Genomic DNA, 116,917 nt, shown 5'->3' with positions numbered 1-116,917 from the left:
GCATTCAAACAAAAGTGGTAGGAGACAGTACCTTAAATCTGTAATTCCACTGGATTTCACTGGATTTCAAATTGATGGTGCCTCTGTAAAGGCAGTTTTCATTAAATAGTGTAATTGAATTGAATCTTTGTCTGCAAACAGGACTAAGTATTTCTTTCCAACGATACAACAGCAGCAGATTTAGAGTAAGGCGTGCTTCTTCATAGAGCAGTTTTCAGCTGTTACCACTAGGAGCGCATACAAAGCCAACGGGATAAAGCTTCTTGCATGTCAGCCAAAGCTCCAAAGATTTGAAATTGGGCATAAGATTTACCTGAGCAATACTGGTCAGTCTTCAAGACATAACATAAGGTGCGAAGACCTAGGAGAATTATTTTTTCATACTTTACCTCTACAGCTATATTCCTGGATGACACTAGACCACCTCTGTTCCCTACTTTAACCAACTGTAAAATGGAGACAGTATTACTGGTCCCTGATTGCATTCCCAACTCAGATCCACACTCAATGGTTTTAAAATGCAGAATAGCTCAAACCACACCATCAACTTAAAATCTGGAAATTATAAAAGAAAAATAATAAATTCACTCATGTTAGTTTTATGAAGATACATCAATTTTATATATTTATGTATTCATAATTTACAAATGCATGTAATATAATTTATGTAATGTGTATATATAAAAAAATTTGTAAATTTACAAATACATACGTCAGTGTACTGTATAAAATAAAACATTTCCTCTTTTCTGGCATGTGAAAAAGCCACACAAACTGGAGCATTGCTGACTAGGACAAGATCCTGCAAGATGGCCCATGTCACGGTGTCTTTTGTGCCCATAAGCACATGCCAACAGATTATTCCTGACAGCATGATGGTATAAGCAACTCTTCCAAGAGGAATAGGAACTGCCACAAACCAAATGAAACAAGAATGTCTCTAGCACCTTTTCCTCTCTAGGGCTCACATACAGTTGCAAAATACTAATAGTGTTACAGAAAAAAAGAAGTCTTTAAGTCATCATTATTTCTCACTTGTCTATCTGTAATTTCTTTACCGAAACACTTTACATGGTTTAATTTGCTTCAGGGAATCCCTGTGATGGAGCATTGTATCTCCCATGTGCCCAACTGCAGGGAGAGGCAGAAAGGTCAAAGCCATGTATGACCAAAAGCTGCCAGGAGGTTCTGTCATCCAGCAACACCTGGCTCCACCAGCACTGGGCCAGAGCCCCAGGGCTCAGCAGCTACTGCAGGTTGTGCTGAAGGAGCAGCTCAGTGACTGACTTAGAAGTGAGCAGCTCTAAACTTTGCTAAAATGTTCCTGAGGTTGAAGTTGAGAGAAAACTAGTGCTTGTGGATTTCCAGAGCTGACTGCAGTGCAAAAAGGTTCAGTTTTCCTTTTTTTTTTTTTTTGTGCACTACCTGGACCGACCTTCTTAGAGAGAATCTTATCTGTCAGATGAGATAGCAGCTGTGGCTTTGAGACAATTAGAGGCAATTTAAAATGGTGTGGCTGCAAATCCCATTTTTGAGCACACAGTCCTGCCTCCTTTTCTGTTGCTTGTCTGGCTGACTCAGTAAAGTTATCTATGGGAAAAATGATAGGGCACTTCTGCCAGCACTGGGAGGTGATCTGGCTCACAGGGAAGCAGTGTCAGGATTGGATGCAAACAGGAGGCAAACCCATGTAGCTGGAGGCAGTCACTTGCATAACGGATAGCAGGACCCTAGCCATCACAATTCACTTTTGTTTATGCCTTAGTGGAAAGATTCATAGCATCATTCAGGCTGTAAAAGACTCTTAGGGTAATTGAGTCCAACCATTAACCTAATATTACCAAATCCACCACTCTCCCTTAGCACCACATCTTGCATATCTTTTAAATCCCTCCAGGGATGGTAACTCCACCACTTGCCTGAGCAACCTGTTCCAATGCTTGACTACACTTTCCATAAAGAATTTTTTCCTAATACCCATTCTAAACCTCTCTTGGTGCAACTTGAGGCCATTTCCTCTAGATCCATTGCTCGTTAATTGAGTGAAGAGACCAACCCCCACCCTGCTACAGCCTCCTTTCCAGTAGCTGTGGACAGCAGTGAGGTCTCCCTTGAGACTCCCTTTCTCCAGGCTAAACAACCCCAGTTCCCTCAGTCGCTCCTCATAAGACTTGTGCTCCAGACCCTTCACCAGCTCTGTTGCCCTTCTCTGGACATGCTCCAGCACCTCAATTTTTTTCTTGTAGTGAGGGGCCCTGTGAGCAGGGCTTTGACCAGCAGTCTGAATGAGAGCAGCTTGCTTTCATCCTCTCCCCTCTTTGGCACATTTCCTGCACCACTCCTTATGCTCTGCAATCAGCAAACCAATCTGCCTGAAAGAAAAAAAATAAAATTAAAAAAGTCTTACTTCCAGGATTCGTTTTCAAATGGCAGCAGCATGATTTGCAATCATATTAGGCTGCCAGTGAAATCCATGACTTCACCTCATATCTGGAATCAGAGCAGCCACTTCACGGGATAAGAGGCAACTTGGACCAGCAAGGCTGGGATGTTGCTCTTCTGACACAGGTCTGCTCCTCACCCGGGTGGTGGAAGTGGACAAAGGGAAGTACGTGGTAGTTTGCAGTAGCTGGGGTCCTGATGCACTTCTACTAAAAATTATTCAGCTCCATTTCAACCCTTGGCTATTTTTTCTAACTTGCAATGGATGCAGTCAGAAGTGACACTGAAGAGGGCAAGCTATTTTATCCTGGCCGCTCTCCATGTCCTGAGCTTCCAGGCGACAGCACCTAAGAGGGAGAAACACCACACACACAAGGCACATGAAAAGAAGAGCAGCAAAGCAAGAGCAGGGTTGTTAACATTACCTTGCAACAGAGCAGAGATACTGTTTCTTGAGCACTGGGACAACCCGGAATTATGCATTTGTTGTTTTCTGAGCAAGCCCTCTGCCGATAATTATGTATTTTTGTGTGTGTTTGTTCAGATTGTGGGAAGCTGTGGCTACTCCCCTTTTGATGCACAGGGAATGTGATCACAGAAAACACGTCAGGCTTTTTAGAACTATTCTACCAGTGTCACTCCTGTAGGACCCTAGTGTGTCTTATACATCTAAAAGGAAAGAGACAAATGACCCACTAAATCTAAGAGACTCATATGATACTAAACTGATTTAGAAGGGAAAGAACCAGCAACTTCACGCTGGAAAGCCCACAAATTGAAAAAAAAATCAAGGTCAAGCATTTAACCACAGGGTGGATCAGTAATTACACCAAAACAACAGGTACCAAAGGGCAGATTTGTCATCTCTTGAAATTTTCACAACGGCTTTTATTTTTTTCTGGAACATAAGGCCAAAATCTCAGTTACAAATATAAAGTCCACATTATGTCGAATCTCAGGTTCTGAAACTGAACATGCTTTTAAACCTAAATCCATCCATACATTTTATAGCTCAAAAGCTCCCCCTTGAAACAAATCCAAGCCTGTCCTCAGTCATGTTCAATGAACTCAGATAACTACAGTCTGATTATTTTTTTGGGGAGGGTTAACATCCACAATTCAAAATTCAATCTGGAAACAGGCATCTAAAACCAAGAAACTGGATGAACATCCATATTTTGTCTGCTGTGACTTTGACAAGTAAGATACTTGCGTAAATGTGATTTTTTTTTTTAAGGTGTCTGAAGTTTTATTTTAATGACTCCAGTTGGTGAACGAAGGTATGTTGCCTCCTACCACAGCCGTAGTATGTTTTCTTCAACATTGTCTTTCTTGGAAAGCCTACAAATTCAAGGCAAAACCTTCTAAAAAAAACCCTAAGGTGTTTGGGAAAATAATGACACAGCAATTCTGTGCCAGAAAGAAATGAACCAGGAGGATGATCAGAGACCTCTGTCACTTCTAAACTTCTGTAATGCTTTCGTTTCTGAAACAGCCCCGCTTAGGAAAAAAATTAAAATGCATTAATTGCGAACAAGGCTCTGACAGAGCAATGGCAGTTCCCTTAAGACATTTGCTGCTTTTGCGTTGTATGTAAGCGGTGGGAGGTTTTGGAGGCAGCTGAGCCACTCTGCCGACTTTCTGCAGGGCTCCCCTGGCCCTCCCTGCCCCGCGGCCCCCCAGTTCTCTCCCCTTGTGCTGACCTCCCAAGGAGCTCACCAAAATGGCAGGAACTTAGCCCAGAGAGGGAATAGTATTCTGGCTCGGTGAGCTGAACCAGCTCGGCGGGCAGGGAAGAGAAGGCAAGGTCTCCCTCTTCTGACAGCAGCAAGCGGGGCCGGCCAGGACCTCACCCCGGCCGGAGGGCTCCTGGCTCACCAACTCGCCAGGTATCCCTGCCAAATCCTTGTTGAACAACATCACAGCAAGCCCATAGAGCTATTCTGAGGTCGAATACTGTAAATCACAGTCTGTTTTTTTATTCAAAAGTGGGAAGCTCGATACTCAAATCCTTAAAAGATTAGAAGAAGGATCAGGAAAACTGAGAACACAAATGAAGGTTTTGTGCTTTTGATGGAGACCAACTCATAACTGGCAGGATAAACACAAAGAACGCAGTCTGGCTACAGCCAGCCCACACAATTTTATGGAAATGTTGTCCAGAACTAAGAGTATTGTGTAGATAAACTTGTTATGCCAGAGTAAGATGGGCCCAATTTATAGCACGTCAGAAGGCTGCTCGATAATCACAGAATATGCTGGGTTGGAAGGGACCCACAAGGATCAAGTCCAACTCAAGTGAACGGCCCATACTGGAGGCAAACACATAATCTTGGCTTTATTAGCACCATGGTCTAACAAACTGAGCTAATGATTGTTTGTTCAAATTTAAATTAGACATTTGCTTCTATTTTGAGTTATAGCACAAACCCTTGTGTTTCAGGTAAATCAAGTAACACCTAGCTGATTCAACAGAGATGTGCTTGTATTGATTAACTGGACAAGTAGAGATGCTGAGACAAACCTAGAAAGACTGTTAAATTCCATTGCTTATTTTCAGAGGTCATTTTGGAAATCACAAGTAATATGGGCTATTCTGGGTTTCAGCCTAGACACAAAAAACAAACAGAGGCAAAGCACATGTTGAGTTGTGGTTTTAATTCTATTTTCATCATAGTTTATATGACCTAGGACTCCAGCAAGCAAACAATCCAACCATTGAATCCAAAACTCAGCATAGATTTTGCATAGCTCAGCACAGAGAACTTATAATATTTGAATGGTATTCTTCAGTTAAGTAAAATAAAATTAGGAAATTAGTAGCAGGCTAGGAAAAAAACAAGCCTTTCTCACATTTACGTATAGTTCAAAGAAATTTAATAGCCAAGGGGTGATAGCATACTTTTTCTCTACACTGTAAATCAAAACAATCTCATAAAAGGTTAAATTATAAAGAACAGTGGCCCGATGGAAGTGTCATGCAACCAGGAAACCAGGATGACCATAAAAAGAAAATGAGGCTGCTGGTAACCATTATAATGTAAGGCTGAATCACAAGTGCTAACACCAAAGACCTTTTTCTGTTCCAGTTATAACCCTTGAGAGTTTTGTCTGTTGGGGTTTTTTCCCTCTTTGAAGGCAGAAGTAGGCCTATAACCATCCCCGTTTCAGTTTCTCTCTTCCCAGCTATGGTTTCTTACAGTCTGTCATTGTCCGCGAGCTTAAACAGAGCACTGCATAAGCTGTATGCATCACATATCTGTCCCCAAGATGTAAAATCCTTCCCTGCGAGGGAACATTTTGGTGCAATCTAATGCAAATGCTGAGCCCAAGGGAAGAAGGACCGATGAGGTATTTCACCAACATGTTTCTGTAGACTTAAAAAAAAAATCATTTACGGCGACCAGTGGCAAAGATCAGCGACCACAGGAGCAAGTTCTTACATTGCTCGCCGTATTAGAAAATTCACTTCTAAATTAACCCGAAGCAGAGGAGCCGCCTGGAGCCGGAGGCGGCCACGGCAGGCGAAGCAGCCCTTCCCCGCTCAGGGCAGGAGAGCTCCCGGGTGAGAGAGAGCGCGCCTTTACCGCGGCCACTTTCCTCCTCCGGGGGCTGGGGGAAGCCGGGCCACAGCGCCCGCAGCCCCCGGCCCCGACGCGGCTGCCCCACTCCGCATGACACCCCCGGCGCCGGGGGAGCACCCCCTCCATGCCAGCCCCTCGGCGGCGGGACCCCCTCGGCCCCAGGGCCGGCGCGGTGTCGTCCCCCGGCGCCGCCGCCCGGGCGGGAGCGGGAGCGGGAGCGGTGCCGGCCCCACCGCCCTGCGGCATGCGGCGGGATCCCGCGGCAGCCCCTCGCCCGCACCCCGCCGACCCGGCGGGAGCCGCTGACAGGTCGCCGCCAGTGGCCCCGGCACCTGCGCTGCGCTCACCGCCCTGAGAGGAGGGGCTGCCGGCCAGACCGCGGCGCGGCGGAGCGGGAGGGAGAGAGGGAGGGAGGCGGCGGCGGCGGCGCACGGCCGGCGGCGGGCGGGCCCCCGGGGGCGGCGGGCGCCCCTCGCCCCGCCGCGGGGCCGGGCGGCCGCGGCGCCACCGACACCTTACTTCCTGCTTCGCTACCCGGGGCCAGACCCATCGCGGCGGAGGGATCCCGCCGCCTCCCGCAGCCTCCTCCCCCTCCTGCTTCTGCTTTTCCCGGCTCCCTGCTGCAAGGAAATTATTTGACAGCGATTTGCTGACACCGGGTTTTTTTTCTTTTCTTTTTTTTTTTCTTTTTTTTTTTTTTTCTTTCTTTCTTTTTGCATCACGGACTCGGCAGCGCGGCGGGCGGGGGAGGCCGTGCCGGAGGTAAGTGCCGGTGCCCGGAGCCTCCCCCGGCGCGGGGCCCCCGCCCCGCTCCGCTCCATGTGCCGCCGCCGCCGGGGTGGGTGCCGGGCAGCGGGGCCGCGCCGCGCCGGGCCGGGGGAGTGCGTTTCCTGGCGGAGCGATATTTGTTTACAGGATGGGCGCCGTACTGTAAGTGAAGTAGGACCGAGCCCGGGGCAGCTCCGTAATAAATTAATATCGCGATTTGCTCCCGCCTCGTCGACACCGCCACGAGCTCCGCGCCCGCCCCCCCCCTCCCCTCCCTTCGCCCGCCTGCACTTGTTGCAGACTTCGCGCCAGGTAGGGGCAACGCTTCGCAAGTTTCGTTTTTGCAGGAGCCGGGGCTGCGCTGGGAGGAGAGGAGCAAAAAAAAAAAGGGGGGTGGGGGAGGAGGCAGAAAAAAGTTTGCAGCTCGCAGTTGACTTTCGGTCTGCAGCGCCGAGGCCCTGCCGGCCGCCGCCGCCTCCTGCCCGTCCGGGCGCGGGCGGGCGGGGGGCGCTGCCCGGTACCTGCCCGGGCCGGGCGGGCGGCGGGGCCGGCGCGGGGCGCCCCCAGCGCGGCGCTGCTGCGAGTCCCGGGCGCCGCCGCGCCGTGCCGGGAGCAGAGGCGGGGAAGGGCGGCTCGGCGGGGCTCGCCGCGGAAGTTCTCCGAGCCGTGCTGCCCGTCACGGCCCCTGACACGAGCGGGCGACCCACGAGCTGCTCCTCCTGTCCTTCGTCCCGCAGCGCGCTCGGTGCCGTCTCGGTATCAGTGTTGGGAGCGGAGCGGTCCCGGGCTCGGCTGTGGAGCCCTTCCCGGGCGGCACCGCGTGGGGCGAGCTCGTTTTGGAGGAATGGGAATTTGTCCCTCCATTCCCGCGGGAGCGGAGCGCGCCGCGGGCTGGGCGCTGGCGGGGCGCTCCGGTTTTCTGGCCCGTCAAAATTACGGGGTGGTAAGGAACAAAAACTCTTAGCTAGGTGTTTAAATACCGGAGAGGCGATTTGCAAGTGAAATTAATCGGCAGTTAACCAGTTAATAAATGGATAATGCCTATTCATCCTTCTGCTGACTTTACGGAGTGGTTTTCACGTCTGCCTGTCAACTAACCAGGCTTGACTGATCGAGATGTAAACCTAGCCAGGTTATTGCCTTCCTCCGGTAAAATCTGACCTGCACTTGCTGTCCTTGCGCATCAGTGCTGGTCATCATTCAGATAGTACAGGTGAGGTTCATACATTTTTACAGACTGACATGCTGGCAGCAAAATACATAGGATGACCCGTAGCTTAAATATTTATGGAAGATATTGTGAAGTGCGTAACTGCATGATTAATGTTTTAAGCAGGTTATCACTGAGGGGGAAGTTTTATGCCTTTGGTAGCTATGATTTTACTGTAGATATGGGAAGAGGAGAGAGTTCACCTGGCAAGGTTGGCCTGGCTGCTCAGCAGGACCACTCTGCTGCCTGTACCCATCCTGCATGGGCCTCTGGCCTGCAGAGCTCCCCTGGGGACCAGGGATTTATCTGCTGTCCTCACTCAGGGTATAGTGTCATGATGAAGTGACCCATCTTTACAATGTCAGCGTGTGCATGAGTTGTTCCTGCATGCGGTACATGCAGCTGTTTGCTGTCATTGCTTATCTACATCGTGGTCTTGGATGTTCGGTTGGATTAGAATGGAGCCATTGCATTAATAAAGTGTATCTATCTAGAAATAACCCATTTCGTTTTGTTGCCCACCAAAGTGACGTATTTAATGTGCCCTGGTTGGTATCTTACCTTTTTTTCTAAGTGTTGTCCAAGGCACATATAACAACAGAAGGGCTGCTCCGTGAGTGCTCTATGCATGCATACTATGCAGCTTTGCATAAAACAAAGACTTTTCTAGAATTTAGATGATTGATTTTTCATACGAAGAAAATGTGTTGTATGCATTTGTCTTTCTTCTGTAGAGGATACTCTGATAAACTTTGGAAAAATTAAAGGTTTAAGTATAGCCTACTCAAAAAGTTTTGGTGCAAATGAGCACTCTAGAACAATCTGTTCTACCATTGATTAGCAGCTTCTGAGGTTAGAGACCTCAATGAGGACCTGGGCAGCGCTGTGGTGTGGTGGTAAAATCCATATATCTTGAAAAGGCAAACAATCTCAAATACAAGTAATGCACTTTGCTGTGAAACTTGGCCTGAGTGTGGACTGGAGAGCTGGCCTCTGGGTGATATGGTAAGAGTGGGGCTTAACCATGCTGCTATATCACTGTATGTCCTGCTGTTGGCATCCCTCCCTGGTAAAGAGGGATGGGGCCACAGGTAGCTGGGCAGGCATCCTGCCTCCAGTGTTTAATATCATGGGCCAACACGAGCATAAATAAACCACAGCATGACTAACCTCTCTACCTAACATTGACTCATGTTGTATTTCGATAGACTGAAAAAGTCTCCATGCCTAAGCCATTTCATTTTCTCAACCTGTATGTTACTGATGATGACCTGCCTACTGAGAATCCTCCAGTATTCATTTAAGACCATAAAGCAAGTCCTTGTTTTAGGTTTGTTTTGCCTTTGGGTAGTGCTCAACTAGCTTTGATAGAAAAAAAGTATTCCTAGATTTTTAAACTCAAAACACTGTTGCTTCTCTTCTTCTGGCCATTTTAATTCTTCAAGTGATAGAGCGAGGCTTGCTATTATAAACTGGGCTTATGACTCTGACAGGGAGTGTGAGAAAAATAAAAGAAGAGCAGTTCTGTAAAGTACTGTAGGTTTCCTAAAGCAGTAAGTTAATATTTTGCTGTGAATATTTTCAGCTTTTTATTTTTTGTTTGTTTGTTCTAATCAAGCGGGTGATATATCACCTAAAAACTTACTCAACCAAGTGTTTGAGAAGGCCCTTCTCTCCCTTTGCAATACCGTAATGGGACAGTATAAAAAAAGAAGGGCCCTGCGTTGTGCCTCCTTACTATGTGTCATAATAACTGTGAGATAAGACAGTTTCATTTCAGCTTCCTTAGAAATATGTTTGTTTTTTGCTTGTTTGTTTTTTTTAAAAAAAGCAAGCAGCATTTGACGGACGCTAAATAATGGTTGGTGTGGAAACAATTTGTTTCCTCCCCTTGCATTCTTTTGAGAGCTGCATAGTTCCAATGAAAAATTATCATCAGAATTACAATTTTTTCTGTCTCTAAAATTAACAGATCCTTTTGCCTGCCCTCCACCTGAGAGAAGTAGGCAAAAGCATCTTCAGGCGCACATGTGAATTCTGCCTGGAGTAGCTGCCACACCCATGGTTATTTAGGAAAGGTGAGGAGCACAAGGTGGTCACGCTGACTTCCATGGCACTGCTCACAAGGGTACAGTTACTGCGTGTGTAAATGGGGGGGGCTGCATTCATTCAAAACTAAAGAAAAAGAAAGGCAGCAAATTCCATACGTTTTGCTGTATGTGAAGTTATAAAACCTCTTCTTAACTTGTCCATCTCTGAGAAACCTATTACTGTAATCAGTTGCAGGGCTGTGAGGGGAAATCAGGCCTTCTAAGATAAAGACAAAAATAGCACATTCAAATATATTTTAAGAAAGGCGACTTTTCCTTCAAAGAGTAGGTCTGAACCCGGTTCAAAGAACAGTAACAACAATTTTACTGGGTTGTTTTTTTTGCCTTTAACAACTCTGCTTGCAACCAAACAGATTTAAGAGATTCACAGAAATTGCACCAAGTTCAGTTATGGAGCTTGTGGGAGTATCTCCTGTTAGATCTGAAATGCTGAGAATGTCTCTTGCACCATCATCTCCTTGCTGCTGCCACTGTATGTCCAGGCTGGCCAGGAGGACAAAGTGAGTGACACAGTCAGCCAGCAAGTCATATTGACACTGGTTCTTGTTGGATGTTGGTTTCTGCAGGCAAAAGGAATAGTGTTTTTGAGAGCAGTTTCTTTTCTCTCTTTCTGGCTTGCCTATGTCACTCCATAATTGTGGGGATGTGGGGTCACCTGGACCTGCTAAAAACAGCAGCAGAAGAAAAAAAGCCCTAACCATTGATTTTGGTGGGGAAAAACTGAAAAATGTACTCAGGTTTCAACCTGCTGCCACAGAAACTTGAAGGAAAATACACCATTTATGTTATTTTATTCTTGAGAGGATAATGGCTTGGGGAACCCAGGACACACTCTTAAATATATGCCCTATTACTGTGTAATAGTGTTTGATTTTTAAAAAAAATTTTAAAGTTTAAACTCTTGGCATTAGAGTCGGAGTATTGCAGGGTTTTGGAGTAGTCCTGTAGCGTTAGGTATATTTTGAGGTTCTGAGTGAAATGAATCTTGTGGTTTCATCTTACTCTGTAACAAAGGGTAATGTGCTGCACACAAACAGCCCACCTAAGTTTTCATAATTGACTGATGATTTGCTCTGGAAAGACCCAAAATCCTGATATGACACAGATTCAAAAGGTAGTTGATTTTTTCATTTTATTTTTAGTTTGTTGTTCTCCAATTTACAGTTTAAATTTTCTTAGAATTTCAGACAAATTGCTTCTTTTCGGCTTCCCATCCGCTGCTCAGGTGGGCAGTTGTCACTTCCCAGGCACAGGGTGACAAGTGCTGAGTTTCCAAACCCCACTAATGTCTAAGGCAGCCATCCTGGGTCTTGTCACAAATTTTCTCCTGTCTGTTTAGTTCAGCAAGAAAATGGTTTCTGTCTTTCCCCTCCCTCCCCTCATCAACTGCTCATGGTAAGATTTTTTTATAGAGCCCGCATTGTGATATGTCCTTGAAGTGCAGAGCTGCAAGGTTTTGTTTTCATTTGCCATTTTTTCTCTTCATGTTTAAAGTTCATTGCAACTATAGCAAAGCAAGATTACTGTAGATGGTCTTTTTTGATTTCTTTCTTCTCCCCCACCCCCCCCCATCCCCTTGCCCCATCAAAAATCTCATGTTCAGTAAAAAGGAAGAACTCAGACTTAGGTACTAGAACTTATTCCAACTAACCCTGGAGTGTAAAGACTGCAAAAATACAGATTGGAGAAGGATTGCCCCAGCGAAACAGGTAGGTGTAAGTTAAATGTTAAATTATCAGCACCTCGTTTTTAAAAGATCCCTGATGGTGAAGTTTTTGTTCACGCCATCTGGCTAGAACAAGGCTTACCAGGACTCTTAAAGGACAGGGGCCATTTGAGGTGCAGAATTTATATCAGGTACTTTCTTTTTAAGTGAATGTCAAATCCTAAATAATTTCAGCATCAGACTGTGCAAAAAAGTACCCAACCCTGTGAAGCAAGTTTAAAATTTGAGAATGGCTGAAGTTCTCTGTCTTTAAAAAAAAAAAAAGTAATTTTGTCTTTGTTCTCCACTCCCTCCTCTCTTCCCCCCCCCGCCCCAATTTTCATTGATGGGGAAGTTTCATTTCCTTTATTTTTATATTTTTAGTGTATGTGTGTTTGGGGGGGGGACATGAGGGCGGATAGGAAGGAAGTCTGTGTTCTAGTTTTTATATTTAAAATTAAAAAATAGCTAATGATGGTGTGTTTAGAAATTACTTTAAATACATTTTCCCCAGTAAACCAAAAATTCTGCTGGTAAGTAGTGAATATTATTAGGGCATTGAGGGATTTCACAACACTTCTGTGTGGGTGAGGGTCCTGTCTGAGTTCCAGTTGTACTAGCAGGAAAGTGTTTTTCTAATGCTTAGAAACTGTTAGTTGTACTAACAGGAAAGTGTACTGTCATGTTTCACGTGCCAAATCAGAACTAGAAGTGCATTTTCCTGGAAGGATCTGTGTTTATACTTGGAGGGTTATGCCAATTACAGCTACATTAGGCTTTTTAAAAAATTTTTAATTCCACGCTTGACCTACATAGTGACTTCTTTCATTTTCTTAACAGAACACCCACTACAATCCTGGAATGTCAGTAAGGTAAACCTGCTGTCCTGTGGCTCTAATGCACATGGGTACTCTTGCAAGAGTATGATCTTAATTGGGTCCTTGTGAAATGAATGCTGCTAAAGCTTTGCATAACTTGAAGTAATCCTCTGTTCTCCAGGCAGAATTGAATACAGTTTATTGGGGAGCAGGAAATACGTTATGAAGGATGTTGTCCATATGCAATAATATTTTTTCCTCAAAAGAGATCCCATGTACTTCAATTCTGAATACAATTTTTAAATACTGCAGGTTAGGAAATACCGCATTGCAAATCTGTGAAAGTTTGGAGACAAGATGAGGTGACTTTAATACATGTTTTGATCAAAGACTAAAAGTTACTTATTCTTTTGGGCAGTGCAGCAGTTCATGAAGAAGGAGGAGGTGAATGGGGTTTCTTTGGCAAGTGTCTGTAGGTGCTGGGTGTTGGAGCAGGAGTGCAGCTGGCAGTGCTGCCTGCTGGGCTTGTACCACCAGTGCTTCATTCTGCTGCTACTTTGCTGTCTCTTTCTCCTGCTGGAGATGTCCTAGTGGAAGGTCTTGTTTGTATCAGAAGAAAAACAACCATGACTAGCAAATAGTGCTGTCGTTATTTTGTAAGCAGATTTACTACCTGTTTGCTCTTTATTATGATGTTAAAATTAGCATTGTTAGCAACAGTAGCAGTGTGTTAAATAAAAAAATGGGTGCTGACCAGACTTTACGAATATGAATACTTGGAAGACCCTACACAGTTAAACTGAGCTTTTGTTTCCCTAAAACTTAGGCTGCCAAAGCCCTGAAATAGTTAGGATATTGACTTGAGTTTCCTAAGCATCGTCTCAATTGCTTCTTTTTTGGTCTGCCTCTTTTATATTTTGTTTTATCCTGGGCGTGGAAACTGGGTTTACCTTGCAGAGAGGTGGCGGTGTTTGAGTTGGCCCCTCTCTCAGCAAGGAGAGGGCTGCATGTTGCACTCTCTTGAGAGGCTGAAAGCATCTTCAATGTCTCCTGGGCCACAGTGGGTCTTGAAATAACCCTGAGCTGTGTGGCCATTACCAGAGCTGAGCTGGAGCCTGTAGTGACCTGAAACACAAGTAGATGCTGTGTATAGCTCAATGCTGAACGCAGCAGTTTTGTTGCTGGTTGTGCCCCTAGTATATTTGGAGGGAAATGTATGGAAGCAGTTCAGATGTCAACTCACTAGCATGATTTTGGGGTTTTTTTTGGTTACCTTTCAAAAGCTTATATTCAGTGTTGCAGAGGAGCCCTTATGTATCTTGATGAAACAGAAGAAATGGTTAATCTTCAGCCACACTGAGAGGTACAGCTTTGCAAGAGCACCGATGCTTTGGCCTGCCACACAATTCAAACTCAAGCAAAGGTCTCCCATGCAGTTGCTTGCATGTGTCCTCCTATCTCTGTTTTGTATCTGCAATTTCAGTATATGCTTCCAGAATGATTTTTTTATTCATTTCCAATCATTCTTCAAAGATAACTGGCAAAAACCATCAGGCTGGTTGTGATTTTACAGCAGTAGAGGTAGACAACTTTGATCTTGTTAAATTAATTTTCTTCATGTGTGGGCTGAGTGTGTAGTGAGCTGATTTAGTTTTTATTGATCACTGTAAAAATGTGAATTCAGCATCAGAGCAATGATAATAAACAAGTACTTGCAGTGATATTCTAATGAGTTCCTGGCAAAAATAAGGCGGAAAACCATCTCAGAGATTGACGTGCTTTAGTGGTGAGGTGCTGAACCAGGATACTTTATTTGAAAGAGTCGAGTAAAGCTGTTTGAAGTTCTAACTCTCTCTGGCAAGACACTTGCTGCGAGCAGGAGCATGCCAAACGGGGCGAGATACAGTCTTTTCATGGAGGCATTTGAGTCAGAAATGGCATTCTTACCTCTGTCTGGAAGGGCTCTCACCCCTCTGATCATGCCAAAGTAAGACAGGTTGTAGGAACAAAGTATCTGCTTTGTTAGAAGGTGTCCTGAGCACAGGCAGTGAAGCCCTAATGACCTTTCTTTCCGTCCCCATCCGCAGAGATAACCTGCAAACCATTGCCATGTGTTTCGAGAAGTCTGCATGGCAAAACATCAGGTACCGAGCGGGGAAGTGGAGAGAGGTTTCTAAATTAGCAGGCACTTTATGTCTGGAGAAGTGAGATTCATATTCATAACTACATTAAACACATATTTCTGAATATGGTGGGGCATATCTCCACTTAAGGTGGCAGTAATTTCTCTGAGCCAAAATATTTGCAAAAGTATGGGCAGGCAAATTCTGTCTCATTCTTCCATTGATGCTGCGTTTCCAAGACCTGAAGAGGCTTCTCAGTTGTGATGGTGAACAGTCATTCTCTGTATTTTTTTTTGTCAGTTAAGCTTGTTTTATGCTGTCAGAGTTCAGTAAATTGGTGTGTGAGCAGCATAGATCACAATGAAAAAGTATTGCTGCTGTCTGTATGAGTTTGATAAAATTAGAAAATGAGAGGCAAAATTTTTCTGAAGTGAGGAAAAGAAGGTTTTTTTAAGGACTATGAAATTTTGAAAGCGATGGTTTATAATGAACTTTAATACTTTTCTAAAGTTGCTGCTATTATAATGAAAGAGCATGAATAAGAGAATATGCCTTGCAGGTAAAACGAAAAAAGATTTCACCGTTTAAATACTTGAAAACCAAAGATGCATTGCAGAGGATGAATTTTACTGTTCCTATATTGCTTGTAGTAAAAAGTTAGTCTTTGAAGTTGCAAACTGCTTTATATTTAAAGAAATAATACACCTGAAAAGGGAGGTGCACAGAAAAAAGACATTGGATTAAGTACTGTTTTGTTAATGAAAAGAATGTAAGTTAAGCCAAATGTGGTTGCCTGCATAGTAAGGTACTGCTTAACATGAGTGGGAATGATAAAATAAAGTCTTAGCAGACTTTTATTTCAACGATTTCCAACTTTCAGAAGTTTTAATCTGGACGTTGCATGCACATACATAAACGATAGACTAATACCACAGAATTGCTCTAATTTATGAAAGGAGCTGTGCTTTGATGCTAGAAGTCTGTCAGCATACGATCCCTAGGCTAACTACTTGATCGTTAGTTAAAGTAGGGGTTCATTAAAATAACATGGGCTCATCTGGTTTTAAAGGCCACCTCTCAGCCAGTAGGCGATGGTCCAAAACTAATAAGGTTGCAGAGCAGACATTATATGGCAATGGCACATAGATTACTGCATAAAGCTGTCTGATGGGAAGGCTTCTCTCGGATTGCGTGCTCAGTATTGGACCAGACTTTCCAATTTTTAGTCATCTGTAGCAATGCCTGCTCTTATTACAGTCGTTTGAACTACCTGTGTGACTGTTTGAAAGAAGGTGCAAGGTTGGGTCTGTGTATGACTGCAGTTCCTTGTTATAATTATTTTACTCTGTAATAATTGTATTCTTCTAGTTGAAGTATCATAATTACAAAGTGGATGATGGGCTTCAGTTATGTAAGGAAAATCCTTACATTTAAATCCCATGCTATCCTTAGCATAAACACCTCTTTTTTTTTCTGTTTTATCTTTTTTTTTTTTTTCCACGTAGAACTTTTACTTTCAGGTTATTTCTGGAAAATCCGTACTGCTAATTATGCAAATTGCAAGAAATAACAAAGAGAACAAAGGAGTGGGGCATCTTATTTTAGGCTTCAGCAAATGCAAAGTCATATGTGGCCATTACAGCTATCTAGAATATGTACCTGCATTGTTCTGCTACTGCTTTTGTTACCAGTAAAACTTAAACTGGGCATTTCTCGCAGGCTTTGTACATGAGATTGCCAAATGTGGGAACCGGGAAGTTTTTCCAGTAGCAGGGTCAGCTTGTGCACCCTGGAGAGTCCCTCCCGGCAGGGCTCCTTCCTTGCATACACAGAAGTTTCTTGCTGAAAGAAAATGTAGGTTTTTCTTTTTTTGGTCAGTTTGTTTTTATGCCGTGGTGTAGGCAAGCGTGCGTTTTCTTAGGGCAATCCTCTACAAGAACAGCAAGTTTTTGTGCCTGCACCTCTTGCCTGTTCAGGCAGTAAGGAGCTCTCCTTGGATGGAAGAAAGGCAGATTTCAGACCTGCCTGCTGATCAGAGAGAGAGAGGAGAATGGAAGAAGTGGTGTTTGAGTGAATGAACAAACTTTCAAGCTGACTCAGTGATCCACGTACAGGGTAGGCTGTAAGGATTAGTCACCAACTTACGGTAAATCTGTGTGGTGCTTGCTGGGGATGTGTCTCTATGGAGCTGTGCTTAGCAAGCTTTGTAGACTGAGAATGCAGGTAAATGTTATTTCCACAGTATTTTCCCAGTGAACAACAACAACAAAACGCACTCAAACTCAAAGGCTTGTAAATTACTAAGCTAAAGGCAAAAAAAAAATCTTTTGCCTATCTCATGGTGCTGCTATCTTCATCTGTGAAACTAGTAGGAAAATTAATAAATTATGCAACAACCTTTTTTTTACTATTTAGAAACCTGTGCTTACATGTTATTAGTACTGTTCTACTCTGTTCTGTGCAGGTTGGTTTTATCTCGAGTTGTTTTTCTTTCAGTGGGTAGGTTTCAAGCTGCATTTGTGTAAAACGCCAATTTACATGATGGCAACAGAATAACAATTACAGGGAAGGATATTCATCTGTTGAAAACACTATTTTCATTTGCCAAACAGAAATTTCAGGAAAATTACCCTCCAGGTTGAATTTTCTTATAAATGTTCTCAAGTTCTGAAATTATTTACTGGCATAATAGGTAAGCACAGCACTTACAGCAGAGTTCCTATTAAGTTATTTTTTCAGGGGGAAAAAGTGGGGGGTTAATTTAAAGGACATTATTATTTTTTTTTAATGGTAAAATTATTCTGCAGCATTTCCTGAGTTACCGAAATTTAGTAAGTTTATTTTTTTTTGTACTTTCAGATTGTTCTTTCAGCAGTTTTCTTCTGTTTGGCTGAAGTTTATTTTTGTTTGTTTGTTTGTTTTTTCTGTTTTTTTTTGTTAATTTAGCTGAGCATCTTTCATAATTCTAAGATGCCCTTTCTCTCTGATCTTCTGACCTGTTTTGCTTGACTTGTTTAATCTGTCCTTAGAGAATAGTTAATTTCAGCCATAATCGTACCAAAAAATCCTTTAGAGCTGTTAGAGCAAGATTTTTTTTTTTAATATGTATACTTTGTTTAAAATTACTTCCTCCAAAATAAAAAACCCAAACCAAACAGAAGAGTGAGAACCAGACTGTGCTGGCACTGCTGGGTGGGACTGCTGAGGGTGCATGCCTGTACAAGTGGTTTGGCTCCCTGCTCTCCCAGAGAGCTGATCCTGTCGAAGGGTTTGAGTCTTCTGAAGAGCAGGAGCGAGAGCTGAAAGCATTATTAAGTTTTGGGGTTATCTCACGCTGCTTATTTGAAATGGAAGCCAAGCAATTTATGTATCTCTGTATCTTGGATCTGAAAAAAAAAAAAAAAAAAAAAAAGATTTTTTTTTTCAGATTTTTTTTTTTCACTAGCCTATGTGTGGAAATGACATCACAGCTTACATCAGCCATGCTAAATTCAGAGGTTTTTTCTCCTCCCTGTTGGGTTATTAACTGAGAATTAGCTCTGTGCTGCAAGTCTTCCTTTCTTGACTGTGGCACATCGGTAACTTCATCATAAATGCTCTGAATTTTGTGTGATGAGGCGAAATGAAGATCTGGTGTAAAGCCTTTTGAAGCTGATGGGAATGTAGCTCATTTCCTTGCTGTGCGTGCAGCCAGGCTGGGTGGCTCCCTAATGCTGCGTTGTTCCCAGGATCCCTGCTGCAGTGGGAGCAGCCAAGGACTGCACCGTGCCTTTTGGCACTTCTGGTGACCAGGTCAGGAGTTTGCTGTGACACATGGTTGGGTAGGTTATGTCCCCATAGCCCTGCAGGTCAAAACCTGCCCTTGTGAGACTGAGTAGGTTTTGAACTAAAGCTCTCATTGTGGCTGAATGTCCCATGTGCAAAGCTGAGCTCCATATCAGGGAGTAGAGAGCTCCTCATCCCTCCAGAAATGCCCGGGTTTGGAGCTGCCCTTCTGGGGTTGATTCTAGGGCTACAGCTGTGGAAAAGTGTAAAATGGAGGCATGGGGGTTTCCTGTGAGAGCCTGAGGACCTGGGAGGAGGAAAACAGAAATCAAATTAAAGTTGACATTTTGAAAAGTTGATTGCTGTGTTTTTTAATCATAAAGCAATTTTTAAAGTAAGTTACTTTCCAGAGGAAAAATAAATACATTAAGAGAAGGGAGAAATGTGATGTTGAATTTGTGCATTTGAGTGTAGCAGACTTGGTAGCGAGCTGGTGGTGGTACCAGTGTACACAGAGACAAAGCAAAAAGACAACCATTGTTCTAACTCTCCTGCTAAATTTCCAGCCATAGTGTCCTATATGTAGAGCATTGTAATTTATCTTTACTATTTTGGGAGGGCTGAGGCTGTGGAGATGGAACTCATCCGAATAACTTTAAAAAACCCCGAAAAACACAGCAAAACAAACTCATCTGACAATTCAGTGGATGTGGAGAGCTTTCCATTCTTGTTGTGTATCTCAGTCAGCGCCCTCTGCCCTGGGAGAAAGGCAAGGAGGCCTCCAGCAGGAAGACTTGCAGGAACAGCCTTGGATTGGGCTCATGGCGTGTGAAAGTTACCGATATCCATTCACAGGCTCTGTATTTTTTTACATCTCTTCTTGTGCCCTAGTCAGGAGCAAGGGGATGCAGGGGGGAAGGGCTGAGGGATGTGCTGGGAGGGTGCATGTTGGTGTAACCCTGCATGTGTGAGTGGTCAGTGCTTGCACACACCATGGGGCTGGTGCAATTACTTGTCTCTTTTAGAGCATGTGAGGAGCACTTCATTGCTGCAGTTATTTGTATAGCCATATGCTATTTTTTTTTCTTACATATGTTCTCTGATAATTGTCAGTAGCAGGTGCCTGCGAGCCAAGGCGGAGCAGTATTTAAAAATCAGATGCTTAATGGGATTAAAGAATTGTGTGAGTTAAGCACCAGCAAAAAGGCCGGGTTGAAAGCATTGGCCTCTGAGGGTCGTGTTCCTCACAGAGCAAACAGCATGGTTGGTAGCAGTGCTGGTCTTTCAGCTCCACTGTCCACTTGTAGAGATGTGACCTTCAAGAAGCAGTCAGGAGGTCTTGTTTTGGGTCATTATATATGGTTTGGCTAAAAAAGGGAAAACACAAAGTCCTTTCTGATGTGTGTTCCAGCCCCCAGAAACACAACTGGATGTGTGTTGCATCCCTGCTTGATGACTTGGGTGGTGCAGGGCTGGTTAGAGATGTGACATGAAATCCCTAGTCTGGCAGACTCCCACCCTTCAAACCTGCCTCTTCCCCTGTGTTTGTCAAGCATCCCGAGCTGTTCAGGTTGCATAAGTGTTTGCTGTTAAATTGCATGTCTTTGCATTGGGTCCCTCTGGATCATTGCTGTGATAGTGATGGGTGAAGTTGCATCTCCTTCCACTGTCTGAGAAACAACCACCTAGAGGAGGATCTGGGGAGACTTTACTTGCTCTGGACTTGGAATGATGCAGCTGTGCCCACTGAAAATCATTTTGGGGCATTGCATTACCAGAATGCCCTAGTATCCATGATATTGTTGTCACATCATCTTCACATCTTCCACAAATAGCTCTCTGAATTACTCTTCCTGTGTTTTAGTTGGGGGCAACTTAGGGCTGGTTGTAACAGATTTCTAGGTGACCAACAAGTCAGAAGTATCTTGTATTTCGAAGTGTCAGGAAAGACATAATGCCCCTAACACTCTTTTGTGGGGAGGGTTGTTGGTTTGGGGTTTTTTTTTTCTTCATTTCTGGTAAAGAACTAGTAAAATATAGAGCACATATGGAAATGGCAGACGTTGTTGGGTTTTTTATTTTTTTTTTGTTGTCCTTGTTTCTAAAATTAAGCACACAGGAGTTTGTGAGATCTTGCAAAGAATTTAAATCATATTGCACAGTCATGTGTTCAAGGAATCTTTTTAATCTAGTCACATATATAGTGAAAAGATCGAGATTTAAAAAAAATACATTACAGTAAGGAGAGATAAACCAAACAGGATAAAGACAAAAGGCTGCTAAATATTTTTGACTATACTTACGTAGTTTAGTTTGCTGCCAGTTTTCTGTTTCCTTTTTGTTTGGTTGTCCTTCATGTTCTTCCTATGTAAGATAGAAACCTGTGGTATGAGCTGTTCTGCTTATCCCTTGCATAATGTTGGCAACTGAGAATTGGATCACACGACTTAAAGTAGGTCTGTCTCTGTGTCAGAAAACTAACAGTTTCTCCTTCCTGTGAGTGGGCATCCATGCACAGGGGTAGTAAGTTTTTATTCTGCCATGGTGTATTTCTGTAGTGTGTTTCTGAGCTGGATTGTAGGAGGAGTGATCTCACAGCTTGACCACAAGTGCACTTGGCAGTGCTCACATGGGCTGAGCTGGTTGCAGAATTTGGGTCAGCGGGACAGTATCCTGGTGAGCTGTCTGGCACAGGACCCTCTAAGACCAACTAACTGTATTAATTTACCCTAATTCTTGCTCTATATACCATGAAAAACTTTCTTGGACTTTTTCCTGCTGCATCTGCAGAATGTTGACCTCAGACTACTAGAGAACCTTGAAATAATTGTGGTGGCATGTCCTACACCACTTCAGAGCGACTCAAGTCAGACACTGAAGTCAAGTTTAGGCTTTGTAACTGAAAGGATGCACAACGCATCATGCATGACATCATCATGACATTGTTTTACTTGTTTCTCAAAGTAAATTTAATGAGGAAGTCTTGGCAGACACGTACACACATGCAGGTGCACAAGGCAGATCTGATCACAGGCATATGTGCATTGTGTTGTAATTGTTTTCTCATGGGGGTTTTGTTATTGTTGTCCCCTTCACAAACTGTGAACCTGTAATTTTTCGTGTGCTGTTCCTTGGCCCTCTCTCCCAGAGAGGCTCAATCTATCATGTTAAAAGAAATCAATAAAAAGTCTAGAGGCTTATTTATAAAGTAGAGCATGGAGAGAGGGTGCAAAAATTCCATTAAAATGGCAGTTTAGCACTAGCTACATCTCTTTGGGACTAAACTCCAAGATTTTAAACTATTAAAATTGTTACAAGAGTGCTTTTAAAGTACCACAAATCACAGTAAAGCTTTCTAGCTGAAACTTGCCTTTGTATAGTGCACTAGAATTTAGCTTATATATGCTTTTGGAGTGTCTGATGCTGCCCTCAAACACCATTTTAGCATCCATTTTAGAGCTTTATTATAGTTAATAATCTTACAGGTTTATCCTCAAGGGGAAATACATGAATGTAAGAAGTCAGAATTTATTTTTCTTCAGAAATGTGAATGTATGTATGTCTTTGTGCAGATGCAACTCTGAGCAAATTAATTATTTCTGAAAAGTATATAGGCTTCTAATGTAATTCATCAGGATTGCCTGGCTTGGCACATGCTGCTTGCTTACAGGAACTTATAAATTCCAGCAGCTTTGGGCTATTTTATGACATGGCAGTTTTCACCAGTGATGTGATGGTCATCTACTCCATTTTTCCTATCCAAAGAAATAAATGTGTCTGTGTGCTCATAAATAAGATGCTGGAAAGTTTATGGGATAGTGTCTGTGCTGAACCTCTCAAATATCAGAAACAGTGCATCTGAAGTGTAAGCTTTTCCTCCACTCAACATGTTTTTGATTTTTAATATCTGAAGAAGATTGATTTTGAAACTGTTGAGTTTAAAATGCAAATGGCACTGTACAGTTTTGTGTTGGACCATCTTCTGTCTTAGGATAAAATCGTTTGTAGTGGAAATGCCCTTTATTTACTTCCAAAAATACCCAGAAAAAATGATGAACTCTTATTTGGGCCAAAACTAGGCTTCTCCTTCTCCAGGAGACAGTGCAGGCTGTTGGAGAGCATGGCTCTTGGTAGGGGCCATGGGAGCAGGCTACATAAATGAACGTGGCAGAAGGCAAATGAGAAACTCCAACTTGCCAAACATTTGTGTGTGGTAAAAAGATGCACCCTGTCACGCAGTCATATCCATACATACAACACAATAACCCAATTCTTCCTTCTTGTATTGTTCATCAATTTTTCCTTTACTTACTGACCCACAGCCTAATTCTAGCTTACTTCTTGCTGTCAGTTGTGAACACTGTCCTCTTTCCTTGCTATGTGGAGTAAAGTAATGATCCCAGCAAGCTTAAAAACAGCAAAGCTATTGACACTACCCTTTGACTGTGAATTAACATCTGAAATTTCAGGAAAAGCTCTAACTTGTGTCTTTCTATGTGGTGGAGATGCTAAAGGGAAACCACTAAAGCTTACTTTCCTAGGCACTGTCGGCTAAAATCTTTTCTGTAAGGTGCTTCCCAGTGTGGAAAAGGAAAGCCTCTAGTTGTGTTATACAGCCTTGAGCAGAAGTGATAGCATCTGCTTTTGCAAAAAATAAGCAAATGATGCTAATGAGGATAAAGCAGAAGAGCATCATTCAGGAAAATGGAGTTTCCTATGAAATGTGAAGTCAGCAGCCCACTGAAACTGGGATTGCTGGTGGGTTAGTTAAGTTTGGCCAAATTGTGTTTGCTGCCAGCTAAGGTTGGCATCCCAACTTTGCTCCTCTGCTGGGGAGGTTCCTCCTCCTTCCTCTTCTTCCCCCTGGGCTTGCTCAGGCGTGTTGGCTGCCTCTCCTCTTGGTGCTGGGCAGTGCTTCTGTGCCCAGACCTGTGCCAAACACTGATGTAAGGAGGGGAGTCTGGTGAGAGTGTGGGAAGGGGTAGGTGAGAGAAGGCAGCAGAGCCCAGAGCTGCAGCCTTTGGAAGGCATTTGTGAGGTCAGGGTGCTGCAGCAGTGTGGAGGCTGCCTGAGATCATTTAGGAAGTATGATGTCCTTGAAGAGTGATGAGGGGCTTCTCCTCTCACTGTGCCATGCTCACAGAGCTGTTGTGGCTCTGGCTCCCTGACCATGTCCCTGTAGCTGGTCATCAGGCTTTGAACATCCTGCAGTTCAGGCCACCAGTTCCCAAATCTCGCCCTTCCTCCCAGTGATGGACATATCCTCAGTCTAGCAGGATGTTTGTCTCCTTGCTTGCAGCATTCACCTTTTGCAGATGATAGGGAAAGAATTTTGCTGGAGTGTTGGTGGTTCTTGGAGCTGTCCTTGAGGAGAAAGGGCCAGCAAGGTGCACGCTGAGCTGGCTGCGAGCAGCTGGCACACGCCTCGTGTAACAGGTTAAATCTGCTGGGTTGGATTGCTTCTGCTTCTCAGATTTCCTTGGGAAGAGCACTGCTTTTAGCCAGCTGCTTTTGGGGTGAGTCTGGTCATACACTGGCATCTGGGTGATAGTCTGTGTGCTGGGCTTGGGGCATCAGCCAGCTCCTAAAGAAAGCCCCCAATCCGCCCAGCAAGATTTTCCTATTAGAGCAGTTTGGGGCATGGCAATGCCCTACTTTCCCCATTGGGGTGGGGGTTTGCCATAGTGAGGAGGTGGTGTGTTTTAGGATGTTGTGATGACCTTGCTGAGTCAAACAGCTGTCGTGTAGCTACTGGTGAGTGGAAAGGATTGTCCTCCTGCAGGTGTGATCCTGTGTAGGTTTAAGGTCTGATTGTCATAGGAGCAGCTCTCTTAAGACACTTAAGTCACTATTTAACCAAACTGGCAAAACGCCACGTCTTTGGATTCAAGGAGTTTTCCCCACCATGTCTGTTGGTCTCACCTTTTCTCAGGATGGTGTGGGAATCCCTGCACTGATCCTCCCCTGTGCTTGGGGCTGAGCCCACAGCAAGAGAGGGAGGATTCTCTCAGCTTTTCTGATGCTGGTGGCAGCAGGGAGGAAGTGGTAGATACCAATCTTGCCCTCTCGCACAGCCTTCCTCACGCATCTTGCTGCTGGCCACCCAAAGTGTCCCCTAGAGATGCTGCCCTACCATGACTAATTTCCTGGCTTTTAATTTGAAAATGAACTTATCAAAGTTGTGCCAAATTCCAGCTTTTGTTGTATTTAAAAACCTAGAAAGCATACTTCTGGGAATAGGTTTTGGAGATCTGTTGGGTTTTGGGTATTTCTGGTCATTGGAAGACAGGAAGGGGATTAGTGAGTGTTGAGGATTTGAATAATTTAATTGGTGTACCTTGATTTCAAAATCAAGACTGAGTGTATTGGAAGTAGTAGATGTGAAGCCTGTCAGGTACAAAGACTAAACAAAGCTATGATTGCTAAAGATTTATATTGTCACTTGTAATGCCATAAAAGCTGAATATGATTTGTGAGATAATCAACCTGTGTGATAAACAGGCTATCTTTCTTCTGTTGTTTATACAAATACTTTTGTTTGTAGTATTTTGTGGACAGCAGTATTTAATGACCATGCATGTTAGACATAACTGTTAGTTAAACTTCCTTGGGAAATATTTTAACTAATAGATGTACAAGAATGTGAATCTAGTAAATTCTTTATGCATTGTTTTCCCAGCTATAAAAATGTTCCAGTTAAGGGAAATAACTTCTCATAGTAAGTACATATTACTCTTAAGGAGAAGATTTTGTATTTTCTTGTGTGTTTTTCCCTTAGGATATGTGTGTGTGTGTTTTAAAGTCGAGTGTTGAATGAATAAAAATCCTTGCTTGAAGTATTAGTGAGTTGGTAATGCAAGGTCAGATATTTGTATTACTTATATGACCACTTGTTTAAAAATAAACAAATTCTAATATGCATTTCATGTATATAAACGACTACAGATGTTGTAAAATACAAAGCACAGAGTAGAATAAAAGAAGTAAGCTTTAAATGTAGATGCACTGAATTAACTGAGATGCCTGGGGAAGCAAATTTAGAAAAACCGATATTGAGATGGCTCCTTTCTTTATTTGAGCAATTCAAATATCAGAAATTGTCTAGAAGGAAATTTTTATGGCTTGTACAGTTTCAATATCTGAAAATCATTTTTACCAGATTTTGCATTTATTGGTGGAGCTATAAATAAATGTAGAATAATTTTGCTGGGCTTCATGGAGTTTTTGCAGATCAGTATCAGCCCAAAAGCTCTCAGGGTCTGGCCTCACTTCCTCCTTGGCTGGAAGAGCCAACCCAGTTCTTAAAAACTGTGGCAAAACTAGCTGGGCATTAATCTTAGACACACTGGTTAATTAGGGCCTTTTTTGTTTTGTTTTTAATTAAAAATACCTCTTTCAGACAGACAGTTTCCTGGGAATGTTGGGAGAAATGGTTAACTAAGCAGTTTCCCATTACCAGTCTTAGTCCCAGAGTCTGAAAAAGCAAAATGCAACCTCCCCCCTGCCCCAGCCTCTGAGAAGCCCACCAGACAGAAAGCCTTCACTTCACTCTCCAGGGGCCACCCCATTCTGAGCACCCCTAGGGGAAATGTGCAGCACAGAAAACTTAGCAGTTTGGTAAATGAAGTAAAGGGGAAAGTGAAGTTCTCGCTGTTTCAGTGTGGAAATCAAGAGAGAAATAACAAGGTTGTCTGTATGTTAGTCTAAAAATCAAGGTTAGGAAGTTCCTTGGATAGTATGAACTCAGGTTTTTTTTTCAGGGAACTCTTTTAGGTTGCCTTGCTCTTTAGGAATTGGTTGATAAATTGTAATTTTAGCAAAAAATGAGTCAGTCAGTTACCTAAAACAACTTTTTTGTTAATGCCTTGCCCCAGTGTAAAACATTTGAAGTTAAAAAAAAAACCAACCCACTTTTTTCTGGATTTCTTCTGTCTTTAAAATTGTCTCTATGATCTGACAGCAAGCTGTGAAATGGTTGTGACACTCACTATCTTGACTTCACCCTGCACCAGGACTCCACGCCAGGCAGTGCAATCATGCGATAAGCAGAGTAGTGAAACACGTCTTAATTGCTGCATACTCCACTTAGTTGCTTTCTGGGACCTTTTCCTCATGGGGTTTTGCAGGATCAGGACCACAAATTAGCTTCTCCTTACACTGCTTGTGACCCTTGACTGAACAGGGTAAAGGAAAGAAAAGATAGGCTGTGTACTCATAGAGACATAGCAAATAAAAGGACAGTTCACCTTTTATTTTAGCTTCTGGAAGTGCAGATTTTATTGAATTGCTGTTAAGGGAGGCTTGGTGAGATGTAAAATGGACTTGTCCTGACTTCTCCAGTGATCTCAGCACTGCAGTGCTGTGGTGCCTGTCCTGTGTTTCTTGGGTTAAGAAAAGTGAAACGAGGCAGCAGGAAGCAAGGATGTAAACTTCTCAGAAGCTGCAGGAAAATAATGACATCAGTGTTTTTTCGAACACTGAGCAGTCTTAAAGTTCTAGAGCTGTTTTCATCATATCTATTTCATGAGGAAAAATGTGTATTTTTCATAGCGCTCGATGTGATCATATTCTTAACTTTTTACAGTGCTGGCATTTACAGACATGGCAACTGCTTTGAAATAGTGTTTCTTTTATTACAGACCTGATTAGCTGGGAGGGAATGGGAATTAGAAATTTTTATAACAAGTACTGGCAGTATCTCACGTTCCCCCCTTTAAATATCTTCTGCTTTTATTTCTTTTTATTAAAAATTATTATGTGAGGTGCATGTTATCCGCTGAAATAGAAGTACAAGAGGCAGTTGGAATTCAGCATTTTTGTGAAGTAATCTGTTTCAGCAAAAAAAGGCCATGAAACTTTTATTAAAAAGTAAAGAAAAAAGTTCTGAAAGTTTCTGACTCTGGAAATCCACTTTCTTCTGAAAATTTTACTTGTTGGTTTAATTCTTAGAGGAGGTTGTACTGCTTTTGAAAAAAAATGATGCTGAATGAATATCATGGATAATACAGAAGCCTTTGTAGATGTTCACTGACCTACCTAAGAAACCCAAGAGAGATAATTACAAACTTTGGTAGTCTACATGTAAATGCATTTTGCAAACGATTTTCCATGCAAAAAATGCAAACCAGTTTCATTTTAGAATCTGTGCGTATGTGGAAAATGGACTGTAAAAGAGATGCCTATTTCAGGCAATTTTTGATGAGTTCCAGATTAAAAAAAATAAAATTATGGCATATTAAATTATTAGGCATCTTTACCAGAGTATAAGGAAGATTTATGGTGCAATGAAATATTGCTGCAACCTAATTTAGAACTTGACAAATCTGGTTTTATAGGGTAGAATTATAAGGGATACCGCATTACTTGTGGGGAAAACTTCTTTTATTGTTATTTTTGGCACCCTGGTCTTCTCTTTGGTTGGGCTGTGCTCTGTAGAAGCTGCTTTGGGCAAGATGTCTCAGCTGATCCTTTTTCAGGGGAGCTGTGCAGGATGAAGTCATAATTAAGGATCACATCCTGGCAGGCCTTTCTTACCATGTGTGGTTGCTGATTTCAAGTTAAATGCTTGCAGTCCTCATTGCTCATCTTGGTCAGAGATCTAGTTTTTCTTAAAAGCACAGAATTGTACTTCGTTGTCAGATATTCCTTACTGAGAGTGAATATCAAATATTGTATATACAGTGTCAGTAGTTACAGAAAATTTAGCTACACCAAAATTACATGTGTGCTGCCTTTTTTTTTAATTCTCTGTTCCTTTCTTCTGCATGCAGGCCTCTTGATTGCACAAAAGCATGCTTTGAGCTTAAAGTAAGAGGCATTATGGCTTGCAGCAGTAAATAGAGAATATTTTAAAAATCCCATTATTTTTTCAGTTTAGGAAGTCTAGGCAAAACTTGGGGTAGCAAATACTTTGATCCTCTTTGGAGACTGCTGAGAATATTCTTACAGTGCCGTTTACAGGTTCTCAGTTGAGAAAAAAACTGGAAACTAAGTTTGTGCATTCAGCTAAACTGAAGAGGAAATTTTACCTGGAAATAGTACTTCTTCATAGCGTAATACAGAGTTTCTTGTGTGCATTGTTTCCCCCACTGCACTGACATGCTGAGTGATTGATCTTAAGCAAACTGCACACACGTGCAACTACAGCCATCTATGTGCACATACAGGAGCATGTGACAAAGCAAAACAAAACCACAGGCTTTTGAGTTCAGACAGTAAATCTTTTTGAGGACCTTTTCTCGTTTCTGTGAGAAAGAAGTCTCAGCTTCTCCTGATGCTGTGTGTTACCTGACCCTGTGGTTCCACAGGTGTGCTTTCTGAGGTGGTGTGCCTGCCACACGGGAGGAGTAGGGCATTGCTGGATGGCTTATGTGGCCAGGTATAAGTAGCAGAGGAAGTGTTTACATTTAGGAGACTCTTATATTGAATACTTAAATGACTTACTGGCAAGCACAGCTTCAAAAGTTTAAGGAGAGTCGCAGTTTGGTGTGTATTGAATGTGCACTATGTTAAGCACTTAGCTTCAACTATAAACCATTTGCTGAGTTTTAGTGACTCTGATGTTTAGTCTTTGCCCCCCCTGTTTAGACATTAGTAGCCAAGTGTTTTGCCTCTGTATGTAGCCTTAAGTTGCACTTTTTTCTGATGTAGTCATCAGATCAAATTATTTATAAAATGAGGACATCCTTTTGGACTTCATGTGTAAACAGTCTTAAATATGTGCACAGGCAGAGAGATTCTTCTCTGTTTATCCATAGTTGAAGGCTAAACATTAATAAATGCTAACATTAAATAGTGGGTTCCCCCCGCCCTCGTTCTCCACTGAAGTTTTCCCTTTAAGGTTCAGATTCCTTCTCTAGATTACCCAAAGAACTTTCCCCTTGCCCTTGAACAAGATACTGGTTGCAGTATGTCTCTGCTACTATGATTATTATGAGCTAGAGTAAGCAAGTGGTTCCTCTGGAGTGGTTCCTGCTGGACAGGTAATAATGTAATCAAAACCATGTCTGCAATGCTGGCACGTGTGTTTGAGGGGAGGATCTGCTGTCTTCAGGCAATACGGTGACTCCAGGACTCTTAATTCTGGAATTACCAGTGAGAACTGGAAACATGCCACCAGCTCACCAGAGTACCATTTGAAATTTCCTTGGAGCCAAGTTGGTCTTGGGCTTGGCTTATTTCTAAGATACCTCAGCAGGCAACAAATTTGTAGCGTGGATTTGGAGTTGGTGAGGAGGGATTCTCAATGAAGATCAGCAGTGACTGATGATGTCTCAAACTTCTGTAGCAGAGAGTCTCCTTTTGCTGTCTCTGCTTTTTGAATATGTTTTGCTGAAGAATTGGAAGGTGCCCGTCCAAGAGGCTGCCTTCAGCTGGAAGGGGAGATGGAAAAGCAAGCTGTAAAATGGGGTTTCAGAAACGTGCTTCTTGCATAGATTTTAAAGGTACCTACTGCTGCCAGAGTAATTTCATTTGTGTGTTTGTTTCAGCTTTCTGGCTTTTGTTTTTTGCCTATTTTAACAAAACTTAAGACATCCTCTTAGCCAATGACAGCAAGTTTTGCAAATCAAAACCAAATCTGAGCATAGCACTACACTTGAGTGAGCTGTGCTAATCTAAGACAAGCTTCTGTTTCCTGCTTGGAGCTTCTCCCCCATGCTCTCGTTTGGCACATGTACAGCACTGTGTGCTGACAGGCACCTTTGAGGCACAGATCAGTTAAAGAAGTGTCTGTGGTGGCAACTGCTCCAAGTTGTGCTCATTGGCTACCTACTCGTGGTTAGGAAGTAGGTGTTTGGAGTCATGTAGGCTAGAGAGAAGTCCTACATTTGTCAATTAACATCCATAACGGAGTGGTGTCAGGTCTTTTTTGTCTTTTTATGATCGGACAAAAAGCTTAATTTGCCAGTGGAAATATTTCCCGTAAGAAGTCAGAGTGCAAGCAGTGTGTGAGCAGAATATTTTAGGCAGCGAATTTGTTGAGCTGATAGAGTCCTGCATAGCCCAGCCCTGCGGTTTGCATACAAGCAGCCCCTTAAAGACCCTGTGGTCTCATGTTCTATCAGCAGCTCTAGAACTGACTTTCACTTTCCCTACAGTATGAGAAGAGATAGAGAATTTGCCATCAGTTTTCTCTCCCTGCATTTTTCCAGACAGTTTGGCCTCAACAAATTGTACAGCCTCCCTCTTGTCTGCGTGGGAGAGTACAGACTGCTGCTGGCGGCAAGGAGGAGAGATTAACATTCATCTGTTCTCTCCCCACTTGCTTTTCCATCCCGTGGGCATGGGAGACTTATGAATGTTCCGCTCCTTTGGGGTGTGTTTCTACTCATTGCCCTGGTGGGAAGACCACAGAGACGCCGGTAAGGTTGTGCAAGTTTCACATTGCTGATTAAATAGGCATATGAGGAAGTCAAATGCAGTGTCTCCCTAGAAGGGGTCAGAGAGGAAGGTGGAAGCATTGACATAAGCCTTAGGTTGAGAGCTTGCTCAGAGATCTCCTTTTCCAGAGTCTGTGCACATTGAGGGCTTCATGGAAAGTCTGCCTCCTCACTCAGGTCTTCCATGAAAAGTATGTTTTGACACGCTTTGAAAAGTCTCTTCCAAGCAGAGATAATTACTTCTTTGATCTTTACTCTCTGTTTTAATGTTGCACATATAGCCAGAAAATCTGATGGAGAATGTGGGGAAAGTAAGTGGTGGGAGGGGTTTGTTTATTCTTTTGAGTTTTTTTAAGGAAAGGTTTTTTTCTGATGTGGAAGTTGAAGTTGATAACTGTATAAACGTCTACGTTATCAGTACATAGCAATGGTTGGTAACACTCAATATAAGATGAGGAGTTTTACTTTCACTTTGTGCCGTTGTGAAGGACAAGGAAGGGTTTTGCAAACGCATCTTTCTGAATGACCCTGCTGCAAGGGGAGCTCTCAGCTGCCATTGTCCTTTGGTACCCATTTAGCCTACCTAGGAGTCAGCTACCATGGTGGGTGCACACCACGAGAGGTGATGTATTTGCTTGCTCCTGATTCCTTCTGCACAGCAGCAGCCTGCCTGTGCAGGAACAGCAATGGCCTTGTTGTCCCCAGCATCTGCTGCCAAATCAAGGGGTCTCTCACAAGTAAGAGCCAGGTATTCTTACTCCTGCTGCTCCCCATCCTAAATGGGGAGTAGTCAGCATTTACTAATTTGGCAATCTGGAAGGTTTGTTCTCGATGAAACGGAGCTGGGAGGTCTTGCTCCTTCTTCAGTTAGTAGTTCCTGCAGGAGAGAGGGCAGGAGGCCTCTTCCCATGATTTCCAGTGCTGGCCACTGCCTCATGGGATGTGATGAGCCAAGAGCCACTGCCACTGGCCTGGAGGTGATGGAGCTGTGGACAGCAGTTGTGAGAATTGCAGGATCTGGGGAGCCTTACTAGTGGGCAGCCAGCACCTTGGATGAGGTGGTGGAAGAGTAGAAATGTAGTAATTCTTTGAAAGGTACAGTGAGGATTTTACCTGGGCTAGCATGTGTATTGCTTACAATGGCAGGGAATTTCTACAGAGCTTGTTTGAACTTCTGGAAGGATGTTGCTAACAGGCATCAAGTGTGGTGAGGTCAGTACAAGAAGAACAAAACCTCCCATTCAGATAAAAGCAGGGAAAGGGAAATACTGCCACGTGTGGGCCTGCTTCAGGCTAAACTGGTCTGTGCAGTAATTTGTGCAGCTCCCCTGAAATGCACTATGGGTTTGAGCTTCCCAGCTCAGACAGGTCTATGTTCATGTTTCAGGCTTTGGGAAAGCAGGAACGTCACCATCTGTGTCCTACTTCATTTGAAAAAGAAAATTAAAAAAAATCTTGAATGCCAGCCATCTGCTGATACTGCATCCAAACTTTATCCTGGTATCTGAGGGCAGAGGAGGAAGATGATTTCTAAGGGGAGAGGCAGTGTTCAGAGAGAAAGAGCTGCCTGTACCTGGGATGCTCCTGGATCCAGAAAGCATCAGAGGAGCCATGAGCAGGATGGTTTGGCATCTCAGTCCAGCCACTTTCTGTAGTACCAAAACAGTCTGCCCTAGAGAGAGTGAATCTGAGTCCCATACTGCTGACAGTCTGCACCACTTGGTTTATGGATTAATAAGAGGAGATTTGAGCATTTCTGTCAAGTGGAGGCCCAGTGATGGGTGGTAAAGACCCACCACGTTGATGTTTGACACAAAAAGATAAGTCACTTTTTCCTTATAGCCTGGTCATTGGGCATAATGTTGTTTCAGAAATACATTGGGTTGTGGTTTTCTACAAGCTGCCATGAATTTAGGCCCACAGTCTCCGTGAGAACTAATATGGGCCCTTGGCTGGACACAGAGCAAGAGCAGACTTGCTTCCCTTTAATTCTTACAACAGATCTCCCCCAGCAAATGCCCACTGAATCTTGATTTGGTTATGAAGGTGCTTTTTCTGAAGTCAGCATGTCATTTTTCTATGTTGTATTTTTTCTCTGTATTACAGCAGTTGAGTGTTGCTTCTGTCCTGATGGCTCTGTGTGAATGTGAACACAAGTAAGGCAGTAGAGAGTTAAAAAAAATTCCATTAATTAAAATATTTACATTGGAAGCTGCAAAACATTTACTCTTTGAGTAAAACAAACTTCGCCATTGTTCTTGTATGATTGCTACAGTTGCTCTGAAAATAGCCAGGAAGAGGTTGTGCTCTGAGGAATTTTACTGGGTTGGCAGAGGAATAGGAGGGTAGGGATACTGGAATGGGCTCTTGATCAGTGGATCTCTTTTGTTCAAATCTTTCTCTAATGTGGACAAAAGAGCTTCTCTTCCTAAGGAAGAAACAAAAAAACTAACCAAACAAATTTAAAAAAGGAAAACAAACTCCATAGTGGTGTAACTGTGTTGTCATACTGTTCTGGTAATGCAAAAAAAAATTAATGGTCATCAGTAGAATCTGAGAAAATGGTATTTACAGGATGAAAAGTTTAATTTTTAGCACTTAGTGTGTACTAGTGTATACTTAGGGGGAAAAGGAAGCACCCCAGAGCTGGCAATTTGTACCCTGGCTGGGGACCCACATGCTGCCATCCCCATTTTGGTGGGGGGAAATGGCAGTGCAGTGTGTGAAGGATGTCACCTCTGTGGCACTGAGCACCTCTGGGTTGCTGCTGGGGTCTCTTGGCACCATGACTGCAGCTGCTTGGTGTTGGAAAAAACCAAGTGAGGGTCCACCTGTTTTTTACTTTAGGCACAGGGATACCTTTAGTAGCATCACTACAGGAGAGATAGGGAAACATGAAAGCTGTTTGCTTCAAATCCTTTAATTCCCACTGTTCTCCCCCAGATAACTGGATTGAAAAATTAAGCAAGATTTGTTTGGTTTTTTAGTAGTATTCTCTTCACTATTGCACATTTCAGACCTGTTCCACTCTGGCACTGGGACTAACAAGCTTCTGGACTTTCTGGGCAGAACACTGGAAGGGCTAAAAGAGTGTAAAGGGTTTGGTTTGGTTGGTTTTTTAGGTCCTTGATTCACACTTCTCAGTCTAGGCAGACTCTTGGAGCTTTCCAGGTTGCCAGGTGGGAGGTCTCTCCTCTGCCCTAAGTGACTCATGGACTGGCTGGATTGCAGGTCATGTCGTCTCTTCTTAAATGTGCCGTGGCAAAGTGTTTGTTCAAGCTGAGTCTATCCAGACTGTAAATTTTATTGACAATTTTAAGGTTGCAAATTTTTTGGTTAGGTGTGTGGTATTCCTTCGTCTGATCCCAAGTATGCCAGACTGTGTTATGTTTACCTATATTATAAAAACACCTTGGTTGCTTTGAAAGGTTGGTCTGTAAAGGAGTTAGGAAATTAAATGTACTTGTTGGGAGTAGGCATCATTTAAACTTGAGCATGAGAGTTCTGTTCCATCCATTTATTGTATGTTTTACTGTTTTTTAAGAGAGGCTGCATGCTGACAGTTTCTTGGCCTGGAGATAAAAAGTGCTGCTTACCCAGGTTTGATAGTCTGATGGAAAATTGTCTCCACGATGTATAACACCACTGGGATTATTTCTAGCCATTACCATTGGTCTCATTTTACAACTGTTCACATTATGTAATTTGATGCTCATTTAATTTAATGAGAGGATGCTGCAGACTTACTTATGACTCTGCAGGATAACCTGTATGCTTTGGCCACTTCTGTTAACCCTGCCAAAGGAGGAAAAGCATATTTTTTACAGGACATGTTACAACATCTTTAATATCTTTATTATCCACGCTTCCCAGATTGCAGCAAATGGGAGGACTACTTGCCTGGGGTGTAGATTATACTGGAATGGCAGGAGAAGTTTAACTTTTTTTTTTTCTTGAACTGCTTATTAGACTTCTGTTGTAAAGTTATCAGGATGTATTAATGGACTCTTCCTTTTGTTGCAGATGGAATTTCATGACTTGCTGTATTTTGAATAGGACGAGGAGATGTGTCTGATAAGGTAAGAGAGAGGGTAAGATAAACATGTTCCTACACAAAACTGTCACACTCGTTGGTTTTTTAGGTTGAGGATAACTTTTTTTTCCCCTGGCAAAAACCCTGCAAATAATTGTGATAATTATTTTTAAGTTAAACCTGCCTCTAAGCCTCTGAGCAGAGACCACCTCTGTTCTCTACAGCTTCTGACCAGTTCTTTCTCCTGGTGAACTGGTGTACAAAGGCCAGAAGACAAAAAGCGATGTCCTTGCAGGCACAGGGGTTAACAAGATAGTCATGATACTATTTTAGAGCTTTTTCTTTTTTTTAACTAACAGAGGATATAGAGAAGTTTTTCTTTAGTTTTGATATATTGCCTCCCCCCACATCTCCAGCCCAGATATTTAGAAGTTCAAGAGATCTTCGAGCTGTTTTAACTTCTACTCTTTAAAACTTGCTTTTCTTGTTGCAGTATTTTCAATTTTGGATTGTTTTTTATTAGGACCGAGTATATATGAGTAGAAATGCTCTAGATTTGAGTTTGAAATTAATACTTGCTGTCACTAATGTGGTGAGGGGAGCTGCAAGTTTGCTGATGTTTCAAAATTTATCTTCTAATAGTGTTTTTATAAGGTAGTGTTTAGGTGGATGGTTTTTACTTTTGTTTCTGCTTCAGGGGTTTCCATTGTTAGAGAGGAGCAGATGTCTCTAAAACTCTTAGGTGTTGGGAGAACCATATTCAAACAACAAATAGCCAAGCACAGAAGTTGTATTACCTAGGGATTGTCACTGTCTTTCAATGTACAATCCACACTGCAACTATCCAGCTCTATCACTTGCTTGTTTCATTTTTGTCTCCCCCTTCTTCCTGAATTCTGTACCATTTACAGGCCTCAAAAATCCCTATTGTTCTATTTGGCTCTTGGATGAAAAATGTCATGGAAACAGCTAAATGCATGATGGCATTGTATGAGGATCAGGAGTAAATGACTTTTTCCTTGGATTCAGACATTTAGCTTTTGTAGACACTCTTGAGTTTTTTTTGGTTTGTCAGGGGTTTTTTTTGTTCCTTTCATTTTAAGTTTTATTTTCCAAGTAGAGGTAGCCTTTGCAGGGTGGCTGCCCAAGCAAGAATTGAAAACTTTGAATAACTCTTGGCTCTTGGCACTGTGTGGTGTATCCAAGAATCAAAAGACTTGGTGGCTGCCTGGTTTGGTTTTTTTTTGTTTGTTTTTTTTTGCAAATGTTAGACATTTTGTCCATTCAGACCATCCTCTTTCATGCCATTGTTGGATCATGTTATGAATATTTTATCTGAAGGCTTAGTCTCTACACAAAGGTGGTCTTGTATGTGTATAGTTGTTAAAACAGAGCTCTCCAGGTGAGAGAGCTTGCAGTGTGCAGCACTGTTACACAAAGCACCTCACAAGCATACTTCATTTGTTATGTAAACAAGCTGCTTCACTTGCACGTGTTCCAACCAGTCCTCCCGTGCTCCAAGAATGGGTAATTAAAATTGTTTTCAGGACGTTTTACAGATTTCAGCCAACGTGCACTGGCACCCCTCTGCACCCCCCTGTCACACCGTGCCAGCGCCATGGCTGTGGCTGGAGGCTGAGCAGTGCCCAGTGTGGCACTGCCACCACTGTGTGTGTGCTCGTGTTGAAAAGAAGCACAGCCACAATGGGACAGGTAGAGGAGCTCGTGTTCAGGCTGCTTTGTTCAGATTCAGTTCACTGAGAAGTCTGTTTGTCCAGTGTCTAAGCAGTGCTGGGGACTTGGGTGTGCATGAACAATTGGGATGGGGTAATTTGGTGAGACAACAATTTGGTCATTCAGCTGCTGGTATTTCCTGAAGACATTTTTCTCACGTATTATATGTGTATTACCTAGTGTACATATATTACATTTTTAAATTTTATGTACTGCTTTCTTGTGGGGAGTAAATATTGACAAATCTGCGTGCTGTAGCATGGGCAGCTCTTGTAGCACAGCAGCTGATTGCTGTTGTATTTTCTCTGCCAGTGCAAGTTCACTCTCCCCTTGTCTTGTAAAACAACCACTGAGGAGGCTCTGATTCTAGCAAGTTCTGCAACTTGAGGCCATGACACCTTCTCTCACCCCTGCTTTTTTGCCAGCCCCGGGCATGTGCAAATTGTAAGGTAGATCCCAGCAACTGGACTGGCATTAAAATGAGATTCTGTGATGAAGAAGTAGCACTTTCCACTGGCTGTCATCTTTCACCTCTAAAAGGAAATATTCTGTCCTCGTTTTGTGTTTTACCTTCTCAGTGTAAAATTCAGTTCTGAGCTAGGAATGGGTGTATACTGCTCTCCTTTCTCCAAGAGGGCTTTGTTTATCCTTTTCCCAGCAGCCTGGGCTGGAGAAATGCTAATGTCCCACTCCTGGTCCTCCTGTGTTGCAAATGTCTGTCCTGGTCATGTTCCTTCTCAAGGCTGCAGGTGTCACTCATTCTTTCAGCTGTCCCTAACTACTAAAATGTCATCAGTATTTCTTTATTTCATTTTTTGACCTCTTGCTCCCTTTCTGCATTCCCTCTCCTCATTTACATTTAGGTTTTCATCCTTCCAGACAGTCATCTGGATTCTGCCCCAAACATGCCCTCAGGTCTTGACTGTGCCTCCTATCAATGTTTTTCCTTGGCTGCTTAGTTTTCATGGATATTTCCTGACCCATTCCTTTCTGTTTCTTCTTCTGGAGGAGTCAGTCTGAAGTACTCCCATATTTCTTGCTGCCATGTCAATTCAAGGGGTTTAGATCCCATTTAAAGCAGCAATAGATGGCCCAGTCTGTGCAGAAATGATCTTGTTTTAATGCTAGCCTTGGTGACTTCCTTATAATGGCTGGCTTTTGGCATCTGTTCTACTGATTACGAGACAGGGTAGAATAAAAAAAAAATGAATAATAGCTCTTTTGATATTCCTGAAGCCTAGTGATGAAATTCTGAGACTTGGCAAGCTTGCAGCCGTGTTGATAGGTGCCAGACCTCTCACCCAATATTTTATTTTCCTTCCCCCATATTTCCCTGTGCCTTTATCTTGCTTCCTTCCGAGCAATCCGGAGCCTTTGTGAATTGCAAGTCCAGTTTCACGTGAGGTCTGCTCGGTAGCTCAGATCATAAATGTAAAATCATTCTATAAGGCCCAATCTGTTTTTGGAGAGATGCTTATGAAATAAAAACTCCTTTGATCGCTGAAAGAGCATTGTGTCATTTTTGAAAGGAAATGACAAGGAAGAAACTGTTACCAGCCCTATTTTCACCTAGCGTTGGCTTAGACCTGACAAATGGTGTCTGCAAGGTCTCTTGTCTTAACAGTTCCAAGTTAGGTTGCCAATTAATACCGACTATCTAAAAAGCAGTAGGTTGATGTATATTCTATTATTAATAGTTGTTAATGCCCTTCATAATAGTAATCTGTTTTGCAAACATTTTCTGGTTGTTCTTTTCTAACGAGTCTTGGCAGTGAAACCTCCGATTTTACACATGCAGAACCACAGTAACTCGCTGAAGTGTTTGTGTGGGTTTTGGTTTTTTATTTCATTTTGGGTGTGTTTGTCTTGTTTACTGGGAGTAATGCTTGATTTTGATGAGGCCAAATAGAGACAAAGTCCAGGAATTACTTCTGTCCAAACTGGTACATTGTAGTTTCTTGTTGTGTTAGTGCAGGTCAGCACAAAACTCTTGCATCACTGCTAGATGAATTTTAATAATTTCCTTTGACATTGTCAGTGTATACTTTTGTCTCTACAGAAGCCATCTTAGGGAAATTTTCACAATAAGAAAGGTAATTTGAATAAAACAGTAAAAAGTAATTTGAGTTTCTTTTCTTGTGTTATTTAGCTGTTATATCACAATATGTGGAAAGTACCTGGAAAGCACAAGCAGAAAAGTGGGAAATCTCATGCATGAGGAAAAGCCTCTAGATAAGAGTGTGTAGGGGGAGAATATATACATAAATGTAGACATCAAGGTAAATGCTTTTTCCTTTTCTTTTTCTTCCAGAAAATTTGAATATTTGCACGATCTGATGTTGCAAGTTTTAAATGCTTAACACTTCTAAAAGAATAAATTACTTCAGTGCCTGAATTTGTAGATAACTGTCAGCTTCAAAGGATCAAGTGAGTTGGAAGAAATGTCTGGAGAGCTCAGTATAGGCAGGTATCAGGCAGAATATAGAAACAAAGGGAGTATATCCAGCTAATATAACAGAGACCTAGATGTAATTTTGTATATGAATTAAGACTAATTATGCTACAAAAAGCAGATTTCTGTGGTTCTGCTTTTTGTGTAAATGTAGGATATTCACTTCCCCCTCCACATCTCTGTCAGACTGGGTTTCCCAAACTGCATGTTACAAGAATTGTGTTGCCTCTGTAAAAATTAAGAATGAAGATTCACCTATTTAATACTTTTCCAACTACCCTTACAACAAGGACTACCTTTGGCTTTGGAATATCCTTTTTGTGAGCTGTCTGGCTGTGTAAGATATAAGTAACATTGCACTCTTGACTAAGCAATTAAGAGAAACTGAAATCAGTACTGTAAAATGCACATTAAAGCTATAGGGATGAGATGGAAAGAGCCATTTCAGCTTCTTGAGAAGCGAGCTGATCTGAATTTCCCCTGGGAGTGTGTCAGGCACCAAGATGAGGAGCAGTTGAGGTGTGAAGTCTCTGGGGTGCTTGTTGCCTTTTACCCCACCCAGTGAGCCAGGGCAGGGTACTAAACCTGGCCAGAACCACTGCTTAGACTTCTCCCTAGGGTTATTTTTCTGACCCAGGTTCTCTGGGCTTCAGGGGGGGAAGCATGGGCACAGGGAGGGTGCCAGGGCAACTCCTGGGGTTGCAGCTGCCCCCCTTCAGGGTGGAGCAGGACTGTGGGGTGATGGGAGCATCATTGCTGATTGCTGAGCCCAGCACCCTGACTGGACACACCCTCCTTTCATCCTTCCATGGTGATCCTCCTCCTGGTACCCTGTGTGCTCACCAGGGGGAGGGTCACCTGCACCCCACTCCTGTCTCCCAGCTCCAGTCACACCTGGTGGTGTGACTGGAGCTGGGAGACAGGAGTGGGGTGCAGGTGACCCTCCCCCTGGTTGAGCACACAGGGTACCAGCTCTGTGCACTGGCTGCCAATTTCAGGGATTGAAAATAGAGCTGGCAGCCAGAAACTTCCAACTGCAGCTCTACTAATGACTGGTGCTGTGGTTTTGGGCAACTCCCTTGGTTGTCTTTGAGTCAGCTCCCCTTTCAGTAAAAAGAGGATGGTACTTACTGTTGGAGTGATTAATTATTGCTCTTCAGATGTCAAAGTCTTGCCATGTATTCTTACCCTTGGTATGGAGAGCCTTCTCTGCTTTTGTTAAGCCTGGCTCCGAGGAGATGACAGATTGTAGGGACTATTTTGTTTTATTTTGTTTTTTCCTTTTTTTTCTTGTTAATTTAGGAAATGGATCTGATTGACTCTCAGCACCAAAGTGCCAACCACCATAATCTTTTGAATATTGGCCCCTCTCTTCCTCTTTTCCATTCTCTCTCCATGTTCCTTTTGACTGTTCATTCTTCATATCAAATCTTTCCTAAATTAAAGACAGGGTGCCAGATAGAGTTAAAAGGAAAATTTTAGTGGAGGTTTCTAGCAGTGAGGTTAAGGGTTTGCTACTGATACAGAAATGTTCTGCTTTTTTCTCTGAAACCCATTCCGTGTGAAGGTTGTGCAGTTTCCAAGCTCAGACTTGGCTGCCAGCTTCAGACATGCTAGTAACTTGGTGTTTTAAAAAAAAAATAAATAAAATAAACAAGTCCAAAAATAATATTTGGGGGAGTGGCTGAGTGAAAAATTGCAAAATTCACATTTGAGATTAAATTTAACTTAAAGTCCCACTAGACATTTAAATTGAAGTATTAGTTAAGGTGCTCAGAGAACAGCAAAAGCTAGTTTACTGTAATTCTCCCACAAGAAATGTTCTGTCTGGGTTCATGAGTGACTTCCAGGTGCAGGTGGTAACTTCCTGCTCCAGGTGGAAAAGAGGATGTGCTGAAGGGGCTGAGAGCTCTCCCTGTTCCACCCACTGGGGTGGTGGGGCTGTAAGGAGCAGGCAGCTCTCAGTGCTCCTGCTGGGTGCCTGTCTGCAGCCCAGGCAGCCAAACACACTGCATGGGACTCTCTGTACTCTCCCTCTGGTGGCCCTCCTGATGCTCAGACAGTAGCCAGGGCTCTGGTGACTTGTGGACTTCACAAACGCCAAGGAATGGGCTTTAGTTTTAGAAAACATAGTCTTTGAAGTACATTCAAAGGCTTCTGTCCCCAAAATAAGCATTTGGTGTCTGTTCATCCTGTCCTGTTAGAGCAGATCATGAACTCTCACTCAGTGATTTCTATAGTGAGTCCATAACTTCTGGTGTTACCTTACAGAGATGTCATTTCCTGACTACAAATGACAGTAGGAGGCCTGTCCCATTTTTGTTTATCCATGGAGAGATGTAATATAGTACTTGGATGTAGTATAATGCATAGTGCTTTTGTTAAATACAAATTGCTGTCAGTTAAAAAGTGGAGAGAGACATAGATGGATATCATGCCCTTTGTTTCTCAAACCTGCAATTTCCATACCTGGAAATGACTTCACGTGCCTCATTTATCCACACAAAAATTTGAATCTCCAGCACCAGTGAACATTAGGTAAAGCAGCAGAACAGTAGATTGCTGTCTGTCCTGGAGCTCTGGCAAAAGCCTTGAATACCCTGAACTGAGGCCTTGGAGCACTTTGAAGACAAATGAACTTTGATGTGAATATTCTAACAGTGTGTAGGGAGCAGCAGGTGTTTCTGAAGAGTTGTGCTCCAAGAGCCATACTTGTTGGAGTTAACTGAATGCAGAGGTCTGTACATGTGAATGGATAGCACTGCTGCAGTGGGAAAGATGTAAATGCCAAAGGAATTGCACAAGGTTTTAGTCAGCTGGATAAGACAGAAAGTGGTTCTTAGAGAAACTGCATTTAGCAAGTTTGCTGTCAATGGGTTTCTGAGCATACTACGCATCATATCAATCAACTGTAATTATGTACAGTCAGGCAGAGAAGATTAATTCTGAATTCTTCAAAACCTTTTCATCTGACCAGAAGCATCTTTTGGGAGCCTAACTTTAGCTAATGTAGTCTTTATCTTCTGAGTAAATTTTGGTAGAGACATTTAGCCATTTTGTTGGTAAGTCACTGATAACCATTATCCTCCTGGATAAGCCAAATATGCAGACTGTTTAAACTCTTGATACGAGATGTATTGTCTGAATCTCTCACTGTTCTTGTGGTATTTTCTTTTCCAAAGTAAAAGACCAGAAATGTATGTTGCTCTCGTTGTTTTTTAGATAACATTCTCCCTCCCTGCCTTGCCGTATACGAAATAATGCTCTTTTCCATCCAGGGGTTACACTTCCTCGCTTAGCTGCAGATTTGTGCAGGAAATTTAATGTCTAGATGGTGTCTGCTGTAACCCCCAGCCATTTTTTACAGGATTGCTGTCTTCCCAAATGCAGTTCCCCAAGGATATCTCTTGGAGTTCTTTATTTTTTTATTTTCTTTTTAATTCCAAGAAGTCTGTAATATTTTGTTATGGCTTTATTAAAACCAGCTGCTGCTCTGACAAATTATACCTAGCTAAAAGTATACTTCACCACAAAGTAACCTTACTAGATTTTTGCTTACCATTGCTCCAGGTTTCATGTTCTGTACAGATGACAACAATTGGTTTCATATTTTCCTTCTGATCCTTAGTAATGGCAATGGACAGCATCCACCAGGCCCTCAAAATACCAAGAAAAAATACAAGAGGAAGTACATGGTGTCATTACAAATAATACAGGATTTTGTATCACTGAACTTCTTGTACTCTGCAGTTTAGGTTTGTGTGAACATAATTACAGCTTTGAATTCTTTCTTTTAAATATTGCATGTATGTGGGGGAGTAGTTGTTTTGTTTTTGCTAAGTAGCATTTTTCCAGACAATTGCATTCATACCACTTGTGTTCTTTTTTGAAGGTTAAATTTAATATTGATAGGGTTTTTTAGTCTAGTTTTTATATGAGATTAAGCACCAGACGGTTGCACGTTTACCATCAGCTAATAGTCAGAAGGTACAGTCTCACAAAGACTTGGCTAAAACTAAATGAATAGCCCTCAATTTCCTGTGGGTGTGGGCTTTTGTGTGTGTGTGTGCCCTGCTTACCAATAAAGAATGAAGCAACTTTCTTCTGAGATAGCTATGCTGCCAACTTTTATACTGCTGAAGTAATTCTGTTAAACAGGAGGAAGAAAAAAAGTTCATAAATTGTCAGAAGGAATTTGAGTGCAAAGTGTGCCAGCAGGGTTGGGTCTGTTTTTCCTCCTCCATTTTATCAGGAGGAGAGTAGGATCATTGCTTTTGTACTTTATTGGCCTTTTGCTTTCACATGGTGAGCCTTAACAGTATTCTGCTTTTATGATTTATTTCAGCAGTTGCCTGTGAGTGTATTATTTGAACACACCTTGTGGAGATTAAAAAGGTCAAGACTTTTACTTCCATAGAGGCGTTGTACACAGCCTCATTTTGGGCATCTCACTGTGAAGTGAATTAGGTGACCACCTTAGGGCAGTGTGGGAGGGCTGTGGGGATTTGAGAGATGGTACCTCCCAGCCAAGCCATCTTCTGCTGGTCAGGGAATGCTCTGTTTGGCCTGTCTGTTACAGGCTCAGATGAATTTTACCTCTAATATATAATAGTGTTGTCACTTTGATCCTGTGCATTGCTAGGTGTTATTCTAATGATGGCATGCTGTTTCTTTTACAAAGGGGAAGTGTGCACTTTCTGGCTCTCACCCTGATCTATGCTGTTAAAAGAAAGGGAAACGAGTAGACCTGACTGTGTCCCACTTAAATTTCCTCTGGATTTCTTGAGTAGACAACTTGGAAGAACAAATTATCTCTGTCCTTTCTCTCTCTGCTTTCTTCTCCTGACTTGCAGCTTAAAATATCATCCCCTTTAGTAGCCTTAAGAGAGGTAGATGATGAAGTCTTCATTAGAAGTATTCTCTGAAGTTGAATTAGTTACACCATCAATCCCACTAGCAAAGCTCCGTGGAAGTAGAGCTTTTTGACACCATGCCAGGAGGATATCCAACAAGCTTTTACTGATTGAAAAATGTGCTTGGGATATACCTGTGCAGCTTGCTCTGTGTAACTTTTTTCTTTTATGATTTTTTGGATGGCCCATGCTGCCTAGAAAACTTGGCAATTGTACCAAGAGAGATTGTTGGAGAACTTTCCAGGAATGCCTGCATTATCTCTCTAGCAATTGTTAAATGTGTGCTCCATGTGTCACTGACTCAGGGAACAGCTGTTGTTCCTCAGTTCTGGGTTGAGGGTTGGAGCCAGATGAGGGTGTGTTCTTGCTTCTCCAGTTTTCAGATGTGGTATGAGGGAATGAAAGGCATAAGACAGCAAGCTCTGAATAATCCTGACGAAGCGTGAGTCTTGAAATGATTTGTAGCTCTGATTACTTAACACACAAAAAGGTGAAAATTCTTGTTTAATGTAGACTTCAGCAGGATCAATAGTTAAGTAGTTAAGTGTAGGATGATCTGAAGTTCTGACATTGGTTTCTGGTGAGACCTGGTATTAACATGAGGTTTGGGTGAAAGTAGCAATGGCCACTGTTCAGCAAACCATAGTAGTTAATACAAGGTATTCTCTTACATTATTAAAGTGCTTTTATTAAAACAAGAAAGATGACTCCATGGCCAGATGTTGATGGATCCTGCTGCAAGAATCAAAGCAAGCAATGCTCTTTAGGTACTAGTGAGTCACATATATTTTGGATATCCTGTGCTGTGTCATGCAAGACAAATTCACATTTGCATAGGCTGCCTTTTTTCATGCATGGCTTTGGTTTTCACTACTGATTAAATTTTAAATTATTTCCTTATGTTTTTGCTGTTGATGTAATACTAAAATGTTGAACTTTTTCTGATTGCTTGTCTCCTCTTTCATATATGTGTATATTCTCTTCTTATTAAAGAAATACACTTTTATTTAATTGTAGAGTAACACCTGAAGAATAGTTGAAGGTGAAGGATGGGCCTTCTGTGTTACTCTTCTCCAGTTTAAAACAAATTGAGACCTATGTGATATTTACAAGCAGTCTCTTCTGATCCAGGGAAATAATTTTTAAAGAGCAGGTCCTGAGAGTATTCTTTTCATTTGGAAGGGGTTAGTATGAGCTTTTCATGTTCAGGCAGTGTGGCTGGAACATAGAAACACAACCATACAGATCGCTGTAGGTGGGAATGTGGTTTGTATAAATAGTTTTCTTAGCAGGTGATGAACTTTTTCCTTAATCATTTAATTACTTAATTTCAGAAAATCTTTGGGGAAAGAGAATGTCTGGGGAGCTTTGCCAGACACCTACATAGGTGTGGCAATAGAGAAAGAGAGGCACCATGACATCTGAAGTTGGATGCAGGGCAGGAAGCACTGGAACAAGGGTTGGCCAGAAATGCTGAAATACGGATTTTGAGGAGGCAGGACATGAGGATTTCTCATGGTTAGCCCAACAGCAAGTCACTTGAACCTCAGAGTTTCCACCTGTGTGAGACAATTTATAATACAAGCCTCAGAAGTACTGGGAAAGTACTAAATTAATGCTTTCAGTGGAAGATCACAGGATGCTTTGAATAAAGCTTTACAAAAGTGCACAATGTTCTTACACACAAACTATTTGGTATTAATAGTATCTCTTAAATGACAAGGAAAGTGAAATGTGCCAGATTGTGAAGCTGGAGAAATGTTTGCTCATTATTTTGAAAGAGATAGAAAGTGCAGATGGAGAAGGGAGGATTGAAACCTAGGTTTGGAGCAAGAAGTCCTATGGGCTGTCATCATGGATGTGGTTTGGAACTCCTTCATTTCGTTACCTTGTGCCTGTCAATTGGCTTTGTAGGTGGCTGAGCATGTTTCTGAGCAGGTTGAGAGGGAAGAGGGTGTTCACCAGTGCAGAGTAATGCAGGGCAGAGGAAGCTGCTGCGCAAACTCGCCATTTGAAGATGTGGCAAACCAGGAACTGCTGTAGCCCTCTTCTTAAATAGGAAATACATGCAGCCACAAAAGACAAGTGACTGGCTGGAGCCTATAATAGAAATATGAAGTTGCAAGAAGTAGTCTTTCAGCCTACTTTGGTGTTCAAAAGCTGAAAAAGAAGCCGATATGTAACCTGCCTGCAGAATAACAATTGGCAGCATTTTAACTGCAAGTCCACAGTGTGACTGTGCTTTCATCAAATCACAGAATGTTTTGGGTCGGGCCTTAGGGGTCATCTGTTTCCAGTCCCCCCTGCCATGGGCATGGACACCTCCCACTATACCAGGCTGCTCAAAACCCCATCCAACCTGGCCTTGAACAATTCCAGGGATGGGGCATCCACAGCTTCTCTGGGCAACCTGTGCCAGTGCCTCACCACCCTCATAGGAAAGAATTTCTTCCAGAAGCATAGTGATGCCTTTATCCGTGCTGCTTGGTGTCACTGAGATGAAGGGACCCTTCATTGCAGCCCTGTTCCAGCTTCAGAGTGTCTCTGTCCTGCCCGTGCTCCAGTTCATCTCTTCCACAGCCTTGATGTGGGCTTACAAAAATGGTTTGGTTTGCCTGAAAACATCTCACAGAGAATGGGAAGGATTCCTTTTGTCTCAGGTGGCTGGAGCTTTTTGCTGTATTTCAGTTGAGTTGTTAACAGTGAGGTGTGACCTTTCTGTGAGCAGGTGAGAAGTGAAAGTTCTCCCTCTCCTTTGCTTGGATACCAGCAGGCTTGGAAATGAGGAAATAGCTTTAATTTTGTAACAGAGGCCAAAACACTAAAAAAAAAAAACCCCAAACCCACTTACTCAGAGAAGTCAGAGAAGTGAGTCCTCAGCTTGATTATTTAGGAACAACTGCATGATGGTCAGGGAGTGTTTTCCTGATGCACAAGTTGGCCATCCTTCGTTAGGTATGGCAAATGAAACATTTCATTTTTAAATGGGCTGTGGTAGATATGTTCTAATATCCTGGGGAAGGCTTTGTGGCTAGTAATTAATTGTGGTAATTAATTCTGCTCTTGGACTAGGGTTCAACAAATCGTTGCACAGGTTTTTCTTAGGCAACGATAACCTGAGGAGCTGTGTTGAAATTTCTTTGACCTTTGTTAAAAAGTTAAAGCCCTATTAAAGTTTAGCCTGGGAGAACACCTTTAGGTCTACATTATATTGCTCTTCTGGGAATAAATCCATATGGGAAAAAGCAGCACTGAGCACTTGAGTGTGGAATCTAGACCCTTCTTTCTTTTAAAGGGAATCCTCTCATATAAGCTGTAACATCAGGTGACCTCACCACCTCTGACTCTGCTGTGACGATGGGTTCAGATTCTTCTGCCCCTGCTCCCCTTCATGGTACTTTTCCAGCACACCACTGCAGTGCTGGTGCCATTTGTCTAAAAGATAAAGTGCTCTTACTCTAAAAAAGCGAAAGTAGTACAACTGAATTGCTACTTTTGTCTATAAATATTACTGCTATTTAATATTGATGATAGGAATTCTCTTTTTTGGGCTGAAAGCAGAAGCAGCACTATGTTCTGACTCAAGTTCAACCACGGGGTTTTTTTGTAGTCATTAAATGCTTTATTGTGTTTAAAAAACCAAAACAAATATTTTTGTTTTGGAAGAATGAGTATCTGATATGACAGCATAGAGCAAAAGTTTATTATGCATATACAGTTGAAATAAGTTAACTTGTTTAAACTGTATTGTAGAAGCAGTGCTTCTGCATTTGAAAAAGTTTCATGACTTCATATAACCATATCAACATGTTTCCATAGTTAATTTCCAGCCTACAATTGTATTATCCCTTGTCTAAATGGAACATCATAATATTAAGTAAACCAATAACCCTAATGTTAATGTTGCTGATGCTTTATTAGATACTATATAAAGAAAAAAAAAAAACCAACCAAGCACCAAAACAACAACAAAACAACAAACTGCAATCCTGCACTGACTTAACCAGGGTATGTTTTAACTTGTTAAGTTTTTCTGTAGGGGGAAAAGTGGAGGTCACATCTAAAAATTCTGTATCCGGTGCTCAGAATGGACCAGCACACAAAAATATGATGAGCTGTTGTGTACTGTTGCTTTAGAGGATATCAGATATTCACCCAGTGCTGTTCAGTGCTTTTCTGCAGAGAGAAACAGACTTTATGCTGGGACTTCCATCACATTTATCTATGTCCACATGTACGCAGCAAATAGAGAATTAATATAGTAAGTATGAAGGGGTGATGAGGCAATGTGATTTCTTGGAAAGGGAAGGGAGAAGTAACAGCCTTTAGTTGGTAGAACTGAGGTAGTTCTATTTCAAGGTCACTGGTAACTATGCTGAACAAAGCTAAGTCTTTCTAAGTTTAAAAATGCCACGAAAAATCAGGGGTATGGCAAATATGTTCTCTGTCACACGGGGAGTTAATTTCCTTTTGGTGTGGGCTTATTTGAGTAGTGTGAATGTTAGCACAGAGCAGTCCACCCCTGTGCATTATGCAGAGGGTAGGGCTCACTACGTTCATTGCATTGGAAGGGAGCTGGCGTGGTGGGAAGAAGCTAACAAAACACAGAGGCCTTGCAGCACTGCTGGAAGACTAGATACGTTTTTTGGATGCAAAAACAAAGTATGTCTTCCAGGAGAATATAAGATTTTACCAGTGTGTGATGGCACAGGATCATTACTGGAATACAGAGTCCAATTCTCATGTGCCTGCAGAAAGCTGAGAGATTGATTACAGTTGGAAAACCTGTTTTACTGTCAGACTTTTCTAAATAAAAAGCTTTGCAGGCTTGCTTGAAGTGAAGTGGATGAGTTGTATTTTGCAAATACCTATAGAGGAAAAAAAAAAGTACAAAACTCTTCAGTTTAGTAGGAGGCGGTTGAATGAGATTGAATAGCTGAAAGTTGAAACCAGATGAATCTGGGCTACTTGTAAGACACAAATTATTAAACAGAATAAATTATTCTCTAAAACAGCTCCCTTTGGACATGATGAATTCCTAATCACTTGCCTGGGAATTAGACTACATGTTTTTAGCAGGGGAAGGTATTGCTATGTGTCTGTTTATAGTAAGCCATGTATCTGCATGTAGGTCTGTGGCACACCTTGGGTGGAAGGTCAGACTGATGACTGCAATGGTCTCTTCTGTCTTCAGTATTTGTGGGAGGTGGGTAGAGACCACCTGATGCTGTGAAATACTCTATCAGCCCAATCTCCTGAGTTTCATCTCTAGGAGGCTGGTAAGGTTTTCTTGGTTTGTTGTTTCTTTTCTCTCTTTGGCAAATCTGCTGGGTTTCGATTTCTGACTCAAAAGGGAGAAAACAGAATTTAAGTCCTGCCCACCCATCCATGTGGAGAGTGGCTTCTGTTGCTAGATTACAGGGAGTCCTGAGGGGCTCTGGGGCTTTTTATTTAATGATTGAGGGTGTGGGGCTTTTTGGTTTGTTTCTTTGAGGCAGATTAAAGGAGTCAGATGAGTCAAGTTTTGCATGGGTGCAGATATCCTGCTGGAGAAAAGAATGGGATAAGCAGAATAGAGAGGAAAATGAACTTATGATCAAGGGTTTTACTCAATTTTTGTTTGATCTCATGGGAAATGGGGGAATTTGAACAGGTCATGGAAAAAAAAACCCTACTGCACTAGGGAGCTTCCATCATTAGTTTGATTATCCAGATTGACTCCATATCAGTAACAATGGATTATTTTTCTTTTCCTGGTGATTCTTTGTTCATCCATATAAAATAAAATCTGTGTTAATCTAATTTCAAACAGAGAGGAGTTTTCATCTCTGTGTCAAGCTGCTGGCACACTTTTTATGTGTTGCCATGTGTTCTGCAGGGAGAGGGAGATCAACACTAGTTGAGTTGTCTGCCTGCCTCTGGATGTGCCTCTTTGGGTTTGGAGTAGGGGGATCCAAAGCAGAGCTGTGCAACACTGCAGCATCTGGGCACTGGACCCAAGATGCCAATTCCATATTATTCACAGAGGTGAAAATAAAATTCATACATGCAATTTAAACCCAAAGGAATTGCACTTCTTGTCCCCAGAGCAGCAATGCTTGTGTAGAAGTCTCTATCTGGAGATATAGGATATATTAATATATCCTATATTGTGTTGATGTGGAATGAAGTTTTGTGTTTTAATGACAATCCAATGTTCTCATTGCATTTGTGATGTTAAAGCAGAGCTCTGTTTCACTGAATATAGGAAGCTCCCTGAGGATGGCAGAGAAAATGCCACTGCCTTCACTTCTGACACGTATTATATGTGAATTATTTATGGTACTTCATTGCAAATGGAGTGTTCTGTAGTATATTTGTAAATAATGAATTCTTTATGACAGGACATCTGTGTCTGTGCATCCTGTGTCATGGAACTAGTTTTCTAAATACATTTTATGATAAGATATCTATCCCTTTTCCCAAGCTGTCCTGTAATAAAGTATCTTTTTATTCTTGTTATATGTTATCTATTCTGACTCCTAAATGATATATGGATAGATGTATATATAGAAGTTTGTACTGTTTCTTGTGAGCTGATGGTGTTAAGTTCACTTTATATTTAATAGGTATAGGTACCTTTATAAGTAAACAGTTTGATTTTTGTGTTCTGTAAAATGAAGTTAGTGAAAGACTCATCTACCTCATAAATTAAGCTTGCTTCTTCTAACGTTCCTGAAGAGAACGTATTTTGTAAGACAGTACTAATTTTTAAAAAATTATTATTTTTTTTATTAATAAGAACTAGTTTCTGGTTATGCCAGTAGTTTATGGGAGTAATGAAAGTGTTAAGTGCTGTGTACAGTTCAGAATGGTGAAACAAGAAATGTGGGATGAATGCCTGTTTGGCCCAGTATGTGACTTTGGGGATAATGTTTTCCCTTGCTTTTCTGTGCTGCCACATTGGGAGACCTGAGACTCATCACCCAGTGGGTGGCTGAAGGGGTTGGCATTGCCTGTGCTGACCTGGCTTGTGCAACTCTCTGGTGAACCAAGCTGGTGAAAAGATCCCAGTTGGAAAAATAATTTTCCCCAAGGGAAAAGCCAGTTTGTCAGCAGCCCACTTGAGTGACCTGGTTTTCTGTGTGGTGCACAGTTGGATTGGGCTGTCTCAGGGAAGGGGCCAGCTGGGCAGATGTGCAGCAGGTGCCTGGGCCAGGTGGGAGGATGGCTGTGCATGGTCAGCATGCCAATGTGACCATGACTGCAAATGGAACAGCTCCATTACCATCTTACCCACATCTGCTGAGCTGGAGTGATATGCTGGTTACAGTGCCATATGGATGAGAAATGGGCCAAGAGGGAAAAATGCTTTAGTTTTGGGATGCTAAAAAAAAAGGAATGCTGTATTTTCAACTTCCAAAAAGGATGGGTAGTCTTCCATTAAATTTATCTTCTGCATACCCTCCTTGGTGTGAGCCTGGTCCCTTGCTGTCCTCTCCTCATCCCCTCATCATTTCTCTTCGCTTTCTTCTCTCTGCCCCATAATTACTCTCAGGAACTCAGTACCAGTGACCAGTTTTGAAGCTGATGTACTGTTGTAAGCCTTTGGAATTCCCTCGAAAGGAGAAGTTGATGCTGGGTGCCTGCCTGGCCCCTGCACTGCTGCAGTTGCTTAGCAGCCGGCACCGGGGAGGAGCAGCTGGGTCCTCCCTGAATCATCTGCAGGGAGCCAGGAGAGCACAGCTATTACTGGGGAGCTCTGTTAACATCTTGCTTTCTGCCTCTCCTGCATGCTCACACACACCCTCACCTGCCTCTGCTCAGCAGCTTCTCACCAGCTGGGAAATGGAGGTCCCTGCATTCGGGCCACCCTCGCTGCTTGCAGGCTCACGTGGAAAGAGGCAGCAGAACCATCCCAGGCACTGCCAAGCCTTGGTCCAGAGCATTGCAAATGTACCACGTGGATGTTCTGCCACCTCCTGAAAGAGTGGCCTTGGTTAGGTGCTTCAGCTCACAAGGTCATGGTTTTGCACACTAACCTCTTAAGTTTTCCATTTTTAGTTGTAGGTTGCTCATTGCTTCTCATCGCTTGTCCTTGCAGGCTCTGACAGAGTAGTTCTGCTCAGTGTTTCTGCCTTATCTTAGAGAAATCTCCAGCTTTCAGCCAAAAGTTGTGGCCTCTTCTGTCACCAGGAGCAGTAGTAAAGGACACCAGCCCCTGCCTTGGCCATTCTGCTGCAATTTGGTCAAGGTCTTGGATAGAGGATGGGCTGTGACTGGGGAGGCTGAGGTGTGCTGGATTAGTCTGAGCTTGCCTCAAGGGAAAAAACATCCTGAAAACACAGCAGGTGGCCAAAAATGATGGTGTCTGTTCAATTGCCATGGCAGTTTTGTCAGACTTCAGGGCTGGAGGCAGAGGTCTCTGTAAAAGTGTGGGTACCGAGATGTCATTTGTAGAACTTCAGCTTTGTTCCACAGGGGTTTCTGTGAACCTGACCAGAGAAGAAAAGATTAATAGTGCCTCAAACCCCTGGTAACCAGCTCATTTCATACCTCACTCTGGTTGTAAATGTCAAAGTAATATACTGTTCTGGAGCAGAGGGCTGGCTCAAAGGTGTGAAGTGTCCACTATAGTGGCATCCTTCCTTGCTTATTTCTTCTTTAAGAACATTTGTTTCTGATGGGCACCTCGGATTTCAGAGATGTGAATGATGCAAACAGAGCAGCTGTTGGCTGTAACAGTCACACATCAGCCAGTTTGGTGTGTCATACTTTTCATTTTAATTCAGATTCCTAGATAGCCACAAACCTAGAGTTGGAGAAACAAGCACATGATTTATATGAAGAAATAATAGTAGTGCTTGGATTTTCTTTTTATAAGGCTAATTGTGTTAATTTGCTTGAGACACAATTATCTCAATGGGATTGATTTGTTTAATTAACTCGGGATGCCTGCAGGTGAAATTGTGAGTATAAATAGAAGGACAGTGGGGAATGCATCACTAATGTTTGTATTGCAGAAGGATTGACTCATATGTAAATGAAGTGCTGCAAGCCTGCCAGGCTAACCTAGTTCTGGGGTGGTTTCTAGATATAAAAAAAAAAAAAATCTCATGCTGTCATGCATAACACAGGGCTCGTACACTCAGGAATGAGTTGGTGAGGAGTGAACGCTGTAGTACTAAGGACAAACATTCCTTGCTCGTGTTGTAAATACCTTGTGTACGAGCACTTCCATGAACGCTGCCAAGGAATGCTGTCTGAAGGACGTGGTTTGTGCCAGACCACTGTGATGCTACCAGACCACTGATGCTACCCAGCAGCTTCTTCAGTGTGTCAGTCCTCCGTGCTGAGAAATCAGTGCAGTTTCTCGTTCCAAACCTTGCAGGGGCCACTTCTGAACGGAGCACACAAGTGAGTACCCTGCATGTAGCATTCCTGGGATGAAAGCCTTGTGGCAAAGCTCTACGTGTTCTCCTGCTCCCAGATTCCTCTGCCTCACCATGTGGACATACCATTCTGCAGAGGATTAAGTATCTTAATAGACCAGTTCTGCCACCTGTGTGCCTGTCCTTTGCCTGCTGTTTGCCAGGGCAGCATCTGACACTCTTAACACGTCCCTTGTGCTGAGGTAGGTGGTTATGTTCAAGGCATGAAGGGGAAATTCTGTGTCTTTTCTGTCACTTTGGTCCTGTACCGTAAAAATCTTAATTCCTACAAATTTCTAATCTTTCCCCTACCTAAAGTAGATTACTAGTTTTCATAAAATTCTGGTCTTTCTTTGAATCTTTCAGAGATCTTCATCGTAGCTTGTGGCAAAATATTGTGCAAGTTGAGTATTGAATATAAACAAAATAGAACTAGATCAACAGAACACTGCCACAGAACCAAACCAACTAAACAAACACACATTTCCTTTTAGCAGCTCTAAATGTATTGCTGTTTAAAAAATGGCTTTTCTTCAGCACGACAAGAGTGTATAGGAACACTATTGTCTTTACCACGATTCCTTTCTTTTTTTTTTACATCCTCAGTAGTTTATCCATCTCCCATTAGTGTGGTTGCTTCAAGCTTCTCCATTTCCTTCTGTACAGAAATCTGTCTTTGTTCCAAATTATTCTTGTCCCCATTTTCTGAGGCTTTTACTACATCTGCTATCTCAAGAAGAGATCAGATGATAAGAGCTGAACACAGCACTCTGATGGAGAACACGCTTCTGATTTATGCTGTGGCACAAGTCTTGTACGTCTTATCCTTTAGATAATCATGTGAATGCTTTCATTTTGAAAATGGAAAAAAAATAACATTTCTAAGTTGTATCCTTGTATATCTAGCAGTGTGTTTCCTTTATTTGCTGAACACTTGATTCAAATATTGAGTTACTCCAGAACTGTTAAACCCAGCAATCAGTTTTGAGTGCTTCACATTTTTCATTTAAATGCACTTTGCTTTTTATTGATCTGCAGTGGATTTAATTTGTCCCTTGGTCTGGCCTTGCATGGTTCATCTGGAATTCTTTCCAGCCTTCTCTGATTTTGAACAACTGTAAATTTTGTCATCTGTGGGATTTTGGCTGTTCAGACTTTTGGTGGGGAGGGGAGAAAAGGTGTTACCTTCCTGTTTTTCAGTTCATTCAAGAGTATATGGTACACTGCTATCCTGGTTAGAGCTGAGGGCATCCCTCCCTTGACCCTTTTTCTGAAAGCTGTTTATTTTGTTCTCATGCATTTTCTGTGTCTCTCTTCTGCTTTCAAATCTATATGCATGCTCTCCCTAATAAGCCTCAATTTCCTTAGCAGCATAAAAGGATTTTTTCAAATATTGTTTCAAGTGCAATTCCAAGCCTCTTTGAATCCATGCATAGGTTAACAAGCCAAAAGCAATCATTAACAGCAAAGAAAAAAAGTGTGGAAGTGTTTATCTGTTGGAGAAACTAGGCTTGGAAAATTGTGTTTTGTCAGAAATATTAGAGCTGTGCACAAAGTCTGCAGCTCTTCCACCTTCAGGACATTCTTGCTCCAGCCTTTGTCTGCCTTGGTTTTTGTTATATCTTAAATCTTTGTGTAGGCTCACTTTATTTTGAATGCAGAGAACACTTTCTGTCTTACTGTCACTTGAAATAGTTGGAAATTAGCCTACTTTATTATTTTCTACCCGAAGGAAAACTGTGGTTGGGGTTTTTTGGGTGTTGGAGTGGGGAGAGTGCTGGTTTGATTTTTTGTACCAAGTCCCTCAGCTTTTCCTCCCTTGCCTTGCTCTGAAAAGATTCCCTTTCCATACATGTCACTCGAAGCTAGGACATCTACCTGTGTTTTAAATGTCTTATAAAAAAATGTTGGAACCCTCAGGAAATGTCACACTTCTTCTGTCTTGCCACCAGCCACCGAGTGCTGGTACTCTGCTGTCAAGGTAGAGACCTCAATGCTTGAGGTGTTTAACACAGATGCTGTTTGGCCCTGGCTTGCAGATGTGTTTCTCTGGGTTTACCAGACTTTTGACTAGAACTAAGTTTACCCAGTAATGCCAGTTTATCTTTTGCAGGTTGATGCTACAAAGGCAAGTGGTAGGGAGCCTTTGTAGTTCACATCACTGATCTCCCAGCATCTGTGGTTGTGAGGAAGGGTTTGGTTCCCTTTTGCCTGTTCTGTTTGGGTCAGGGTACAACGGCATTATCTGAGGATGATTTGACATCTGTTGGAGGAAACATTACAAAGAAACTTTCCTAAAGTTTCTCTGAAGCTCAGGAGTTAAGAAATAACGACTCTTCTCCCCAGGACACAGTTTCTGACCCACTTATGTAGATTCCACTTTCAGGGCTTCATTGACGTAAATGAATTTTGGTTCTGCCTTAAAACCACTGCAAGAAAAGGTCTTTGTGTAAGTTTCAGTTTATGTTTTGGTTTTTTTTAATCCGTTACACCATTGAAGTATTAAATAACTTAATACTGCTAGAGCTTATTCTTTCCAGTCCACGGCCTTCCCCTGAGGAAAAAGTAAATATGCCTCCTCAGAGACCCTTTGAACATGATGCTGCACAGATGTGCAGGGATGCACACACACATGTGTACACCCAAACAGCACCGTGAGCTCCGTGCTGGCAGCCTGTGATGTAAGGGGGTAAGACTGTGGAGGAGGCACTGGATCTGACTGAAAACTAATACTGAATTTCATTTCAGAAATCATGGAAGTATCATGCTTTTACCATGCACTTACCATGGTCAAAAATATTTTTCCAGTGCACGTTATTTCTGAATTAAGCATTACTTACGTGGAAAATTTGTAGTGTGTGTTTCCACAAAATTGCAAGGAAGCTTCTTCCAAAGTCTGCAGAATAGTGAATTAAAGCATTTCTAGGCATTTTGTTCCTGTCTATAAATTGAATGAGGAAAACACATCAGTGTGATTGGTGCATTTAATGGCTTCTCAGGTTGAGAAACTCACACAATGGATTATAGTAGATTTCTCTTGACCAGGTAAAAAAAACTGACTGTGGAAGATACGTCAGGCACTTCAGAGGAAGTTAAATTCAAATGGAAATCATTATTTCTCTTGAGCTGGATATTTGTAGGAATACAAACCGAGTAGTGCAGCTGGGTGGAGAGCACAGGTTGCATCTGCTGCAGGGACTGCTTGGGATAAGGCAATACTGGTATGAAAAATATCAAAGGGGCCGGGACATGGACTAAGGAGTGTGTTGATTCAAATTCTGGGTTTATTTTAAAAAGTCCTCCAGGATGATGTTGTGAAACTCTGAAGAACCATCAGAAATTTAATGAAAAACTAGAAAAGACATCAGGTAGGGAAAAAAAAGTCAGAGAACGAGGACAGTTTGGAAAAGGTTCAAGGTTTTTGATACAATAAAAGCGATATGTTGCTGCTCTTGAAGTATACCATGCAAAGCCCCAACTGTCTCTTCACTGCAGGAATGCTTTTCTTTTCTCTGTGGTATTTTAGAAAGCCACATCTTCAAGTAAAATTGAATCTGACTTGCTTTTGTCTTTATGTTGTTGACACTGAATTACTTGCTTATTGGATACATGCTTGTCATGCAGACCATCTAAGACGCCACAGAGGGTTGGTAACCTTGAAGGATATTTTCTATGTGGTTTTAACGATAATACATTCTGAAACAAAAAATGCCTTTCTCCATATTACTTTAGAAGATTTAAATATTTTTCCCCTGTTGCCCTCACTGGAGTGCAGAAAATAGGTTGACTGAAAGGCTGACTATCAAATTAAATTTGTTCATGTTTTAAATAACTTTTCACATTGCATCTCTAGAGATTTTTATCCCTGTATCTGCAGAAATGTCATTTGAAATTCTTCTTCCTCCAAGATTTTACCAGGGCAAAATTTCAAAAATGTATGCATTCATTTCCTTCACCCTCTTTCTTCCAGTTCTATACCAAGCTGTGCCCCTCTTCTCCCTTCATTTGGGTGTCTTTTCCTACTGCTACTCATCCAGATGGGTTTAAGCTTGGGATACACAGCATACCTGCTTCCATGAGGCATCTCTAAAACTCTCCTGCATGAGTATGGATTTGTTTGCAATAAAGCAGCTTGTTTATACCTACCATGCAAAACATGGCTGGTGACTGGAGGAGCTTCTTAGCACTACATAATATTCTGTGTGAGGGGAGGTGGTTAGAGTTAGGAATAACTAGTCCATAAAGTAGGACGAAGCTGTTTTTACTGGAAAACTTGCTCTATTTTGCATCTTTTTCTTTTGAGTGATAAGTCAGGGGAAAAAAAATCATTATTTTTGCTCTTAATTCTGTGAATTCCTGTAAGGTTCAGAAAAGATATGAGTAGAATTTACAAGATTATTGAAGATTATGCAATGGTCCCATATCTGTGAGCAGTTCAGGGAAAAAGAGTCACTGTTACTTGTACTGTCACTTAAATATGATATGAGAGAGACACTTCCCTCCCCTGCTTCCTGCCTCCTTTTATGTTCTTTGCAATGTGAATATACTAACATCTATTTGAAAGTTATTTTTGTCACCTAGGCCTTCTCTTTCACATCTACCTCAGAAGCAACACTTGCATCTTGGCGGCGTGTGTTTGTTTAATCTAAGGAAGAGCAAAACTTCTTCAGATGACCATAAAAGCAGAAACAATTGTTTGCCTCAAGATCATGGTGAGCATTTGTTTATCTCACCTTTAAGGTGTTTTGTAATCAGTTTTTCCCAGATCCAAAAGATAATGTCCAAGGAGATGACAGCTAATAGATGCAAATACTGTGTGAATTATACTTGTACTGACTTGCATCAGTCACCCTGTGTGACAACAAAGGAAGAAAAGGAAAACAGATAGTGGTCCTTGTTCTGCACTGTGTTGAGGGCCCTTGACTTGCCCTGAGACAAACAAACAAAATGGATGGATACAATAGAGTAGAAATTACTGTATTTTTTTCCCACTCTCAGCTCTTCACCACGTCTGGTTCTGCATAGATGTGATGGAACGGTTGTTTTCGAGTGTTAAATAATATACATACTTATATAAGAACAAGCTCAATCCCTTTTTTGTGGGAGTGGTACTGTGCATTAGGATTTATTTTCTCAGACACGACAGCGGCTTTAAGGGCTGCTGAGAATCCTGGTAAATTTTTTTCCTGGCGGTGCTGTCCAGTGGGAAGGGCTGGTGCCCTGGCGCTTCGGTACGTCCTTCTCTTCTGATGGACATGCTTCTCCAGGTGGTGTGCTGGGGGTGGGCAGCTCTGTGTGCCTGGGGGCTTTCAGCTGGGTGGGTGGGTGTGCTTGGTGTGTTTTAGTGTTACATACAATTCCAGAGGTGGCTCTCTTGTGGTTCGTTGCTAGAATAACATCAGGAAAGTGTTGGATCTTTGATGTTTGCTTGGCAGAGTTTTCCCTCCTCTGTGTTTTGTACCTCTTGCATTTGCCTCATCACAGTCTGGTTCCCTATAACCTTGTCTTCATTAACAACGTGCTGTAGCCCCTCCACAAACGAGATGATGATGTCCCTTATATGCTCGTAATGGTTAGCTGTAAAAAAGGCTTAACTGAAGTATTTCAAAAGACAGAAGTATCAATAATGGAATGTTCTAAGTTGTCCTAAGTTTATGCTTCTGATTGGACCAGCTAATTTCCTTGGACAACTGACTTGTCCTTGCAGTCAGTAGAGACAAAGGGTCTTTTCTTTAGGGCAGCTCAGAAGAAACTCAGTTTCAGTGCTCTGGTCACATTCTATTCTAGAAACGTTTTTTCCTTGTATTTTCTTTCACTTGTTTTCTCCTTTTCTGTACTGGCTGTAGAGGAAACCTGGAGACATGAGCCAGCCAAGCTGTTGGTGGTACCAGTTGCACAATTATACCCACAGTTACCAGGTAGGACATCTTTGGAGGGTGACAATGAAGGCATTGGTTGGAAGACCTGTTGAGTTTGCCCAGTGCAAAGCGGTTTTTACTTGACTTGAAGGAATGCTACATCTTAAAGAAATAAAGATCTACATTTTGTGCTCTTCTAAATGCAGGCCTTTGTAAATGACAGCAATACAAGGTCGCCTCTAGAATCTTCTCTCTGTTAAGAGCAAAATACAGATTGAAACTAGTCCTGTAGTCAGATGGGTTGCAGAAAGTAATGCATCTCTCTTACTGCTTTCAGGGAAGTGCTTAGTAGCATATGAGTGTCTATATACAGGTAGATCCCTCCTGTGCTGCTGACAGATGCTGCTGATAGGCATTTTCTATGGTATTAGAAGCTCCTTCAAAGTGTTCTGTTAAATGGTGCCCAAAATGTAGGTCGTTCTTTCCTAAGTGAACCAACAAGCAAGGGAGGGGAGTAGCATTTGAGAGAGCATGTAAGTGTTTGACACAACCTTGTGAGTTTGAAAAGATGGAAAATTCTTTATCTGGCACAGTTTGGAAAAGTGTTGTTAAACCAGGCAAAATTTATTTTGTTTCCACTTTAAAAATTAAATTAAAAAGGCTGTAGGAATTTCTCCCTATGATGTTACATTTTGAATAAAAGCATAACGAGCTGGCCAAGGCTGCTGGATGAGGTCCTCTGTGAAGGGGAAACTGTGGGAGAAATAATGTGGTCAGAGCCTGTGTGAACCCTTGGACTGAACGTGCTGATCTGCAGCTCACCGGTGGAGTTGGTTGTTTCAAGGGTGAGGATGGTGTCACTCCAGCCTGGGCTGGTGGCATCTGGGGAGGCACTAGTGCCATCTGTGAGGGGCTGCAGCTCAGCCCTGTCACCGACAGGATTGTGGTGACAAAGTTGAGTCGGTGGCTTGAACACGTGAGGTCAGTCCTTGGTGAGCCTGCCCTGGTTTAAGGGATTTCAGCCATTTTTGGGGAGAATTCACTTGCATGTTGCCTGCTTGTGTGCACTAGTTTCTCCCACATATGGATTTTGTGGGAGAAACCACAGGGGTTTCCCTACACTTCCTTTCACCTCCCTGTGTGCTGCTGCACAAGGGGCTGCCTGGGCAGACCCCAGCTTTGTCTCTTAGAACTGTCAGTAAATGTGATCTTCCTGAGCAGAAAAGGCACATTTCTATCCCTAGCGGTCACTTCTTGTTTTGGGAGTGGAGAGAATGGGTTCAACTTTATATTTTTGTGGAATGTAGATCTAAATTATTATTAAAATGAGATCTTAGGAGAGAGTGTTTATATATTTATGGGGGAAGAAAGAACTTTGTTAGATAGCTCTTTGAGGTAAATGTACTTGTCGGAGAATTTATTATTTGAGTCCTGTGGTCTTCCTGAATGCATTTGACATGATCGTTTTTCACTTGTACCATTTGTTTCCTGTCTCATTATATAAGTTAGAAAACCACTCTAGGGTTGCCTTTACTTTTATTTGCATTAGAAACTGCACCATAAAAAATGTTCTCCTTGGGTTGCCTGCTGCTGAGCCAAGAGCTGTAAATAAAGTGGTTTCTAATTGAAATCCGGGAGAACCACAGAACTGTCATAATTAATGTACCCTTCGTTTTTTCTTCTATTTTTTTTTTTTTAATATTACCACATATTTTTTTTTATAAAATGAACCAAGCTTCTTTTCTTTCTAGTTACCCTTAACTTGAAATAGTCACTTCTTGCTGTTAGTGTTTCCATACACTTTTCTGGATAAATGAATTCTTGAAGCTGGGGAGTTTTTTGTTTTGCTTCGTTTTTAAACTTTTTTGTTTATTTCAAAATTTTTTTAGTTACAGAATTTGCTTACCAAGAAGAGCAGTTTTGGACAAGAGTAAGGAAAAATACATTGTGGGTAAGCTTGGTGTGAGCATGTTGTGATCTATGGGCAGATATTACTGAGAAGTGGTTTTCTGCTTTTGGCTGGGAGGGTGGGCACATGTTGCCACTCATGTTTTAATGGAATACTCCATCTGCTGTCAAGCTAAGTCTCTTTCTGAACACGAAAGTTTTGTGCCAAATGCAACATCAAATCCAGATAAAAGTGGTGGGGTGTTTGCTTCAGCACTCTGTAAATGTTAAAACCCAATGTGTTGAAGAGGGTGGGCAAATTCAGATCCTCTTGTGTATCTGGTTCTTTGCTTATTTTAAAATGGCAAATACTTGTCATTCCAGTTGGTTTTTAGTTTGAAACACATAGGCAGGTATTCTTTTGATCTGTAAATGGGAGTTTTGTTGGGGATTTTTTAGTTAACTAGTTTGGTATTATCTGCTTTATTCGTAGAGTTCTCATCACAGATTACCTAATGTGTTGGATTCCTGTCTCTTGTGCTGCATGTTATTTTTACCCATTTTGCAAAGGCTGGTGCTGTGCCACCAAAGAGATTTTTTTTTTCTCCTAATGTTAAGGAGATGCAGCAAGTCTGTCATCCATTAAGGTTCAGAATCCATAATACTCATGCATTTTGCTCTAATCATCTGCAGTGTAATTTTTATATTTTTTATTCTGCATATTGACAGGGTAATTTTTTGTTCAGATATGACAGCCATGAATCATTCGGCAAGTTACTTGATTCACATGGAAGATGATTATTTTTCTTTTTTTTTTTTAAGCACCTGGTGGGGATGGCAAGAACTCTTCCTTTGCTGCTTCACCAGATTTAGGAGTGGGAGCTGTGAGGGTCTTTGCTTAGCATCTGCTTTGTTTCTGATTAGAAAGTTAACAGCCCTGTGAGCCTAGAACTGGTTGTCTGTGGTGGTCCTTTATGCTTTGGGATGGAGTCAAAATCCTGAATTATGTTAGGATTTCCCATCTTAGCTGAAGTCTTTCAGTCTAGGACCCTCCAAAAGACAGGAACTCCCTGAAAATTGTGGCATTCTCAAGTCCAGGGCAACTTCCTTCTGATAATAACTGAGGCAATTTATCCATTTGAGGATATGGCTAAAACTGAAATGGAAATGAGCCTACTTGCTAAAGTCTTGCCAAAGATTCTATTTTTATTTGCATCATCTTGTTGTTAAGAGCCTATAGAAGCTAAGAAATAGAAGTGGGATCTAGAAGAAATAGATGATGGTGATTTAAAATATACAAAATTGTTCAGGTAACATGAACCAGAAACTTCTCAGTGGCTCAGTTTTCTATTGCTGTGGGTATATAAAATACACCACTCTTGTGCTTGTGGGAATGGTCTATAGCTGGGACAGCAGACCAGTAAAGTCATGTGCACAGAGTTACACTGCTATTTCCATCTCAGGCTGAATGGACTGTGTAAGCCCATAAAGATGTAGAAATAGTCATCAACCACAGGCTGCAGAGTGAGACTGCATGTCTGTTACCACTGGAAAGGTTGTGCAGGCTGCACTCGATATTTGTGCTTTGAAAAGGATGCATGTCTATGAGGATTGCCAAATCACTTCTTTCTCACCAGACTCACCAGAAGCCTTGAATTAGAGAGGTCTAAGGTCTGTCCGTCTGAGGATTTCATGTCTTAAGTAGTCCTGTGTTTTCCAGAGAATATTAGTAGTCCTCTATGTTTTCCTCTAAGAAATATTTTTCAGTTCAGGACTTCATAGCTCACACTAGTGAATAAATCATCCGAATCTCCCGTTCAGGTTTTCCTGACAAGAACAGGTGTATCTATTGGAAATCAGGACATAATCATTTATCAAATGGATCTCCAGGACTATGCTGTGTACTTGTACTGTGGTTTGCTGATCAGTGTAGAGAGCATGACCAGCTGCCTTAGCAATGCCTGTGCACAGAGTATCAGAGAGGTGTTTTACTTCCTGCACAAACACAGATTTTCTCCATTCATCAGCAGCTCTTGATATCTTTGTGGGGAAGGAGACCAGTCCTGGGTTGTGGCTTCTGCTGGTACACCCGGGGCAAAAAGAGGAGGCTGAAGCTGTGGAATTCAGGCCACTGATCCAACACTCCTCTGTTTTCAACAGGTGTTTGTACAGTGCAAGGCCACTGTAATAGATTTTTACAAGAAAACATTATCTATGTGTCAGAAGGTCACTGGGGAGTGGTGGCTCACACTTGCAGGGCTTCAGAAAGTGTCAGAATTGTTTGATAATTCAAGGTCTCTCTGTGAAGGAAGATGACCATGCCATTTCTCTTCAGAACAGGACAGGAGATCTCAAAGGAACAGGGCATTGCAGTTGGTCTATTAAGACCATTTCAGCCTTCCAGAACTCAGGGAGGGTTCTATGAGAGAGAGAGCTCTGGAGTTAATGAGATTGCAACTGAAAATTTCAATGTGCAGAGGAATTTTGGTCCACTCTTGAATCTAGACTTGGTGGCATGGTTTTAACCCCAGCCAGCAGCTAAGTACCACACAGCCACACCGTGGTGGGATGGGGAAGAGAATCAGAAAAAGTAAAACCCATGGCTTGAGATAAGAACAGTTTAATAATTGAAGGAAAGTAAAATAAAATAATAATAATTCCTCTCCCCAGTGTCTGTACTGGGCATGATGTTCTGTGCTATGGAATATCCCTTTGGCCAGTCCAGGTCAGCTCTTCTGGCTGTGCTCCCTGCCAGCTTCTTGTGCACCTCTGCACTGGCAAAGCGTGTAAAAACTGAAAAGTACTTGACTAAGAGTGAGCACTACTTAGCAACGACTAAAACATGAGGGATGATATTCCATCTCGTCCTAAATCCAAAGCACAGCACTGTACCAGCTACCAGAAAGAAAATTAACTCCATCCCAGTGGAAATCAGGCCACTGGCTAAAACTAATGTAGAAAATGTAGAGAGATGCAGCATTTGACATAGCTAGGCATTGCTAGAAAATATACCAGTAGGATAATATAAGACTGCATGAACTGTTCTGAGTGCTGCATTACCAGACATTAATGAAGGAGAAGATGAAGATTAAAGGCTTAAGATTTCTGTGTCAAATGGTCTCCTCCAAGGCAATGCCCTGTATAAAGCTAAAATGAAAATCAAATATACACAGATGTTCTCAATATTTAAAAAAATAAAATGAAAAAAAATTAAAAATTAGGCTTACTGAAACTCTTCACTTTTCAAAGATTTAGATATTCATGCTGTACAGCATCTGATACAGACTTTTCTCATAGCCTGAATTTGCAGTCCAGAAATGCTAAGAACATGACAGCAACAGTACTGTTGATTATCTTTTGTCTTGTGCAGTTACTGCTTTTCCAGAAGGCTTGTCTTCAAATCTCCTATAAGGACAATTGGATTTAATTTTTTTTTTAATGTAGGACCATTGCCTATTAAAAAAATAAAACATTGTTTTGTACAAGCCAAAATCATATTACTGTTGTTCTAGCCTGATTCTTGGCATCTGAAGGAAAACAAATCTTGTGCATTAGGTATTCAGAGGCAACTTTAAATCATATGTGCAGTGCCTTCATTATATATTATCCTTTCTTACCGTCTTGTAACTGAGGAACAGTAATAAGAATTTTTCATTGCAGGATAAAGGAACAAATGTAAGGCTGTTCATACATAGGAGAAAATATTTTATAAGTCTTGTAACCCCACCTGGGAGGTCTCTGCTTGAAATCTTTATCAGATGAAGCTGCTGTTGAACACCTACCTAGCATTTATGCAGGTTGGTGCTTTCCTGCTTTGGGTGCAGCCTTGCAGGAAGGCTGTTCAGAACACCCTGGTGCTATGGAGGTTTTGCAGCCTGCACCCAAGGTAAAGGCCATGAGGTTTGGCCAAGAGGAACAACGGTGTTTCCTTAGCATGAGTGCAGGTGTGCCATTGGAGCTGAGCACAGGAAAACAAGGACAAGGCTCAGCATCTCCTCAGGACCTGCCTCCTGCAGGGCACACCGTGGGAGCACTGCTTCCCTCTCACCGTGTGCCACCATGCTTGCAGAGTGGGAATGGTGTCACCATGGCAGGGATTCTCGGGACACTTGTGTCCCTGCCATGCCTTCCCTTCTGTCTGGCTGTGTTGAAGCTTTGGGGAGATCCCAGAGCTGCTTACTCTGGGTGAGAGAAGCTGAAGGACTGTCTGCTGAGGTCTGGCTGGTGTTGCCCGAGCTGCTTTTGCTTCTGATTTATCAGCACACTTCAATGTCTCTCACCTTTCGTCTCTGCTGAAGTTGGTTTTACCTCCTCTTTTAGCTTTTTTTAAAAAATCAACTCATAATCCATCCTTACTCACATTCTTCAGCTCCTGGTTGTGTTATCTGGTGTTTGCTGTGATGAGGGCTGTTAGAAATGGCATTTTTGGTTGTATTTTTTGGTCATGAAGTCCACAGTCAGAACTAAAAAATGCCTGAGGTCCATGGCATTACTTCTCCATCCTCTGGTTGTACTGCTTGTTGCCACTGTTGCTTGGGCAGTTCCCAAGGGTGCTTCAGTGGGGAACATCCATGCTGCTCACTTACAAACTACTTTACCAGTCAGATGTCTTGGGTAGATAATCCAGAGGTTTGAATCTGCTGTAAATGAAAAGTGAACAGAAGGGAAACCACGAGTGTGTCAGCATCACCATCTTTTTTCCAGAATCCTGTGATAAATCTGATAACACTGTTCTGAGAATTGCTTGCCTACTAATTATTGGAAAAGCATTACCTTTTTTTTTGTGTCTGTAATTAGCATTTCAGCTTGAGTCTAAGGCCTGATGATAAATGAGTCTGGTATGCCATAGATTCAGTAAATGATGAAAAACTGAAGTCTGTGTTTGCTTAGTTTCTTTCTTCATAAAACAAACAAAACTTGAGCTGATCTCTGAGTAGAAACAGTGTCAGAAATTATGTGGTCTAAAGGAGGAGGTTGGTTTTATTTCTCCATTTCCTCATCGGATGGCTCACAGTACATGTAAACAATGCAATAAATAAATAGTCCAAGTCCAATCTTAGCTAAGATAACCATGAAAAATCTGTTTATGCGTTCCTAAATCAGAAGACAGAAATGCATCTCCTACAAACTGATAGGAGAATAAAGTAAGTCTTTAAAAGCATGATCTGGAGCAGCCAAGATTTCCAGATAGCACACTCTGAAACTTAATATCCATGTAAAAAAATTGGTAATAAATGTCAATGTACAAATATTGTATGTCCATTGAGACGTCTTTTAGAGAGCAGACTGAAAAGTTAAGGCAAGCTCTGTGAAGTGGTACTGAGGTTTGTCTGCTGTGCTGATTGTGGGGTTTGAGATGCAGAACTTGGTACATGGCCATCTGAACAGCAGTGTGTCTTGAGTTCAAGACTCCTGTGAACAGGATTTGTGCTAATCGTGTTATCTGGCTTGTTTAGAGATGTGAGCTTGCTCTGAAGGTGTTGGAGGTCTTTTGCAGACCGTTTGGAGAGAGAATTCATAGAAGCTTCTCTAAATGACAGCAGATGGGAAATCACAGAATTTAATTGTAGTCTGATGTCTCAAGGAGAGATAAACCCATGGGTAAACTGTGGAAGGTTATTCCAGAGAGGAAGCCTCAATGGCTTAAGTGAACAGGACTTGAGAATATGTCCACTGCTACCTCCTAGCAACCAAAACTTAGGAGGTTCAGTTGGCACAGATCCACTTGCTTGTAGGGTGATTATGCATAATTCATTCTAGATTCAGGTCATTGTGACCTCAGACAAAATTTGGACGTGAAATAAGACATTATCCTCTGCCTTCTTTTGTAGAGCCCCCAGTTCCTTCACCTTCATGCAAAACGCTGTGCCAGGGTGCCAAGTGGGATCATGGGGAAATGTGGGCAGAGCCTGTTGGCTCTTGAATTATCTGGGACAGTAATTCAGACTCTGTCTGTGATAGAGTTAAAAATTGTTTGAAAAGGTCAGGCATACATTGATTTCACTTAGAGGCGTGATGCTTGATAATGTTTCCTGAAAAATTTCTTGGTCAGTTGGTAAGACAGAGACAAAGATGACAAGCAAGATTATCATCATCTTCAAAGTGTTTCCTTCTTATAATTCACCAGAGAAGATGCTGTAGTGGTGTACTGTGCCTGCCCCAGAGAAGGTTTCTTCCCTGATGCTTGTTAGGCACTCACTGGAAACTCCTTCTTCCTGTTCTACTAAGAAACAAGATGGCAGTTTGGTCAGAAATAGAGCTTTAGCTGTTATTTAAAATACCCTTTTTTTACTTGCTTTTCTGTTCTTTTTCTCATCCCTCCCCCAAAGTTGTTTCACAAAATAAAAACAAACAAACAAAACCCCCAAACCAACAGAAACAAATAAACCCCCTCTCACCAAATAATTATCTCTAGCCTTCGCAGGAAGGGAGGCATTACTCTAATCTGTGTGGGTTTGTTTATATTTCTCTTAAATAAGCATTAAGCAGGATGAACTTGCTTCTTGCAGAATGATATGTGTTTTACTTCGTCACTTCTGTATCAATAAAGCACCTCTTTAAGGTTTTCTGTTGGCAAACTGGAGAGAGTGTTGTGCAGCTGGACCTGTATTTAGTGGGGGCAGCACCTTGAAGGTGAAGTTACAGGGCTGGGAACACTCCTGCTCCAAAAGTGAGGTTGTCTTTGAAGAGGAATTGTAGAAGCCAGGACTCAAAGCTTCAGAGGCTGCATGTCTGTACCTGGAGGATAAATGGGTGAAGCAGTCGTAGCTTACCTTTTTGGGAGTATTGTTGTTATTTTCAAAAGTATTAAATGGAAAATCTGAATTTGTTACCAAAAAATATCCACAAATTGTGCCTAGCCCTTATTCCTTGCTTGCAAGCTGAAGGCATTGAGATATTAAAAAGCACTGCCCTTTCCCCTCTTCTGTGCTACTTCTGGTTATGTGGAATACTCGGAAAGGAAACTGAGGATTGGCAAATAATACCCACCCTACAGGAAAGTCTGTGTTAGGGAGAAGATTACTACAGGGATGGCTAAGAGCTTTTAATGTAATGAAGAAGAAAATAGTCAGTGGAGCTAATACTTGTGGGGAATAAATTCTTCTTCGAAAGTTGAGAAATGTTCTTCTGAAAATGGTAAAAGTAATTGTAAAAGCTGAATGGCGTGGCATTTAATTATGTAAGGAACGAAAGAGGCTAAAAAAAATAATAACCTGGTATATCAGAAAGCAATTTAAAATATAAGCTAGGGAAAATGGAATATTTCTGTCACAATAAGATGAATTCCAGCACTGGCTGCATTGATTTCGTGTCGTGAGTTTTGTTCCAAACAGATCTGTAACTGGAGGGGAATGGGGGTGTGGGAAAGGCATATTTTTGTTCCCTCGGCTTCCCAAGCCAACCCATTCCCCTGCTCAGCAAAAATGGTGAGAAAGATACAGATAAAAATACAAACAGGATTTAAGAATTTAATTAGCTCTGATGGTCATCCAATCTCCAGTTGTCTGGTAATTGTCTCTTTCAAAGGGATCATTTGAAGCAGAGCTTCATCTGCTTTGTGAATGTCACTAAACTAAGCTTGTTAGTGTACAGTGCAAAGGCCAAAGCTGAATTCTCGTGGGTATTCGCAGCCTTTAATAAATAGCGCGGCAGTGCCGGGGAGGAATCGTTCCTTACACCCACTCACCCTTGAGATGTTTCCCTTCAATTCAGAAATTAATATTCAGTTGAAAAGTTATTATGCATTTTGTGTCTTTCAAAATATTCTTGGCAGTGCATAGGAGTCAGTCTGCAGAGGGGTGGGATGGGTTGGGTTTTTTTTTTTTTCCCCACCCACCTTCTGCAGGGAAGATCTGGAGCCAAGAAGTAGCTGTTAGACTTTTAGGTTTGTCTGCTTATTTGTTTGAGGTTGGGGGTTTTTTTTTGGTCTCATAGTGCTGTTTCCTGAGCTGTGGAGCTCCTGCTCTATCTTCTTAGGGCAGGGGTGGCATGCTAGTGTGGCATGAGAGGTCCAAACATCAGGTTGTCAGGCTGTTGACAAGATCTTGCTGTGACGTGTTCCCAACTCTGCCAAATTGGAACAATTAGGGCTAAAGCTCATTAGGAGGAATGCCCATTTAGAATTTGTTTTTTACAACTGATTGGGGAATTTCCTTTAGGAGAGTGGCTGGTTTGTAGTAATTTTGAAAGGGAAAGAGCAGTCTGAGGTTTTTTTCAAGGAAACAGAGTTGTTTATTGATGTCATTTTTGGCAATGCTTTTGTTTGAACTGTTTTAATCACCTCATAGTTTTAAGTAAGAAACTGAAATTTTGCAAGAGTGTGGGCTTGAGGTATTAAGACTAACGAAAAGAAGGGCGGGCCGAAATGTGTTGCAGAACACCTTGTACTGAATGATTGGATGATAAAATGCTGGAGGAAATTGCTTGTAGATAAATGAAAGCGATGCATGGAGGAGGAGGAGGAGGGCAGTCACAAAACGGTTCATGCCTGATGAATGCTTCACGACGTATTAACTGCTCTGGAAGAGACTTAGTGGTTGTCCTGTAAAATTGGCAGTGAAATGATAGATAAAACAGGTGTCAGTACTTGTTAGTGAAGGAACAGAAAACAAAACAGAAAGTGTGAAAGTGATGCTGTGTAATGTGTGGTGCTCCCTTGTCTTCAATACTATATGTGGCTCTGGCCCTCCCTGGCTCCCATTTCACCTTCCCCAGTCCACAAAGTGTTGTAAAAAAGAAGAAAAATCCAAAGTATGGGGTGACAAAAAGACACCAGAAGTCCTTGGTCTGAAAGGATACCTGTGAAAATGATGAATGTCTCAAAGAAAGAGATGGGGAGTGAGCATCTGCTGTCCTTCCAAGGAGGTGAGCAGGAGAGCTGTGAAGGTGATGGGTTCTGCAGCAGCTCTGGGGCTCTTGTGCTGCCAGCCAGGTTGCTCTCCGAGTTCAATAAGGAGAGGACAAGAGGGGGTTATGTGGCAGGAGGTTTAGGGGAATTCTCTCCTGGGTGGGCTGAGCTGAGCCCTGCTGGAGGGAGCCAGGACCTCCTGGGTTATGCCTGTGGTGTAACTGGGGGTCTCCTTTATGTGAGCACCCATTTGCTTTGTGGATGGGAATGAAGCTGACCAGTAGCTCAAGTCAAAGACACTTTAAACATGATCTCACATTGTGCTGTGTCACCTGAAGCCTTGGACACTACACGTGAAAAACTAATAAATTTTGGGGTTTGTGATCTATCTGTGGAATAATGTCTCATCTGTAAGATGCTCCATTTGTTTGAGCCATTTTCTCTGAAAATAAATGTCATGCAATATTCCTGAAGCATTTCAAAGATGCAGAAATGAGCACATAAAAATAATTATGCATGCATGGAAAGTCCTGCCCTTAGAAGAGAATCTGAATTCCTAGAGTTTTTCTAGGAAGGTGCAAGGAGCTGAACATGGACCAGGGAAAGGGAACAAATTCATGAGGCTGATGATTAAGAGAGGACTTCCAGCATGTGAGGAGAGACTGCTCAGATATAGTTGTGTTAACTGAAATAATGGTATATGATTGATGGTAATTCTGGTAATAGTAACTATTTTGTTGCTGATTTAGCCCGTTGATATTAAAGTCTTTGTTGATATTGCTTGTTTAATACACATACTCTGTTGTTCATATGTTTCTTATCTTACGATGGCTAACTTTTCCTTTTTCTGCTGCAAAACTAATTAAACTCTGCTTGATCATAACCAAGCAATTTAGATAAGAAGATGCTCTTCGATACTATGATTTTCCCCCCCCTTTGGTATATTCTCAGAATCATGTTTGGATTCTCTGGTGATCTGCAGAAAGTCCGAGTTCCCAAGTGTAACACCTTGGTTAAGTTCTTAAAGTCAAATGATGCAGAAGCTAATGTCATTTAAGTAAATCACAGAATAACAGAATGGTTTGGGTTGGAAGAGACCTTGAAGGTCATCCAGTTCCAACCCACCTGCCGTGGTGTCTTGGGGTGCCTTTATGATACTGCCAGCCCTGTTGTCTGCTGTGTGCCCAGACACGAGTCCTGTACCTGTGACACAAAGGTGGGGGAGCCGGGGGAATTCTTTGTGCACAGTTTGTGCACTGTGCCCACAGACCTGTGCTGTGCCGTGTAGCACGGATAGAGAGAGTCCAGCTTTGCTGCTTGGCAGGACACCTCCCACTAAACCAGCCTGCTCCATCCAGCCTGACCTTGAACTCTTCCAGGGGTGGGGAAGCCACAAATTATCAGGGCAACCTGTTCCAGTGCCTCAGCACCCTCACAGGAAAGGATTTCTTCTCAATGTCTAATCTAAACCTACTCACTTTCAGTTAGAAACCATTCCCCTGTCCTGTCTCTAAATTTGCTTTGTGAAGGCTCCTGCAGGGCTAATTCAGCTTTCATCTAGAAATCTTCCTCTCCTGTGTTGCAATAACATGCAAGCACGTGGAAACTTTGATTTTTCTTTAGTGTAACATCACTGGAAAAAATCCCTGTCTTCGATGTGATGCCTAGAGTTCTACTACCATCCTCCATTTTATTCCTGGGAAAATACCCACTTTAACTTGCAGTGTGAAGCTTTGCTGATCAATATGTTACAAGCATAGTAAAGTTCAAGAAATTGCCTCCATTACATCTTGAGATGAGAAATTGATTCAGCTGCATTCTCTTTCTGCTAATTCATCTGTGCTTTACATTGCCATAAAAGGTCTTATGCGATCCTTATTTTCCAGCAGCGTCATGAATCCTAATGAAGACAGAAGACTGAAAATTTATATTGTGTATATGGGATAGCTGATCTCTGACTTAGCTCTTAATTTGTAAATGTTGCTGTAGGCTTCACTTCCCAGCTTCTCCTTACTGTGCTTTGTATGCAAAATCTAAAGGCTGGGATGGAAGCAAAACTGAAGAATATGGCAAAGGAATATAAAGTTAGATTGCTTTCTAATCTAAACCTCAAAAAATGAGATGGTGATTAAAATTTGATGGAAAGAATTAAAATCTCACTTGTAAATTTGATGTACGTCTGCAGTGTTTGTTCCTGCATTAATTATGTTGGGATTGTTTTCAGTATTTATCAGCCATCATTTCTGTACCTCTGGCTCTAACATGTCTTGAGTTTTACTTTTTAACTGTTATTATGTATGAGACCTTTGCATGTGTGTATTTCTGTAACCCTGCATAGGGGTGGTATTGTAGCTCTAATGACGAAAGTGATACAGTGGGAAAAGCAGCCAGAACAAATATGAAAAACAGGAAAAGGCTTTCCTGGGTATTTCAGTTATTGTTTTTCCTAGTGTCCATCAGCCTGGCCTCTGTAGGAAACGACCAGGAATGGTTTGTCTTCACAATATTTTGGCACTTTTAGGCTTAATAGTAGCATCATTTGTTCAGAACAGATGGATAAATGACAAAGAAAGCAGAATTATATATTGTGACTTTGGTCATGGCTCATGATATAGCAGTTATTTTTAAAATTAAATTTAAACGTATTAGCAGATTCTAAATAGCTGTGTTAAACAGAGGCAAAAAAATCCCAGCATTTTCCCTCTTGGCTCCACTGATGTTAATCTCAGGTTTTCTCTGTGTGTATGAGTATTTTTTCTTGCAAATAATGGTACTCAATTTTTAGTCAAATATAAGATTCAATATCTTATAAATATATAGGTTTATAAACCTAGAGGTGTTTAAGTAGCAGCATGACAACCAAGTCAGATAAAACATTAAGTAGATACGAGTTTATTAACACCTTATTTCAACAGAGATTCATGGATTTGCTTAGAAAAGTTGTGAGCAGACAGGATGCAAGTGGGTGATGAATGGTTTGTGTTCAGGGACGTGCAGCATTTAGGCTCACGTTTGTTTCAAGATATGGGTGCACACAGGTTTTAGTTACTGGGGCTCAACACGATAATGTTGTAATCAGAAAGTCACCTAGATCCAAGAAAACCCATGTGATGCTACCAGCATTTACCATCAGCTGAGGAGTTCTGTTAAAGAAAGATGTTTTAGGCAGGTCAGGCTTTGTAAGGGGCTCTGCTTTCTCTCGTGGTGCATGCTTTGATAGGTCCAGATTGTTCTCTGCTGTTTTCTCTGGGCTTGGGGGGGAGGATGAAGGGGAAAGCAGACTGATGCTGGGCAGGACAAGGGAGTTGCTTGGGTTGTTTTCCCCCACCCTGCTGGATAACCAAGGGAGGGCACTTGTTCTGTGCAAGGATCTGCTGGACTTTGGGGGGTGACTTCTTGCTGTATGTGGCAGCATCGCAGTGCTTGGGACCCATGATCAGAGATTGTAAAGGAATAATTTTAACAAGTGAATGTAGCGTGACAGTGAGAGGAAGTAAATGTTGCTTGCTGTCACTGAGGTTATCTGTCATCATTGCTACATTTTCTTCTCAAGCCTGGAATGACTATCCAAAACCCAGCAGGGCTCAATGCCAATGAAGCCTTTTCCACTGCTATCAGTGAGCTGTGAATTGCACCCCAAGTTTCCAGTCCTGTTTCACAGAATCATAGAATACCAGGTAGGAGGGCACCTCGAGGACCACCTGGTCCAGTCTGGAAGACCTTGCATGTTTTTGTTTAACTCCTTAAGGTTCTTGTTACTGCGCTCTTGCAGCCAATTCTGGTCTTCCTGCAGGGTGGCTCTTCTTCTGAAGTGTCTGCTGCCCCGTTTAGTTTGGTATCTTTGGCAGATTTCATCAGGGTACATTTGATTCTGTCTTCCAGACCACTTATGAATGTGTTAAACAGCAATGGGCTCAGCAATGGGGGACTGCACTTGTGTCACTTTGCCCTTTGTGAATCCATGCTGGCTTTTCCCCATGACATGCTTCATCTGATTTGTGATAACCCCCTGCAGGATTTGTTCTGTAACTTTCCCCAGGGACTGAAGTATGGCTGATGGGTCTGTAATTTCTCAGGTCACTCTTTAAGCTTTTCTTGTGAATGGGGTGGCATTGGCCACCTTCCAGTCTTTTGGGATATCCCCCAATCCGCTTGACTTGTCAAAGATCACATAGAGTGGCCTCACAGTGATTTCAGCCAACGTTCTTAACACCCTCAGGTGCTGAGGGTCGTCCCTCAAAGCCATCCAGGCAGCAGCATTGACAAAAAGAGATGTGTTGTTTTCATTTAGGTAATTTAAGATGCCTTGTCTAGATACCTCTTCTGCACTGGGTGACAGCCTGATTGTATCTCCCACATCTTTGACTTTCATTAATCCCTCCCTTCCTGGTTGCTGTACCTGCACTTGTTTGTGTGATACTTTTCATGTAGGTTGCAAGCTCTGGGCTAGCAAATCTCCTTTCAGGGAGCATTCACCCAGCCTCTGGGTTCTGTCACAGCAGCATGAGGTGCTGTGAAATCCTTATGGTCTCTGCAATAGAGGCAAGGTGTTTTATTTATTGCATCAACATAACCCATTCTTCATTTTGCAGTAGGCACCAAGATGAGTAAGAAGAAAAGAGTCACTTACTTGTATTTCAGTCTGTAATTTGAAGGTCTGTGGATGTATACATCCTAGAGATTTGTCAACGAAGCAGTCTCTCACAATCAACAAGGGAAAGGGGTTCTTGGTTGTTCTTTAAAGGAGTTGGAGTGCTGATAGTTCCCCACTGCCACAGAGACTTAAAAGATAGAGTAACCTGGAGATACTGTATTGAATAGAAGCTAGTTTTTTGTTATGTTGCAATAGGAAGCTCATTGTCACAAATCTACTCATGCTTTGGGGCAAGCTGGTGCTGGGAGATAGTCACATGTGGGGAAAATCTAATTTACATTCTTTTGCTTTGTTTAGATACGTCACTTTGACATCACAGAATGAAAGCAGCATCAAGTCATATGGCAAAGACAGCACAAGAAGATACAAGAATCTCACAAATCCTCAAAAATCAGGTAATGTCAGAGCATCGTATATCCAGTTTTTCAAAGGCTATCTTATTTAATAAGGTTCAGTGCTTTTTGACTGTTTTTCAAAGTTTGAGCTTCTGAGTCTCTGTGAGTTGCTGATGGACTTCTTAAGTTGGGTTAGTTGTTGGCTGTGTATCTAAAATATTATTTTGTGTTCCACAATATGTATGACATAGGAGATATTTATATAATTTATACACATTTATATCTTATAGGACTACTTTGGCTGTATTGTCTCATACAGGCAAAAGGACATTAACTTAAGAAAAAAAGAAGCAGCAACCATGGTGATCAGGTTTTTTAAGCCATTGGATTTGATTTGGCTCCTTTGCTAGGCACCAAAATGGTGTATTTTAGAGGGATGGACTTCCCAGAGGGTCCTGCAGCTGCATTTCTCAAAACTCTCTCCTTTGGGGAGATACTAGGCTCAAAATAGCTCACTCCCCACTGAAAGCTTAGCCATATGCTATTTTCTACATACTATGACTTGTGCTTGGTTTTTTTGATTGTTTATCTGTCTCAGGATGTTTCCTCCTTGCCTGTTTTTGCAAATCCTAGCATATATTCTTTGACTGTTTCATAGCATTTCCAGTTACAGAAAAAGGCAATCGCATTGCACTCTGCAGAGCATAAACACTGCAGAGGTCAGGAGGAAACTGCTTAAGTGCATTACAAGGGTGCTCACCTTAAACTAAACTTGGAGGCTTATCATGGCTGTGGTCACAGCAATAGCTGATGGATTAATGTTTGAAAATTTCCCCCTCTCCCCCAAATCAACAGCAGTGACCAGAGGTTGTAATGTAGTCATATACAGTAACTGAATGAGGTCTGACCTCTCTGTCCTAAGTTCTTTTCATGTTTGGAGAACCAGGATCTTGCTGGGGAATAACAAGTGGCTCAGTTCAGTAATAGAAGTAAACTAAAATATGAAGCTGAAGACAATTTTGATGATAGAATGTGTTTATTTTCCAGGAAGTGTTTGAGAGTATTGCCCTTGATGTAGGACTCGGCAGAAGGGACAACAATTTGTCTCAACTAAGCAGTCAGTAAACCCAGGTTGGCTGAAGAGATTTCAAATCAAGTTTCACTTGATCTAATATGCAGTAAAGCATCAGCATATATTAAAAAATAAAACTACTGTGCATATCATAGGTGATCAGTCCCTTTAGCTGGTGCTGTCTTTGGTATGCTTTTTAGTTGCTTAGTCATGGAATATGCAATTCAAGCGCCCTTCTGGTCTTAAGTCAAGGCTTCTATTTTATTTTTATTTCTATTTCTAATCAGTATTATGAGGAGATCACATCATTTTATATTTGCCATTTTTATGAAGTAATGTGATACCTGCTTCTGCTGCAGTTCTCTGAACCCTTCAGAGTTCCTTGAAACTGTAACAGCAATTCACCAACAGCAAAGATAATCAGATTTGTTGAAGCAACCTTCTTTGTTTCTTTGGGACTCATGAAATTGTATCTTCCTTAAACTAAATTCAGCTAATGGCTTTTTTTATAAATCAGCCTCCTCTTCTTGAATAACCAGAATTCTGCTAGCTTGGGGGAAAAACCATTTTCAATAAATTACCAGTGCCTCAGAACGCATTTTTTACATAGATCAAAGCAAAAGGAAGATGTTTCTGATTGTTTGTCTTCCTCTTTTCTTCTCCCCTTTTTCTAGAGACTTTCCTGAGATGATCAACTGTTGTTTTTCCTGTTGAGTTCATTGGGTTAGGTGTTTGTTTTTTTGGCTGGCTTTTTTTAAACTTCATTGAAGTAGAGAAATTGCTCGGTTCCTCTTCCAGTGCCATCGTTGTTCTCCCCTCCCCCAAGTCCAATGTGTTTTTTATTAAACTGAATTAGGACATTCTAGTCTCTCTTAAGAGTGGAAATGGGAACAGCTTAAATGAGCAGCCACATGAGACTCAGCAGCCTTTCCAACTGCACTGCAGAAGCTTAGCTGCAAAGGGAATGATAATTTTTGAAGGATTTGTGCAACTGTTGAAGAACTACCAGCATTAATATTAAAAAGCAGCTAATCTGTTTTTCCTTTTCCATTTTAAGAGTATATAGCTTTCTTACTATGCTTGCTATAAAAATCAGTCTACTAAATATTTTGCTGCCTTTCAATCCTCTTCCCTTTTGTAATTCCTCTATTTGCATACTTTCTCATGTACCGAAGTGGGTTTTTTGTTGTTGGTTTTGCTTAAAAACGTCAACCTCTGGGTTTGAATGCAGATACGGGCGTGGGTTTGAGATCTCTGCCATTCAAAACCAGCCAAAACTGAAGTGCAGCAGAAACCATAGAAGCAATTGTATCCAGGATTGGGATGAAAAGGTTTTCATCCCTAAAAACATTTGTCCTTGAGGCAGCTGTGGAAGGTTTTTGGTCCTTGAAATCCATATTGCTACTTCAGTGTTTATTCTAACCAAAACAGCCATGAGCCCGATATCCTCTGACCCTCACTTTCAGTCTCTGCCTCTCTTTATTGCTGTATCAGATGTCTTCAGAATTTCTATAGATACTTAAAAGAAAAAAAAAAAAAAGGTGGAGCTTTGAGTTATTGTCTCACCTCTCTGTCCCTTTTCTGCTGCTTCACCCAGCCACCTTGCCTGGAATTGGAAATTATTCATTCTCTTTGACTATTATGCTGATTTTTTTCCACAGGCTTATATTCTTTGCCAAGAATAAAACAAACAAACAAGAAAAAAAAAAACAAAAAAAAGAAAACAAACAAACAAACAAAAAAATCCCCCCAAAAACAACAAAAAACCCCAAAACAAACAAAAAAAAAAGCAAACCAAGAGCAGGGGCTTGAACTCTGGCTACATGAAAAGTTATGAGGGCAAACCTGGTATCTAAACAACGCACACGAGCACGGGGCTCTCTGAAATATGCCACTCTTACTCTCCTAATTCCGTGCTTCTCAGCCTTCCAGCATTACTCTGAAGATGTAGGGACAGTGCCAGCTTTGCACCTGAGAGCTCTGTGTGTGCAGTGCAGGTGGGTCTGTTCTTGGGTAGCATTGCTTTACTTTTCAGAGCTGCTCCTCTGAGTGGGGTCACAGTGGTGTCGTGGCCAGCTGAAAACCCTGCCTGTCTGTGCCCAGCTTAGAGGCTGGGCTGTGGTCAGCTCATGGCTGGGCTGGTGGTGGCACTGGTGTTGGCAGAATTGCAGGCTGTCAGGGAAGGAGCTGCTGTTTATTCCTGTGTCTATCCTAAAGGAAGTCAGAGAGCGAGATGATGTGAGTGATGGCTGTCTTGGTTTAGGAATAGCTTGGCAGGAGATCTGACAGTTCTGAATAACAAAACAGGTCAATAAAAATATTCCCATAAAAAAGGCTAAAAAAATGAATAAGAGAAACACTGGTTTGTTTCTATGGAAGCTAAGTAGGGGAAAAAATTTAAATGAAAGAAGGGAAGAGAGAACTTGATTTTGGCTTTCATATTAGGTGAAGTTAAGAATGAAGGTTATATTCCAGTGGCAGAAAGACTCAAGAGAGCCCTGTCAGCCTGTGTGACTGAGGGGTGGTAATGCACGATTAAAACATGAGAACACACAGCAATGCCACATTTCTAAGCAGGCCTTCAGTGTTATAAAACACACTTTAGGCTGCTAAGGGTGGTGCTTAACTTTGCTTTAACAGATGTTTTATCATCCCAGAGGGAAGGAGGGACACGGAGAGGGCTGGTACCCAGCAAATGAATATCTGCTGATGCTGTTGCATGTGAGTGGCTGCAGATACTCTGTTCTGCAAAAGTTGGTTGAACATGGACAGGTGTGGGCCTTTTTGCCATCTTACCCAGTCTTCTTTTTTTCAAGCTAGCTAGTAATTAATCTATAAAAGCATGTAGATTTTTAGCTTAAAGGGACAGCTGAAAAACGAAGTTGGACAAACTGTAGGATCTAATTCCCTTTTGATACACAGCCATGCAGCCTACTGAGATGGGCTAGATTAGTGCTGTAATAACTCTACAGCCCTTTAGTGAGTCTGCTTCCTTCAGCATTTGCTCTCGTACAGTCTTTTGTCATCCCTCTCCATTAACTCAGTTCTGAAACTGGCTCTGACTGACATTCAGCTCTGGTTTTACAGCACACACCCAGCCCAACTTTTATGCATCGACTCTTTTGTAGTGGATGTCTTCTGAAATTCATGTGAATTCAGGCAGTTCAATTGTGTGACTGTCATTTGATCTGTAATTTTACTTGAGTTGAAAAATTCTGCGGGTTTTGGCTTCTCTGGTGTGTGATGGAGCCAGAAGTGTTTATTTTATCATCTTTTTAGTATTTCACTGCCTGTTGTCTTCTCTAAGTTTATAGAATGGCCTGGGTTGGAAGGGATCTTAAAGACCATCTAATTTTAGCCCCTTGCTGTCAGCAGGGACACCTTCCACTAGACCAGGCTGCTCAGAATGCCATCCAGCCTGGCCTTACACACTTGCAGGGATGGGACATTTGCAGCTTCTCTGGACAATCTGTTCCAGTGCCTCATCACCCTCACAGTAAAAAATTTCTTCCTAGTATCTGATCTAAACAGACTGTCTTTCAGTTTGAAGCCATTCCCTCTTGTCCTGTCACTACATGCTCTTGTAAAAAGTCCCTCTCCATCGTTCTTGTAGGTTCCCTTCAGGTTCTGAAAGGCCACAATTAGATCACTGCAAAGCCTTTCTTGTCCAGGCTGAACAATCCCAAATCTCTCAGCATTTTCTCATGGGACAGGTGCTCCATGCCTCTAAGCATCTTGGTTGCCTCCTCTGGATTCCCTCCAACAGGTCCATGTCCTTCCTGAGCTGAGAACCCTGCAGCTGCTTCTGGCCCTACAGAGATAAAGTTTACAAAGGAGAAAAATTGGATCACCTTTATTGAAGACTGATACTTTCTTCCACTTCAAGCTTACCAGAATTGAGTTATGGCATGCTTCCAGGAGAGACTATTTGTATTGCCTTTCAGTTACTTGTGTTTGAAGGGGGAGACAGCTGGAGTGTGTAAAGGCATTTCAGCCAGCTTGGCGGGCCCCTGGCTTTCAGTCTGGAGAGTGGAGCTGTGCAAGTTGCAGGGGACCTTGTCGAAACCATGAGAAAAGAGTTGGAGCAAACCCTTGTCTCTGTTGAAATCAATTGAACTACCATTAGCATGAGTCCAGATTTCATCCATAAACTTAAGTAGGGTATTTCTCTTTCTAGGCAGCCTACAGAAACGTTTCTGTCTGTTGGCATTTATTTTCATGTTTCTTTGTAATGATTGTGTAATTGGGATGTATCTGTAATGTCAGAAATGTAATAGGTTAAGTAGCATAAATGGCTGTTAGGAGGAGAAGAAACACAGAACTGCAGAACCGTGTTTGCTTTAAACTCCTACCAGTTTAGTTGTTTAGTTTAACCATTTAGTAGTCAGAGCTGTTGTGATAAATGGCAGTGATTGGTGTTTAGGCACCAGTGCTAAACACAGAGGAGAAGAAACACCCTTTTTTTCCTTTCTCTTAAATGGAAATCATTCAGTATGCTGCTAATGGCTTCTCAGTTAGCCAGAGACTAGCTTTGGTGCTTCTGAGCCTTAATGATGTCATGATAGACTCTGGTTTTAATCTGACAAGAAATGTATACTTCTTAGCATTTTGTTAAAGCTGATAGCAAATGCTGTGTATACAGCACCAAGCCCTTGAATTTAGGGCTTTAGCTCAAGTACTAAAAAAACCATTTGGTATCTAAGGGACTGGTTGATTACTGATTATACTTTTATCAATGTGCATATCTGGGGGTTTTTTTCTATTACCTGAAGGTAGAATAACAATGCTTTTTAAACATTTGCATTTTTTCCCTCTAGATCAGTGATGCCTTTGAAAGGAATGTTTTCATCTTCCTTTTATTTTTATTTTGGGGGAGGGGAGATGGGTGTTTGAAAACAATGCAATTTTTTTTCAAATGTGATGCTCACAGTGACTAAACATTCCAGTCCTTTTGTGACTGGATTTATATTTTAATATAATACCCCGCTATATTTTTTTCAGCTTTTTACAAATGTTTCTATATGACTCTGATGAAAACTCTGTAATCTACCTGATAGCAGCATGTCCCATGTCTCACACCAGAGCTGAGTTGAGGATGCTAGAGCTGCTGGAGAGGAAATTATAATGAACCATTTTAAAATTTTTATTTTTATTCTGAGAGAGGGGAGGAAAGGTGTCTGTGCTAATGCCACAGATATAAGAGCTCTTGACTGCTTTCCAGTGTCCTGAGACCTGTGACAGGTGAAAGGGTGCAGTAAGTGGAATTCGGTGCATGCCCAAGGGACAGCACTTTTTGTGGTGGCTACAGCACTAGCTGTGGCTGCTGGTACCGTCCACAGCATCTGCCACCATGGTGCTCCTGCCTGCTCATGGCTCCTGAGAAGGGGTCAGGGGCCTGGTTGGCCCCTTGGTACAGTTTTGTGATGAAATCAGGTTGTTTGCTGCCTTAAGACTCTTAGTGTTCTTACTCCTTGAATTCCTGTGGTCTTTTAATTGTTTCCTCGAGACATTTGTTCTCCCTCACTGGTTTGTATTGTTTCTTGTCCTTTGACTAATACTTGTCACTTCAGACTTTAAAAAGAAGGGCCAAACTCAAGGAACTTGGTGTAAATTACAGGTCTGTTAATAGGTGAAATGGGAACGCAAAAGGTGTAGCTATTGATCCAGTAGTACTGTTTTTATGGGAAAATGTGTTCTGAGCATCTTGACTGAGCTTCCTTAACTTGGCAGGCATAATAAGAGATGCACGTTCCCTCTCTTCCTCTAAACGTTGATGGCCTTCCAGTGTGAAACACCACACAGTGTTTATTTTTATGCCCTTTTAATGTTTTGTGGAGGGTTTGTTTAGTTTCCCTTCATAATTTTTAATAGGAAGTCTTTGAAGTTGGATTGTGGATGAAAAATCCTGTTGGCAGCCTGACTATTCATTGTTGACTCCTATCTTCTTTAATTGTTCATCTATAAAAATCTGGAAGGGAGTGTGTTCAGAGAAACTGTGAAGCAATGTATATTTCTGGAAAGGGGAAATAAACTTGCAATTATTCTCAGCTATTATTTGTCACGTGAAGATGTTACATACTAATGGTTGCAGATGGTTTACACAAAAACTATACACACTGCAAGCCCTCTTCATTGGGAGCTATGGTTTTCTGTTATACATTATGCTAGAATGGAAAAGGTTTTTTTCTGCCTGCAGCTATGTATTACCCTTATTCGCTGTTGCTAGCACAAACTCTCCTTGCATCCAGCAATGGTTAAAATTTTCTCCGTCAGTGACTTCACATTTATCCACGTAGATGGAGGATTCTTCTAAGGTTACAAAGGTAAGGACATCAGTGTGCAGGAGTCTTTGGTGGAGAGCACTGCAGAAAATCCGATGTGAAGGAGGCAGAGTTAAGGTTTTGGTTTAATATTTCTGTGTTCTTGTTCAAGTTCAGGATCTGCTTGTATTTTAAAATGTATTTATGAATGCGTAAGCATATTGTACCCTGATGCATGTGTGTGACTGTAGACACGGTGATTGCTTCATATTGTGGAGTAGTAAAACAATCCTATCATGTGCTTATGTGTTTTTTATTCTTCAAAAACAATACAGACATCTGTAAAATGTTATTTGAATTACAGTTTATACAGTAAAAATAAAGGCTGCATTCAGTATAAATTTGCCTGCTAAAATCATTCAACACAAAGAAGGAAGGGTGAGAAGGTAGAACAGAAGTCAGAGTTCAGCATTCCTGATGTGACTGGTCAGAAAAGATATCAATTGACTGGTTTGATCTAGCAGACAGACTCCAGGTCAGCCAGTCTCACCTGCATCCCTGGAAAGGTGATGAAACAACTCATCCTGGATGTCAGCTCCAAGGGTGTGGAGGAAAAGAAGGTTATCAAGGGTAGTCAACAGGGATTCACCAAGGAGAAATAATAGCTTGACCTGTCTGATAGCCTTCTGTGATGGAACGTCTGGCTGTGTGGATAGATGAGGGGAGAGCAGTGCCTACCTTGACTTCAGCAAGGCTTTTGACACTGTCTCCCATAACCTCCACCTAGGTGAACTCAGGAGGTGTGGGTCAGATGAGTGAGGTGGATTGAGAGCTGGCTGAAGGGATGGTCCCGGGGTTGTGGACAGTGGTGCAGAATCTGATTGCAGGACCATTGCTAGTGGTGTTCCCTGGGGGCCAATACTGGGTCCAGCCTTGTTCAGCTTATTTCTCAGTGATCTGCATGAAGGGACAGAACGTACTCTCAGCAAGTTTGTTGATGATACAGAACTGGGAGGAGTGTCTGTTTGCCAGAAGCCTCTGTAGCTATTCAGCAAGAGCTGGACAGACTGGAGACTTGGGTGGAGAGGATCTTAATGAAGTTCCATGAAGGCAGCTTCAGGGTCCTGTACCTGTGGAAGAATAACTCCCTAAAGCAACCCAGAGGGCTCAGCTGCTGGGAGGCAGCACTGTGGAGAAGGACCTGAGAGTTGTGATGTACACAGCAAGCTGTCCATGAGCCAGCAGTGCCCTTATGGCCAAGGAGGCCAAAAGTATCCAGGAAAGCATGAGGAGGAGCACTGCAAGATTTTTTGCCCTAGTGGGGCCTCATCTGAAGTACTATGTCCAGTTCTGGGCTCTCTAGTTCAATAAAGGCAAGGAAATACTGGGAAGAGTTCAGTGGAGGGCTGTGGAGGTGATAACGGGACTGGAGCATCTCTTATGAGGAGGGGCTGTTTAGCCTGGAGAAGAGAAAACGAGATTTTATCAATGCACAGAAATATCTTAAGGGCAGGTATCAAGAGGATGGAACCACACTCTTTTCAGTGCTGCCCAGCAACAGAACAAGGGGCAGCAGGTAAAACGCAGGAAGTTCCTAAATATGAGCCATCCATCCTTACTTTGAGGGTGTCAGAGCACTGGAACAGGCTGCACAGAGAGGCTGTGGAGTCTCCTTCTCTGGAGATATGCACAGGTGAACCTGCTTTAGAAAGGGATTGAAGAGATGATCTGCAGAGGTCCTTTCCAACCCCAGCCATTCTGTGATTTTGTGAGTCTATGACTTGGCTTGATGTCAGCTGTCTGACTAAAACTAGTCATGAGGGCACACTATATGGCCAACTAAAACTGCTTGAATGTTTATATACTTCAGGGGAAAAGACAGTTTTGAAGAATAAGCTTTTATTGGTTTGGCAGAATGATTTTATCAGAGCACTAGAGAAGAGGCAAGATAATAAGATGAGATGAAGTAATCTAACTGCTCTGAAATAGCCCAGCTGCTACAATTTTGCATCTGATTATGTATTTCAAACGAGAAGATTTTATAGTTTCCTTTGAGGCAATAACAATAACAGTTTATGGAAAGAGCCAGCACTTACCTTGTCTTTCTCTTACTCTGCAGGTGCTTGGCACACTGAACTTAGTGATCTGTGTAGGATTTGTGCTGTGGTCCATTTATTGAAGATGTGAAACAACATCGAGTCTGAGATTGGAATTACTGACAGACTGGAGGAAATTTTAGTCCTTGTGATGCACGTGGACATGTTGAATTAAAAGTAACTCTAGCTTCTTCTCCCTTCCCCTCCCTTCCCCTCACTCAGCTATCTCAGGGTTCATAGAGATTTCAATGGTTTGTGTGCCTGTAAGTTTGGAACAGAAGTGACCAAAAATGGGGGACCAGCAATTGTATAAAACTAATCATACTGCCAACAACAATGAGAACTTGTACTACGAACAACACCAAATGAACTCCCTTCCATCTCTAAATCATAGCTATGGGACATCTGTTCTGGATGCTCCCCAGGCGTCCCCTCTCTCCCCTCCATTTCCCCAAGATTCAAGGGACAGTATAGCTTTGCCTGTAGGTTCGAAAAGTCTTGGGTCGATGGATACATCTAGACAAACCAGTTGGACACATTCTGGCTCAGGAAACCACGTCCCAGCGAGGAACAGTTTGAATAATCAAAGCGCAATGTGGAGCCCCCTCGGGCAGGGGGAGTCCCATGACGGATACCAATATTCCTACCCTCAACCCAGTGAAAACCGATCGCAAAAAATTACCAGTGGGGCCCTGCACAAATTGGACTCCTTTACACAAGTATTTGCTAACCAAAATCTGAGAATTCAAGTCAGCAACATGGCTCAGGTTCTGCACACCGAGTCTTCGATGGTGGATAATTCTGGTGACAGTGCGCTCAGGCAGCTGCTGTCCCAGAAGCCGGCGGTTGAGCAACAACCCGTAACTTCCACCGTGCAAAGATACCAACCACTGCCACAGCAAACACACCAGAATTTTGCAAGCACACAGCAAAAGCAACAAATGCAAGTCATGCAGCACCAACAGTTGTACTATGACTACCAGCAGCACTTATCGCAGATGCAGATGCATTCTGCCTTCCAGCAGGGACAGGCGCACGTTCCGCAAATGCAGTCCCAGCAGCTCCTGCCGCAGCAGATGCAGCACTTGCAGCAGCCCCAGTACTACGCTCAGCCCCAGCAGGGACACCAGCGCCTCTCGATCCAGGAGATGCAGCAGCAGCAGCCAGCTCGGCAGCAGCGGCAGTGTCCAGTGCAGATCGCTCAGTATTACCAAACACAACCTGTCATGCAGCAGTTACAGCAGCAGCAGCAGCAGATGCAATTGCCGCTTCCTCCGTATCACAGGGAACCCGATCCAAAGACTGTGCATGAGCCACACCAGTACTCTCAGGATCCCAGTCATCCTGTGCAGCTTATCCAGCTGGGAGCAGTGCCTCAGTATTGCTTCCAGGATCCCCACGAACAGTACAGGCACTTGTACCCCCAGAGCTTACTGCAGCAGCAGCAGCAAGACCAGCAGAAGCAATACCTGAGCGAGAGCAGAGTGCCATCCCTGAACTCCCACATCGGCCTCACGCCACCAGAGACCGCTGAGGATCCTGCACGGCAGGAGATTAACTCTGTAGGTAATGCTGTCCCTCATCGAACTCTTTTGCCACCCTCGGGAGTTCATCTGAACAACAAAAGCTCTCAGCAAGACTCCCCCAGCACCACGTGGCCTCAGGTAGGTGGAATTTTAGATCCATGCCCAGCCAAATTTGTATGCGGAAGAGTAGCAAAGTGTGGAAATGAAGCGGTTTCAGCAGAGGCACAAAGTTAGGATGTGAGCTGTGGGCATCTCTGCGATGGGGAACTGCTGGGAAACCTCATTACCAGACTTTTGTCTACAGCTCTGGGTTGGCTTCGGGCCAGGCTGGCAGCAGCACAGAACTGTTGCTGCAAGGCTGCTGCTTTCCTTGTGAGAGGCTTTGGGAAGTTCTGCCTCAGTTTCTGGGGAGGAGGGACCCAGTTACAACAAAGCCTTCCTGCTAAGTTTTCAACACGTCAGGCTCACTTGTTCAGGAGCAGCTACTAGTCAACTCTATTTCCAAAAGTAGTGCTTCTAGGTCAAAGCAGAGGCTTCAAACAGCAAGTGAGTGAAGAAAACTTGAACTAGTAGTGCTCACAGAGGAGATTTGATGTCTGGCTCTCAACTCAGAGGCTTTTAATACTAGTGAAATTGTATGCAAAATGCAGACTTAATACTGTGAGGACCTTCATTTACACAATATTGCCTGAAAAATTATTTTCTCAACTTTTTCCTCTCTTTTCCATTCTCCTGTTTTGATAGCAGGTGCAACTGTCAGATGGCAGACTGCAGCCACTGTCCCCAGAACAAAGGTATTTTTAAAAGATTCTTCTTGTCTTTTTAATTAAACATGAAAAATGCAAAGGAGATCTGTATTTAGAGGGAAAAGCACACAGTCTGGGTGTGTAATAATTGTTGCTGTTCTAGAAAAACCTTTAGTTTTGTGCTTTGTGATTTATAAGTTTGTATGATTTCTGGCATCCCCCCATAGCAATAGACTCAAATAAATGCTTTCTTTATATTAAAAAAAAAGAAAAAAAAAAAAAAAAAGTAAGGGAACCAAAGAAAAACCAAAAGCAGGGGAGCTCCAGTGTTGCATTTATAAGAAAAGGGATGCTGTGTGGTCTGAATTTCTATCTTTGGTAGCAGAGATCTTCTGTTTGTTTCTTAAGGTCTCACCTCTGAAGGGCCAAGGTGTCCATCAGAGTGGTTGCCTACCATAAATTAGAGGCATTGTGTCCAAGTACTTGTTAATTGCTATCACAAGTGGGGAAATGCAGATGTCATGGTAGATCTCATGGCTCTCAGATTTTCTGTATTGATGAGCATGTCCTGCTCAAAACTTCCCTTTTCCCCGTCTTGAGAGCAGCTGATCTAGGTTATTGGCCACATATTCCACTGCAGTCACCATGTGCTTACTTGTGACTTCATTACCATTTAGCTGTAAAATTTTATTAACTTCCTTGATTAAAAAAGCTCCCTCTGCAACAAAGGGAACATGCCAAACTAATGTTATTTCTTCTGTTCCATGCTTTAAAAAAATGAAAATAAAAATAGTGGCCAGAACAGAGAAACACTTCCTGAGAGAGCTGATGCGAAGAACAAGCTACTGTGTTCAATATGCTTGAAGGAATTTAAGAGTTTGCCTGCTCTGAACGGTCACATGAGGTCACACGGAGGAGTAAGAGCATCTCCTAACTTCAAACAGGTAGCAGTCCATTTGACTTCACTATTTGGCACAGTCCTTTTGTGTTGATGTTTGCTTGCTTTGCCATGCTTTGCTTTGCTGTCAAAACTTGTTCTTCTCAGCACTGTTTTGTTATGTCATACCCCATGGAAGTAGAAATGCACATAATTGTGTTAGTTTGTAGGCCAGAAGTCCTGATTTGAAGACAGAGGCAGTGGTGGAGGACAGATCAGTGTCTGTCCTTCTCTCTTCCTCTGCATGTTACAGAACACCCTACCAAGTCATGTCAGGAGTGTCTAATTTTTTTCCTCCTCATGTTTGTTTATTATATTAGAAATACCAGGAACATCAAGTCTTCCTTATTTTCATTTGAGCTACTTGGATGACTAAGGAATATTTATTGGAAGCCTTCCCAGGCTTTAACTGGAGGAGCAGAATTGTTGAATCTTTGACAGCTTTCTTCCAAAGTGTTTTAGTTGTATAGGTATCAACAAATACCAAACCAAAAATGTGTTTGAGTTGCTCTGCATAAAAATAACTTGCCCTGTCAGTCAGTCTTTATCCTGATATTTTAGAAACTCTGTCCCAACAGGGAGTACTATGGGAAGGCAAAGAGCTACCAGAGTTCCACAGATCGTGTTTTTGTTTTTAGACGGGTTATGGAGAATTCTGTGTTTGTAGTGATAAAAAGAGACATGTTTGTCTCCCCTCCTGCAAGTTACCTTGCAGAGATGCTTCGGGTGATCATTTGTCACCAAGACTGAATCCTATGCAGGAGTCACAAGTAGCCTGCCAGCTTCATTTGAGGCAAAGAGAAAGTCCCAAGAAGGAACACTGTTGTGTGTTTTGTAACCCTGGCCACTTCTTTTCAGCCACGGTGCACACGTTGTGTAGTGCATCGATCCAGAAGCAGCGCTGCCTCACTCGGGCTGAAAGCCTTTAATTGTCTGTGCAGGATGAAGGAGAGAAACCACCCCAGCAGCCGCTGTCTAAAGAGGTGGATGGCCTCGCGCCCATCGTCATGCCAGTGTCTGTCCCTGTAAAGCTTCTGTCACCTGAGCCCAGCACGCAGCCCTCTGCCAGCACTGCCACAGTCACAGACAAGCCTGCCAGCTCTGTGTCAGATGACGAGATGCCCGTTCTCGTGAAGATGACTTACTCTCCACCGTGCAGTCCAAAAGTGGCCAACCCCTGCTCATCCTCTGTGAGTGCTGTGTTTCTTGCCACTAACTGTCCTGTGCTTGTTAAATCCCTTTGCTTGTAGTGCTGCTACTTTCTAAAACATCTGTATTTTAGAATATTTTCTGGAATCTTTATGATTCCTAATAAATAAAAAAGTCCTGTAGCATCAGAGCATTTCTTCCTCAATCATTTGAAAATACTAATTTTCCTTTGCTGAGGCAATCAAGATCTCAGTTGAAAACAAATAATTTGAAATTGGAATGTGGTATTCTTTCATCCCACTAGAACAAAGGGATTTACTATCTTTTTACTGGTTTTGTTTTTTCCTTTTCAGGCTGCTTCATTGTTATGTTATTGCTTAAAATCGGCAGTTTTATTTCTTCCTGTTTTCTGAAGTCAGATATATGTGCTTCTCATTTCAGCCAGAGTGCAGTGCTTAGGCTGTGTGCTCTAAGCAATATGAAGCTCAGAGTTTTGCAGTGAAGTAATTTTTCCCTTTCTCCCTGCATGCACATCAGCTCTAAGGGTTAATCACTGGGATTTCTGATACAGGAAAAGTAGCTCTGCTTAGTGCTTTCATTTCACTTATAAAACTGAAATGGTCAGGCAGCACGAGGAATTGATGAGTGCTTGAATGAGATGTGAGAATGCTCATTATTATTTTCCTGAAGGAGTCCTGGAGCAAGCACTATTTATTTCATGTTCCGGTGTAGAAATGGATTCTGCTCATTCCTTCAAATCCATTTTGGCAGACTACACCATGATAAGGGATTACTGGGGAGTATAAGTACTGTATGGTATTATCTGTACTATGCAGAGAAATATCCTTGTGATATTTTTGATTTTCCTTCTTCATGTGAGGCTGATGGACAAATGAGGAATCAGCATTGTACCAGCATGGGTGACTCCTGACAATATTCACTCTTGACTCTTTATTCAGACATAGCCACTAATTTTAAATATATATAATAGATACAAGTATATATACAATCTTTCCTCTCTTCCTTTAAGACAGAGGTTTTACGTACAAACTTCCACTTTACTGTGAAAGCCATCATTTCGCAATACTTAGTAACTCAGCAATAGAATTTTTCATTTCTATTTCTAGTTCCTCTAAAGAATAGGGACAGTCTTTTCTGAATCCTCAAGCTCTGAGTGGGAGATCTTCTCTAGAGACACCAGAGTAGGTGGCTTGGGCTTGTGTATTTCTGCAACGTATATAAAGTGACTGTGATTAAATCTGCCAGTGTTTGGTGAAATGAACATTCATTCCCTCAAAATTAGCTTGCGGTCTCTGTTACTGCCCGGGCAAACCAAACTCATGCAGTTCCCTCTCTGGACCCTATCTTTTATATAAGCAGTAGGATTGGAAACGTTAAAAGATCAAAAGATCCACAGTTTCTTCCTCTTCTGTAAAGAGATTGTGCCGTTGAAGAGGGATTTGTTAATACCAAAGAACTGAAGCTGTGTTGCATTTATTTATACTGTGCTTTGAGCTGTCCAGAAAAACTCCCACAAAACTCATGGAATCAGTAAAATTAAACAGCAAAAAGGAATTAAACATTCAGTGAGGCTGAATGGGAAGCTGAGGCTAGCACTCAAGTGAGGTCCATCAGGATCTACCCAGAGTGGACCTGTCAAGGTTCAGCAGCAGGGCCCAAAAGTATGCATTCTGTCTTGGATAATGGGAATCAACTAGTAGAACTTCAGGAAAGTAAGGGTCGTTCTTCAGGGGTGGTTCTGCAGTGAGAGCCCCTGGACACCACTTTCTCCTTTACTGCCCATGTGACCTTTTCTGAAGCCAGTGTTGGCATAGGTGTGCTCTAGGTGAAGCAGTGTAGGAGTTGGAGGTGTTTGGGATTTCTAAGATGTTGCATTGGTTTGCTTTACACTTGTGTGAAAGGACCACCAGCTCTTTCACACTTAGGGAGCAGAACAAAATGAACCCTAATCAAAGACTTAGATCTGACCTTCTGGGTCTCTTTTTTAGGTTTTGGGTTTGGATTTTTTTTCCTTGAGTTTAGGGGCTTTTTCCCCCTTTCTTCTGTATGAACACTAAATGTTCACCACCTTGATGGACTTTATCTGTCATTACAGGTAACTTCCACTGTTCTGAATGTCCATTATCAAAAAAATTCTCTGCAAAGCTGCATTTTCTTCCCAGCAGAAGAAAACCTCTTCCAAAACTAAATTTTTTTTACAGAGGAAAAAATGTCAACAGCTGTTGGAGAGGATGCAGCCATGATCTAACAAAGAGGACAGGACCTCTGTAATCAAAAACATTTCCTCAAGCTGGAACTTATTAACATAAGGGATAAAGGGTGACAGTGGTAATGCTTGTTTAACATGATTTTTATTGAGTGAATGTGATTCTCAAGAACCACCCATGGTGTAAAGATGTATGTTGTCTAAACATACATTGTAGTAATTTGCTTTATGTGGTAGTAGAATTTACCAGATGATGCAGACATTCTGGAGCATTGCTGTCAAAATTTTCTTTCCCAAATTTATTCTAAAGATGGCCTACAGCCTAAGTATCTAAAATCAGTACATTTAATAATACTGTGTTCATCTACCAGCTTCTGGGTGTTCTTAAAACACAACCTGAGGACCTGTTTCTTCCTACCTTATCCCCACTCTCCCAAGAAATCCAGATTCCAGGTTTGCATAAACTCTGTGCCTTCTTCTTCTCTATTCGCTAGGGATTTGTTACTGAATTATTTTTAGCATTCAAATTTTAGAAGTCTGGACATGTTAACAGTGTGTGAATTTCCCAAGTGGTCATCTACTACCCGTTTTTCTCCAAGGAAAGAGGAGAGAGTTAAGTTCAAGATTTGTAGCAGCTGGACTGTAATCAAGCTGATGGGAATGCAGTGATAAGAGGCAAAGAATTTGAATTTATTACATTTTTCTTCCTTTCCTTCTGCTGAGTACTGCAGTAATTTCACTGAGCTCATGTGTCCTTCCTGGTCTCGCTAAATAAATGCATTAGAAAACCTCTCATATAAAGTTTCTAATAAACTGTAACTGGGTAATGAAGTGTCTCCCACCAGCTTGTGTGCGTGTTCTGTGCAAACACAAGTGCCCAGAGTGTCTGGGTAACAATGAAAAAGGATCTGGGAGAGCAATTCCCTGCACTTTCAGAAGCTGACAGCAGCCTCTCCATGTCTGCCTCTGTGGCTCAGCCCTACCTTGATCCAGAGGGCTTGCTGCTGGAGGTGAAGAGTAATTCGTCCTGGCTTTTCTCACTCCCCTGAGGTTTCTGTGTAGTGCCAGACACTGTACTGGCCAGAGTTATTACAGTGGTACTGCCTGGTGGTAACAGCTTTTCTGTGGTCATTGCCCAAAGCTGTAGAGGATTGTGTGCAAACCACATTTAAGCCTGCCTGAATGATGAGATTCTCTGTGTTTTCTTTTAGGAAACTAGCAAAAAACCTCATCCAAGCGCTGTAAAATTGGAAGAAAACTTCAAGCCGTTGCAGGACAAGAAGAAGTATCGGCACAGACCCGAACCTCTCTTCATCCCTCCTCCTTCCTTCAACCTCAGCATGTCGCACTCTGGTGCCACTCTGTACCAGAGCCAGCTGCGCTCTCCCCGTGTCCTGGGCGATCACCTGCTGGACCGGCCGCACGAGCTGCCCCCCTACACTCCGCCGCCCATGCTCAGCCCCGTCCGGCAAGGCTCGGGTCTCTTCAGCAGCGTTCTCACTTCTTCTCACAGCGCATCGCACGCTCAGCTCCCGCTGACTCCGCTGACTCCCACTCCACGGGTGCTCCTGTGTCGGTCTAGTAAGTATTGCATTTACAGAGCAGCAGTAAGGACAAAGGAGAGACCGATGTACCTCTCTTCTCGTGTCACCACGTTGATGGGGTTTTGTGTGGGCTCACATGAATGGCCAGTTCTGCTACTTCACAGGAAAAGTCCATTTTATTGGCAGTTTGCCTTGGATTTTGTGAAATTAAGGCATAAAGGGAATAGAGGAGCCTAATCTGCCAGTAAGGCTGTGATCATTCCATGGGGTCTGCCTCAAGAAAGGACCACCTTGCCTCTCATTACATCTGGGCCTTCTGAAGTGGAAGAAAAAGACCCAGTTTGAGACATGGGGTTCATGTTAAATATTTGTTGTTCAGTACTTCACAAGAAAAGGTGTGTGATCACTCAGAATCAGGACAGTAGAAACCTCTGCTAGTTCAGACATTACCTATAAAAATTTAGACTGTTTCTAAGTATCGATAAAGGGTCGTTTTTGCATCATAGACTGGAGGAATGTTGGTGCTAGTAGGGAGGTGGCAGTGCAGCCTGGGAGGGTCACCAGCAGCACAACAGTGATACTCAAATTCCAATATCTGTTTCAGATAGTATTGATGGAAGTGTCATTCCGGTGACGCCTGGGCCTGGAGAACAGACTGTTGAACCGTAAGAAAAACAGTATTTTTGTCACCGTTTTTATAGATTAGCTCCAACCTCGAGCCTGTGGCCTGAAGTGTTTTGAAATACTTCAGGAAGTATTCAACTGCCTGAAATCATGTTGAGCTGGATGCATTTAATGTTTCTGTGGATGGTGGCTAAGGACATTTGGAGCAAAGTGGCTGTGGAAGATTAGGGTGTCATGGCTCAAAGTTAGTGATGGCTGGGAAGAGTGCTGTGAGGAAAACATGCCAATCCAGTACTCTTGCTTTTGAATATATATATATAAAGAGTGGAGCTTTAGAGTGGTGATGTTACCTGGCAGGTTCCCCAGGGCAAAGTGCAAACAGGGCTGTCCCTCCATAGTAATGGCTCTTTTTGTTCTCTGCTGAAGAGTACCATTCTCTGTGGAACAGAAATTTGCTGTTTCTGATGTCTAGCCTCTTTGCTAGTCATGCATATAAACTAGCTTGGGTTGTCCCTAAGGTATGATGTCTCAGCATGGCTTAAATTGCATATTGAAATTTTTGTTTTTCCCCAAGAGATCAGTTCTCTCTAGTATTCAAAATACTTATCCCACTGGGAGTAAAGCATTGCATAAAGCAATCTGACACAATTTCCTGCCACTTCAGTGCAATAAAAATTTTGTTGGAAATAAAGTGAACACTAATCTGACTTTTGTTTTTTCTATACATTGTGTAGTTGAATACTTACTTACTTATTCTTCTTTGTAGACGAATCAATATTGGGTCCAGGTTCCAGGCTGACATTCCTGAGCTGCAGGACAGAGTGCTAATGGAGAAAGATGTGCACGAGGCTACTTTGGTTTGGAAACCATGGCCAGAACTGGAGAACAAAGTCTTCCAACAAAGAGGTACAATGACTTGCCATTTCAGAAGTTCCTACGTCAGCCTGTGCCTGTTGGAGAAATGTGCATTGATTTCTTGTGTCTGTACTGAACAAAACGTTCAAGAGAATATTAATTGCTGAGAGTGCAGAGCAAGAGACTAGAACTACATGGTATAGATTCAGAGCAGCAGCATTATATAGTGGCATTTAAAGGGAAGTCTGTTTGAACTGTTTTCTGGCAGCCAAGGGGGAAAGGTCATCGCTGGGAAGTTGGGTACTGAACTGCCTGGTAAATGCAGAGGTCACAGCTGAGAGGAAGCTGATGGATCCTGGGCCTGTCCTGTGACCATAGTTGAGAGGAAATGTGGCAGGCTTGGTGGGTTCTACCAGTCCTGAGCAGAATTTTTTCTTGCTTCTAGCGTGGTTTATTCTGTTTCTCCACTCTGGCTGGAGCCTTCTTGGCACAGCAACGTCACTGGTGTGTGCAAGTCATTGCCTCACAGGCAGATCTCAAGGATGTGCTCTGTTACATCCTCTCCTCAGTGATCCTAAAACAAAGAGATGAGATGCTGAGGAGAAAAAGTGTAAAAGAATCTGTTGGCCTGAACTATGTAGTCTTTGAGGGGCATTACAGAATCCTTGGCTCCAGATGTTTGACTGACAGGCTACTGTATTAGCAGTAAAATGTTGACTTGTTTCTGACAGTGGAAGACCTTTTAAATATGAGCTGTTCCAGTGTGTTACCTGGTGGAGGAACTAACTCAGAATACGCTTTGCACTCTCTCTTTGAAGCAAAAGGAGATATTATGGTAAGATAAAAAAGCTGAAAGGGGAGATATGATCCTCTTCTGCAGATAAATTAGCATGCTTTATTAAATGGATTTAGATATGGTTATATAAAAAAGATTTCTGATTGATTTGAAATGATGCTTTAAACATCCTGTAACATTTTTGGGGAATGACTTTTCCCTTTATTCTCTAATAAATTTAAATTTCAAAGCAGTGCCTCTCTGAAGGCTTACTGTATATTTCATATAGATAAGATTACTTAGTTTATAGCCTTGGGGCTTTGAATGTCTCCCAGTGCTTGCTCCAGCCCTGATATTTCACAGGCTTTATATTTGGTCACAGAGAGCTTAGTCCTCCTCTAGCCCTTATAAAAAAAAACTTTTTTGGAGCCGCAATCACATCTACTTATTTGTTCAGAACTGTGAGGTAATTGCACACAGTTCTTATATAAATAATGCATTTCAAATATTTGCATTAGTTTAGTGATGAGAATGTTATTAACTAAGGCAAAACATCCATTTAGCTCAGTGTTAGGGAAAGGCAAGGCCCCTTGCACCAGTTCCTGGAAAGCCAATATAAAACTAAATGCAACAAAACATGGGGCTGGAATGAGTCTCACTGGATTGGCTAATACAGTGGATTTTAGCTTGTGTCCCAGTTTCTTTAGGCTCTGTTAGCTGTATCTGAGGGGTCTGAGAATGTCAGGATGTGGAATTTGCTTTACAGAGAGTCTGCATTTTCAGGGGAAAAATTTTAGGGATCCATAAATCCTCTGATTTCCTGATCTGAAGGACGATTAGTTATACTTGCAGTCATTCCTGAGAGATGTTGACCTACAAAGATATTCCAAAATATTTTATGCTATAAATATTAATATTAATTAACATTATCAAGTCAAATACTATAAATGTATTTGTTTGTGGCAAGCAGAAGGGAGGGAGGGAGCTGGAAGTTGCTAAGTAATAGTCACATTTGTGCTCATTAAGGCAGGACAGGTGCACATTAGGTGCTCTTCTGTGTGGTACAGTGTTAATGGGCCTCGGAGTAATTTGATGTGATTTTATATGACAGAAGAAAGGGAGAAAATTAACTCGTATCTTCATACTGAATAGTCTTCTAAATGCAGTTTTATGCCACAGCTGATTGCTTTTCCTAATTCTGTTTTTCCCTGCTTTTTCATTTAGGTTGCTCTTGAAAAGCTGCTGTTGAGAAAGCCAGTGAGATTGAAGTGCCATCCTTTGTCAAATTACCACTATGCCGGTAGGTTTCCTTGTGATCTTTCTATCTGTTACACAGTCCAAGCCTGGCATCCCAGGCTGGAGCATGGGATCACGTTGTACTCTCTGTGGTCTGCTGCAGGGATGGCAGCATTTAGTAGAGATGATGTGGACAGTGCCAAGGGTACTCCCAGAGCCGTTTGTTGCAAGTTTAGCAGTTTTATACATGACTGACAATGTACAGAAGCTTTGCATCCATGTTGCTGTGTAGGAGTCTACGGATTTAAAACTGCCTCGGGTGATGCTTTTTCTCTTTTAAACTGAAATTTGACAATTTAATCTCCTTTTAAAACTGCTGCTATTTGTAATTTATAATTTAATATCACTAATGTCTCAATTTTCTGGTACATAAACAATCTGCCATCCTGCCTGCTTCCTCCGAGGTGATGGTGCACAATAAATGAATATGATGATCATGAGCATCCTTCCAAAGAGGCAGGGCTGTAATTCTCACTAGGATCTTAGCGCTGCTTACAGAGCCTCTGTGTGGGGATCTAGCCAGAAAAGTCTGGGTTGATGACTTGTTTCATAAAACATAGCAAGAACTGCATTGTGGTGTGAAACAGAAGTGAAATACAAATGTGGTGTTAAACCACTGGACTTCAGTTGTGTCACTTGAGCAGAGATGGCAAATGTCTCTCCTCTGCAGCCCCACATGCTATTGCTTAATGCTTTAATGTAGTGGCTGACAACTGCTGAGACACAGAATGGGGTTTTATTATAAGACATTTAGAACTTCATCTGCAGTTCAGGCTCAGTAGGAAACAAGCCAAGAGTCTTCTGGTGGTCAGTCAATCACAGTGTCCAAGGTCATGTACTCATTTCAGTTAACAGTCACTGTGCAAAGTAAGTGTACAAGCAGTGTACTTCCTGGCTGCAGCAGCCCACTGGAAAGATTTTCAAGTAACAAGAAGTCTTTGTAAAGCAACTCCTTCTTGGCCTGAGAACAAGAACAGAAACGTGTTTGATGGTAGCTGATAATGACAGTGAATAAACGTGAACGTTAGGTTTTGTCTGAGGGAGGTGCTTGGGTGCCTTTGATAGCAGCTCTATTGCAGTCCAAAGGGTGGACATGGGAATGGGAGGAGAAAGAGGACATGGGAATGGGAGGAGAAGGAGGACATCAGCCAGGAACTTTGATCAGGGTCTCTTGCCTGAAGAGATGACATCAAATCACATGTGTGAGACAGTTCAAGGACATGAGAGCAGGAAGATGAGGAGATACCCACAGCCTCTTCATCAGTAAACAATCAAATTAGCAGAACAGATAAGAAATTTCTGTCTGTGTGGCAGAGGAGGAACAGTCTTTACTAAAGCAACAAAAGAGACGGTTTTGTTTAATCTTTCACATGAGATGATGCTAATCCTTGGTATCTAGCACTGAGACCTGTGGACACCTTTGAATCCCCATTTCTTAAGCAGGACAGGAAGTTTGGTTGTGCTTATCACAGCATGAAATAAGATCTCAGTCTTATTTAAGTCTGGATTTAAGTGCCATAAAATAACAAGACAAAGCACTACTTTCTAATGCTCTTGCATGCAACATGTGATTGCAACTTACAGCATTGCTCTAGCACTGTGCAGCCGCTCTTGAATAACAGTTTATTTCTGATTGATAATGAGCCACTCGAGGCATATGAGAATTTTTCACAATCTAGTGCATGAATAGCTTTAATATGACTTCAAGTGGTATCAGTTTGGGAAAACTTCATGTTTTCTCCTCCATCCTTAGAAATCATGGCTCTCAGGCTTGCCATATTTAAAGGTGGAATACATGGAAACAGAGCATGCCACTTACTCATGAGAATTAACTCATTAGAGTACCACAAGCAACAGATACCCAAACTCATCCTTAGCATTGCCTTTCAATGAGGGTACAGGCAAATAGCTCACCTTTGAAACTTGTTGGCTTCTGAAGGAAGCCACTTGTAAAACTTGAGGATTTTCTGTTGTGTACCCAGACAGTTGAACATGCTGGCTCCTTGGAAGAACACCCTAATCTCTGCCCTAAGACTTTGCCGTCTGTCAGGATGGTGTTTTAGGAAGGGAGAGGGAGCACATACCTAATACAAGAGAGGCACTGTTGCAAACATTTGAATTGTTCTCCTTTGAACAGTGGAGTTTCTCAGATCTGAAGTTCTGCAGTGAGAACAGCAGGAGAGATGGTCTCTGACATAGGGCACTTTAGGCAGTCTGGAAGCTTCTTGTATGTGCTGTGACAGGGTTGTGGGTCAGACACAGCATATGTTGTACATAGTGGATTTCAGCTACCTCTCCATGGGGCTCCCTGGGTGTACATGTAGCCCCCCCCCAGAAACCCAGAAATTGGGCCCAAAGCACACAAATGAGTAGAAGATACTTCATGTCAGTTAATCAGTGCAAAAACACTACAGCAGGTAAAATAAAATGTAGAATAAATACCTAAACATAAAGATCAGCTTTAAAATTTGATCTGTATTCTAAAGCCCCAAATTCTTTTTGCTGCATTGCAGATCTCTCTCTATGCACGTTCTCTATATCTCCCTCAAGCTAACAAGAGCAAAAGTGGTTTCCCAGCAACCAGAGTTAAAAACAGCTTTTCTTCTGTTTCTTTTCCTACACAGGATTTATTCTATTAATTAGGTTACTTCCAATTAACCCGCATAATCTTATAAGGGCCTCTGCTAATGCCACAGCTATTGGGGAAAGTATGCAAGGCCCAAATATTCCATAGGTGTACACCAAAATCAGTTCATGGAAGTGATTCTTTGTTATTATTTTTATTGTGTTGTCTTTTCTGGAGGGTGAGGTAGAGGCAAGAGAGCAGAATGACTAGAAAAAAAGAAAATCTCTCCTGGTGTTGTCATGCTTTTTAAAGTTATGTTCTAGCATAATACAGTAGCCTCCTGGACTGAATGAGTGCATTTACCCCTGCACAAAGGGAGGGTAAATTCAAATGACTGATAACTTGTGTAAGAAGGAAATGATGCTGGTTCAGGGTGGGAAAAGATGGAAAAGCAGTGTGTCAGCAGAAACATCTCTGGGTGATAAGAGAATAAGTAAAACCTGTGGCTTGAAGCCAGTGCCTTTCTCTGATGCTTAAGAGAGCTTTAAGTGTAAATCTCTGTGGAAATAACTAATGCATGCTTCTATCCAGTACTGGAAGGGCCTACAGAAAACAGGTTGCAGGAAAGTTTTGTAGTTTTCAGCATCTAAAGGAGTGATGAGATACCTGCTCTGAGCTTGTAAGCCTGGGAGCAGATTCTGAAAAACAAAGCATTTGCAGTTAATAACATTGCTATTTTTTTTAGACAAAAGTAACTTATAGAGTCTAATACCATGTGGTGCCAAGACCCAAGTTAATTGAAATCAGTGCAGAGGAAAGTATGGAGAGTAGTAACATTTACAAGAGTATTGGGGGTTTCTTTTCATAAAAGTTTTAGATGTTTCAGAAATTCTAAGACTGAAGTAGAATCTTCCCATAGTGTAAGTCATTTCAAAGGCATCCACTTTATTATTTCTTGCATATTCTTCCTTTAATGTATGTAATGCTGCCCACTCCTAACAAACAGAACATTGCTTTGATGCAGCAGAGCAATCCTGTGTTCCTTCTGTTTGCCTAATATTGAGAAAGCATAAATTCAGTTCAATTTAAATGTTGATTTCACATTTTCATGGGCAGTTAGGCCAGGGGACCAAACACAGAATAACAATATTCAGAAGTTTTATATAGAGCTTCCATAAAATGATAAAAAACAATTTGTGCGTATTGCACATTGCTACAGTCTCTACCTGCTTGTGACCTCTGACACAGGGGATTTAAATGTCTTATCCCAAACCATGCAAGTGAAGAGCTGCAAAAGGATCTTACAAAAGGAGAGCAAGAGGATATAGGAACTTCTGTTTCATCAAATGTGAAGTGGCATACATGGGAATAAACAATGCAAGCCTTACATAGGAAATTATGAGCTCTGTGGTGGTACTTCTCAATTAGAATGAAAGTTTGGGATTTTAATGCTAGTTCTAAGAAATTATCAGCTGTATTTTACAACAGCTAAAAAAATAGTCAAGTGTTAAGAGGATAGAAAACATGGTGATGCCACTGTGAAAGTCTGGATTTTATGTGGAATTCTGTGCGCCTTTCTGGTCCTCTTTATGGGAATGTTTTAGTACTGGAAAAGGTTCAGAGGGAGACAGCAGTAATCATCAAAGGTTTGGGAGTGATGGAAAGAGCACACAATTCTGAATAGCGTGGAGATGATGGTCAAGGTTGGGTTCACTTTCTCTTCTACTTGAAGAATGAAGGGTCACCCATTGAAGCTACTGGGAGCCGGGAAACAAAGAAAGGGAGGTGGCTCTTCATGCAGAGGGTCCACTGATCTGTGAAACTCCTTGGCAAAGGATGTTTTGGGTACGAGAAGTTTAATTGGTTGAAAGGAAGAGTGGCTCAGCACTTCCAAGGGTAGTTACTAAATAAGCAAATTGCAACAGACTCGGGAAATCCCCTGTGCCCAACATGGTCAGAGGTTAGGAAAAATTAGGGAGAGGCATAGTATTTGCTTGCCCTGATCCTACTGTTTCCTAGGCAACTGCCTGTCACCACTGCTGGAGACCAAATACTGGTTAGATGGACTTCAGGTCTGAGTCAGTACAGCCATGCTTGTATTTGGGTAGCAGCAATCACTCATATGCTTGAGACTTTTCTTCTTCAAGGTTCTCATTTCAGATACGGCATCAACAAAACGGTGGTGTGTTTCTATCATTTGTAATGATTTCGTTTTCTTTTTAAGGCTCTGACAAATGGACACATCAAGAAAGGAGACTGTTCAAAGAGGCATTGTCCACCTACAGCAAAGATTTCATATTTGTACAGAAAATGGTAAGGTTATCTCTACTCTGTAGTTGTTGGGATTTCTTTCCTTTTGCTCTGTTCTGGTCCTCTTCATTTTCCCTCCAGTGCCAGACCAGCGGATTGCAGCGTAGAGGCAGCAGTGGTTACAAGAACACCAACAGGATTGGTATATTCATCAGGTGTACCTGTGCATTAGATAGTAGTAAAAAACAGCTATAAATGAATAAAAGTTGTTCCTCTTGTTGTTACATGTGAAACTTTTCACACCTGGAATTCAAATCATGGCATTTTATGTGTGGGACAAGTATGGTTTTGCATTATTGTCTTGGTGTTCTCTGGCAGTTTGTTACAAGGTACCAGCATCACTGGCATTGAGCCTGGTGCCAGAAAGAGTTGTAACCTGTTAATAAAGAGGAAACACATTTGGGCTTACATTTCATGTTCTGCCACAAAGCAGAAAAGATAAGTTTTAAATCGCAGAGCACAATATTCTACTTGTTAGCTCAAATGTTGAAAAATATGTGGGTTTATGTGAGTCAAGTCTTAATTCCGAGATTTCTCAGTGGTACTATACAACTGAGCTACAAGAGTACAATCTGAGACATTTTCTCTCTGGAGTTTAGAGAATCCCAGAGAAATCTACTGAAGTTGAAAAAGTCAACACAAATTTGACTCAAACAAATTTTTAAAAATAATTATTCTACAAGAATATTCCTGTTGTAGTCAAACTGCCTTGATTGGTTTTTTTCTTCAATTGAATGTTTGAGGAATAAAGCTTACCTCTTGGAATATATTAAAATTGAATGAAAGCAAAAAATTAAGACTGGACTATTTTTGCAATTCCTTAACTACAGGTTAAGTCCAAGACAGTTGCACAATGTGTGGAATACTACTATACCTGGAAGAAAATCTTGCGTTTGGGACGGAAACACAGAACGCGTTTAGAGAAGAAAAGAGATGAATGCTTGGTAAGTCTAAAAGAAGATGAGAGAGTTTACCACTTGATAATTTTTGTTTGTCCTGTTTTGAGGAGGAGGTTGAATTAGGTGACATAAGTATCTTCCAATAGAAATTATTCCATAACTCTAAATTATGTTCTGTATGAACATTCTGTGACCTCAGCTACACCAAGATTTGTGTGGCTGGACTGCAACCAGATAAAAGTGCATTATCCAACTGTAGTCCAGGGAAACCTGTGTAAATTATGCCTGTGCCCATATGTGCTCCTAAAGGCTGCTCTAACATTCCAGTACATCAACCACTTGGGATGTGTTGGTTTGTGGGTTGGGTTTTTTTGGTTGGCTCTTTTAGGGTTTTGTTAAAGTAACTTGGCAAAAAGTACAGCGTACATGGGCTTTCTGATGGCAGGAGGACAGCACTGCACCTGGCAGCTGTAGATCTTTGGAGCCACAGCTCCATAATAGCATATGGAGGCTGTCTTGAGCACTGCAGAGAAGCTTTATGTGCCATGGCTTATCCATTAAGGGCTGGTAGTCCAGTAAGACCAGAAGCTGATTCAGGATGGGAAGAAATACTGATACTGGGAAGCACACTTGACTAAACAACATGCTGTTCCAGAACTGTGTATGCCCTACTATCCAGTGCTGTCTATCTTTGACCATATATCTAGTGTTCCTTAAATGCACTGTCTATTTTAGACAAGTGGAGAAGAGGAAGTGTTAGAGGAAGATGAGGAGATCGAAGAAGACAGAAAGGAAGAAAGGGAAATGCAGAAGTCACCTGACCCACCAGCAATCTCTCTTGTTGGACCTATAGATCTGCCTGCTGTTCAGGGTCTTTCACTGTCTTCATCCTCCTTCATCTGTGAAATGCCAAACTGTGGCGCTGTACGTGTGTTTGATATCTTTAAGGGGGAGAGGGTGGTGGTCGTAGTCGTATGTGTAAACTAGTGAATTGTAATTTTGACTGCTTTTAATTCCCACCCCACAAAATATAAGCAGTTTGATCTGTACAGAAAACTGAATTCCGAGATGATGCACCAGTTAGAAATACTATATGGCAGAAGCTCCAATTAGGTTACACAACTTTAATAATAGGATAGCTCACTGCTTTGTTTTATTGTGACTGTCTTCAACTATAGTGGGATATTGCTGAGAGCAAGCACCATTTGAGCAAGTAGATGCTGCATAATAGACGTGTACACTTGTCCTGTTGTCATATGCATTCAGCATCCTACTTTCTGCAGTTCCAGCGTTTCTTGTGATTGCTTGGGGTTTATTTTTGTGTGTGTGTGTTGTTTTTCCCCCCCCCCTCCCCTCCACCCGCTCCCTGCCAGGTGTTCAGTTCCCGCCAAGCGCTGAATGGCCACGCTCGCATTCACGGAGGTACGAACCAGGTGACGAAAACACGCTGCACCATTCCCGGCACGAAGCAGAAATCTGGTACGCAGAGCGGATACTGCTCCATCAAGAGCTCACCTGCCCACAGCACAACGAGCGGCGAGACCGACCCGACGACAATTTTTCCTTGCAAGGAGTGTGGCAAGTAAGTGTGACTGTCTGTCCGCTTTGCCTTTTTAGATTGCAGATCTGCAGTGCTGTGAACAAATTTAGTATTTTGCTCTGATTGTCTTGGAAGAAGTTTTCCCCCTAGATGATGCGTTTTCCTACCAAAACTGTCAGAGATAGGTTTGCATGACATTATGGATGCCCCCTGCAGTATTCACTCCTGTTTTCCACTTAGAATTTCTACATCTGACATTCCAGCTTCCTGCTTCATCACAGACTTGGATGTGACCGTGGGCGACTTTTGCTGTGTTTCTGTGCTTGAGTTTGTCCATCCTAGCGTGGTAATCCTTCACTTTTTCCCTGTTGTGCAAGATGGTTGTGAAACTGATAAGAGGGAAAAATAGAATGTACATAGATACTGAAGCAGGTGTGGGAGCTACAAACTACCTCTGGCAAAATCAGACCAGGCCATTTTGATACCATCAGGATGTATAAATCTGGTAATATGTCCCTGAAATTCGCACCATGGCATTGCAGACTTCACTGACTTCTATTTCAGGACAAGGAAGCAAATGTACTGATAAGTTGTTGAGTCTTTTTTGGCTCATTTCATCAAAAGCAGTGCATTTTAATCTGATTTTTTTCCTTTAAAATTTAGGGTCTTTTTCAAAATCAAAAGCCGCAATGCTCATATGAAGACTCACAGACAACAAGAAGAACAGCAAAGGCAGAAGGCTCAGAAAGCTGCTGTGGCAGCAGAAATGGCAGCCACTATTGCAAGAACTACTGGGCCAGCTGGGCATAGTTTGATCCCCCTGGATCACATGAGTTTGGTTAAACACGTTGAAAATGTTGGTGACATTGATGACGATGTTGTTCCGGATCTGGGTGATGTCATGGAAGAGAATGAAGTCATGGATGCTGACCTCTTACTGGATGATGAAGATCCAGATCTACTGCAGGATGATGCTGAGTTGTAAATAAAGTTGTTTGATAGACAGCTACTGAGCATACCCTGAATGGATCAATCAGGAAACCTGGACTGCTTGTTTATTCCCACTGATTGTAAACTACCTGTTGAAAATTATAATTCTTTTATCCAGGTCTAGAAAAAAAATCCGCTTTTTTCCCTTTTTTTTTATTAATTTGTGTCTTGGGGAAAGAAATAAATAATTGGTACAAATATTCTTATAAGGTTATTTTATCTGAGCTCTTTTTGCTGATAACTTCCAAGGCCACTAATTACAGAAGTTCATGGTTCTGCTATCAGTTCCTACCAGATGGCCCTGGTAGAATCTTTAGTCTTTAACTCTTCCAAGTTTCATTTTAGCCCAATTACAAGAATAAATTTCACACACTTCTGATGAAACTTTTTTTTTTTGCCTATGTTGGATCATTTCCAGCATCTTCTAGAGAGTAAATGTCATCTCTCTTAAAGATATGATTACATAATTTGTCTTTGTGCTGCCATTTTAAGCGAGATGGGGAGGGGGGGGGAAATCTGGTTTAACTGTGAAAGAGTTAGTAATATCACAGTTCATTTTCAGTTCTGTCTTGGTTACACAGGACATTTTAGACCTTCCATTTTAGCAAGGTTGCTTTTAAAATGACCTAATTTCAAGGATTGAAGAAGGAAAATGATTGTTCTGTGGTTCACATTCCCTGATGGGAGCACTGAATCAGGAACACTGCCTTGGTAATCAGATTGCACTGGAAATATTGTCCCGTGACAATAAATCACACTGTGGAATAGCCACTTCGGTGGTTTTAGGGGAGTGTGTGCTTGAGCAATGCTTACTCTCTCACCAGGAAAACACAGGGAACCATTCTTGCCATTGGAAAAGAGACTGATATGCTTTCAGCACCTAGGTATAATGTGCTCTTCCTGTGCCATTTTCGGTCCTCCTCATTACATCAAATTCAGCTGTTGTTTATTTATTATAAACATGCTGCAAAGGTGAGTTGATGTTGCTGTTTAATGACCATTTCCCCTCCCTTAGGTTCAGATCTACATGCTGGACACCTGACAGAGTTTATATAAATTTAGATTTGGTTCTCTGATTAAGCAGGATACTGAAAGAATTGTATGTCACAGAATAAAACAATTAAGGAAGAAATGGAGTTAGGTTGAGTGGACCTTTAATGCTGGTTGCAGAGTTCTCACAGGCAGCAGCACTGATTTTCTTGTGAATTTTGCACAGTAGAGGAGTATTGTTAACTTTATAAAATATTTTGTGAGACTTATTTCAGATCTTCCAGGCTTTAGGTTTGTTTGGGGTTTTTTTTAATGGGTTGGGTTTTATTTTATTGGGTTATTTTTGCTATATTCCTGATATCTTCACCAGAACCTGAGGAATGGTGGGTCTTATCTTCTACTTCTTATCCTTGTTTAACTATGCAAAATGAGGGTAAATCACGGCACTTTTATAGGAGTTACCAGACCACACAAGTTCAGAACCAGTGGGAGCCACTGACAGAGAGAGGTGCCTTCTCTGTCAAAGCCAAATATGTGAAGCCAAATGACCTCAAGTTTCTACTTAAGGTCAAATGTTCTCATACTAAAGAATAACCCTTCAGGAGAATGGAAATAACTTCTCAGTTTCCAGTTAGTGAAGTTCCTGTGTACGTGGTTGTGTTGGGGGGTTTTCCAGAGGCTTTTGCAGTAGGGTTTGACCAGCAGGCGGAATTTCACTCCTGTCACATAAGAGGTGATGTTCTCAGTCATTGTACCCTTGAGCTTCAGGAGATCAGGCAGCAGCAGCCTTTTCTTTCCCAACCTGCCACTCAGCACATTCCCCAGCAGTTCCTGTCCACGCTGTCACATTTTACTTTTACAGGGGCCATACACAACCCAGGTTCAGCAGGCTGGGTACCACCAGCGAGACCCACTGACAAAAAATCTCATGGATAGTGCAAGTCTTCGTGGTTTGCAAAGTGGAGGCTTTTGTGAGCATAAAAACGTGTTGGCTGTCAGGAGCCTCTGTTAGAAACAGCCCAGCAGAGTCTACTCTTCCTCTCCCAAGCTTGTATCATTTTGAACTTTTAAGGATCTTTTGAGAATGGCTCTACACTGGAAAATGGACAGGTTTTCAGGTTCCCGGTGGTTAAAAACTGTTTAAGCAAAATGATGATTGAAATCAGAGTTCTGCTTGAAGAACTGAGTGAAATACAGCAGTAACTTAGGGGCTTGATTCTGAAGAGCAGCTCTGTATTAAAGAATCTACAGTGACACTTTTTTAGTAACAATTGGACAGGACCTGTGCTGAACTTAGTATCTATAAATATATATATACACATACATATTCCTGGTTAAGTAACATTAATTGGGTGCTGTTTTATTGTACAGCCAATAATACAATAGAACAACGATAACCAAAGAAGTTATTCATAAAGGAAAAAAAAAATGCACATTTCCTAAACAGATTTAGGCCTCAAACATTGACTTCGTCATTATTCAGTGTTGCATTGGCTGATGTTAAATGTGTTGTTCTGCCTATTTGTACGTGAGTTGAACATAGTTTTGTTTCAGAAAACTTTTTTCTTGATGATGGTTGGTGATGGAAAACTATTCGATATCGGATCTAGTCCTCTTTGATAAAACGTGTACATACAGAAAACATATTTTATGAGAAAAATCTTATTTTCAATATTTAACTGTTATTTTATTAGAAGATGGTTGTGTAAATATTTTAGGCGTTTTAGTGTAAAAAGCGGATTGTAATTTTAGGTGGCAGAGGAAGTAACAAAATAAAAAAAAATATACACATTTGATAGAGCTTGTGATCTATGCTGGTTTCAGGTTCCCTTTGTTAGCATTTGACTTGCACATAGCTTAATTTCGGGTTAATCTCTACACTGCCTACCTGGTTGTGTGTATTTAAGGATGGTTTAGTGGCATAAATTACTATTTGTTTAACATTTCCTCACCCCCTTTAAAGCTTTGGTGCCGATCAGCAGCTGTGTCGTTATTAACCGTTATTTGTGTGTGTGAAAAGAAAGGGGTTTATGTGCCATTTCCAGGCATTTTTTTATTTCGGTAAAATACAGTCGGATGGGTTTTGCTCTAACGGGCTTGTATCCCTTTTAAAAATATTTTTAAGAGCGGGGAGAAGGTTGAAAACTAGGGTTCGTGGAACTGGTTTGGTTTTTTTTGGAAGGATTCCCAGAGAACAGGACGGGGAGCGGCCGAGGGGGAGCCGCTGCTCCGTGTGAGGGGCCCGTGAGGCAGCGCTCGGGGGAGGCGGGAACGCGGCGGGGAGGGGGAGCTGAGCTGGGGGCTCGTACGGCTCCTTGGGCGGGCGGCCTGCGGGCTCGCCTCGCCCCCGCAGCCCCGAGCGCTGCCCCGCGGCCAGAGCCGCTGCCGGAGCCGCCGCTGCCGGCGGGGGAAGGAGGAGCGGGCTGCGGCCGCCCTTCTCCTTCCGGGCGAGGCACGGCGGGCTGGGGCGGGGCCAAGATGGCGGCGGGCTGGCTGTGGCGGCGGCTCTGTCAGGTGCGCTGTGTGGCGGGACAGGGGACGCCGTAGCCCCGTTCTCTTTCTCCTCTTCCTCATCCTTTTCCTCGGCGTTTTCATTCCTGAGGGGAGTGGGAGAAGGGGAGGCGGCAAATGCTGTCCTTCGGGCTCCGGGAGGGCTGGGGCTGTACAGCGTGCCGCTGTGTCTCTGCACGCCTGGCGGGTCCTCAGAACTCTTCCAGTTCTGTGGTCTTCCCGCAGTTAGTCCGGGTGGAAGGGAAAGTGAAGAGGTGATTTGGATTTGGAGGCCATGTGTTATTCTAGTCTTTAAAGTTTCAAAGCTCGGAAGTTGCAACGTAAAATAATAGGAAAGCATTTTGCACTGATGATGTTTGTTAGTTTGGACTTAAAAGCAGTGATTGCTTTCTCTCAAATTGAGATAATTGGATTTTCTGAAGCCTTAAGCTCTCTTCTGTGTATGCGGAGTGTTCTGGACTTGCTTTTCAGGCGTCTGTCTCCCCTCGACACTTCAGAGGCTCTCAGCCAAACAAAATTAAGGCTATTTTGCACTAAGAGACAGATAATTACGTTTTGTGCAAAGTCTTGGTTCTGTTATGTTGCAGTCTTTGGGTGTCATTTCCACCTTCTGTGATGGCCATTAGCAAGAGCACATCATTAAATCAGACAGTGAAGCTGTTTATGAATTCTTGTCCACTGAATGCCATATATACCAGCTGAGATACTCAGTGTATCATTTGCTCAAAATGTGCATGGAGCACCTTTAATTTAATGTTACAAAAACTTTTCACTTGATGCATATTTGCTTAATTAGTAACAAAGGGAGATGGCATGTGATAGGAATAATACGTACAATCATAAAATATTGGAAAGGCTGCAGGCCTTAGTGTGTGGGATAGGACTCTACTGCTTCATCAGGTTTTGTTTTATTCATTTTTATTGCATGAAATTGCATGAAATTTCTGTATGTAAAACCACATAGCACAATACACTATGAGTGCATGTATCTTTGCATGCAGATAATAAATCCTTATTACCAGGTCAAGCAGTTATAAGGAAAAGGATACATAGCATGGACTGCATACGCACATCATAAAAATCCCCCAAAACAGATTAAAAATTCAGTTATGATTACAGTTAATAGCCTCACATTTGTCATCTGGGGTCAGATTCTGTGTCATGTATTTGCACAAACACCTTAAGCCCTGCACTGAATAGTCTGTCACGCTCATGGGCCTGTCTGTGTCCTGATGTGGCGTCAGGTGATTGTTACTGTGCTTCATATGGGCACTGAGTGGAAGGAAGGCAGCATTCTGACTCCAGGGAGAGAGAACTGAGGTGCAAATTGAGCTCCACCTAATTTTGTCATAGAATCATAGGCCTGGATTGGATGGCCTTAATGACCATCTGTTTCCAACCCCCTTCCATGTGCAGGGACACCTTCTGTTTGTCCTGTCATTATGTGCTCTTGTCCCTCTGTTTTATTGGGTGTTGTTAGACAGTTACTAGCTGTATTTCACTACTTTTAGCTACTAAGGCTCAGGTAGTTCCCGACATAAACTTTGAAACTTTCTGAATGATAATCAGCTACAGTGACAAATACTCAGTCCTCCTAAAATTGCCTATTTTGTTATGTACTTGAAGAAGAATGTAACAGTAGTGCCTCTGTGAAGATCTGGATTTGAAAGGATTGCTTAAGGGGAGGCGTTTGTACCATAGTCAGCTTTGTAAACAGAAATCTCCCCTGCCTCTTCCTGCAGTCATCTTCTTTATTGGAAGCAGCATTTGTAGGATGAATTGCGACTGAGGCAGAATTACTTCAGAAAACAGCTTTGCTCACTTCTGATGTATAATGAATGTATGATGCATACTGGAAAAGGTTAGGGACCTAGTGGCATCACAGAGTCAGTTATGCACATCCATGATCAGCTACAGTAAGTTTACCTGAAATAGTGTGAAGTCTGGCTGTTTTCTGATCATTTGATTAGACAGTCACCTGTATAACTCTTGGGTGGGCTATTTGTCTTCTCTCTTAAAGCTATGACTCCAGCACATGTTAAAAACGAGCATCAAGGGGCAAGATAAGTAACTAATTTGACTTCAGCATTCTGCTGCAGCCCTGAGGTTCTGTTAAGCAAGAGTTCCTTCCCCCCCCAAGTAGTCTATAATTTGCCAAATTAAGAATTAGTGGAAGGAAGCCAGAAGCCACATAATGTTCAGAAGAGAACAATTATTCTAGTATGAAAGATAGCAATCTTACATGATTAACAACTGTATTCGTTTTCTAACACAGAAAATCATGTTATCTTTTAAATATAGCTCATTTACTCATAAGAAGTATTTCTACTTAAATGTTCTCTTCAAAAAATGCTTTGTGATTGCTGTTCAGGTGCCTCAGTAGTAAGTGCATACAGTTACTGTGCCCTTAATGTGCTTCTTTTTTTAGGTGCTGTTGTATACTGAAATACATTTCCATGCTCCTGTTTTCCTATGTTTTCCAATGGAGCAAACTTCCTAGTTTGTCAAATCAGTGCCTAGGAATGTACTCTGCTTTGGTGTGCAAAAAAAGTACTCTTTAATAAACCTATATTAAGCAGCTGCTTTCTGGTTTGGGGGGAAAAAACCCCACAACATAACCTATCTGTTTTATACAGGGATCAGCTTTTCCTGTCAGTTATGCAAGCAGAATTATGCAAAAGCAGTATTTTCTTCCGTAAGTGTAACAGCCCCTCCTCCTTCCACTGCTCCTCCATAGTCCCTGAAAAAATGAAATCCAACTTTAACAACTTCCTTTATGCTTTCCCCATGACTGTATTTCTAGGAGCTCCAACTTGATGGGAGCACGGCTGGCTGGATCCCATAGTGATGCACAGGAGCCTAAGACTAATCCTTTGGTGAGTGTTCTGTAACACAGAATTTTGTATATTATCTTAGTAATAAAGAGGACATCCAGAAAAACTTCAGTTATTTTCTTGCAGTTTTTTGAAGGTCTGTCTTAGTGATGGCAAATTTGTCATGGAGAAAGAAATAATTTAGATTATTGGTATTTGAGATCTTCTGGTTTCTGAGTTTTTTTCCCAACAAGATTTCTGTAGGTCGCAGTTACCTCTCAGTAACTTTCTCCCTTTTCTATGAAGCTGTAACTCTATGAAATACCAGCTTTTTGGCCATATTCAGTTCAATGCCTACGGCAGCTTAGCAGCCTTTTAACAAGGGCTTCAGAAACACCTGCCAGGCAGTATTAGATCTACAGTGCTGATCCAGCCTTCCTGCTGTGGCTGGTACATGTTGGATTTAGTGTGCTACACTGCCTAGGAATGAGCCCCTGGGAAAATCAGCACTTCTGCACTCATTAAGGCTCTTCCAGTTGATCAGTGAGCCCAGGCCATGAGAAATTGAAGCTCTTTCTGAAAGTCATAAACTTGCACTTGTACAGACATACACCTGGGAAAGACTAGTGTGCTTAAAATAGTCTTAGAGCTTAGTAAAGTGAGAATTTTGGTTGCTGTCCATAACGTTCCATTTAATTTCCATACCCAAGCAAACTCTCGGGTATTTGCACACTGCTATATAAAATACAGATATTGCTCCAGACTTGCTTCAACGATTTTGTTCATGCCATTGTTCGTGTTGTCCTCCTTATATCTGGCATTCCTTTTTTTGGATGAAGAAATTTTACCTAAATGTTCACGAGTTAGCTATCCCTTCACACTTTGCCTTCCCTGGTGGAGTAAGACCTGTCAGTCAAGGTAATACAGTCAGGCTCTGTTAGATAAAGTAAAATAAGCAGCTCAACAGGTTGTGGGGTGTTTTTGCTCTTTTACAAATGGGGCATGCAGGCTAAGGAAATAGCAGTGCATGTATTAATTAAGGAGAACATAGTGTGGTAACTCTTGTCCTTTCTTCAAAAATGCAGGTATCTATTTCAGATGAGCCAGAAACACTGTACAAGAGATTGTCCATTTTGGTTAAAGGCCACGACAAAGCTGTGCTGGACAGCTATGAATATTTTGCAGTGCTTGCAGCTAAAGAACTTGGCATCTCTGTTGAAAAAGTGTAAGTAACTGATCTGTAGAGTGATAGTGAGTGAGATGCTTATTCTGTCATCTACTGTAATTTAGGTCCTCTGCTTAGAAGTTGGGGTTTTTTTAAGCAATGGCTATAATCTGATATTTTTTTTCTCAGATTACAGACCTAACACTTCTTTGATGGCAGGACAGTGCAGCAGCTGTTCTGCACTCAGTGCTGCCATAGTGGAAGTGCTTTTTATCTACATGAAGGATACTGACAGTACTTTCAGTACAGCTGTCAGTGCTGTAGCTTCCCTGATCCAGTGCTGGTTAATACCTGAGATTTCAGCATAACTTTTCTGATAAACTTGCATTATCATCCTTTATATAACACGAAAATTTCTTTTTCTTCTTTGCTCAGAGATAAACCCCCAAAGACGATAGAACGATTTACACTTCTCAAATCTGTACACATTTACAAGAAGCACAGAGTTCAGTATGAAATGAGAACACATTACTTGAGTTTAGAGGTAAGAAAGAAGGAAACAAAATTGTTCTAGATGCACAATTCAAATATATTACTACATGCTAATGCACGAATGAAAATGTTTTGGGGAGGAGAATGCAGGAGAATATTGGAAAACAGCTGACCTAGTTACATAAAATGCAGCACGAGTTATTCTGAATGCACAGCCCACTTCATTTTTGGACCAAAAAGTTTATTTTGACAATTATCTTAAGAGATGAAAGAATTACTAAAGAAATAAGGTAGAATTGAGGGTTACCTTTATGTATGTTATGCTCTTGGTTTCCAAAAATCATTGGGAGGAGAGTTTTCTCAGAAAGGGAAGAAGATGCAGCTAAATCATGGGCATTGCCAGTCACTAAGGGTTCTGTTCTCTGTGAATTGGTTTGATGTTTTTGAGCAGACATACTTTTCTCCTACGCAGCATCATGTGGCAAACTAAAACTGCATGTAGGAAACGGAAGAAAGGAAGTATAGGCAAACCACCAGCTCTGTGGCCGATGACACAGACATCTGTATGGTTTAGAATGCAGCTGTGGTTGACTTTCTTAGAAGAAAGGTTTACTGCCAGCATTTTGTGGCTCCTGGGAGTCTTACTGTATATTTGCACAGTGCTTAGCAAAATGGGACTTTAAGTCCCTTGACATGAGTGCAGTACAAGTGGCTGCCCACAGACCATAAGCGCTATTTTTACCTTCCAGGAAAAATTAAAAGATCAGTAATTCAGTGGAACCGGGAGAAACGAAAAAATCGGTATTTCAGTGGAACTCTGGAGTTGCAGGATTTATAACAAGTTTAAACTTTGGGAGTATAGAAAAGCTGGTGATTCTTGCATAATCTGTAATTAATTTCATCTGATACCTGCAGTGTTGAGATCCACCACTTCCAGCTTAATCAATGCATGTGCTCCCAGGCAGCATGTGCAGTTCTGAGTAACTACTTTATACTTGCATGAGGATTGAGTAAATTTGAACTGCTTCTGTTCAGAATATTATGGAAGATGGCTTCCTGTAAGATGTTGGGTCCAGTAGCAAGGGCTAAAGAAACTAGGGCAATTTTTTAAATTCTGTTTGAAGTATTATTAATTATAGTTCATTAAAAAAATTATTTTTGTTTTAGTTAAAATACCTAACAGGCAGTACTGCTGCAGTTTACTTGGAGTATGTGCAACGGAACTTACCTGAAGGGGTTGCCATGGAAGTGAAAAAGGTCAGTTTCCATCCCACATTATTAACTTTTATGAGTCCTAATGCAAATACCAGTAACTACTGAAGTCTTTAGAAAGTCGGTCGAGAAAATGGGTGTAGTTTGATAGGAAAATTTTCCGAAGTATTAACATGGTAAAGAGGCTGTCTCGCTTGGAAGTGCCACTAGGTGGCATTTTAAATCTGAGTCATGTCTCGAACCAGAATAAGTAAAGCAAAGTATTTAGATGTTAGCTGGCTGGTACAGTAAATGGTTGTTTTTCTTTCCTCTTAGACTAAGATAGAGAAAATACCAGAACACATTCAGAAACCTGTTTGGGATACACTACCTCAAGTAGAAGAAACTGAAGTAAAGTCATGAACACACCAGGTACTTGGCTCCATTAGTACTGAAATTCATTGCTCCTATCAACCTCATTTACTGAGACAGTCCATTGTTAAATAAAGGTTCTTGTATAAAGAAATTATATAAACTCTTGTTTCATCAAGTTATTCTTGCTCATAACTCCAGTACATGTAGACTGAACTGCAGTGAAGTGGAGAAGTTTGACTGTATTCTGTGATCAGTGACTGTGGTCATTTATAACAAGTTTGTAGAAAGGTAAAGTTTATTTTTACTTATATATGTAAAAGTATGTGCATATATATGTAAATATAAATTCACCATCTCCTTTTGATACTAAATGGCTTCTGAATGCTGAAATACTGCAAATCCATTTTGTGTTTGTGTAATGTTTAATGTTGAGGGGTGCCGGATTGTTATCAATTTATCAATTTTGGATAAACTATTTCCCAGCTTCTTTTCTCCTACTTACACCACATTTCTCCAGTTTTGCTTCCTGCCACATTTCTTAGTGAGTGCCAACAGCAACACTCCAACCATTGCTTCAGGTTTTGTCTCACGTAATCTTCCTTTCTAGTGACCAGCTCCTCTGATTTTCAGTCAGAAAATTTGTAGTTGCAATAAAAACCCCATGCTTCATACCATTTATTGACATCAGAGTTTGAGCATGCTCTGTTGTGTTCTTAGGAGTCAGATATCCAAAGTTTAAATGATCACTGTTTGAAGTGCCCACTTTTGCTTCCATATAGGAAAATTGTCAGGATCACAATTTCATTCCCTTAAACAAAGGCAATCTATGCCACATGGGATGTTCCATGCATCACAGCAGAGCTGTGTGCTTCACAGGAATGTGCATCACATTCCTACCTTGCTAGAATTTCAGTTTGAATATGAAAGCAGTGATGGGAAAAGGGAAAGAAAGGGAAGACATGAACTCCTTTCTTACTTTTCTCTTTGCTACAAGCCAGTGTTGTAACTTACACATCTCTCTTTTCATTATATCCATAGAAGTGCATACAATATAAATAAATAAGCATTCAACTTCATAAGCTATATATGACAGTCCATTGTGTAATTTACACTGCCTAAGTAACTTAGGGCAAAATGATTTGAAGTTTTAGCTCTTAATTCGTGAATTTGGATAGAAAGTGTGGGAACAACACATCTGTTCCAATTAGAAGCAGACACTAAAATGAAAAAATCTCACAAGGGAAAGGGCAAAACCAGAGGTGGAAAACAGGTATGAAGAAAGGCGTGAAAGGGAGTTGCTGTGAAACAAAAGAGTGAAGGCAATAAGCCAGCAAGGAGGGATCTGTTGTGTTCAGATTAGTAGAGCTCTCTAAAATAAATGAAGTGGCTTTTATAAACCATCTGTCTCTGGAACACCGTGCAGATAAAAGTGCTGGAGAAACACAGGTAGCAGCAGCAGACTTCTGCTGACGGGGTTTAGCTGCGGCTGCTGACAGAATGGGGTCAGCAGAACAGATTTCAAATAATGTAAGCTTTTCTCCTTCCTTTTCTATCCAGTATTATTGCTGGAATCAGAGATGCTGATGCATAAGAAATCTGTGAAAAGAACATTGCTGGTGGTATGTTACCATGTTAGCAACTAGGAGCTCCAGGGTGATTTTACAAAATCATTAAAAAAATTTGATTTAACATTTTCAAGTGGAGAAATCTAATTTAAGGAAGAGATTATGATATAACAGTAGTGACATGTTTGCTGGTCTATGGGATATCAGCATCAGTGCCGCTTTACTGCCCATGCCTCATCACAGAGAAACTGAGGAGTTCATTTCCTGGGAAACACATCTTCTGACATCAGTGCCACCACAATGTTTTAAGTAGTTTAATCCTAAACACCTGATACTGCTCAAGTAGGATCCTTCTCACGAGGAATGGGGAGGAAGGAGGAAGGAGTTGAGTGGAAAGAGGGAAACAGTCCCAGGAATATCATTGGTTATATCAATGGTTAAATTGAAGTCAGGATGGAGAGAGGAAAAGGGGGTGAAGTAGACTTCAGGCTACATGACCAAATCTTCTAGGCTGCTAGAAAAGCTTTCCCATTCTAGTGAAAAGAATAAGTGGCCACAGAAGCAGTGCTGGCATTCAGAACATCACAAAATAATAACATCAATGCATTTTTAATTCATAATGCAGTATTAAAAAGCAGACTGAAACTCCACAAAGTAGTGTGAACTACCATCATGGCCAGAATTTTGGAAAGAGTGTATAAACAACAATGGAGCTACAGGATTACTGTCACCAAGATCCTCTAATTTTCACTTTTTAACACACAAGAATGCAATCCCCAAAGAGTTCCTCCTGGTTCACCTCTGAAGACTTCTACTCTTCCTGCTGACTCCCAATGCCAAATTCTAAGTCAACAAGAAACAAATTTGCAACATAAAAATGTGCTGCCTTTTTCACATCCTGACAGAAGTGCGATTGATTTGTAATATTCTTCCTCTTACAGAGCATGACTACCAACTTTACCAAAAAGCCCTGGTAGTTGGAAATCGTTTATTTTTGTGTTATGTAACATGTTAGCTTTGACAGAACCCGCCAAGGCAATTTCTGCTGCTGGGCACAGCCAACTGCTGCTGCTGTCTGTGTGCTGCGGGATACTGGGTAAAGCACGTCGGTAGAATCGTTTGGATGGAGACAATTTCCCCCAAGACAGAGGGGTTTATCGAAGGGACAGACCGTGGGATTGACAACACGCAGGAGTAACTCCTGGAGGCTTCAGTGTAACTGAAGTGCAGTTGATGTGCTTGCTTGTTTCCATGTGTGCCCTCAGTCAAGATAGTCAAGTAGCTACAATCCAAATGCTTAACTCTTTTCCCCTAAAATATTCCATGCCTCTGTCCTATTTGGAATTAGTTACTCTCTCATTACTCCCAGGGAC

At 41.9% G+C, this 116,917-nt stretch overlaps 2 protein-coding genes and 1 long non-coding RNA gene across 9 annotated transcripts; 2 read left to right on the top strand and 1 right to left on the bottom strand.

The window, feature by feature from the left end:
- Nucleotides 1–6,573: 6,573 nt before the first annotated feature.
- TRERF1 (transcriptional regulating factor 1) lies at nucleotides 6,574–104,642 on the top strand. Of its 6 annotated transcripts, none has more exons than XM_088161213.1 (17): nucleotides 6,574–6,788; nucleotides 34,930–34,985; nucleotides 74,993–75,090; nucleotides 84,482–86,122; nucleotides 86,732–86,778; nucleotides 87,524–87,674; nucleotides 88,609–88,857; nucleotides 92,255–92,624; nucleotides 93,192–93,252; nucleotides 93,978–94,117; nucleotides 94,798–94,901; nucleotides 96,066–96,141; nucleotides 100,928–101,016; nucleotides 101,844–101,957; nucleotides 102,648–102,836; nucleotides 103,286–103,494; nucleotides 104,116–104,642. In XM_088161213.1, exons 4-17 carry the CDS (start codon nucleotides 84,749–84,751, stop codon nucleotides 104,435–104,437), a joined length of 3,495 nt encoding a protein of 1,164 aa, XP_088017339.1. In that variant the 5' UTR covers nucleotides 6,574–6,788; nucleotides 34,930–34,985; nucleotides 74,993–75,090; nucleotides 84,482–84,748; the 3' UTR covers nucleotides 104,438–104,642. The 6 variants fall into 6 exon arrangements, with proteins under 6 accessions (XP_088017339.1, XP_014742885.2, XP_088017341.1 ...); XM_014887399.2 differs by having other exon boundaries at nucleotides 6,575–6,788; nucleotides 86,729–86,778; XM_014887398.2 differs by lacking the exon at nucleotides 6,574–6,788 and adding an exon at nucleotides 7,086–7,106 and having other exon boundaries at nucleotides 86,729–86,778.
- On the bottom strand, nucleotides 82,660–84,485 carry LOC148224229 (uncharacterized). Its single transcript, XR_015802199.1, has 2 exons — nucleotides 83,982–84,485; nucleotides 82,660–83,822 (listed from the first exon to the last, which is right to left on the bottom strand). It is a non-coding gene; the product is annotated as an uncharacterized LOC148224229 (long non-coding RNA).
- A 3,245-nt stretch (nucleotides 104,643–107,887) lies between the features above and the next one.
- On the top strand, nucleotides 107,888–114,661 carry MRPS10 (mitochondrial ribosomal protein S10). Of its 2 annotated transcripts, XM_014887422.2 has the most exons (7): nucleotides 107,888–107,946; nucleotides 110,580–110,638; nucleotides 110,747–110,819; nucleotides 111,842–111,981; nucleotides 112,357–112,465; nucleotides 113,581–113,670; nucleotides 113,941–114,661. In XM_014887422.2, the coding sequence occupies exons 1-7, from the start codon at nucleotides 107,911–107,913 to the stop codon at nucleotides 114,025–114,027; spliced, it is 594 nt and encodes a 197-aa protein (XP_014742908.1). In that variant the 5' UTR covers nucleotides 107,888–107,910; the 3' UTR covers nucleotides 114,028–114,661. The 2 variants fall into 2 exon arrangements, with proteins under 2 accessions (XP_014742908.1, XP_088017338.1); XM_088161212.1 differs by lacking the exon at nucleotides 110,580–110,638 and having other exon boundaries at nucleotides 107,898–107,946.
- The last annotated feature ends 2,256 nt before the right edge of the window (nucleotides 114,662–116,917 follow it).

Source organism: Sturnus vulgaris, chromosome 3 (genome assembly GCF_052056855.1).
Source record: "Sturnus vulgaris isolate bStuVul1 chromosome 3, bStuVul1.hap1, whole genome shotgun sequence".
In the NCBI taxonomy this organism is placed as follows: domain Eukaryota; kingdom Metazoa; phylum Chordata; class Aves; order Passeriformes; family Sturnidae; genus Sturnus; species Sturnus vulgaris.
The sequence above is the reverse complement of the archived record's forward strand: the minus strand, read 5'-3'. Positions and strand labels throughout refer to the sequence as shown.

What these genes read in the sequence shown, in the direction of transcription:
- TRERF1 (XM_014887399.2), top strand. Translation starts at nt 84,749, where the DNA reads ATGGGGGACCAGCAATTGTATAAAACTAATCATACTGCCAACAACAAT. An exon ending in GGTGCTCCTGTGTCGGTCTA is followed by an intron (nt 92,625 to 93,191) that starts GTAAGTATTGCA and finishes TATCTGTTTCAG; the next exon opens with ATAGTATTGATGGAAGTGTC. An exon ending in CAAAGTCTTCCAACAAAGAG is followed by an intron (nt 94,118 to 94,797) that starts GTACAATGACTT and finishes TGTTTCTGACAG; the next exon opens with TGGAAGACCTTTTAAATATG.
- MRPS10 (XM_014887422.2), top strand. Translation starts at nt 107,911, where the DNA reads ATGGCGGCGGGCTGGCTGTGGCGGCGGCTCTGTCAG. An exon ending in GGCATCTCTGTTGAAAAAGT is followed by an intron (nt 111,982 to 112,356) that starts GTAAGTAACTGA and finishes TTCTTTGCTCAG; the next exon opens with AGATAAACCCCCAAAGACGA. An exon ending in TTGCCATGGAAGTGAAAAAG is followed by an intron (nt 113,671 to 113,940) that starts GTCAGTTTCCAT and finishes CTTTCCTCTTAG; the next exon opens with ACTAAGATAGAGAAAATACC.